Raw genomic sequence first — 144,179 nt, 5'->3', positions numbered from 1 at the left:
CACACTAGTGAGCAGTTCTACAAAGCAAGTCAGGGACAGCTTTATTTACTCCCAGCCGCGCCGCACGGCACCAGCTCCAAAGGCATTGGTTCCACATGACCTCGGGTCTGCCATTACGGGCTAATGTCTGCAGCCCTCTGACCTCCGGAAGTGCTTGAGGAGGAGCTGCAGTAAATCAGAGCAGCACTTAGATGTGGAGGAAGAAATTCCCTCCTTATCAATCTGCCAGTGGCAGAGGAAGGACTCTGGCTGGGCTGCCAGAGTCCAAGGGTGATGTGCTCTCAGCTGCTCAGAAAACTGCACAACAGAAGCAGCCCTTGCCTTACACTCCATGCCACCATGGAGCGTGAGAGGATGAACCTGGCTGTGTTCTTCTCTCAGCCTGGGCTGGCAGGGGAATCCCAGCCACTCACATCACAGGGCAGGTCCTGTATATGAACGCCTCTGCTTGGCAAGCACTGACTCCTCTGCTGCTTTCCCTTGGAGAATGCCTGCTCTCACACACTGACTCCATGGCAAAGTGAGGGCCAACCCAACACTAACCCTAACCCTGCACTAAGGTCTATAATCAATCCTTACCACTCAGCTTCTTGCCAGAGGACATGAGCAGTCTGTGCAGTCTCAGCAAATTCATCATCATGGAGTTAACCCAAGGATGCTATTAAACACCCTGTGTGGCACAGCATGAGAAATTACAGGTGGAAGCAATAATTTAACCACAAAACACCGCACTTGCAAATCATCATCAGTACAAGCAGTTCTTCCCATGAGGGTGGAAACAATCAAATTTGCCACATCCTGTGCCGACAGGTGGAGCCCCAGAAGGACACAGAGCAGGGAGAGCATTAGGGAATGAAGCTCCAACCTCTGCTGGTCCTGCCATTAGAAGGGGATTTCAAAACTAGTAACAAGTAGCTATCAGAGAGGCCCAAAGAACATTGGGATGGGAGCAGATACTTCTCTGTTCTGGATGGGCCCTGAAGGGGAGAAGATGAAGATCTGCCAATGAAATGCATAACTTATCCCTTACAATCAAGGCAAGAGGACCTTGGAGAACAAAACAATCAACTTTCCTTCCCCATTTATCTCCTACACAGTTCTAGTCTTCTTCTAGTCTTTCTCAGAGTGCCTGGCTCAGTCAGGTCACAGGAACTCCTTATCCCAAAGACAATCCTATACTTCATACAGTATTTTTCTTCAAATTTTCATTTTGCTGTCCAAGAAACAAATGAAAAAGCAGCTGATCACCTTGATCTGGTCTGGAAAAGGCTTGAAGATCCAACATCCCATCTCCATCCTTCACCCCTAGAGCAAGAATACTACCCAACATAAAAAGCAAGGGAAGAGAAGGGAACAAAAGGATTTTTAATGTAATCAAATGTATCATATGCCTAAAAAGTATTCTGCTATGTCATATGCATGCATACACAGATTGCTTTATATGTGATTTTTCCTTCTTGCCTGTCTCCAGAACAAACACTGCAATTTTACTCTCCCATAACTGTTTCTTGGCTCCTTCTACACATTCCAGTAGAGCAGCATCACAGATTCTCTATAGGAAGGAGTTACTCCCTCAGCTGACGTAGCTCACTGCCAGACCAGCATTATCCTCTTTGTATGAGGACTGCTTCTCTGGGGAAAGGCAGGGTGTAACATCCAGCAAAAGGAGAGGCTCCACCCTTAGGATATAGGACATGCTATCAGAAAGAATACTTTATTTCTGGCTGGGTTGAAGATTCTCCAAGGTTGGGGAATCACCTCCTAATGACAACTCATTAGGTCACCTGGAGGGGTTTTATGGTTTATGTGCTTTGAGGTTTTTCTTTCTATTGCAAAAAGAAGTTTACAGTGGGGAGGTTTTTACTCAGCTGTAGCTACAGACAGGCCCAGACCAAAACCTCCTAATTACAGAATCCCAGATCTTGGAAATGCCCACACATGTATTCACACATCCAAGTTCAGACCAAATTTTCCACTACATAAGGAATTAAGCAGTAATTGGGGTTTTTTAACATGTAAATATTAAAACCAACCAGCAACACAAACACAGAAAGCACAGAAGGAACAGCATGTTTCCACACAAACAATGCAGAAAAGATTTTTTAAAGAATCAGCAGCAGCCATTGGAATCCTGGGAGCCTGGATTCCTGAAAACAGCAAATGTGACACCCCTTTTTTCCTCACCTCAGTAACTATCTGCTTGCTGTTTACTTGGTATTTCAGAAGTACCAAGCCACAAGATCCTGTCCTGTCAATTCTGTCCCATTTCATGTGACAGCTGTCCCTCTTCCACATGATGATAACGACTTTGAAATTCACTTGGCATTTCAGCTCCCTTCCTGCTTCTCTCAACAGCTACACAAATGATGTCAACACGTACAGAACAATAGTGAATCATGGGCTGATAAGCACAAAGTGCACAGGAGCCTGTTTCCACAGGGTGATCCCCAAAAAGATTTTCATGCACACATTAAAAAATTTATAGAATCATCATATCTCATGGAAATAAGGGAGCCAGAATTTATTGCTCTGTTCATGCTGAAGGTCCCAGGTGTTGTTAAGCACTGATGCAGATGGATCTTGCAAAACAGAAAGCTAAGTTAGGTAGACCTGAGGTGTCTCAAGGACAAAAGTGAACTGTCCCACATGTGTGTCTCAGTTGTCACAGTCACCAGGGCTGTTACCTGCTGCTATGCCTGAAGGAGGAGCAGGACCCCAGCCCAGCTCCCCACACCAAATACACGATGTGACATTTACACTCCAAGCCAGAGTTTCTCAAAGGCACACACCACCTAATTAATGCATATTGATAGCTTATCACAGTCCTATACTTTCCCTACAAATATAGCCTAAGATAAAACACAACATATGGTGTTCTTCAGAGGTTTCTTGTTTTGTAGTTACTTCATCTTTTCCAGTGCAAAAATTGACTCAAATATTTCTCTAACAAAAAACCAAAAAACTACAAAAAAAAAAAAAAAAAAAACACACACACACACACACAAAAAAAAAGAACCAACAACAACAAAAAAGCACAAATAGAAATCCAATGTTATTTTTTGTGGGGCAGGCATTTAATGTCAGTTTCATATTATGGCAGCTAAAAATCCTGTGACTGCCACCTAAGACGCTATCTGAAATACAATAAAAGTTGTGGCAAGTCTGTGGCCAAAGAAAAGTATCACCAAGGCAATAAACTCCTGACACACTGTCTTTGGCAGTGGAGATATCCTTGCCTTTCACTGCTTCAGCCTATTCCCAGAGTGCGTTTATAGAGCATTGTTTTAAAATCAGAATCATTCAATGACCAGATTTAAAGCACAAGTGGAAAAATCATGCCAAGGGTTCCTTCAGTCCTGCTGCATAAGCACTGCTTAAAGCTCATCCCCTCTTTATTTTTTAACTTTTCCTTTTTTTAACAAGCAGTTTTCTGTCATGAACACACCTATCTGTCAGCCAGTAACAGAGAATGGTGGACAGTTAACAGGGGTGCTTCAAACACCAGGGCCACATTAGCTCGTGCTTCAATTTTACAAGTCTCTAAAATAGGAATAAATGCAACTCAAGTGTGCAAGGAAGCTTTTATATAAATATGAATAAACTGAATTTGAGAGCTTTGAAAATTTGATAGTGCCAGTGAAATCTTGCTACTATGAAGACAACCAGACTTTGCTCCTTCCGTACTAAATCATTTTGAAACCTGTTTGCTGACTGTTTTTATAGTTACTGTAAAGTGAGAGAACTTCCAAATTCACACTGCCTCAAGTATTTTTTACCACAGAGAATCTTACTGCAATTAGCCTGGTTTGTAATGGAAAACAGATGAAAGGAGAAATTAAATCAAAACCTTGCCTCATATCTAAGGTGTTTTCATGCCACGCATCCCAAGAAGTTTTCCCAAAACCAACAACATTAAATTAAAAGCTCAAATATTTCTACCAGACCCAACAAATGCAGATTAAGCTGAAATTTAAAAGGAAAGTGAAAAGATTTTTCCTTCTCCTCACCTGCCAAGTCTTCAAAGTTCAGGGCTCTGTGTTTCTCTTTCAACACTTACCAGCAGAAACACCTAGGGTTGAGTGGAGAGATTTCCTCCTCACATTGGCATTATTCATTATTTCTGAAGTGTCGACAAATGTCTTCAACACTACACAAGGCACACAAACAGGAGTCCCTGCTTCAATGAATTTACAGTCTGAGGTGTTATCTTTGTTCTGTTTTGGTGTATCACCACAAATTTCAACAGGGTACCAAGTGAGCCCAATCCACCTTCCACCAGCAGTTTTCCACTGCTTTTAACAGGAGCTGGAACAGCCCCAGTCAGACTAAGTTATAGAATTGGCTATTGCAGGAGAGAGCAGAGTTCTTGTCATGTATGCAAACAGCAAAAAAACTGATTCTCAACAGTTTTGTTTGAAATTGAGTGTATATTTGAATGTTTTCACACATAATACATTTTGAGAACTTAAAGAGCTCCCTTTTCACTCTGTCTTTCAACCCCAGCAGTGCTACAGATCAAGCAGCAGCAGGCAATTTCTGAACCAAGGCAGGCTGGCAGCTACAGTAACAGCTCCAGCTGGTGGAAGTTGGTGAAAGTTTTGGTTTATTTTGTGCTGAGCTTTCTGCCAGGACATTTCACACACTGGAAGTGTGTATTTTCTCTGACATTTCTGAGAGCCTCCAAGTGTTCCTGCAAATAGCCCCACAAATTTATTTCACATTCAAAATGGGGCAATTTTTGCTTATCCAAACCTTTGCACCGAGTTGTTATCCATGCCTTTTCTCCAGCTGTACCCTGTGGAAGAGAATGCAGTCACACAGCCCTGAGCACTAACACACAAGGCACATTCACCTTTTACATCCTAAAGGCTGTACAAGGATAGCACCAACTGGAGATGTTGCCCTTCTGGCTCATGCTCTAGCTGGGGCATGGATCCTTGTCAACATTCCTGTGTAAACCAGACTTGATTTTAAATATTGTCATAATTAATTATTGCAGTTCAAGCAGCATTTCAAACCAGAAGTGAAACACATTCCAGCTAAAGGCAGAAGGGACAATTACTGGGAAAAGACTGGGAAAAAAAGCATCTTAAACCCACACCCACCACATGTCCCAGTTACTACTGATTCACATCATGCCAAAGCTCAGCTCAGCACAGCTCACACCAGCCTGACCCCACCACCCCATAAACCATGCTGAGTTCAGACAAAGACAATGTGAAATGACTGACAAAACTTCACAGTTCACAGAGCATCTTCAAAATCACATGCCAGCACTGTCCCCACCCAAAGCTCTCTCCAGCCTACCTGGTGCTGTCTTCTGGTAGAGAGGGATCTGAAAGGGCTTTCCTGCTTCTCCCTTCCAAACAGGACATGGCCAGGAACTGCTGTGAACATCCAGGCAGGATGCCAAGTGTTCTTCTCCTTCTGTCCTCCAGCTTACAAGCACTTCTTGCAGTTGTCCTTGCTGACAACCAGTATTTTCCTGATTAGCTCAGATGTCCTCCTCCCTCCGAGATGAGAAGTCCAAGGAGCTTCCGTCCTTTTCCTCTACTGCTTTGCCCACTCAGCCACTGTGGAAAGCAAAAATCAAGATCAAGAGACTTGTGTGCAACAGAACAGACAACTTGTTTGCCATAAGATGTGAAAGTACACCACAAAAGTTTGCTCCAACAATTCTTACATTCAGCTCAAACAAATTCCTCTCCGATCCTTTTTAATGGCATTTTTTTCTTCTACTTCACTGATATTTCCAAAAGCTCCAAAACAAGCATAGGCATAAACAGCTTTCATCAGAAAGTATTCAGTCTACTAATCTAGAAACACTGCTTGGGGATTTAATAAGTAACTACTTGTCTATAGTGCATCAAAATATTTAATTTCCTGAACAAAGCTTTTTAATACTTATTAAAGTTTTAGCCTGTATTTAACTTCCTTCTTTTGAAAAGCTTTCTCAGTTTCTTCCTCTGAGGTAGCATCACCCCACTGATTACACACCTCATGAAGAGCTGGCAGGACCAGACACACTGCCCAGCTCTGTTCAGTGTATAATTCAGATCATCTCTTTCCATCCTAAACTGCTCTGTTTGTTGTGGAACCACTCTGGGATACAAACCTGGTATCAGATTGGTTATTTGGATAAGAAGGGGTTTTTGCCACATCTATCAGATGGAAATGGAGCATTCCAAGATGCATTAGGTTTAGGCTGTTGTGAAAATGGGATGCACTGTGAAGGTCACATGCAAGCCTAATTTCTGAATGACTATAAAATTTTGGATACCCAGTCTGAAAGCACACATCCAAGTTTTATATAGAAGCTTCCTTCAGGTTGAAGAAAATAAGAACTCCCAGGGAATGAAAGACTAGCTGACTTTATAAACCCTGAAAAGTCTTTGGGGAGAAGAGACTTGCACCACACTTCTGACCTCTAGAAATAACCTCCTCTTGTTCCCTGTCTCCTGCCTTCCACTTGCCCATTTCCCATAAGGTCGCTTCCAAACACAATTGATTTGAAAACTCAGATTATTCTGTTAAAATTGCTGACTGCGTACTTGGCACCCTGAGCCAGATAGGGACAATCCCCTCAGGTCCTTTTTCCAGCTAATTTATAGCAATTTTTGTTGAGACAAGGAGTTATGGTCTGTAAAAGGCTTGCTGTCAGCCTCTCATAACACCCCAGCACCCTGTCAGAGGAGGGACAGAGCCTGGGAAGAAAGTTTCAGCAGTGATCAGCTGGTTTCCAGATGGGTGGCCTTCTACACACTGTCCAACCCCATGGGTCCAATAAACCAGCCCTGATTTTGCACTTTAAAAAAACAAAGATACAAACCCTCCTCTACTCTCCAATAGGGTTTTATAAACATGGTCCCAGTCTCTGTGTCAAATTTATTAGGAAGAAATTCATTCTGCTGTCTCTCTCTTTGCATGCATGTGGCCAGCCCCTTTTGCTCCAGTTTCTCATTTTTACATGGGTGGAGAGATTTGCATCATGATTTACACCCTTCTGGGTTGTTTTCCCATCAGAAATAAAGAAGGGGCTAAACAAGTCAGAAAGTTGAGGAATTGGCCTCCAAGGAATAAAACCACCACATGAGGCAATGTTTGTTCTCAGTCTGGCATAAATTCTCCTCTTGTCTGTCCTGTCCACCTTAGCAAACCAGAAGAGCACATGATTCAAGAGGTACAAGGCTGATCAGCAGTGGCAGGAGTGAGAAAATGGCCCAGTTCAGAGCAGGAGAGCCTCCTGCCCTGGAACAGCACTGCCACTGTAGCAGTGTGTGACCGTGTTCACAGGGGTTCTTGGATGAGAGAAGAGATGAAGATCTGACTCCATGTTTCAGAAGGCTTGATTTATTATTTTATGATATATATTACATTAAAACTATACTAAAAGAATAGAAGAAAAGATTTCATCAGAAGGTTAGCTAAGCTAAGAATAGAAAAGAATGATAACAAAGATTTGTTGCTGGGACAGAGAGCCCGAGCCAGCTGACTGTGATTGGCCACTAATTACAAACAACTCTATGAGACCAATCACAGATACACCTGTTCTATTCCACAGCAGCAGACAATCACTGTTTACATTTTGTTCCTGAGGCCTCTTAGCTTGTCAGGAGGAAAAATCCTAAGGAAAGGATTTTTTATGAAAAGATGTCTGCAACACCAGTGCTGCTGCTCAGGGCCTGGGTCTGCCTCAGCATCAAATCACAGCTCACACCAACCACAGATAACACCAAACCACAGCTCACACCAACCACAGATAACACCAACCACAGCTCACACCAACCACAGATAACACCAACCACAGCTCACACCAACCCACAGCTCACACCAATCACAGCTCACACCAACCACAGCTCACACCAACCACAGCTCACACCAAACCACAGATAACACCAACCACAGCTCACACCAACCACAGCTCACACCAATCACAGCTCACACCAAACCACAGCTCACACCAAACCACAGATAACACCAACCACAGCTCACACCAACCACAGATAACACCAACCACAGCTCACACCAACCACAGCTCACACCAATCACAGCTCACACCAACCACAGATAACACCAAACCACAGATAACACCAAACCACAGCTCACACCAATCACAGCTCACACCAACCACAGATAACACCAACCACAGATAACACCAACCACAGCTCACACCAACCCACAGCTCACACCAACCACAGTTCACACCAACCACAGATAACACCAACCACAGATAACACCAACCACAGCTCACACCAACCACAGCTCACACCAAACCACAGCTCACACCAAACCTGCACCTACAGATCTTCAGTTCCCTTCTAATACAGAAATCTGTACCACCCTCTAAACAGTTATTTATTCAGCTAACGTCTGTCTGTTTACATTAATTGTTGCATGCATAATTTTCCCTGTATTTAGCCAATTTCCCCTTTTACTTTCAGCTTATTACTCTTGCTGGCATCACTCACTTCAGCAGTGCAAAGATTTCTCACTTGGCATTACCCTGAAGAGAGCCAGAAATGGCTGTTGTCACTCTTTTTCCTGGTAGATTTCTCAGAGCCAATATTCAGGCTTTGGACTTTCCTCATAAAGCTGCAACTTCAAAGCCAATTTTATTCTTCTCTAAACTCAGTCCAAGAAACATTAGCACTTCTACACAGGAACCATTAGGACTGTTCTCTCAACTATCTCATCAAGATGATGACCCTGATTATGACATGCTCAGAGACTACAAAAAGTGCAAAATAGAAAACATAATTGTAGGGGGAGACTGATTGTCTTCACAAAGAGTGAGTAAATGTCACATTTAATAAAGATGTTGAACTAAATTTTTAGGCATCATAAATGTCTGCTCACTAAAACTCATAATTATGGATGGTCCTGAATTTTGAGTATGTAGGCTCTGTACTGAAGTAATTAGTAGAAACTATGTAAAGAAACAGAATTAATTGTAAATACGTGAGAATGATAGCACTGATCCCTTAGAACTCTCTGAAGGATTCCCTGTGTGTATGGGTAAGAACGAGTCAGCTGATACTGTGTAAATATATTCTTTTAAAAAATATATTATTTAAAAAAAAAACAAACCACCTTTTATGAAGGTCCCTTATGAAAGTTTCATAATGGTGTAAGAAGGAGACAATTGATAATCCCCATCATTTCTCTGATATACCTAATAGAAGAAAAATCCAGATTTGCTTGCTGTGACTTGCAACCCCCTGAAGGCTATGACCAGCTTGCCATGGACTTCACCATGGCCAGGATTTCAGTCTCAGGTATGACTAAACCTTAAAGAAAAACATGTACCATAAACAATTACAGCATTTTTCATCAACACAAATCTCATCAACCTCAGCAGCACAGACAATCTTTGTTAGAACAATGAATTTTCAGTGGGAGCCTACAGAATTCATGGTGTAGGATCAGGGTTATTATTATTTTTTTAGATAAAGTTCTCTCACTACATGCACTGAAAACCAGAGCTCCTTCACAAAGAAAGAATGCTTCACATCCACTATTAATAAGCTTTCACTGCTGAGGTTCAGGACAGCCACAAATAGTCAATATCAATCTTTCCTGTGAAGCTGTGCCCATCTGCAGCATTTGGCACAGATTTTAAAGTACAGTAGACTGGAGTTTTCCAGGGAGCAGCCATCATTCCTATGCTCCCTCTAGAGTGACTACTGGAAGCCAAAAGCATTTAAGCAAAGCTAGATAAAATCAGCAGCGCCCAATGTGGGTTCCTTCTGGTTTCCTGCAAGTAAACAGACATGTTTACAAGGGGCTGTACATTCACATCAATCATAAGGTGACTTTGTTTACAGTAGAGGAATTTCCTGCAGGCTTTTGCTGTCCTGGTTTCTTTCTCTTTGTATTTACTTTTGTTCAAATGCAATTTAAAAAAGCCATAGGTACTCCAGCTCAATTCAGAATGTGACACACTGAAATCTGAAGCAGGCTATAATTCATGCCCAGATTTAGTTGTTCTTTTTCTTGTTTGTTTGTTTAAGCTAACACACGCCTCTGCATTAAAAGCCACTTTTCTCTACCCATCCAATTCATCTATACCTGGAAAAAGGCAGATTTAATTTATCACTCCATTAAGAACTACTTTTCTCATCAAACCTACAAAACAGCAGAAGGCCACCTTATATAGGGATCAGGTTTATAATTCAGGCATTTAGGAGACAGATTCCTCTGGAGGAATTAAAGTAAAAATGTTAGTGAATGCAACTGAAAGACTGGTATTAATAGCACCTGAGCCATCAGGATTAAGGACTTCTGCTGCCATGAATCAGAGTGAACTATTTCTCCACCACTTCACTGAAGAAAAATTTATTTCAATGGGGATTGAATTTGAAGAAACACTAGAATTTGGCTGCAAAGTTCAGAACTTGGACAGGGAACCATATTGGTTGTTTTGAGATACACAGACACTTCGATAAAAAGTCATGGACCCAAAGTTCACTCTGCTTAAGCTACTGGATCCAGATAGGAAAAGACCACAGCAGCCATCACTGCTACCATGAGGGCACAGATGCCACAGCTGCTCCACCAGCCCCTGAAGGGATGAGCTCACTCTGCCTGAGCTGTTTGCTCTCCATTCTGCTGCACGGCTCAGCCTCACTTTAGGTCACTCTGAGTTATTATCCCTGAGTGCAAGTGTGCACTAGGAGGTCAAACACAGGAAGGGCCAGGAGAGGACACTCCTTTAACACACAGGTTTTAGGAAGCAAAGCACATCTAACCCCCAAAGGCTACAACAGAGAGATGCACAAGAATATGAAGAGCATAGGCAGAGATTGCCAAGGAAGTAGATTGGTGTTTATGAGTGGCAGAAGAGAGAAGTAGCCCCTGTGCCACTGAGAGGCTCAGTTGCACAAGTGGGAGCAGGGCCCACATGAGTACAAGACTTCTGGAATTTCTTTTCAGTAGTTTCCAATTCACAAGCCATGATGCAGTAAAAAATCAGCCTAGTACAGGCTCTCTTTGTTAGCATCTGTTAGCAAGAATGTCAGCTAATCAATATATTTTTATTGCCAGATACCTACAGGGCTGGAACAGACACTATTTCTGACATTATGTTCAGTGTTCTTCTTACACCTCATTTTCCTGGAAGCTGTTTTCTTTCACCTTGTGTGGCATCATTATTCATCTTCACTGATGCTTATCTACCTCCATAAATTTGCAGAAGGCCATCCAGGGAGCTGAGTCCCTCTGGACAGGCTACCAAACTGAGGCAGGTAACTGCCTCTTCCTCAGCACCTCATGCTTTCAGACTGTCACCTGCACTTGGGTTGGGCTTTGGCTCTTCATGGTGCTGGGGACCCTTGTAGTTGACTTGCAATGTCCCCACAGAGCAGTTTCCCTGCTGTAGGTGACAAGAGGGAACAGCCAGGACTTGGCAATACACAACAAAAAAATCTTCCCAAAGCTGTAATCCAATTTACAAGCAGCTCCTCGTACCACATTTGTGTGTCACAGGTGAATAGAGCCATGAGCTATATCTGTTAGCAGCTCCTGCTGCAACCAGACTTCTGCAGAACTATTTGGCACCCTGGAGAATACATTAGCAAGCCTAGAACTGCCTCCTGGAAACTTCCCAGCCTCTCTGTTTGCTTCTCCAGACAGACACCTCTTCTCCCATTCCAGATAGCTGCATTTTTCTCTCCCATACACTGGCAGAGCCCTGGGTTCCTCAGTGCTTTGTGCTTTTGAGGAATCCTGGCTCCCAGAGCAGAGATAAACTGGCACGTGGTGCTTTTCTGTTCCACAAGTGCTGTGTCCCAGGAGGATGAGCAGCATGAAGGGCAGGACACTGAACCATCTGGGGAGCTCTGTAATGGCTTCCTGCTGGCCTCCTGGCAGGTCACTCACCTCTCAGGGTCCCATCCTGCACCTCAGCTTTGGAACTGTCTGAAACAGCTCCTCAAAGGCACAAGCTCCAAGCTTTATGCCTCTGCTCTGCTTTTCATGTTTCCTTTGATATTATGGCCAAGTCACAGCCTTTGTGAAACTCTGTCCCAGCATGGATGGAGGGCTTCTCCTTCAGCAAGGAAAACACAAAGCCTTGTGACACCACAGAGGCACAGAAGGACACAACACCAAAATTTTTCAAAGATGCCCATTGCCATCATAGAAGCTACAGAGAGCAAGATCTGTCTGTCGTCACATGCTGGTGAAACCAAGCTCCCACCATACTGTGTCACTTTGCACTAATGCTCCTTACTCTACAAATAACAGTTATTGGTGTGTGGGCCATAGTCAGTAGAATAAGTACCAAGCATATAGGATATACCACCTCTAAGTGTCTGAAGGGAGTAAAATAAAGGTAAAATTCAACAACTCTCATTTCAAATGAAGTGCATTATCAAGTATCATTAAAAGGAAGGGGAACACAGACAACTGTGCCATGCACACTTTGGGAAATACATCAGTATCAATGGTATCTTGGAATAATATATTTAAGAGAATTATTTTAATTCTGAATACTGTCTTGCCTCAGGATCAGTTTCTATTTGTCCCAAGACATGTTGAAACAATAAAGAACATTTTCTCACCAAGCCCCTGCAAAAAATTTTCTCTTAAGGGTTTAAAAAATTGGCAAAAAGCCTTCTGCAAGAAAAGTGTAAATACTCCTTATTGCAAAATCATCACACTCCCTCAAAATGTGCACACAGATTTTGGCAACTTAAAAAACCTCACATTTAAAACATGGTCCTTTTCTGGTAAATACAATGACCACTCTGCCTTTAATTTTAGAAAGGGACAACATCAAGCAAAACTTCCCAGCATAGTACAGAAATAGATGATTTCTGTAAATATACTGATGAAGCATGTGCTGTGTTTGACAGGTAGGTTGTGATATGTTTGCTTAGCTGCAGGACAAGACATTCTGGAACTTCTATGTGCTAATACAATCCAAAGGACCATCAGGTATTTTGAAATTTTAGAAATAACCAGGATATCACAATGAACACCTAAGTGTTTGGCATTTGCCTTACATTAATAAGTCATCTGAATAAACCTGCATGTACATAAAACAGGTAAACTGATCAAAATGAGGAGCTACTTTGCATCATGTCTGGCTGCAGCTATAAATTCTTTGAAGTAAACTGGCTGAAGTATAAGAAAAGAGGCTTATTTCTTCTGTGACCTCTTTAGAGCAGCATCTGCCACACAGAATTTACTGAGGGAGAAGAAACACATCCCTAGCATCCCATGTCCTGATATTTTGGATGGAAACACTAGGTGGTAGCCTGAAATTCATCAGGACTCAGAAGGAAAAATGTGAGTTAAATCAAGTTCTTTTTTAAATTACTCTTGCTGTAGAGAAGACCATAGTGGCTGTTGAGCAATAGACAGAGGCTCTATGGAATAGCAATGGGGACAAGGACTTGCTGTGGGTCTCTTTGGCAGTGCTGTCACCGTAGCTCAGAGCTAGCCAGCAGTGGGAGGAGGAAACAAATGAATTTCAGTGTAACAAACAAAAGACCCTGCAGTTCTTACCATCCTGGGGCAACCCTGCCACAGAGTGGGCTCACTGCAGGAAAAGAACAGCACAGTGACTCCCTTTGCACCACGTACTCAAACCTACACAGGAAATACAGACAAAGCCTTGGTAGTTTGCAGGCTCCCAGAGGCACCCTGCATGCCAAGAGGAGGGGGTTCATCTGTCCTACAGACAGGTACAATGTGCACTAGGAATAGGAGTAACAAGGAAGAAAACTTACTGAACTGAAAGCAATGAAGTCACCGAGGAATGGCTTCCTTGTCCTTGCACCGATGTGAGGATAAACAAATCTTCCTCCCTTTATTCACAAGTACCCCAGTGAGCCTGGGTTACTTATTTCATCAGAAAAAGCACAATCTATGCCATGAAGATAAATGAGCTACAACTGGAGGTGTTTTTCATGTTTAAAGCACAGTGGGCAGCAGTAGACACCTCAGTACTTGGTATTTCTCCTCCCTGTAAGAAAAAGGTTTCTACAACTTTATAAGAAAAGCAGAGGAATCCTCAGCATTCCAATCTCCCTGTCACTGTTCAGGGTGAATATTTGTGTAACAAATCCTGCATACCTGGATTTCCTTACCCAGGCTGGGTGCACGCTCACACCTGGCAGCAGCTCTGTATTTGCTGCCATAAAGATTGCTTGGCAAACATCAGAGATACAGCAGCAAACTCAGCTATCATTCTAAGGAATACAATAAATTCTAATGTAAAAATTAGTTAAGTGCTCTTCCCTTCCCCATTCTGCTACTGATTAAAAGTTGTAATGAACGTCACAGACCTCCCAGCCCTCCCCATCTAATGAAACCATTTGTCTGATGCACTGGGGATGTGGCATAACCATTTACACTGTCCTGCAGCATCAATTCAGAAAAGTGTTCCAGCAAATGATTAAGGTCCTCAGAGTACAACACCAAAGGTAAGTAAATGCCCAAGGACACTGCTGACCTGGCTGTACCAGTGAATGCAGATTTTTAGCTGTCAGGCTTGGGGTGAGCATCTTGCTGGTGCAGCCTGGTCTCAGGGCATGGGCAGCAGACAGAAAGCAGCACTAGGGCAAAGCAGTGCTGATGAGCATTAAAGAATAGCATTAAAGCTAGGAAGGAAACACTTGAAGATTCAAATCACAGGATGAAATGTAGGTAGCAAGAGACATCACAGCTAACAGGAAATGTTTTAAAGCCTCCTCAGTATCAAGACAATTGGATCAGACCCACTATGGTCCCTTCCAACCCAAATAATTCTGTGATTCTGAGAAAGTGAGAAAAGAAAGTGCTGGTGGCTTGCTCACCTTCTCTCAGGTCTGTGATCCCTGAGCTCAGAAGGAAAACTGGAGTGGAGCAGGGAAAAACCAGCCCAGGCTGCTTCTAACCCTCCCATCCAGCTGTCCTGCTGCACACAGACAAGCTGATGTGGCACAAGGGCCCAGTGGAGCACAGTTTGGAGGCAGTGTGTGTTGGACTCCTGGGGGCAGAAGATGATCACTTGTGCTGTGCTGCCAACCACTCCTGGGATCCCCTCCAGAGCTCTGCTTGCCCTGTGGAACTGAGAAACTGATGGCTCTGGGTACCCCACACAGTTCTCTGTGTGTTTTGGGGTGGTATGCCCTAGGAGGGCACACACCTGCAAATACTCCTCCAGGAGGCAAACAGAACAGGAAAATGGATCTCCACTAGAAAGCAAAAAACCTCCTGATAATAAGCTGTGACTGAAGAGAAATTCTCTTTATGCAAAGCCATGTGATATCCAAAACCAACCCAACTGTCCTTCATTTTGATCTTTACCAGGAATTATTAGCACCCCTCCAGGAGAAAATCCACCTCCTGTATTCTGTTTCCAGCTGGCTCCAATTCACTCGTGTTCTAAATGTCCCACTGGATTCTTCTAACATTTTATAAAGTGTCAGCTTAAATTCCTGTAATTCGTGGCCCCAACTATGGCTATTAGCATACAGTATGAAAAACAATATTTGGGAACAGGAGAGCCAAACTGTGAAAGTGCAGTCTCTAAATATGGCTGCAGCTTCAGAAAGGAGTTTGCAAATGTCCAGAGATTGGGCTGCTCTCATGAAAACCAGGTCACTGAGACATCAGATCTCCTGATCTGATCACATGGGTTGGAGCTTGAAAGAAGCAGGGAGAAAGAGAATGTGTGGAGCTATAAAGCCTCCATTTGCAACAACTGCCAGTGTACATTTTATCTTGAATATGTCTCCAACAGGAGAAAATAAAAATAAATAATCCCCTGTGTCTGCTTGGCTCAGGACATAAGAAAAAGTGGCAAAATTTCTCTCTATTAATGCAGACTATTGTGTTTTTTGTCCCAAGAAAATGGAGGATTCCCTGCTATGTAAATGCTTGTTTCTGAAAGCAATTGGTCAGCTAAAAGATGGAGGACTGACTGAAGAATTATTTGTGCCTTCTTTTCTGCTGGGTGCAGCCGAGGCCCAGCTGGCTGGTAACTCTTAACAAATGGGTTTTTGAACAGCTCTAGTCCCTCTGGAAGGGGATTTTCTACAAGAACAGGCAGTGATAGAACAAGAGGGAATGGCTCTAAACTGAGAGGGCATGTGTAGATTAGATATTAGAAAGAAATTCTTCCTCAGGAGCATGATGAGGCACTGGCACAGGCTGCCCAGAAGTTGTGGCTGTCTCATCCCTGGAAATGGTCAAAGTTAAGTAGGATGGGGCTTGGAGCAACCTGGTCCAGTGAAAGGTGTCCCTGCCCATGGCAGGAGCATTAGAACCAGGTCATCTTCCAGGCCCAGTCCAACCCAAGCCTTTCCATGACTCTGTGATAATTAATCAGGAAACCTTGTCTCAATTAGTATCTCTCCAAATTGGAGGGAGTGAGAATAGAGAGGAAGTTTAAGTCTTGGAGAAGATCCAGGTATTATACACTGAGTGTAATACAACAGAGTGAGAACTAGATAAAGCTAATAATGAAGTAATCATTAATAACAAATCTGTCGTACCCTAAGCAACAACATATCATCTGCTAGCAGCCTCAGTTAAAATGCTGTATGTACAAGCCCCTTCTACATGTCAGATTTTGATTTCTTCTTTCAGCCACATTCAAATACAGTGGTCCCTGAAACAACCTTATCCCAAAGGAAACCACAACTTTAAAGTGCAAGCTATGAATATCGCCATGGCTACAATGATTCTCAGCAGCATTTGGCATTACAGCCAAGGTCATTTATTCACCACTAAAGGATCATTAGTGACCTACAAGAGCAAGTCTATTACAAACCTGTAGGTCTTAAATGAGCTAACAGCACATACCGTCTCCAGCCTTTTAGGGTAAGTGTGAAGATGCCTCTTAGATCAGATCCTCAAGATAGCCTGGGGATACTGATGCATTCAGGTCTGAAATTCATGCCAAAAACAACCCCAAATAAAAATGCTGTGAAAAAAATCCAGTGTCAGTATGTCTAGTTGGGAAACTAGAGTGCCAAAACCAGTTATTTTGCTGGGAACACAGCTTTTAGAAACTGCAGGTCTATTTAGGGGTGTATGTGGGACACTGTACAGAAACACTCTTATTACCAAACAGTAGAGAATTACTAAATGTTTCAAGTAGGATGAACTTAAGCTTATCTCCATTTTTTGTTGTTGTTGGGAGTAACATGATTCAGTGACATTAATGGACACATTTCCCATGAGTGTCCTGGATTGCACCTTTGTACTCCAGTGTATGGCTATTGATGAGCATTATTGTTTGTGCAGCTCTTCCCATCTGGGTACAAAATCTGCATTTGCTATATTTGGAAGCTGAGTAGAAAGCCAGTGGCCATCTCCCCTCCTTGCCCTCACAGGACGTCCCTTTATAGCCAAGCAATCACCAAGTACTAGGCTTTACCTTTAACCAGTCACTCATCTCGACTCAAATGTTTGTAAAGTTTGTCATTAGCCCATTTTCCTCTGTTTCCCACCACCAGTATTTGAGCTCCCAATAAACTGAACCAAGGAGACATTCAAACATGACAGATCATCTCAGGATACTTTATATTTAGAAATCAGCCTCAGGCTACAACAGTTCCTGAGATTCCTACCTCCCTTCAGACCCAAGTTTATAATGTATGCCCTATGAATCTAATTTCAAATTATCACTGCATAGTCCCCAAAAGCCACAGAGAAGAATGAGGCTTTCACTGAGCCAAAACCCCCACAAATGTCAGGAAAACATGGCCCTAACCATATGTAAAATCAGAGTTGGAAAGTCGTTCTCACAAATACTTTGGTCTTCTCCCCACCCCATACATTTTATAATTAGTTGCTTGCTTTTATTTAACAAAATACTTTTCTCACACACTGCCTACAAGGTTACCCTACTCTGGTCCAACGTGAGCTGGCAGAAGATAAACACGAGCTGCTTACAAGATAAATCTAGAGAGGAACACAGTCCATAGTAAAATCCTCCACTGCATCTGTTCCCTTCACATGAACAACTGCTGCAATCTGGTATTTCTGTTCCAAGATATTTACGTGTTCCATCCAGCAGTGGGAAGCGATGAGGGGAGGCAGTCCCGGCGCTGCACAGGGCTCACCAGCTGAGCCGTGCCTGTGTGGGACGATCAGCTGTCAGGCTGAATCCACAGGGATTCTGTTACCTGTTGCCCCTGTGCAACACAGTAATCAATATTAAGGGATTACACTCTAAGAACATGAGTGGGGTTCAGTTTTCTCTAAGTGACCCAAGCACATGCTCAACGTGTTTGTATGAGGAGATCAAGTGAAAGATCCATTAGACAATAAAGCAGCACAAGCCCACGTTCCTGTGGGCTGAAATCAAGGGCACATTTTCAAGCACTGAGTAGGCTAAAGAAACTTGATGCCATCTGAAACACCCCTCAGCCAGTGTGTGCTGGCTGAATAGAAAATTCTTATTATCTTCTTATCCTGCTTTGTTACTTGCTAGGTTTTTGTGGTCTCAATAATAAAACAGCAAAGTAACATCCCAGTCAGAAAAACTAAAGTGCCACCCCATGTTTTCTTTATGAAGTGCTTCATGTATTTGCCTCCAGTAGCTTTTTCATAGAAGCTAAGGATATTCATGGGGAGAGGCACAGCGAAACCAATCTGTGTCTGGAAAAGTTGATATGCTCCTTACTTGTTGTAACCTGAAGCCATTGCCTTCTTTTTTCTCCCTTTTTTCTTTTTTTTTTTTTTTTTTTTTTTTTTTTTAATTACTGGTACATATTTGAGACCTGAGCCAAAATGATATAAGAAGGAATCTTGCTGTGGCTTTGCTGATTACTTGAACGGGTCCTTTGATGGCAATAAACACCCGTGCTGATAGCAGAGTATAAGACAATTTCAAATCAGGCTATAAAGCAGGAAAAACAGATGACTGCTGAAAAAAAAATCCTAATGTAGGTGCATGTGGTGATCTACTACTGCTGTGTAACCCCAGGTGCTCTGGTAGCTCCTTCTTGTCAAGGAGGTTGCAGTGCTTTAAAAACTTTCATGAGCCAAACACTGCAACATCCCATGGAAACAGGGAGGTGTCCTTCACTCTGCAATCTGGTAGAGAGCTGATGTCTGCTCCCACCCCTGGGGACTCTGATCCCAGCAGGACCACACAATGCTCCTCCAGGAAGCCACTGACAGCACTGGGACTTCTAACTTCTTCCCTAACCAGGAATACAGTCCTTCCTCCAAGATGAAGGAAGAAAATAGACAAAGTTAGGTTGATAGGCTAATCTGATGGCAGATGCTGTGCTGAATTTCCACATTAGACAGTGATAACAACAATAATTCTCTATTGAATGCACAAAAAGATTAATAATGCATTTCTTTTAGTAAATATTTAAAGCATAGTCACATAGGGTCATACTGAGCACTCAGTTTTATGATTTTGTCTCCAAACCCATGACATGAATATTAAGATATCACAACTTGTTGGGTTGTTGTTTCTTTTAAATTTGCCCCTATTTCTGAGCCTTCAGTCTTGTTTTCCAGCTATTACTTTTTTCCTATGACAAGGAGGTTAGAAACTGCCTTGGTTTTCGAAGGCTGAGATTCCCCATTAATTAAATGCATGGCTCTAGGAAATACACCAAATATCACATAACTTGGCATTCTTACCATGCTTCATGTTCAAAGCACATAGCAAATTCAGTTAATGGGTCCTGCTAGCACTGCTGTATTTGGAGTTAGTGCAAAATGATTGCTCTGAGCAGGACTTGGGACCCTGACAAGGCTCTTTGGAGGATCAGGCCCTGAGCAAGATTTCTCAGGGTCATTGGAGAACTCATAACTGGGATTACAGTTTTGGATTCCTCCTGTCCTGAAAGCACACTTCTCTTATTTAAGATTTTAGCACTCAAACAGAGCCTCATCCACTCCTGAGCATCTGTTTATACAGTCTAGGTAATTTTTGCTTAGTTTGTTACTGACACACACCTCTAGCCAATCCCACAGTAATAAAGCAGTACACAACATCAATAAAAACAATGCACAAAAAAGGTTTTTAAATTGAAATACCACACACCTCTGTAAGATCTGGGAAGTAACAAAGCACAAAATGGTAGATCTGGTTTCCACACCTGCCTTTCTTTCCCATCCACTCACCCAAAATTTTAACAGAAGTGTTTATCTGGAGAGAGAAAAATTAGAAGCTAATAAGTAAGAGATGCACACAGGGGATTCAGAGGGTCCTGATCTAGGAACAGGGAAGGTCTCATTCTACCTGGAGAGCCCTTTTTCCTTTCACTGCTAAATCCCACTCTTGGACATCCCTTCTGGAAGGCTTTCTGAGGTTGGTGGTGTTTGCACTGCTTTGAAATGCAAGTCTCCCTGCTTTGTTTGTTTTTGAAATGGCTTGAAAGGGAGGAGCAGACGTCCTTGGCTACTAAAGCTGAGCTTTCCCAAAACACAAGCTGCTGCTCTTTGTTTGCTTCTCGTTAATTAGCTGTGTGTCTAATTAGTGACAGGTTCCCTTTGGCTTTCCTGAAACCGAAGCCGCTCCATGTCAGTAGAGGTCCATCAGGGGACTTGTCAGTGACCGAATGGTTTCCAGCTGCTCTGGGCTCTCCTCAGGAGCACGGTGCACACACACTGCCACTTACCCTGAGGGACTGCTGATAGCCCTGACAAAGGAGATACCAGTCCCTTTATCAGCACTGAACCCCTGATTTCAGGCAGGTCTAATCTGTAATATCCTAATCCACATCGCACCCTAATTCACATCACATCCTAATTCACCGTGGAGACAGTTTCACAGCAGGATAGGAAACGGGCTCATTTTCTAACCACTCTGCTCTAATCCACTTTCCCTTCCCAGTGTTTTGCTCTGACACTTTGGTCAAGATTCACCTCAGTTACTGCAGTCCAATAACACTAAGTTCACCCAAGGGTGAAAACTACTTTTCAGCTGCATAGTGCATCACTCAGCTTTCAGGGCACTCACCATAGGATACTGTTATTGCAGTTTGTTTATTTAAACTGAGGTGAGCTTGACCTATTACCAGCTTTAAACGCACCTTTTTGGGGACTCAATGAAAAATCCCTTCAGCTGTACATGCTGGTGTGAGAAAAGGGGAGGACACAGACTTGCACCATCCCAGGGGAGCGCTGAGACTGTTTCTCCCCCACAAACACACTTCCTGCTCTTCTCTGCTTACTTCCCCCCTACGGGTTTCCATCAGCAGATCCCTAAAGAGAGAGGAGTTTATTTAATTCCCCACTGATGTCAGATCCTGTTGGTGCCAGAATGATTGATGGCCAAGCACCATGACTGACGGGAAGATGCGCTTTCAATTAGCGCTGGGTGGGCCCCTTCCCTCTCCTGCTCTCTCTCCCCAAAGTCCCTCTGGGGCAGTGCCCCCATTGCAGGGCTTCTCTTTGTACCAGAACTCTGTATTCCCTACCCTCTCTTATATCAACAGCACCATTTTAAAAAAACATGGCTTATTTTAAACTGGGCAAAGCTGAACATGAAGTTGTCTTGGGCATTAAACAACCCCCAAACCCATCAACCCCAGGACACCAGAGAAGACATTTCTCCCAAAAGCCACAGAGTTCATAGCATTTTATTCAAAATCTCTCTGAAACCCAAGGTCTGTGAAATACAGCACATGACAGCTCCAGGGAATCATGGAGCCAGGAGAAAAAGCATAATCTTTACATGGTTTTGACTCCTATTTTGCAATAACCACTCTAAGAATGAACTACATACAAAAACTGGGATTACTTCAATGAAACACTGGCAAATGCAAGAGAGATGAGAATTCATCCTATTCACTTTCTTCTTTCTGCAGAACTTAATATCTTAGCTCTTGCTCTCATTCTTGGTTAACAAATCCAACCCCTGGCACGGCCATTTGTGCAAATACGATGGCATAAGAACATCAAAAGAGCATTTTCTTTTCACTTTTTCAGAGGTGATTTATTTGTGTTTCTTTCCAGGTTGCACAAGAAATAATACAGCTTCTTAGAAATATTTTCCTGCACCAAGATTTTCCCTGAAGAACAAACAGTACAATCTAAACACTGACTGCAGCTCAGAAGACTGAAACCATGTTCCTGTGTCAGAGTTTTAGCAATAGCCAGATGTTGATGAACAGCAGGTGCCAACAGAAAACATCAGCTCTGAGCTCACATGCTCTTCACCAGCCAAGTCCAAAGCATGCAGCAAGGTTATTATTTCACTTCTCAGAGTAAAGGTGAACTAGTCAGTAACAATGGTGTGGAGATGAGAGAAATCAGGGCACTAATGAAGAACTACAGTGTTCTTGGACAATCAACTCCAGAAACAAAAGCACCAGGCTTTTGAAGATGAAGTTGAAGAGATATATAGAGAGACTTTGCTGGTGATGTACTGGAGATATGAACACCTAAGACCTCCTCTACTAATCAAATAAAGCTGTTCTGAGGAATTTATATAACATTAAATCATGGCCAGATAAACTTATCTTAACCTAAATCCCCTGTAATTGGTTCTGTGTGCCCCATCCCTCCATCTGCAAACAGGGTTTGATAATTTCCAGTAGATCTACACATTACAAAGCTCACTGCTCCCAGCCCACTGGCTCTATATATTTCCAGAAGCACTGCTGTCTTCTGGAGTTTACAAAGCATCATGAATTCAATTCTGGAAACACACATCTAGAGCTTGCCTAGAATATACAGGTAATTGACAAATTTGAGACAAACACTTCTGTACTGGCTGGTACAAAGATTCCTTACTTACACAAACTAAACAGTGTGCCAGTATCAATAGCAATTAAGTACAGTAACAAAATCATCACTTCCAGCAATGAACCAAATCTTCCTTGTTTTAGACAGGCAACATAACTCAAAGTCAGTAACATTATGCTTGTACTGCTTGAGGAAAAACACTCCAAAAGACTGGAAAGAAATAGCTTCTACTAGAGATCCTTTCCCACATTTCCACATGGAAAAAGCAACCCAAAAGTATGTCTCTACTGCAGCCTTACAGCTTCTGTTGCTTTTCTAGTTCAAGTTAAAATTCCACAGTCCACAGAAATGCATGAAAAAGAAATCAAGCACCTGACACACTTTGTTTAGGATTTAAGTGACCTGTATAAGCAGATGTGTGAGACTTTCCTGTATGACTCATTGCTCATCCTTGATCAACTACAATTAGGAAAACAACAGGGGGAATGAAAATGGGACATAAAACCATGAAGGAACAAAAGCTGAGTCATCAGTCAGCCTAACCCCAACCTCAGTCACAGCATGTGAACCTGGAATAAGTCTGCAAAAATTGGTGCTATTCTTCCAGATTTACATACAGAGATTAGGAGGTAGTTCTGACAATATCAGAAGATATGCAGTATCACCACTAGTTTCACTGCAGCTGGTGAACCGCAACACATCCTCTGGCAGGGGGATGCTATAAACAGTTGAAGCCTGACATTCAGAACTGGTTTGGACTCCAAAGGTTGAACTGCTTCCTATGGGTTGCAGAGTGAGGGATGGCAGGCTTCTCTACACACTGCCTGCTAAGCAGTCTGAAATGAACAGGGAATCTGCCTTCAGTCTCCACTGTTCATCTGCTGGGAAAAGAATTTCCAGGAAAAAAAGAAAATCTATTTCTTCTTCCCTTTCTATCAACTTCCCTTGCAATTACACATGGCTTAAATGTAGTGTAAAGGAGGGAGCAGGGAACAGGGAAATAGGGTTGTCTTTGGAGAAGCAACTTAAGTGTGTGCAATGTGGAGCCAGATCATACATTAAAAAGGCCATACTACAAGGAGTTCAGCAGGCCATGAGGGAAAAAAGAATTTGAGTTGTAATAAAAACAAGGAAAAATTAATGTCTTTTTAGACATCCCATGCTTTCAAAACCAGGGCACAAAGCCTACAATGAATGCCATTAGTGCCAGCCACAGCAGCATGTCCAGCTTCAAAGCTGCCCCTGTGACACTACATGTGTTTTTTCATCTGTGTCAGTAGAAAAGAGCAGTAAACAGTTCTAGCAGAGCTGTGTTTTGGTCAGATTTGGGATAGAGTTAGAAAAAGCCAAGTGCAGGCTAAGCAGGGAGTGCTCACAGAGCGCCAGTACTAACTCCTAAATAGCTTGTCTCTTGATCTAACAGAAATTCACACTGGGAAATGCTGTACCCTGATCCAGAGATGTGTTCTCTGTGAAACACCTCCAAGATCGCCTGTAACACGAAGCAAAGGCAGAAAGATCCGATCCAGCCACTGACCCTGCCAACAACATTTGTTTCAGCCGCGGCAGCAGACATGAGCAGGGCACAGCTCTGTCTGTATGTATGAGCCCCGTGGGCAGGAAATGGGGTTCAGAGAATCCTTCTGTAAAGCAGTCTCTTGACCCATTCTCCCAGTCTAGCCGGCTGGAATGAGCAACCCAGTGGACGTTCCGGCTGGGGACATTTCTATCCAAATGTCGCAGAAATCTGCCCCAGAGCAGGACGTCCCTTTTCCTCGCCCGCTGCCCGGTGCTGGGCAGAACCAGCGCATCCCAAGAACCGTCTCCAGGGTACTGGTGCCCTCTGCCGACCAGCGGGAGGAGGAAGAGCCTGCTGTGACAGCGAGGGGGAAAAGATCCCAGGCTTCGCCAGTGTGCGTGGAAAGGCCTCAAACACAACGCACAGACCACACTTTGCTGTAAGAAGCTCCTCCCCTTTCCCCAGTCTGACTGGGTATCCCACGCAGCAATACGTCTGCCAAGGGATGACATGGTCCCTGTAAATCACGTGCATGAGATGATTTGGGTTCATTCTGAACCTCAGCCCTCCAGCCAGCAAAGGTATTAAAAAAATCACCAGCATCTGCAGGAACAGCCCCCTGAGCACACAGTGAAGTGCATCAGCCACTGCAGTCCTGCACCACAATGGGGCAGGGGAAGGCAGTGTGGCCCAGGAGTCCTTTGTTTGTTCTGAGTGAAAGAGGGGATTATCTGAGTGGGGCTAGACAAGTGCCCTGAAGATTCAAGCGATGTCCAGAGACAGCTAAAAACAAGCTGTACTGCAGCCACTCTGATGGCAAAGATAAAGGGGCTGATGGCTTAAAGAAAAGGGCTCATTGCACAGGAGAAATGGAGGGTAAATTGGTCTTTTTATTTCCTGCTCATGTCAGCTGGTGATGAATTAGGAAGAGAAAAAGAACCCTGACAAAGAGCTCCCATAGGCCAATCAGCAGGCTGAGAATTTGGGAGGTTCAGGTCTGCAGGGACCCCATGGCTGCCTTGGCACACGTGCCCAGCTGTCTGTGGGCTTGGAGTTTGACTGCAGGGAGGGTGAAGAGGCCAGAGCTGCCTGGGGATTGCTGCTGTGACTGGCAGAACAGCTTCCCTCCCCAGGCTGATCCAGGGGCTGAGGAGAGAGGAAGAGAAGCTCTTTGCTGAACTGTACCAGCTTCTTGTGGCAGGGCCAGCCAAGCAAGAGGAGTTGCTGAAACTTTGCCCCTGGCCTGCCAGGGCTTTTTATGGGACAAAACACTGCCCTCTTAGCACAGCTTCAGGAGGGGCAGCACACAGCTTTCACACCCCACCAGCTCTGAAGAACAAGCAATCCTTCAGCTGGCAACCTGGCAACCCTTCAGCTCCAGCCTGTCCCTGTACCCAACAGCTCAGGAGCAGATGGAGCAGGCTCAGAGCACCTGCACTAGAGGGTTGTGCAAAGCCCCAAAGGCACTTTACTGTCTGCCACACAGAAAAGGGTGAATCAGCCCTTCCAGATTGATCTGCCACCCTCCAGCTTATGACAGATTCAGCCCTTGGCCACCCACAGCAATTTTATATCCACTTTGTTTGTTAGGGTGTCACTGGGCTGAAGAAGCCTTTACCATGACCTATCTTGAAGCCAGCCAACCTCAGTAGGAGCCCTGCTTCCTCACCTGCCTCAGTGCATGTAAGTGTGCATCCCACACTTAGGGTGCCAAAGTGTGCCACACTGGCCTTGGCATCTGCTCTGCAGGCCCAGGAGGTAGCACTGAAAGACACCACAGCTTTCAGGCTGTGGGAACAACCCTCTCAGGTCTCCATTAGAGAAGGTGATGACAGTTGCACTTATACAGGTGACCAGGTTTAACCCATGAGAGACAGGCAGAAGGATGCTTTAATGAAGGGCACACCAAAGAAATGAACCTTCTCTGGGATAACCACTGCCCTCCTGGTCCTTGCCACCCACAGTGAGCTAAGGGTGTTCCTTGAGGATGAGGAACCAGTTCTGGTGGCAAAAGCTGGCTCAGAGCAAGAGCCAGAACTTGGAATAAACTGTTCTTTAAAGCCTGTTTTCCCTTTGGTGGCACTGCAGCACCTCCCCTTCCCAGGTGCCCTCTCCTGGACTGGATCTCAATTAACTCACAGCCTCAGGCTATAAATCAAGTCAATAAAAGGGGCTGTAAAATAAACATGAACAGATCTTCCCCTTTCCATTCAAATGTAGTGAAGTGGCAAAGCCTTTTTCCAAGCAGAGCTTAGACACCCTCTACTTCACTGGCTTCACAAGAGGGAATCCAATGTGCTCATACATTAATAGAGGTGACCTGGTCACTGGGATGCAGGCAGTGCTAGGAAGTGCCCCATGGCTTGGAGGTCAGCCTCAGGTCGCTTATTCAGAATTTCCATGGGGTGGACAGTTCTAATTTACAGCTCACAAGAGTTGGAAAATATTTTAGAGAGGGAGGTTAAATAAGCAATGCTGTTGGGGTTTATTAAAAGGCCTGGCCTACCAGAACATAAAAGTATACATTTCATCCAGCAGACCTACCTGACACCTCAAATAAGGAAGAAAAGTAGATCTTCAGCACTGGAGCCAAAATCTGCTCCGAGGGATGCCCAGGAGGTCAGTAAAGTTGGCTGCATGACACTGTAAACACAAAGGACTAAATTCTGCTGTCAAAGCAGCAGCCATGAGAAGTGAGACCTTCTCTAATAATTTGCAAGGGAAGGGATCAGAGGGTATATAAACTATTGTTATTTGTAGTGCTCCAGTGTCTAAAGCTTCCAATTGAAAGCAGGGCCACAGCATGCCAGGTGCTGTAAGCCAAAGTGAGAGAAACACCCTGCTTGGAAGTGGTGGAGTCCCTGCAGGCATGAGGGGGTAAGAAGATAAAGCAAGGAGAACACAGCTCTGGCCTGGTTCTCCTGATCACCCAGGGCCCTGTATACCCTCCCTGGGCAATACAGCAGGATAACCCTTTCAAAGGCTGTTGGGAACAGTCTTTTAAAGTAAGATGACCCAATTTAGGGAAAGTTCTGCCTTTCAACCAACTCTCCACACTGTCCAGCAGCACAGCAGCCTCACTCATCTGGTCTACAGAAAAGAAACCAGCTTTATTACTCCAAATCATTGCCAGTTCCCTCCATGCTCCAGAGCCTACATCAAACATTTTTATAGCCTTAAAAGCCATATGGAACCTTGAAATACATTATCCACCTTCCTGGGTCAAAAACAGCAAAGTAACAGTAACTCCCCAAATCTATGCACTACCACACCCTTTGGAAATCATCCATCTCCCTTGTAGCTCATAATCCAGCCCCAGGGAGTGTCTAACTCATAACGAGACTGTTTGCTTGGAGCTAAATCCTCTGCATATTATCCTTAAGAAATGGATGAGGCAACTGTAGCCTGTTTTCATTAGCAGAGGGTCCAAAGCCTGTTCAGAACTGAGCTGCTCCCTGCATTAGGGAGTGAGTTACCATATGTGCACACGCCCAGAGTGGAAAGAGAAGGGTTAAAATCCTCAGGTCTATCCTTTTGTGGCCACTCTTTCTGTTACTGTTGGTTCGAAAAGAAGTGCTCATTCAAAGAAGCAGGTGAGACATCTTTAGAGTCAGGAGATGGATCAGAGGATACAGAAAAAAAGAGTTCAAGAGAGGAAGAAAAAGCTGAAGGGGACTGAAATCTTCATTCAGGTCTTTGTCCCTCCTCTATAAATGGGCAACTATGACAATGCTCCTGTAGTTTGTCCAGTTAATTATAGAACAATACGAGGACCCGGCTGTGATGGATTGGTGATTTACAAGATAGGAGTGTGAGAGCAGAGAATGGCAATTACACCAGTGCTTCCACCCTGCCTAAATGACAGTGTTTGACTAAGGAACTGCCTGCCTTCCCCTGGTGATAAGAGCCAATGCCTCACAGGCCAGGTAAACAACAGAGGTGGGCTTCACTCAGGCTGGATGGGATGCCCTTATCCTTCCCCCCAGCCATCCTGGAGAGGCACCTAGGGAGAAGATGCAGCACTGGCAACTGCTCACCTTCCCTGCAGGGACTGGATGCCCAGGACCAAGATAAGAATCACTGAAGTAAGGCCTCAGGAGGGGACAATGGCCGGGCTTGGGCCACAAAGCCATCCATCACTGGGAAACAAAGCTGTTGTCAGCAGGGGTGGCTGCATCCTCCAGGCATGTCAGCTGCCGAGTGAGGTGGATGACAGGCACGTCAAGGACTGAGGAGGCCTCCAGGGAGATGCCAGGAGGAGAAGAAAGACCATACAGTGACTGTCACTACTCTGCACCAGTGCCAGGAAAGGCCACACTGCTTCACTGATTCCTTCCAGGTGAAGAAAGCATAAATCTCTTGGTATCAGGTTTGATTTTTCTTAACTGGAGTATTTCTATAGTAGCTGAGGATGCAGCACTTTTCCTTGGCAAAAGGGAATATTGTAACTGCACAATAAAGGCCCTTTGTATTTTCTGACCAAAAAATCCAGGCTCAGAGTATTCAGGGATTTTTTCCTCTTTTTGAATGGTGTGAACCTTTCCCTACATACAAGAATCCCCACCTGCCTCCAGCTTTGATACAAGTTTGCTCCAGTTACCCCATCATAAAACAGAGGAACATTGGACAGCACTGATGGCTGCACAGAGGGGTTGAAGGGAAGGGAGCTGTAAGGCGGTGTACAAATCTCCTTCACACTTCACACATATCCCACACCACTACTTAGGGCTTGCCTGAGGAACAGTTTATCTGATAAACCCCTTCAATGATTACTCTTATTTCAGACTAACAAAGCAGCTCACTTGGACTTCCAAACCCACTCATGTCTAATTGCCCCATGTGGACAAGCCCTTGCACAATAGCTTGGTACATCTGTAGTTCCACCAAATGATCCACCTTGAAGGAACAAGGAAATTTCCAGCAGGTCTGGCTTCCACATGAACATGATACAAGAAGAGTCTTTCCGAGTTCAGTACTGGCCAGAAGACAAGAATGAAACACATGTTTCTGATCATTTCAGAAGCTCCAAAAGAAGTCTGGTTCAGAGAATGGGCAAGAGTTTCAAGGGGAATAGGGGAAACACATGTCCTGTTTGAATTGTAAGGTCTCATTTTATTATGAAGCCATCTTAGCCACTCTTAACACATGCACGTGAAGTGTCAACCCAGGGCAATGTGCAGAGTAGTTCATGATGCACATATTGGAAGTTAAGACATCTCAGAGTTTGGAAACTGCTGAATTCAGCAATGTGTTTGGAGCTCATTGTAAATAAAGATTAAAATGGAGATGAGAGTCTGAACCTGGACTCACAAGTACCAGGGCTTAGAGCAGGGTATATCTCAAATTATAGGCTGGTCTCTCTCCTTCCTTTCTCCCTGTTGCAGCTCCTGGGACTTTCCTTCTCTGTGTCATGTTCGGTGACTTTTTGCTTATTTTTCTGCCGTCGGGAGAGATGCCACAAACCTGGAGCTGGGCCCTTCCACCCATTAATCAAAAGCTACAAGTGCTCTGCAGGGAGACAAAACCTCTGTGTGTTTTCTCTGATATTTCTGGAGCAAGGCATGGAGGGCAGGGGGGCTGGGCCAAGGACCCCTAGTTAGATTAACATTTTATTCAGAGACCTATTAATCAAAGTCAGAAGTGGCGTGAAGCAGCACCAAGGGAGAAAAATAGCTGGACAATCAAGGCCCTTTCAAAAAAAAAAAACCCAACCAACCAACCACCCAACAAAAAAAAAAAAACCCTCAGCTTGTCCTGATTTGCTGCAACTCACTCACAGAACTAGGTGGGGAAGGGGGGATTTGCAGCCTCTATCCAAACAGGACTGGACCATGCAGGTAAATTCTGGCTTTTTTCACTTTAAGCAAACAACTCTCTGTATCCTGCCTTCAGCACCAGTCAAAAAGGTCCCTATCTTTCTTTCTCCAGAGCATAACGCGCTTTCATGCAAGCTTATACTTTTTAATTATTATTTTTGGAAGACTGCACAATTACACTCCTTTTTCTTACAAGGAAAGACAGGCACAGTTAACAGGAACAGGCCTGGCCAGCATTCTGCAGGGCCTTTTGGGGAGGAGATAAATGACCCTAACAGCACAACATGGACAGGAGTCAGGCCTGTATGTGCTGGGAGCCTGAACAACCCCCTGTTTGTTCCCTCTGGCACCAGCACTAACTCACCATGAGACGAAGCACAGGGACACAGGTGGTGTGAGCCTGAAAACACAGAGATGCACTGGACACAGGGCAAAAGGGGGACTTTGTTTTAAGACAGAGATCAGCCAGGGAAGATTTCAACCCTCAGCTCTACAGTTTGCCTCAAGAACACAGCCACTGAAGCTCTGCATGTCTCAGTGAGAGTCCAGTCCCTCCCTGACTTCTGTCTCCTCAGGCTGTTGGAGGATGGTACCTCAAGGACCTCTGAAATCTCAAGGCACAGAAGGGAATTGAGCCCCATGATCCCAAAGGGTGATGGCATTAAGAACATTATTCTGTAGGGGCTCAGCCAGTAGAACCACATAAATTAAACAGTCCTCAGAGGAAAACCTTGTGCTTCCCTCTGAAAGTGGGGCAAGCCTCGTGGAAGACAGAAGGTAAGGACTAAGCTGGATGTAACATTATGACCAGTCATATCAAGCAGTTTGTGGGAAACTATAGATGCTGCCTTATACAAAGACAACTTTGCCACAAGGAAGAGGAGATGGGGAAAACTATGAATGCATTCTCTGCTCAGAAAAAAAACAAGGCATCTCCAGCAGCTTTGGGTTGGTTTTCTCCCATGGCAAGTTCCTGGCAGCTGATGACAGCAAGGAAATTTAGGGAACTTGATCCCTTCTCTCTTCCTCAGGCTTCTGCCCCCTCCAATCCCAAAACACAAGTATATGGAGGAAGAAACAGATTTTTTTCCTGTACAGATACACAAGACGCCAGGCAAAGAGAGGCTTGTGGAATGCACAGTCCAATGGATTTAGTTTCCCAGAAAGACTGGCCTGGCCTTAGCAGAGGGTTAATTAACTCTGGCAGCTCAGGGCTGGAAAATGTCCACTTCGTGCACTGGAGTGCCTGGCCACGGGTGAAGAGAGGGCCAGGCAAACCAGAGGGGCAAAGGTCCATCTGCAGACACGAATAAAAAGCTTGGCTGGGCTTGTGCCTGGGTCCTGAGGGAGGAACACAAGAAAGATTTAGCAAATTGCTATAGCCAGTGCAGGGTCTTGTGGGTGCAAGGGGAGAACAACAAAACCACAAAAGAGCTAGAAAAACACAGCCATGCCAGGCGTAGGTGGAGATGCATTATCATAGGAGGCAGGCGTGCACCCTGCCCTCCCTCTCCAGGCATCACAAGTGTCTTTGTGCCTCAGCCTCCAGCAGAAATGGCTGAGGGCCTGATGGGGCTTAGAGACACATTCCTCAGTGGGTGCTGGGGTTCACAAGTAGGGAAGCCAAGTGCATCACTGCGGCATAACAAAGAAATGAAGTTACTCCAAGGCCATGCAGACCTGATGAAAGCAGAATTTGGCTTCCCTTGCACACTGAAAAAGGACACTGTCCCATATCTCTGTGCACGCTTGAGTGAAGTGTGTTCAAGACAGGAGACCTCTGTTCCCATTGCCAGTTTTGCACATTGCCAGACCGCAGGATACATTTCATGGTCAACAAGAGCAAAGTCAGAGAGATCTTTTCCCAGTAGAGCAGCTCCCAGCTGCATCACACATGAAAAAAAGCCCTTGTTCCCCATTATTCCTCGAGCACCTAGGATCTGAGTACTTTGAGAAGACTCCTGGCAGTGTTTTACAGACTTCTGTGAGGTGGCAGCAGCTGCCCATGTAAGCCCAGGGTCTGGAGACAGACACTGCTTCCCAGCCCCTGATGTCAACCAGTAACACCAACTCTTCCATCCTCTGACTTACTGAAACCTAGAGGGAGCCTGGCAGTTAGCTTACCCATGGTGCCTCTTCTCCAGTGTGCCAGTTACTGAGAAGGAAGCAAGGAAGAGCTACGTGCAGAAATGCACCTTGGGCTGCACATCCTTCCCTCTCACTTGTGGGGAAGGTGGTGCAAAATGCAGGGGTGTTAGTCCCAGCTTTGCTGCTTTTGTGTTCTGGGAGAGCAGGTTCTCTTCCTCAGCTTCAGTTTCTCCATCTTTGCAATAGGTCCAACAACTGGTATCCAGCTTGGCAAAGCCCTCCAAGATCCATTGATGAGAAGAACCTATGAGACAGCTGGTATTGTTTTACTAATTATGTTCCTCACACTTCTTAAAACAGCAGGTTCATCACAAGGTAGTGAAAAGGTAGGAACTAGTGCCTGGAACTATTTTAGTGTCCCACCATCCAAAAGATAAAAGACCAAATTCTTTATGCTGTGTTAGGATAGAACAAGAAGCAAGTTGGGAGCTTACCTTTCTGCCTGGGAAAGCCACTGTGTAGCAAAAGGAGGGTGAGAAATTAACACAGAATTTCTGTGATTCCTTGGCTCGCTACTCAAGATGAGTATCACAGCCATAAATATTTGAGGGAAATACTACACCTAAACAAAGGAAAGTAAGGTTCAAATAGAATTGTTTGCAAAGAATAGGGAAGAAAAAGAGAAGGAAAACAGGCCAGGAGGTATTGGACAAGCCAAGGAAAACATTTTGAGAACACCATGCCACTTAGTGCAGTCAAATGTATTTCAAAAGCAAAGAAATAGTTTTTCAGAAGTTACTGCACAGCCCAGCTGTAGCAGGAGGCATTCTGTTGCCCCTGCTTTGAACCAGACATATCCTCTCCTTCTGCCCAGCATTTTTCACTCAGAAATTTCAAAGCACTTACAGATGTTCAAACTTGGCATACTTCTGAGATTAACTTTCTAGATTAAGTTTCTTGATAACTCTACTCCATAAAATAGACTTCAGCTTTTTCCTTCTGCTCACAAAGGTCCTGCAAATGCTGCTTTGCTATGAAGTATTCATGGCAGCTCCCAAGTTCTACTGTTTTCCTCTCCACTGCAAGTGCAGCAGCTCAAATATGTTTTATGTACAACTTGGCATAGACTGACTTGGGTACAGTGCATCCAACAAAAGAGCCTTCCTGTCCTGTGCTCTGCAATAGGGCTGGAGTAGCCAGAAAGGTAGGAGGGCAGGGCAAGAGGAGAGAAAGTGAGTGCCAAGGCAGGCAAGGGAGTCCTGGCATTCCTCTCTGAGCCTGTAACCAGAGCCTCCCTCCTCTGTTATTCTTGCCACTCATTTTCAATCTGTAGGAATTGCTGAGGAGGCAACTAGGCCAGCTCAGTAGGCACTGATTCAGCGTTTGTAAATACTCAGTAATCAGCCCAGATCAAGCTCTTGTTGCTGGGAAACTGCCCATCAGGTCCTCTCCTTTATTCTGCTCACCCCTGGTCTTTTCCTGGTTGTGTGCACAGACTTCATCCTGAGGCTGTTTGCTGTCAGCTCTGCAGTGAGGTTCTTCCTTAGCTGAGTGAGGAAACCTTTTCCAGGCAGCTCACAGCAGCAAATGAACAGCCAGCAGGGAATGCTTCCATACACCTGCCAGGGACCTCTTCATTGTTGCAGAGCTCAGGTCAGACCTTCCTGGCTCAGGAAATCCAAGGGGACACTGCCAGGTGGAGAGCAGCCATTTCATCCCATATGAGGATCACGGGGGAATCCACGCGTGGCCCAGGCATTCTGGGGAATTGCTCTCGAGAAGACAGCACCCCATGGCATAAAGCACCTCCCCTCAGCAGCAGGCCATGAGGTCACTGGGCATTGCACTACCAAGGGCCACTTACCCCAGACTGAGCCTCTGGCTGTGCAGATACAAAGCTGGTGGAAATCATTCTGTGAACTATTTATTTTTTAATATTAAACCCCCCTTGGCACAGCCAAGGAACAGTTGGTGTATGCATTTATTTTTAAGACACAGATTAAAAAATATATAAATCAGTGGACTTGTTTAGCTGCCTGTTTTCCAGTTAACAAATACTGAGGCTCCAATTTTTAGATTAGAGTTATTTTTCACTTAGAGAGTCAAGTGTGTTACTAGTAGGCAGGCGAGTGAGTGTGAAGATGAATGCACCAGTTGTATGCTCTGGGTTTCAGCTGAATTGCTTCCAAGATAGATTTTTTTTTCTCCTCTAAGATGGGAAACATCCGAGATAATTTCCCATCCCACATGGATTTCACAATTTCCCATCCCTGGGAACACAGAGTACCTAGTACATGGGGCCCTACAGACATCTACAGATAAAGGCAAGGCAAGGTAGGAATGCTGGAAAGTCACAGACAAACGGGGATTGAAATTACATGCTAATTTTTCCACAGCTAATTAATCACTGGAACAAGTTTAGGGAATACAGTGCCCAACCTTCATCCCAATTTTCTTTCATTTTGACAGGACTCAGATGCTTTCTGTGGTTTTAGAAATACTTGCTTTACTGTATATAACTAATGTTACACTACCAAGACATGCATAATCCAGTGCTCTTGCCCCAGAGCTGGGCCTCCCTGCACTGGATCTTCTGAAAGAGATTCCTCTTGGCAGTTTGTGTGCACAGCCCTGCACATGCTCCAAAGGCTGAACCCTGAGCTGTACTGAAGTCGATGGCACAATAGAGCAGGGCCAGGATTTCACTCCTCTCCCTTCAGGTTTCACATGCTTTCAGCAGATGCATCCCCAAATTATTTTTTTCCTGCACATCTGGAACACAAAGTAGGGCACTGGATTATTGCAACACAGAGCAACTTACCCACAGCTGACTTCTTCCAGAGAGTGAACACCACCACAGAGGTCTGCACTCACCGAGGAGCTTCCTTTCAGATATACACACAGGAAAATACCTCTCATTATATATTTTCAAATTACTCTCTCCATCTCTACCTGATGTAAGTATATCTCTTTATTCCTCTCAACACAGGAACAGAAACCAATACAATATTCTTTTTTTCTTCTCAAATCCAGCAATGGACAGAATACATAACACTGCCTGATGTGCTGTAGGAAACTGCATGGGAATTTGCACACTGAAATTCACATGCAGCACTTGGAGAGTTTCCCTTCATTTAGGCAGCACAGAAATGACAATGCTGCTTCTTGTGCTCTTTGAAGTCTCGGAAAAAAGGAAAAGAAGCAAAGGGATCATTAAAATGCCGTTCTTGATGGATAGTGGCAAGAGGGGATGACAGGAGAGGAAGTAATCAAGAACACCAAGGTCTTGCTTTCAAAGCCTCCTGCACTGGATGATCAAATTAATAAGTTTGGTGGTTTTGCTGCAGCTCGGCTATCAGAGAGCCAAACATGGCAAAGCAGCAATCTGTATTTTATGTACAGCTTGGGAAATGCTGACAGCAGTGGGAAGGGTGTGGAAGAGCAGGTACAGACAGAATAGGCAGCAGCTCCCAGCAGAGCTGAGGACAAGGCAAGAAGGACAAGAGCAATTTGGCTGGAAGTGAGCAGCCAGCCCAGGCAAGAGGATTTGGGCTGGACCTGGAGAGAAGTGTCTGAAGGCAGAACACAAAACTGCACAGGGAACTTGCCCTTCACTTTGTAGGTGTTAATGGGTACAAATCCCCTGCAGCACATGGGGATTTATGGAATCTAAATATAAAGCCCAAGTCCCACTGACTCTCATTTTGTCTCAGTCCCCACAGAACAAAGATTCCATGATTAACTTCCCTTCTCTCTCCCTGCAGGAATCAGGGCAGCTGAGCCAATATGAAGATTCACCTGTGAGAGGTACAAAACAGCCCGGAGAAAAGCCTTCATTTCACCAGCAGGTTCATTCAGAGAGATCAGGACACAGCACATAAGGGGGCCATTGTTTCTGGAATAAAATCTCCATTTGAGCTCTCTTCTTTGGCCATGATCAATGGGAGGGAATTAAAGTCTCATCCTGGGAAAAAAACCGGATTGCTAACATTGTGTTGAAAGATCAGGTAATGGAGATACAGAGCAAGTGTGGGCACCCACATAATCCTTTGGTGAGCATGAGAATGCTGGAGGTAAAAGCTCCCCAAACACAGGCACATCCCTTATCATACCCTATGAGACACAACCAAGTCAAGGGCTAGGAGTCCTAACAGGAGTTGTTGGTATTTCACAGTCCTTTGATCCAGATTTCAGCTCCCCACAGCTCCTGCCAGTGCAAGGGCACTTAAATTCCATGGGTGCTTACACAGCTGCCTGTTCAAGCCTCTGCATTTTCTGTCCCACAGATGCACAGAGCCAACCCCAACAATTTTGAGTCCTCTGTCCTACACAGCCCTGGGGCATTCTGAGAGCACCTACCTCCCACCCATCCTCCTGACCCAACGTGAAGATTCACCTGTGAGAGGTTCAAACAGCCCTGGCACCTTCCCATCTCCAACAGGCATATCAGTGAAAACCCACTGTTCTCACCACTCAGTGACCATGGCAAGAGCTTTTCCTACCATCTGCCAAAGGATGGATTGCCACCCTCCAAAACTCATCAGACTAAACACCCACAGAGAACCAGCCCTATTTACATCATGGCCACAACATCATAATGACCACCTCCTCTCCCTCTCTGTTTCAGGCTGATACTTTGAAACAACAACAAGAAAAGAAGCTTTTTACTTAGCAGGTACTAAGTAAACTAAGTTACTACCCAGAAGAAAAAACAGTAGTTACTGGTTCAAGAAGCAAAGTCTGCTGCTTGGGCAGCTAAGTCTGGAGCATCCCTGTCAGCCTCTGGCTCACATCACACTTGCCCTCACCCTCTCCCAGGCCCAAATCTCAAGTGTATTTACTATTCAAAGCAAACAGGAGTTTAACAGCGATTTGCTGCCCTCTCCTGAGCGAGCCCCAGTGCCTGTCAGTGCTGCAGTGGCTCTGCAGACAGACAGACTTTCCTTCAGCTGCTCCCATGCAGAAGGAATGGCAGTGCTGTGAACCAAAGAGCTGTGACAGGGCAGGGCAGGAGTGATCATCAGCTGTGACAGACCAGGACAGCAGATCAGCTACACAGCCTGAACCTTTTGGTATCCACAGAGGGCATTCCTGGCATTTGGTTTTGTAACTCTCAGGTTAATTTTTCTCTGTGGAAATACATAGAAATACCTCCCAGCACATTCTATTCTCAATAGTCACAAACAATTCAGAGCAGAAGCAGACCATGAGATATATAAAGAAATAGAAAAAAAATTACTTGTAGATTTAATTTCTAGGGTAATTTGATGAGGTTTTTTTTTTTACTAAACCCACTTAAATCTTTTATATCCTCCAGTAGTGCTCCATCCTGTCCTTCCAGGGAGCATGGAACTTTACCTAGACATACAGTATGTACACACACACAATCTCAGAATAAAACACTGTAACCTGCTGCTTTCAATGCACTTCTCCATGATAACTAATCTTTTGCAGAAACCTGTTAAATTAAATTGTGCTCTCCATTAAAGCCCTCCAAAAAAGCCCTATGAACCTGATGGAGCCTTTGTTTTCATATGCAAATATAGACATAAAACAAGTAAAAGTCACTTCTAAACATTTCTCAAATCTTTGTTTTGCCATGTACCCTAGGACAGAGAAGATGTCCTATAATGTGGAATCAACACTGTTTTCTTGGAACTCTCTCTGGGCTGCCCTTCATGCTTCAATCCTGAAGGGAAATGAGAGGTTTAGAGAAGGCCAGGCAGCCTCATATTCATGAACAAGAAAAATGCCTCTTACCATTTGTAAACAATGCAACAAATGCCAGATCAGGCTGCCACCAAGGCATCCACTGAAAGTTCTCACTCAGGCACACACCCAGCACCCAGCCCTGACTGCATGAGAGGGATGTGCCACCTCCACACTATCTCCAAGCACTGCCTAATCTGCAAGTGCTGCATGGAAGTGCCTGTCCCAGTGACCAAGCCCTGCAGAGGGTGATAACGAGCTGCTGCCTGTGTGTACAGATGTGATATTTTCACTGCACGCCTGAGGGTGCAGAACCCGTGAAAGTGTAAATAAAAGAACAGGGGCAGGTTCCCAAGGGTCACATGGACCCAGGCAATCTGTAAACAAGGGCCTGCAGCAATCTTGAAGCAAAACAGAACCGCTATCACCATATGGTACAGGGACTGTGGGGTTATGGGTTAAAATTCTCTGGGCTCCAAAATCAGCTTGCTTTGCTTTCAAGCCTTCTTTTTCTCTATAAAACATGCAGAAGTCACGATAAAAATAACTGAGAAACAAGGCATTTGGAGGAAGAACAAAGCAGTGTGCCTTCCTCAATATCATCTACCAACCATTTGGTCCTTCACTTAGGAAATGCTGACCTGCTTTTTAGACACCTCAGCTTTGGAGCTCTGCATCACGGAGGCTGCAAACACCTTGGTCTGGTCTCCCAGGTTTCTTTAACATGGTAACTTTCAGAGAAAGGAGCTGCTTGGAAGCATCTGAACCTTTGGCAAAGCACTAGACTGTCCAGCAGGCCTGGCAGCCCAACCCTGCATGGCATGGGCTTGGATTGGCCTCGATACCAGAAAATTATTTGCAAAGCAGCTTAATAGCTTGCGCTTTTTATGTTTGCCATATTTCACCCCTGCTTCCCCTTCAAAGCATCTGTGCATTCTTGGACAGTGTCCCTTCAGAATGAAAGCCAGTTCTCCTTTCAACGACATCCCAGCAGATCCTCCACTGGGTAGCAGAGCAAGAAAGCATCTGTGACATGCAGATTCCTGAGCCAGGAGAAGGCAAAGTATGCAGGCTCTGGATTTATGGATTAGACATGCTGCCATGGCACACAAATCACTCTGCACTCAGTGCAATTCATTATCACAGTGCCATGGCTGGTCAAATTTTTCACAGGTGCAAATAATGCCAAAAAGGCTTTTAAACTTCCGTGTGCCAAGACTTAGTGATGCAGAGTCAGGAGCGCTCCTGCCTGCTTAGGGAAGCAAACCCAAAGTCAGCAGTTGTTCTGTCTCTCTGGACACACTGAGCCATGAAGGATTTTCAGCACCCCATGGCAGTGTCAATAGACTAAGCTGTCACAGGGCTGGGACTGTGCCTGCTCCCAGTTCAGTCTCTCCCAGCAACTGAACCTGTTGAACTGCCCCCATGCACCAGCAGCACCTTCTAACCCAGGCAAATTAAGCTAAAAACCTGCAGGCACCAAACGCAGCAGGTGTTGCAGTGAGAAGCCCCAGGTGCCCGGGTCGGCGGTGCCGATGGAGCTGAGGCGGGAAGATGGAGGCCTCTGGGTCCCCTCACGGGGCCTCATGGAGCACCAATCTGGAGCTCTCCACAGAAGAGGCTCCTTGGTGGACCTGTGTCCCTCCTTGGAGGTTGTGGTCATAGTGATATTGCAGGGGATACTGGTGCAAGAGGTGCAGTCTCCAGAAGAAAAAATAAATGTGAGCTGGACCCCCATTTCCTTGGGTGCCTTGCTGCCACATCCAGTCAGGCCAATGCCACAGGGATTAGTACTGGAGGGACACGGGGCACAGCAAGGAAATGGCAGAAGGAGACACCCAAGGCAGAGCCCCACGTTACTCACCTCAGTCAGGCTGGCGCCGGCACACACAGCATGGGGAACGTCCTTCTGAGCCATCGACTCCACCCGCGCGCTGCCCGTGAGGGGCCCCACAGGCCTCCATCTTCCCGCCTCAGCTCCATCGCACCGCCCTCCCGAGCACCTGCGGCTTTTCACTGCAACCCCTGGCGCGTTTGGGGCTAGCGCGGCCCCCTGGGCTGAGCTGAGCCGAGGTGGAGCAGCCTGAGGCAGAGAAATCCGGCAGAACTCCCTTCTTCTCCTCAGGCGGCGCCGGAATGCCCGGCTCCTTCAGCTCCTTCGCCCGTCACGGGCTCCCTCAGCGGCCTGGGGCAGCGGCCAGCGGGCCGCCAGGGGGTGCTCGGCGGCCGCGGGGCAGCGCCCCCTGGCGGTGCTCGGTCACTGCCCCGGGTCCCTCCCTGCCCCGTGTCTCCCCACTGTCCCTGCTCGGTCACTGCCCTCCCTGACCCGTGTCCTGTCACTGCTCTGTTACTGCCCTCACCTGTCCCAAGTCCCATCCCCTTCCCCCGCCTGTTCGGTCACTGCCCCAGCCTGCCCCATCCCCTGCCACCGGCTGTCCTGTCCCCACCGCTGCCAGCAGCCCCTGGGCAGAGCTGTTCTCGTGGCCGAGCTGCATTCAGTGTGAGCTGAGCGAGGAATGGACCCCCCGTGACTTGGGTTTGGGGGTGAAGGGCACAGGTCGTTCACCTGCTGGTCACCCCACAAACACCCGCTGCCCCCACAAACACCCTCCACATTCCAGCTGCATCACAAAACAAGCAGCCACAAAGTGGCTTTGGAAGAAACTCCCTGCTTCTCCTGGCCCATGGTAGAAGCCAGCAGCTGCCAAAGTTTAACTCTACGGTGCACTCCAGTAATTTCTCCACCTGCCCTCAGGATTTGTTTTGCTTGGCCCAAAGTCTGAGGGTTAGGAACAGTCTCGTCTCAGGGAGCACAACAGCATGCAAGATACCCAGTGCTGAATAGAAAAATAAGCTCTTTACATCATCGTGCATAATTTTATTTAAATTTTGCTTTATTTCAAAAATAATTAAGGGACACCATAAACAGCAGTAGGCACATCAGTGGGGTTTGTAGTCTGAGCCTCTCAAGACCAGATCTCTTGTGCCAAGCACCATAAAGGCACAGTCAAACAATTCTTGTCTTCAGGATGAATTTCTCATAAAGATTCAGGGCCCCAGTTTCACTCAATTAAGTCAGTATTAAAACTAAAGTAGACTAAAAGGAATGCAGATAAAGTAAAGTGAGTGGGCTTCTAGACATGTCCTCCGTCCCCCAGAAGAACACTGAAAAAGATGCATCAAGCAAGAAGACATTTCCTTTCCCCTTTCCTTGGGAAACCAAGGCAGGAGAATACTAAATCCCTAGTCAAAAGCTCTTAATGCTGTCTGTGGTAGCAGAAGGAAATTATTTCTCCATTTTCCTAGCTCAGTACTCAAACAGTTTGCTGTCCACCTCTGTCCTCACCTGACCCAGCACAATCAGAAGCATCCTGGGAAATATGGCTGGAATGCTGTAGGAGGGGAGAGATCGAGCACTGGAGCCCCTATGACCTGTTTGAGTCAGTTCTGCTCACTGTAGTTTATGATTTCCTTAGTCTAACAAACCACTTCCAGCTCAGACAAGCAGCCAAGATCATGCTAAAGAATTTAAAGCATTGAAAAAACACAAGATTGATCCTTTAAGAACACAGAAAATGTCTGATCAGTTCAAGTCCTGCTTCAGATTGCAGTCAGGATTAGATGCTGTACTAAATTGTCCCCTCTGGGTGTCACAAACTACAGGACTTCGGCACAGCGTCCCCCAAAGGAAGGAGGGTCTTCTGTCTCGTGATGTTAATCATTGTTGGAGGGGTTTGTTGAAGAAGATACCCAAGGGTCTCACTGGTGGCCAAGTTCTTGGGTGGTGCTCCGGACTTCAGCGGTCATTCTCCGAAATTTCCGCAGGTAGACGATGATGAGGATAACCAAGATGGTCTGGAGGATAAGGAGGATGAAGAGGGAGAGCTGAGAGAGCAGAGCCAGGCTGCAGTACCAGTGCTGGCACGTGGAGACGATCTCATCCTCGGTCAGGTAGGCAATGATGCGGCCCTGCAGGTGCTCCGGGGAGCTGCACCTCACATCCCTGTACAGGCTGCGGTTCTGCTGCCACTGCAGCCAGGAGCGCAGGTAGAGGATGTCACAGGTGCATTCCCAAGGGTTGCCCTGCAGGTAGACTGCCTGGAGGCTCCTCAGGTTGTCAAAGAGCCCGTTGGGAATAGAGGTGAGCCTGTTGGAAGCGAGGTGGATGATTTCAGCCGAGGGACGGAAGGCAGTGGGCAGGTTTTCTACAGTCAGGTTTTTCAGTGAGCAGTCAGTGATCCTGGTGGTGCACCTGCATGGCACCGGGCATGTGGGTGTCACGAGTGGGAGGAAGCCAAGGAGGGACAAGAGAATTCCACTGTTCATTTTCACCTGCAAACACTTCCCTGGTGAGATTGGATAAGGTGGAGACCAGACACCACGCACTCTAGGGCTGACACCACAGCCAAGGTCTTCTGTTGTTTTGTTCTGAGGATAAGCTTCTGAAGTTGGGTGAATTTGGTGTCCTCCACTGGAGACACGAGAGCTCTGAAAAGAACAGAGTTAAAAGAGAGCAAATTCCGGTCTCTCAGTATAGGTGAAGGAATTTTCATGGTCTTCCAACCCTGGATTTGAGGAAGGATATGAATACATGGTACTGGAAGGCTTAGCGGCAGCCATCAAATACATTTTCACTAGTCCTCAGAAGTGTAGAAGAGCTGCTTATGTTTTCACCATTACTGAAGGTGAATTTTATCAGGGTAGCCAAGAAAATTTCTATCAAGGAATCAAAAACTAGGATATGAACTTCCTCATGCCTTATCATAGCTCTGGATTACATCTGTAAGCAAAGCTTTGTTCATGCCAACTGCAAGAGGAGATTCAGAAATAAATCTACTGTTACCATGAGTAAAAAAAATAGCCTTTCCAGCTTTGAAAAGAAGTGATAAACAGTCTTTGGCTGCAGTGAAGGTGCTGACCGCTGGGGATGGAGGCCAGTGGAGTTTTTCATGCTAGACACTGCCCCAGCAGGTGAATAATCACCTGTGCTCAGAGACATGGGTCAACGAGCTTTTTATATGTTACAGTCTCATGCTCTGCTGAACAGGAGCTGCTGTAACTTCTCCAGGAGAACAACTACACATACCTGCAACAAGGCAGCATTTTTCTGTGCTTGACAAATTGTAATAGTCAATCAATTAAATAAAATTTTTAAAAAGAGTAGAAGGTAGCATTATTGACTTACCAGAATAGTTCAATCCTTGCTTTCTTGCTGGCTTTACAGCACCAGAGAAAGGTCTTGAGGCAGCCCAGCCAGTGCAGTGTGTGTGCAGAGCTCTGCTCCCGGATAATCCCCTTGCAGCTGGCTGGCAAGATAAGGCTCAGCCTCATCCCAGGGACACCTCCCACATGGGGCCTTCCTGCAAGCCTGCTGCATGTCACCGGAAGCTGAGGCTTCATTGAGCAAGTCTTCCAAGAAAGGGGAGCTGACACTGCTCACAAGAACACATTGCTGGGTGGTAACTGTGATTCTGGGCTTCAACAGCCCAGGAACTCAAAATGCACTTCAGACTGGAGGTGATGTTACTGCTTTGTACCATACTCCCTCAGCACTTTGGTTTCTCATCTCATCAGGAAAACTTGGCAGAGTGGTGACACCTAGAACTTTCTGGGTGCACACCCTTAGGTTTCCCTTGAAGCAGGGACACAAATCCAGTTCTTATTAGTGAAAGATCTGCTGATAGACATGGTCTGCCAGTCCATCCATCTTTCCAGAGAAAGACTCTTCAGACTCTTGCATCCTCTCATGATTGTTATAGGGGTAAAATATAACTCTTGGCATTTCACTGTCAACATCAAAATAAAACTAATTGGATTTACAGGAAGGCCAACAGACTGGGAAAGGCAGTGCTCTGAGGAGCTACTCTTCAGGCAGCCAAGTGAGCCCACAGCCCCTGACAAATGCAGTTACTGAGAAAGACTGAGCACATGCTTTATTTAGAAGCTGCATTACACAAATACTTCAACAGGTAAGTCCAAGGACCAAAACTGCATTCAGGCAGAATCACATCTTCTCATGGCCATTGCATCTTCACAGACACTTCTCTGCCATCAGCCTGACCAGGCACACACTGCACTCCTTAGCCTAAGGCCACCAGAATCACATTATGGAACTGATGCCCCATTGAACTGAATTCTGTTACATTGTGCTGTGGACATCCTAGAGACCAGAAATTATGAATGCCCTGAATGTCAAGAGAATTGAGGGTGCAAAAAAATTGCAGAATGTGGCCCTAACAAAGGGAAATCTTTTATGCTCTGAAGAAAACAATAAAACTTTAAATTTCTACAAAATTGGAGCAGATAATTCCAGTTGTTTCACTGTGGTGGCCAGGCAGAGTGGGGAAGATATCTTAGGCTAACAAACTAACCCAGTTTTTCCTGCAGAGTCTGCTTTCCACTTGGGAGCAGCTCAACTACAGCAGGGTAAGTTTGTTCAGCAAACTTACCTCACCTCCTGTGTTCAGTGCTGTGTTTATTCACAGGCAGGTGTTCAGGCCAGGTGTGCCATGGAGCTGATCTGTGGCTCTGCATGCAGCATGGACTTGGCAATGCTCTCCTGGCTACTTACAAACTGGATTTCCTGGGACTGGATCTTGCCCAGCTGACCACTGATGATTTAGATACCACTCCTAGGGAAGCTTGGATATAGAAGAACCTTCAAGATCATCCTGCTAGCTTCTGCAATAAACAGGCCAGAAATCCCATGCAGGAAACCTGCCTGAAACCTGCTCTGACTGAATTAGATAAAAGGAGAAAGGGTCAGTTTTGCTCTTTCCTGCTCATAATGTATCACCAGTGCTGCTCAAGGGGGCTGAAAATGAAACAGAAAGAGGTTGGATTTTTGAATGTATTTATTTCACTGATCAATTCAGGTAGTAAACATTAATAATAATAACAATAATCATTTAATAAAATGGATATGTTTAAAAGGTTTCATTTTCTTTGTTCACAATGACAAAATGTTCAAACAGAAATTTACAAAAAAATATATAATTATAATAACCCAACAGATGGACAGGAAACATAGAGCCTAGGAATGGAGCTGGGGGTGAGGAAGGTGCATGGCAGGAGCAAGCCAGCATTGAAGCACAGCAGAGTTTGTGAGGAAGAGCAGGGAATGCCATTGCAGAGCACGAGTGGGAGCCCCTCCTGTGAGGGGAGGCATGCAAGGAGGCAGCAAGGACTGCACAGGCAGGACCAGCACAGCAGTGGCACACAAGGAGTTCATGCCATGGATCCATCCTGTCAGGTACAGGGACCAAGATGTACCAACAGCCCCAGCTGCAGCCTGGATAGCTGTGGGTGGGACACCATCCCTGCAGCCACTCACTCAGCAGGGCAAAGCTTGGCAGAGGCATGGGAATGTGCCAGGGGTGCAGGGATTGTATGTGAGGCTGTGGACGTTGCATGAGGGAGGTGTTAAATTGCTTTTCTATCCACACTTCTCACTGCCAGAGCCACATAAGCTCCCTGTGTTCAGGGGTCTCTTCTCCACTTACTGTGAGAATTGATGCCACAGTACAACATACTCCTTAAATAAACAGATTCCACCTTCTGGGCCAGAATCTGAACCCCTGATGTCCCCAAAAATCAGTCTCTAATCCCTTTCCAAGCAGTCCCTAAATTCTGGCACTCAGGCCAAGGAACATCCTACAGAGACATGATTTCAGATACCACCACCCCTCTGTGGAAGCCATCTCTGGTGCCTCACTCCTGTGTGGTTTTTCCCAAATGCAACTTGAACCATATTTGCCAGCTGGTAGCCAAAGGCTTCAGCTCTCTGTAGAGGACAGGTTTGTGACCCTTGACCTGATGTAGGAAACACTGAGCTGAGCTGATGGAGACTTCCCTAGGTGGAGGGATGGGCAGATCCAGCCTCAGCAGCCCTGCCTGTGACAGTGAGCCCTGTGCTTTCACCAGCACACAGCACCTCTGTGCACAGCCCAGCATCAAAGCTGTCAGCTGCTCCATGGCCATGCTAAAGGGAAAAGCTCTCCTTTATCTTCTAGGAATGAATCTGTTTGAAAGAGGAAAATCTCCAGGTGGACAGGGCTCATTTGCAACAGAACATCCTCCTCACCAAGACTTTGTAAGAAAGGAGGGGACAGGTTACTTCAAGATGTTTTCTTTTATGTCAGCACAGACAAAGCTGAGAACTCAGCTGTCCATCTTTTTGGAAAACCTGGAGGAAGCTCCTGTTTCAGGCTACTCCACTGCCCAAGTAAGGACATCATGCAAAGAAAGGCTGTACTTCCTCTCAGGTGCCTGAGTCCTTCTTGTTACTGAAGTCAAGCTGAATCCTTCTGCCCTCCTGGGATGGCACTGCCACTAATGAGCCCAAAATAAGGGAGCCTGAAAAAAAAAAACCTGAACATTGTTGAACCCTGCTCTTGCCCAGCATACACAGTTCTGTGAAAGGGCTTCCATCCTTATTTTCTCCTTCCACATGGTGCCTTCCCCTGCCCCTACAGCCCATGCACTGGCTAAGCAGAGTCTCTGTACAGTGAATAACTGGAACCAGCCAACCTACTCACCACTGGACAAACCCTGACAGGGCTCTGAAGCCCCAGGGAGGATTCAGACAAATGCAGTACCCAGTAACAGAACCTAGGGCCTGCTATTCCTGGCCAACACTGCTTACTACCCAGGGAGATCTACTGGGGAGATCCAGAGATGGAGGAACAGATACAAAAGGGGAAAGGGGGCAGAGGAGTCAGGCAAGGAGCAGAAGGGCCCAGCCCATGGCTGCACTCCCTGGAGTCAGAGGGAAGCACCAAGTGTCTCTCCCTCCAACAGCCCTGACTCCTGTGAGCGTGGCAGTGTTGCTGGCAAGCCCTGCCCTGTCAGGCACATCACACTCCAGGGCTCTGCTCTGGCTGCACTCAAGTTAAAAATACTGCAGGAAGCAAGAACAGGACAGGAGCTGCTGCCCAAAGAGAGCTTTTATCTCTGCCCAGCAGACCCACCAGCCTTCCCAGCACTAGGGCAAGAAGAGCCAAGGAATAAGGAGGAGGAGAAGGGTTGAGTGCCCAGGGGAAAGGCAGGGGAGCAAGAGCCAAGCCTGCTGGGCTGTGCTCAGCCCCACTCAGTGACAGTCCTGCACCTGCCAGGCTGACCCAACACCTGCCCACACAGACTGCCTGCAGATCTCTGTACAAGCCTACAACAACTGCCCCTTCCCCCAGGAGAAGCTTGGAGCCAGCAATGTGCTCATGGGACTGCAAAGCCTGGGGGTAGGGGACAGGTCTGCATTTTGGGTTGGATTTCAGCCCTAGGGCTTCTACCCCCTCCAAAGCAGTCTTGGCAAGTGCTCTGGATGCTACAGAGCTTTTCAGAGCAGACACAGAAGACACACTGCAAGTGATGACCAGAGCTAAACCATGAAACACCCTCACCCAGCTACTGCAGGGCCTTAGGGTTCCTCTGCCAATGCCTCCAGCCTGCTGTGGGAGGAAACCATGGCAGGCAAAGTGCTCACTCCCATCACCTCCTTGCAGGCAATAGTCAACAACTCAACTTCTCTGCCAGAAAGATGTAACTGAGAACAGTTTTCTTGTAACCAGCCTTGAGGCACTCAGTCTCTTGCTGTTCAGTGCAAACATCCTGGAGTTTCCTTGATAGGAAGAACAAAACCAACCAACTAAACAAAAAATCCATAAAAACCTGGACAGGATATCAGGCAATCATCAGGACTCCTGAGCAGGTCAGTGCACAGAGGAACCCCCAGCCCCAGTTCTCTGTGCCAGCACTGTCCCCAGGCTGAGAAGCAGCACAGGTCAAACTCACAGGAGGGTATGGCTGCCTTTACAATGCTTGTGCTGGCCCCAGACAAGGGGACAGGGACAGGGACACAGCACCTCAGTTGGGAGTAAACACCTACGTGCAGTGACACAGATACTTTAAGTTTGTACACCAGAGAAACCAAGACTTTAAATACCAGAGCATTCCCAAACAAGAGATTAGTACATAGGAAAGGGGAATTTTTTCTTTTCTTATTTTTTAGGATGCCTTAGAGACGTCCCAGGCTAGTTTCTTAAAAAAAAAAAAAATAAGAAAAAAAAGAAAAAAAAAAAGAAACAAAACAATAATTATTGAAAAAAGAAATACACATCAGTAAACTGTTAAGTGAACAGCCTCCTCCACAATCCAGCTGGTCTAAAAGCCAGCACTGCTGCTAATAAATTAGAGGGTGCAGGTGCAGCTCTTGCTCACAAGTCTCTTTACAACAGGAAACCTTTTCTAAATGTTCACAGCTCTTGCCAGGTCTCAGATGGTCGCTGGGGGATCCCCTCTGCCCTCCAGGTACCTGCCTCTCACTGATCCTGCATCTGCTGCTGCATCTTCTGCAGCATCTCTTGCATCCGCCGTAACTGCAGGAGACAGGAGAGAGAGTGAGAAAGGGAGCAGAGGATCCACACCTGGCAGCCCTTGGAGCTGGCAAGGGGATCCCTCAGGGAGTGTTAATTCCTGCCTGAGCACAGAGGCACCATGTCTGGGTGGAAGGGAGCTGTGTTTCCCTGACAGAGGAAGCCACAGCTTTTAACCCTGTCCTCCACCCCAGGAGCCCACAGGGGGATGCAGGAGTGGGAGCCTCAGGACACCCCTATGGGGCAACCCTGGAGAAACTCCTGAGCTTCCAGCTCCAGCATCCAGGAGGCACAGGCACAAATGGTACTCACCTCCTCATCCTTCATCTTAATCAGCTTCTCTGTCTCTGTGTCTGGTGTTGGGAGAGGCAGGATAGGAATGGGGCTTTCTATCCTGTTGTCCTGAGTCAGCTTGCTAGAGAGATGGAGAGAGGGGGGAAGAGCAGTCACTCATGGTCCAGGATGGCTGGCTTTGGTGTCACCACACAATGACTGTCACTCCCCAAGGTAGAGCCACCAGCCATGCAGCATCACACACCCAACCAAGTGGAGGGGCTGTAGGGCAATCCAGACCAGACCTGTGGAATGCACTTGGGTGGAGAATGAGACCTCCTGTTCAGCAGGTGGGAGGCACGAGACAGGCCCAGCACAGCAGCCTTGCTCTGAGGGCTGGGGTGCTCATGACTGCAGGCAGGGGACACAGGAAGGAGAGGTTTTTTTTTCAAAAGACTGGAGCTCTCACTACATGAGGAGAGAATGGTAGTAACCAAAGAAGCCTGGACTGAAATTGGAACTTCACTATGTCATTTGCACGTGTTCACCACTTGGAGTCACCATTGGCTCATTGTTGATATAATTCCAGCCTTGGAGCTTAGGATCTCCTACTAAAACAGCTCCCTAGAACTGGCCCTGTGCTGGTTTTATGAAACTTGTCCACTGGCAAGGAACTAATCAGTACCAAACTGAAGCTTTCTCTAGGCATAGCAACCACTTTTTCACTGTGCTCTTCTTTTAATAGACACACAGCCTAACTAAATAGCAGCTGTGACACTGTTCACCCAGCTCTAGCATTTAACATAGTTATTTTGGGACTCCATATACTTGCTGCTGAAAAAAACAGGCTTGTCTGCTATGCAAAAGTACAGGGATGCACTGTGTGTTAGGAGAATGTGCCAACCTGCACGTTGGCACACACTCAGGACTGCTCCTTGCTGAAGCACAGCATTCTGCTCTGCAACGTGGCACACAGAGCTGCCCAGCCAGGGCTGGCAGGAAGTGAAGGGGATGGCTCACAACAGAGGAGCCAAGACCTACTTCAACACAAATTTTTTCACCAATATATCAGTCATGGAAGAGAGAAGGAAAAGTAGAGGTCTCAAATGAGAAGCCTGTGAGTGTTCTCTCTCCTGTTGTCTGATCATTCTGACTAAAACCACAGAGCATCAATGCAAAGGGAAGACAATGCAGAGAAATCTTTGAAGATGTGTTGTCTTACTAACTGGCTGGGCCCTGTTGTCTGAGAAACAGCAGCATCCCAAGAGTCATGCTATTATTTAGACATAACTACAGACCACAGAATGCATTCCTGTTCAGCAATGCACACAGCTATCCCTCACCAGAGAGATGGTTTATCCCATTTTATTTGGCTGGATGTATTTCATCCACTGCTAGAAACAGCTCTTCAAAAGAATCTCCAGGCCTATTTCTTTATATCTGCATGAGGATTCCTCAGACAGGAATGTGAATTCTCAGAAACATTCCTGCCTTGGGTTCAGGCTGTGGGAAACATGCTTGGATTTGCTATTTTAGTTCCCAGTGCCATTCCTGGAGGCTGCAGCCCAGCAAGTCCCCAGCAGATCCACAACCTCCTGACCAATATGCTGTTGTGAGAGCAACCCCAGCTCCACAGAGGGTGGCAGACCCCTCCCACCAGAGGTGGGGACCCACCTGGTCATTTGCTGGATGCACTGAGCTCGGTAGTTCTCGTAGTGGACATCACAGGTGACGTCCTTGAGGTCGTGCATGTGAGTCCGGATCAGCATGTTCCGCAGCTTCACGAAGTCGCAGTGAGCCTGGTTCTCCACTGGGGAACCAACAACGGGAGAGTGCTTGGACATCACATCCCACCAGGCCTCTCCAGGGAGCCCCTTTTCAGCTCCTGGACACACAGACTGCACCAAAACCCCACCCCAGGGCTCCTTCCTCATCCTCCCCCACCACTGCCCTGGCACAGGCCTCAATGGTGCCCTGCACTTCTCAACACTGAGGCCAGGCTGCTGAATGCCCCACGTTCCCAGGACCTTTTCTGTGTAAAAGGATGAATTAAGCACATACAGCAGAGCCCTGAGAGAGGATCCCATGTAATGGGATGTTACTGGCATGAACCACAGTGAGCACAGCTGGTGCTGGAGGTAAATTGCTTGCCTGATCAGAATTTAGGACTTATCAAAAGGCCCCTGTAGACAAAATCAGCCCCTGAGGGGCAAAGACAAGAGCAGGCAATGGAGAGGTGAAAGAGCTGCTGTTGCCATGGGGAGCCTGGCTCCAGACAGCACTGTGGGAAGCACTGTGCTGCTGTGATGATCTCCATTTGTCTCTCTGCAAGGCTGGGGAAAAACAGCTGTATCAGGCACAGGGGTTCACAAACATGATCCCATTGCCAAATGCCAGCATCCTAACAGGCACAGCCCCCTCTGGAGCCATTGAGGGAGCAGAGCCAACAGCTGAGCAGCTCAAGCAGCCAGCACCAGCCCATGAGTGCAAACACAACTTTTGGGATCTAAAGCTGCAAGGTCTTAAAGCAACAAGCCAGCAAAGGCAAATCAGCAAAAGCTATTCCAGGGTTATTCTGCCTAAGGGCTTTATGGAATTTCTCACTTTAGAAGGGAAGAAAGTTGGAGACAAACACTGTGCATCAGCACAGCCTCCAGCCCAGCAATTCCAGCACTTACAGGAGCAGCAGCAGAGGAGGGAGTGCATGAGGGTTTCTGATTGTTTGGCTGAGGGCAACAGCTTCTCCCCAGAAAATAAACAGGCAATGCCCAGCCTGCCCTGCTTAATGAGAAGCCATGTTCTAGTGCACATTAAAGCTTAGGCATTCATCCATTCACACTGGAGCCTCTCTTCCTCAGTCTGCAGTGGGAGGGTTACTGATACACTCCCAGCAACACAAACCTCCTGAGCCAGTCCCAGTGCCTCTGTCTCTACCCTACCTTGTGCCATCCCTCCCCTGCCATGCCTGTCTGTCCTTGTCCCATCCCTGCCTGTCCCTCCTCCCAGTGCTCCCAGCTCCAAGCTTACCTTCCACAATGCCCCAGGGGTAGAGCCGTCCCCGGACCCGCTGGCCCTTGGCCTCCACCACGGTGTTGCTGCCGATGACGGCGAAGGGAGCGCTCTCCTGGAACAGAGGCACCGTGAGCCCGCTCAGCCCATGGATCCCTGCTCCAGGGGCCAAGCTCAGGCACAGCAGAACAGCAGGAGGAAGGTGCTGATAGGAAAGGACATCCACATGTGCCACAGAGCAGGGTGCCACAACCCAGCTGCAGAGAAAAGCCTAAAGAACTGGGATCTACAGGCAGCCTGGTTCCCAGCCTGAGCTCAGCTGTCCTGAGGGAAGCTGTGTCTCTGCAGGTGCCTGCATCCCTTCATTAAGGGGAAGCTCTACAAGGAAGCCAGAGCAAAGAGGCTGGGACACCAAGCAAGTATGCCAAGAGCAGGAATGTACAGACTGTGCTCCTCTCTGCTCAGAAGGGAGTCAAAGCCCAATGCCCGCCTCTGACAGGAGAAACAAGGCCATACTGCATGCACACACAGGCTTGGGAGGCAGTGAGGAGTGGGCTGCTGGGGCCTCCAGATACGCCTCTATGATCATGTTGTGCCCTCCAATGCAACTAATGTGTCACAGTGCAGTGGTGCCTAATCACTCACAAATCTCTCCTCCTTGCTGATGGCATCACCCACAAACAGGGGCTCAGAACTGCTGTACCCAGCTTTCATCTTAAACACACACGCTGGGGCAGATGGAGGAAAGACTGACACTGCCTGGAGGGAGAGCAGAAGGGCTGTGAGTTCATGCCACATTTGGCTTCATGGCACCAGCAAGGACATCAGCACCTTCTCCAGGCCATCTGCCACATGAGCCAAGGCTGTTCCCTGGGCAGCAGCAGCACAGGCCTTCAGCACAAGCAGGACAGCTCTGGCTCCTTCTGGACTGACCCATACATCCATGAGCCTGATTCCCCAGACCCTGCTGAGCTGATTCCTTACCTTCAGCTCTCTGTCTTGTTGCTTGAACTCCTCATCTTCATCAGAGTCACACTCAGGAAATTGATACACTTTAATGCCAAATTTGTCAATCTCTTCCCGGATCTATGTCCATGCAAGACAAAAGGATATAAAACTGAGCAATACAGAAATGCTGGGTTTATTCTATTTGTGCTACCATGGTTTGCTATAGCCTACAGATGGCAAAAGGATTTGATGTTTCTTCTACAGTCAGCCTCTCTGTTGAGAGCAGAGCATGGCTGCAGTTGTATGTGCAGATACTGTGTATATGTGTGTGTATATACACACACAAACATGCTGTACAGACACATAAATACATATATGTCTATCTGCCCTCCTTCCTCAGCTCATCCCTGCCCCTACTTCAGGTATAACCCTGGACAGAAGGAGCATCTCACCCTCTCCTTCAGCTTCCGGATCTCGGAGGGGATCAGGCAGTCAGCTTTGGCAATCAGGGGCACAATGTTCACCTTCTCATGCAGAGCCTTCATGAACTCAACATCCACAGGCCTCAGCCTGCAGCAGGGATGAGGGACACTGTTAGCAAGGACACACTGGGCAGTTCCCCCTCCAGCCTCTGTCACCCCCCCAGCACAAAGGGAAAAGGACAGCGCTGTCACAGGAGCCTGCAGCAGCACTGGGACAGCCCTCAGCTAGGGCTGTACCTCCAGGAAAGCTCTCTGAGCTGCTGAGTGTCTCATACAGACACTGGCTGGGTATTTGCTCCCTCTCAGGCCAAATACTGCCCAGTTCACAGCCTGGGGTCTCCCTCCAGCTGTCCTGTACCACAGGCAGCCAACACAGCCCCTTCAGCTGCTCCAGGCTAGGCTGACACATGAGCCAGCAAGGGGCAGGGACTTAAGGCAGCTTAAAACTCCCTTTCCTACACATCAGTCCAGCTTAGCTAGATAGGAACATACAAGTCTGCATGGCATTATTTCTCCTGATTTTCAAATCAGGCTGTAAGGCCTGAGGGAGATCTGCTCTGTCTGTTCACAGGCTGCCAGTGAGGGGAAGGGAGTGCTGTGATGCTTAGCAGAGGGAGAACATCCAGACAGCTCCTCTCCTGTGCAAACAGCCCTGGCAGTGTACAAGCTGCTACAGGGCAATCCTGGGGCACAAGGGTCTTCCCTTATGAGTCACCCTGAGACACTGAGTCACCCCCCAGGCCTGGAGTGTGGGCTCTCACCCGTGCCCAAAGGGAGAGATGAAGTAGAGGCAGCAATGCACTCGGTTGTCCTGGATGTTCTTCCGGTTCAGGCCACTCTCATCACGGAAATACTGCTCAAACTGCTGGTCAATGTAGTCAGTGATGGGCTTCCAGCTGGGAAGGGCAATTCAATCAAAACAAAATCATCAGTAGTGTCTCCTGTCTCCTAATGACTGTGAGGTCAAGGACTAAAAGGAAGGCAGCAGTGCCCTGCTCACCACTCAGTGTTGTTAACAGCATCTCCAAAGCCTGGTGTGTCTACTATGGTCAGCTTCAGCTTGACACCCTTCTCCTCAATGTCCACTGTGTGCTTGATGATCTCCACTGTCTGGTTGATCCTCTCTTTAAACAGGAGCATGTGAATTAAAGCCAGACAGTAATGCTGGGGGTCCCCACTACACCCATGACAAGCCAGCTCCTTTTTACCACTGAAAACAGGGAGTAACACAGGTTTCAAAAACCCCAGATCATGTTCTGTGGAGCCCCAGGAGGGTGGTACTGCAGGGGCCAGCAGCAGGCAGACAGACTGCAAGAAGATCCACAAACCTCTGAAGTGCCTGTAGCTCAGCTGTTCTGAACATTTTGTCCAGTCATTGGGGAAGGGGAATCCCTACCATACTCCAGCATCCAAGAACAAAAGACAAATCTCAATATCTCATCCCAAACATCTCATCCCTAATAGCTCATCCCAAACAGCTGCTCTGCAGCTTCATCTTCCCTTCAAAGGGAAGGGCCCTACAGCCAAACTGTTTTTGCTCAATTCTGTGTGCCTTAGCAGACACAAAAGAGAGCAGAGCCAAACAAGAGGGCTGGGATCCAGCCAAGCTTATAGTTGCTGCTGGAGCAAGGAACCAAAGTGCTAGTCCTTAGGACAGTCCCATTCACCCTGCTTTGCCCCCAACTTACCCTCTGCATTGAGGAGCTTTCTGTCTTTGTAGAGGTCTGTCAGGAACAGGCTATTCACCAGCGTGGATTTGCCCAGGCCCGACTCTCCTAATTGACAGAGCACAAAGGGGAGGAGGAATAAGCAAGCAACATGACCCACTAATTGACTTACAAATGAAACTTTGAACAGGGCTTTGAATCCTGAGCCAGAGGAAGCAAGAGATACAAGCTGTCAGGAGCTGTTTATTGGCACTACATTTTTCCAGTAGTGGAAAGACTTTTGCTGCAAGATGTCTCAATCCATGTAAAAATGTGATCTCCCAGCTCCCTGTTCTTTCTTTCCCTCCTTCCCTGTTCAGCCCTGCCTTCACCACCCAGAGCAATCACTGCTGGAGGAAAAGCTTGCTCGAGGGGGTTATGAGGGGTCAAGAGGGGCCTGTTCCTGCTGGGGGAACTCCACGGGCTGGGGAGCAAAGCAAGGCCTGAGACAAGGACCAGAACAGAGTGAGGGGAGGATCAGGTGCTATGGGAGCACCCAAGGGAAGTGAGGAGAGCTGGTTCCCTCCACATCCCCACTGTGTGGCCCAGCCACCCCATCCACGGGCAGTCTCACCTGCAACCATCAGGGTGAAGTCAAATCCCTTCTTCACGGATTTGCGGTGCACCTGGTTGGGCAGGGTGGCAAAGCCCACGTACTGCTTCTCATGGTCCTGTGGGGCACAGGTGGATGGCAGCAGGTCAGAGTGTGCCACCCCTTCTGCTTGAGCCTCACATAGTGAAGGGAGTGGGACTCAAAAAGCCCCTGGGGCAGAGCCAAGGGCTGGAGGAGAGGCGGGTCCCTGTCCTGGCAGCAAGGCACACACCTCCTCTGGGCTTAGGGACTTGGCCCTTCCCACAGGTGGGCACAAAGGGACATGTCCCAGCCACAGCCCTGCTTGGCTGCTCTCCCAGCAGCTTCCCAGCACAGAGAGCACAAGGGAAAAAGCACATCACATCCCACCATTCCCAGCAGAGAGCACATCCAGGCTGCTGACAGACAGCCTTCCTAACTCTGCTTCAGCTGCACAGTCACAGGCTCCCTTCACAGCAGGGTCACCAAATGTCACCTCTCCCCAGGTCATTTCCACATCCCTCCCTCCAGAGGCACATGTGCTACATGATGGAGAGCTCTGTAATTAGCACCCTGGGGCTTGCACAGTCCTGAGCCGTGTCTAGAGGAAGGTACAGTGGCTCAGCTTCTGCTTGACCTGAGAGGGGATTATTTCTTGCTGTGTCACAGCCACTCCTGGCTGAATAAGAGGAAATCCTGAGTAATCTCTTGTGTTATTTCTGAAGAGACCAAAGTTCAAGGAGCATGGGAAGTGGAAGGATGTGAAAATATTGATAATAGAACTAGGATGATTTTGGTGAGGGTATGACTTTTAGTATTACTGGAGTGTTACCTACCACTCAACCACCCCCAAGAAAGAGCCCCTTGTCACTGAGTGCTCCCTCACAGCACAAATCCACAGGCATCTCACAAGCACAGCATACTCTGTACAAGCACACTAAGCCATTCACAAATGCCTGAGCTAGATAACTCTGCATTTCACTGAATATAATGATACCACTGGGATTCACACCACAGACACATCCACGGAGCCAGGAGTTCCTCAAAACTGGCCCTAGCTCCTATTCCATGGATGCCTTCAAGCACATGACTGCCCTCACCCATTCTCCAGGCACAGCAGGGAGCAACTCTGTTCCTAAGTTTAACTATCTCCATTCCTGAGCCACATTCTCAAAGAAATACAAAATATGATCCATATTTTGTGCTAAGCTTAGGGCAATGCTGACTTGCACCTATTTCCACACTGCAGGTGGGCAATGTCACTCCTAGGCAGCTCTCTACAGCTGCATGTCCCCCTGTGTGAGAATCCCTGGGCATCCTCAGTCTGACAGACTGCAAAGTTCCACTGGGGACACTGAGAAGGGAAGACAGAGTCTCCTCCTCCCAATTTATGGCTGCTCTGGAGCTGCCCACTGAGATGGAACAGATGTGGCTGACGGCCATGGTGGCCCAAGGACTCTGTCCTTTAGGACTGTCACTGCCTTCTGGCAATTGAGGCTTGGTTTGGATCTGAAACTTGGTCATTTTAGCCCTGAGTGATTGTGGGTTCTGATCTCCCTCACCTCCCATAGCTGAAGCAATGTTGTTTCATCACCCCACAGTCCAGAAAGGCAGGAAAGGACAGAGAGAAAACTAAACTAGAGCTGTAATGGCTGATCTAAGAGGCAGTGACATCCCCAGCACTGCAGTGGGACCCCGGGTGATGAATGATGGCAGCTCTGATAAGCTGCATGCAGCAGAGCAATGCCTGCCTGGGGGACACCACAAACTGCCACCCACAGGGCTCAGCAAAGGGCAATGAGGTGTGCAAAGCAGAGTGAGAAACGTGATAATGGCAAGGTCACAAAAACAAGGAAGAAGATTCTGCTTCCAGCTCTGTCTCAGCACCAGAGCTGTCTCCCAGCTGCTTCACTCCCTGGTCAAACACATCCATGAGCACAGCCAAAGTGGACATGGAACAGCCAGCTCCTCCAGTAAAAGGTCCAGGGTTTCCCAGCAAGCACCACAAATATATAACATACTTCCCTTTTGTGCTTCTCCTGCCCTGATCTTTACCAGACTTTGGAAAGACAATGATCACCTGCTCTCTCCAGTGACTTGACATGTGAAATAGTACTGGTAATGTGCTGATGAAACCATGGCTGAGGCTTGGGGTGTGTTTCTCTTGTTTTGCTTGGTTTTAAACCTAGATGACTAAGGGCTGACAATGGAGACACTGGGGAGCTGCACCCTAGTGCAACTCCACTTCTGCCAGGTGTAACTGGCTGAACCTGATCTCTCATTTCTGTTCAGCCCATGGATTTGCTGTACCCCTGGTTGCCTCCCCATAGCTCTGTGGAATTATGATATTCAAAATCAGCATATCCCAGCTGGTGCAGGGACCCTGCCCTTTACCCATGACTCATGTAGTCATTTCCCCTACTGAAGGGAAGGTCAGTGCTGAGTGCAATACCAACAGAAGAGCTTCCCTCACTATGGGAGGCAGCCAGACCTGTGAGGGGAAAAACCCTGTCCCCAGCCATGGACACACTGCAGGGCCCTGTCAAGGGTGAAGGCAAGAGACCCAAAGTGAGTTGTGAGGAGGGATCCCCTTCTTGTAACAGCCCTCCCTCAGGAACAGCAGCGTGGTCTCTGCACCAGCCTTGTGGTTCTGCAGGGTGTCCATGGCTGGTCAGATGGATGTACCTCCACCTCTGCCAGCATGGCAGCATCAGTATGGCACTTAAGGAGCCCAGGTAGCCTCCTGAGCCTGGTGTCTGCCTTGCTCAAAGCTCTACACCACTCACCACCTCCAGGTACTACCTGCAGAGCAAGCCTGCAGGGGGTGGAGAGGCTGGGAGGGCTACTAACAGAGACAGGGGGATTTCTGGGTTATGAAAAGTTAAAATCCATTGATTAGATGAGAGGCTTGGACAGAGGGAGTTCCTAAATGCATCACAGCCTTGTGTTCTTGACCCTCACAAGCGAGGTCCCATCAAGCTGACAAGAGCCAGGACAGCTGGTTCCTGCACTGCGCTTCCCTTGCCAGCTCCAGCTGTCAGGAAAGGGCCTCGGCCAGCCAAGCCAGCAGCACTCTGGCACAAGGAGCCCCTCTCCCACTGCCTGCTCCATGCTGCTGCCTTTGTTCCCGCTGGCATCCCACAGCCACGTGCCGGGGAACGTGCCCCACACACCACCACAGAGGCCACGAAGAGCTGTGGCCAATCTTCGGGACCCTGTCACAAACCAAAGCACCCCAGGCCAAGAAAAACACACCCATACTCTCCCTTGGCACCCGCTTGCTGATTCACCAGACATTACAGGAATGTCACATCCTCACATCCTCTAACACCCAGCTGAGGTGGCCAGGGCTCCCCTGGCAGCCAGTGCTCTCCCTGGGAGTTCAAGCCAAGCAACAAAGCCCTGCGTGGGCTCAAGCCCCGTTCATGTTGGGGGCATAGAAACACTCAGGATGTGTTGCACAGAGGAGAAGCTATCCTGGTACTGAGGTGTCCACAGGGCTGTCTGCATCTCCCAGACAGAGTACAGCCTCCATCACTGCTGTCCTTCCCTCACCTCTCTGCTGGATGCGCTGTTTAAACCAACCCAGATCTCACGTGACTTCATTCAGCCTGGGGATAAAAGGAGCCTTGCTGGGTATATTCAAAAGGGCTAAAATTAAACAATATGGGACCACAGCAAATTTGAAGAATAATCCGTGTCAAGGTCTGGAGCAAGCCCCAAAAATGACGGAGCTGTGCTAAGACCCTGGTGCCTCTGCCTCTTCAGGGGGAAGGGGCCCTGTCGGTGTCACAGCCTTCAGTACAAGCCCTTCCTGCAGCCTGTCCCCTCCGGCCAGGCACGGCCGCCACATCCGCGTCTGCACGGACCAGCACAGCCCAGCCCTGCAGGAGAGGCAGAACATTTGTTTCCTTTCATTGCAGAAAGCTGCATAAATTCATAACACAAACAGCCCCCGAGGCATCTGCCACGGACATCTGCTCCTCGGGCTTGGGGCTGAGCACAGGAGAATCGGCAAAACCATTCGGCCACCAGCATTTGCTGAAGAGAAGGAAAGCGGCCAGCAAAGCACAGCATTAACACTGTTAATTAACACAAATCGGAGTGCGTGTGGGCACACATAGCGCTGCTGCCCTGAGTCCCCCCCATGCACGCACACGCCATTCAGGCAGGGAATCACTGCATCAATAACCGCACAAAAGCGCCGCGCATCTCCCCCCTGCCCTCGGTGCTGCTCCCCTCCTTTCCGTGCCCCTCGACCCCCCCTTACCGGCGGCTTCCCGCTCCTCTGCTCCTCAGAGGTCTCATCTTGCGCTGCGCGCGTCTTCTCGGGCACCATCCTCCCCCCTCCTGTCCCCGCTGCTCCCCGGATCGCGCAGTGCTATAAATACATCCCTGTACCTTCAGCTTGCCCGGGTGGCTTCGCTGTGCCTGCGTCCGGGGAGACAGCAGCCGCTCCACTAACCGCTCCTGAATAATGATCGAATCCATAACCGCGGCTGGCAGGACGGACGGACAGCCACGGCGGGCCAAGGGAAAAAACCCCAACCCATGTGTTCCTTCCCAGCCTTCGCTAAATCCATGCGGCAGCCCCCCCGCCTACGCGTGCACACACACGCAGGGCTGGCTCGGCTCGCCTCGGTGCCGAGGCGAGGAGGAGAGCCGAGGAGAGGCGAGGAACGGCGAGGAGGCTCCCAGGCAGCTGCCCGGGATTTCCTGCCTCCGCCTGTGCCGCGGGAGGAGCCTGCCAGCGAGGACAGGACAAAGGCCACCGCGGCCGCAGGCCAGAGGCGACGTCTCTGCCCCGCCAGTGTCCCGCGGAGAGGCTGCGCACGTACCGGATGCTGTCCCTGCCTTCAGCCTGACTCCCCGTGACAGATGGGCCTATTCAGCTGCAGGATTTCTTACATACCCTGCCTGATGCAGCCCAGACAAAGGTTTGCTGGAGGAAACCTGCTCTCAGCAAAAAACTACTGCTTCTGGTTGTGTGGGTGAGGGCCTCAAGGGTCCACAAAGCCCCCAAAAAGCAGGGTTCAAATACAACCCCCAGATCGCAGTCCTGGTTGACGTGGCTCTGTCCCCACGTGGTGCAGGCTCATCTCTGAATCCAACTGGAATAGCAGCAGATGCATTCTGGATCTTACACAACCATTCAAGCTCTGAAGACGTTTCAGAATAAGGAAGTATCTGTGTATTCATTAAACAGATGAACCAACCCAACAACAGCCCAGCACACCAAAAAGTTAATCAAATCTCACATCTGGGTTCTGAACCTTTCTATAAAATATGCCTTCCAGCTTTTCTGTGCAACCATAGAAACTGAACAGGAATTTATATTAAACAGACAAAAGTTCCTAATTTCATATAATCACACCATTCTGGGAAGCAGGGGGTTAATACCACAATCTGTATAATGGAGTGACAATACCACAGCATGTATAATGAAGTGACAGGAGATGACAGCACTGGTGGTGCTGGAGGAACCTGTCCCTTGCCTCACGGGTTCCTGAGCAGCTTTCTGCTCACCAATGGGAAGGACACAGGCTGTAGCCATAATCCTGCCTTGCTCTCAGCCAGAGCTCCTGCTGCTTCTCTGGGACCTGCAGGACTCCAGCAGTGACTCCACTGAGTGCCAGACCAGCAAGGCCTGCCCTGGTCACCTTGGGCCACAATCCAGGGCCTCCACCATGTACCCCAAGTCTGGCTGACACCAGGGTCTGTTATAAGGTACTGAGTCACTATAAGGTCCAGTGGCCTGAAGTCTGGGAACAGCTGTGAGTGTGCAAATGAAAGAAATGGGGAACCCCCCCAGTGTTTTATCTACGCTGCCATCCTATAAGCTGATGGAGGGTGATGTCAGAAGTCAAAGGTACAAGGTCCTAGAGGCTGATAAAAACAAATGGAGGAGAACTGGGAAACACTCCCAAAGCAGGAAAACTCCTGCCATACAACAGCTGTCATACCACATGCAGCCACCCTACTCTGCCATCAGCATCCTTAATTACACCCACTGAGTTTTGTTCCCAGTTGTTTCTGTGGGTGGCAGTCAAGCAGAAGACCTGGACTGAGATCCAGGTGTGGCAGGAATTGCCACTGCTCAGAACACTTCCCTGTTTGGCAGCTCTGCCCTCCCTCTGCTGCATTGCTCCATTCCCCAGGGAGCTGACAGCCCTGCATTGGTCTCCCTGCTCAGTGGTAGGTCAGCCCATGCTTATAACACCTCTTCTTCCTCCTAGATTCACCTAATCCACGTTTTCCAGGACTGGGGCACTCTCCCACCAGGGTCTGGAATGGGCACATGACTGAGAAGTGACAGCACCATGCTGCCTGCACTGGGCAGCTAGAGCAATGGCTTGTGGCACACCCAAGGTGCATCCAAACCTTCTTAAGATAACAGGAGGTTTCACCAGTCCTTCCACACCATAAACCACAATAGCTGCAAACAAATCCTTTTCAACTCCCATGAATTCTCATGGCTTGGAAAACTCTTGTCTGAGTACCACAGGCCCCATGGCCACCAACCACAAGCATCTTCCAAAGGCACATGGAGACATGCTGTGTCCCCAGCAGCCCACTGCACCAAATCAGAACATTCTTTTGGGCTGGGATCACAGATGAAGTTGACAACGATTTGGTTGCAACAAAACCACAGTGTTGTTCATGGCCCCAGGAGCTGTGCTGACAGTGCAGGGAGGAACAAGGAACGACTGTCTCCTGAGTGCCTTGAGCTCTCACACATCACACATGCTCTCAGGACTGGCAGCCAGGGAGGAATTCCAGTCAGAAGGCCATGCCTGGCAACTCAAAGAACAGCTCAGGAAAAGAAACAGTAGAGTAGGTCTTGGCTACAGAGATCATCTTAAGACTGAGTGTCCAATGCTGTGGCTTCCAAAATGCTGAAGGACATTCAACTGCTCTCAGCCTCTCCTGTCCCTCCTAGAGACAGGAGAGATGCTCATCTGGCATCCTCAGAGTCCCCAAACCATAAATGACAGACTCCTTTGTGTCCCTCAGATATGCTGCGTGACACACCCAGAGCTGTTGGCTCAGGCTGATCTGTGTCCAAACTTCCCAAAGACAGCCAAGCCAATCTTGTTTTGCCCCTGTCCTTTCTGATCACAATCCTTTTTCCACACAGCCCCTAGAAATGCCCAGTGTAATTCCTGGCCTGCTCCTCCAACAAGAAATCTGATGTACACCACCCTTAAAAGAAGAAACACAGAGCACATCTCGTGAAGCATGCAGCCGAGCTCAGCAGGGAAAAACTTGGCATTTCTAAGACCTAGAGCAAATCCAAAGTGTTTTCTTCCACTGGCACCTCTGAGCTCCTCTCCAGGCAGCAGCTCAGGAGTCAAACTGGCTGCAGGGTCCAGGTTTCTGAATGTCAGAGCAGACAACCCCAACCTGCCCGGCCCCAACCTGCCAAACAGTCAGCAAAGGCAACACAGACTTGGGGTGCACCAAGTCCTTCCCACCTCACAGACCAGTTCTTTGTGAAACTGTGACAGCAGAGATCCTCCCTCCACCTGCAGTGGAGCTGTTTCCTGGCAGAGGTGCTGGGGCTTAGGGACTGCAGTGCTCAGGCTCCATCCTTGGAGCATGTCATGGGAGGAAAACTCTTCAGTCTGATCCAGACAGATGCTCTAGAGCAGGCAACAGGGTCCCACCAGGGATGCACCCAGCCAGCCTGGCCTGCATGGGAGAGTGGTGAAACTGCTTATCCATGGCTTGGCAGGGTCACACAGTCACGTAATAACAGCATTTATGTTTCTTCCTCTGAAACATCTAAGCTATTTTCAGTATTCCCCACAGAAGTGAAATTTTCTTTCTGGCTGTTTTCTAGGACGAAGGGAAGGGCAGTTCCAGTTCCTGTTTGCTCAAGCTGAACAGGAGCAGCAGCAGGCAGCAAACCCATTCCCAGCTTGGACCAGGGCAATGGAGGATCAGGAACAGCCAATATCCTCTATGCAGGTGCATAGCTGGGAGCCTCCAGGGCTCAGTTACCACCTCCTTCTCCTGCTGCCTCCTCTCCTACTATAATGAGCATCAGCGCTGACTTCAGACAGATGAATCTCATGGGTATTGCAAGGTCTGAACTCTGCTGCTTCATCACCAGCAGAGCTGCACACTCACCCTGAGGCTCCTGCTGACCTGATCCAAGGGAAAAAAGCCTTGCTGATCTAAACTCTGATGAATAATTTAACTTCAAACTTGCAAGCAAGGCTCCATCTAAGTGGATTCTGGGAGCATCAGAGCCCTGACTCTTTAGCCAGGTTTCATGCTGTGATGATCAGGAAAAAGCAAGATACCAGATAAGAAATGCAGAAATCCCAAAGCACAGGATTAATCCTCTGCAATGTTCAGTGCCACAAGCATAATCTGCACAGCAGCCAGATCTCATGTTTTCTTTTACCTATCCCACAGGTCAAACTTTTAATTTCCGCTCAAGGATCACTGCTGCTTTGGCACATAATCCCTCCAGAAATGTATCAAATTCTATTTCAAAGGTATTTATGCTCCCTGCTTCCTCTTGAAGTGCCTCGTGCTTCCCAAGCAGCACTGTGTGACTCATGCCATGCCTCCACTTCCAGCTCTTAGAAAGGAGCCACGACCGTAATTCGCCTCCTGCTTGTTTAAACTCGTGACTTGCTCTGGAGCGAGTTCACAGAGCTTCTCACACCCAGCTCCTCATTTGGGATAATCTGCACGATATAACAAACTGGGCAGACGCGGAGCTGGCTGGATGTCAGCCCCTCGGTGCTGCCCGGGTCTCTCCCCGCAGCCCCTCGGTCTGTGCCCGGGTCTCTCCCCGCAGCCCCTCGGTCTGTGCCCGCTCCTGTCGCGGGAGGAGCCGCGCTGCGGTCCCGGAGCGCTCCGCGCCGGGGAGGAGCCGGGGCACGCCAGGGCCGGGTCCGAGCGGGGACAGCCCCGGCGGCTTCCCTGGCCAGGGCCACACGGGAATCAACGTACAGGGCAAACCTGCCACCCTCGCTGCTTCCTCCCGTTTCGAACATACTCCTTAGCACAGGACAGAGGGCTCCAAATTTAGCCTGCTAAGACAGAAGGAGAAGCCGGGTGGTGCAAGAAAGTCTGTGGCAGTCTCGGCACTACTGCTGCTTATCTCTCCTCCGATTCACCCTCCAGCTCTGCAGCACAGATCAGACTTAGACGCCCGGCCTCTCATCTCAAAGCTACAGCTGGGAAAACCAGGGAGAAGCAGAGCAGAGCCCTGCCAGCCCTGGGAAGCCAGGAACAGTGTTTGGGAGACAAACAGGTACACATCCCTCTGGGGCACAGAAGCTGGCTGGGCTGAGAGTGGTTTGGTCAAAAGGATGGAAAAGAATGGTGATTTATGCTCTGCAATGGAAAGGCACTGCTTCTTCCAGCTCTCAGGTTCTCCATCCAAATGACAAGAACATCAGTTTTGGAAGTCCTTGGTGCATGTTAACATTCATGAATAGAAAAAGGTTGGGACAGGATCCTACAGAAGGTGCAGTTTAAGTTACAGGTAGTGGTCCCAATCCTGCGATCCTTACTCACCGAGTAGTCCCTTTGCAATAGAGACGACTGCTCACGTGAGTAAGGGATGCAGGATCAGGCCTGTCTACCAAAGAGGCTGAATCCTGAACCAGACAGGACCATTGTGAGACACCTACACCTGGTCCAGCAGGAGCTAATCCAAGGGCATCACAGGGGAAGGCAGTCCAAGCTGGGGCACCACACCTGCAAACAGCACACTGAACACAGATCATGGACAGCAAGGTAGTGGACAACAAAGATGCTCCACTCAAGCAGAAATTCTCCTGATTCATTCCCAGTTCACCCATCTCATGGATACTCCCACGTCTGCAAGGAGATCTTTCTTAACCCTGCTGTCCTCCCAGCAGGCTCCCAAAAACCTTATTGGGAGAATGAAAGCCAACTATCTTGGGAGAATTCCCAACCTCTATCTTCCACCTACAATTAACATAACTTTAGCAGTAGCTGATGCCCACAAGAGAGGAGAATAAGCCCACTCAGCTCACCAAATAATTTTTAATTCCTTTAATTAAGGGGGGAAAGGCAGCTCTCTATAGCAACTTTCAGTTCTGGGAGGCACCCAAGGAGACAAAAGCTGGCCTCAGACTGTGTGAGCAATAACCCCAAAAAGCTGTGCAGAACAAGGAGGTAGAGGCACCTTCTCCTTCCTAGGGGCTCTCCTGATGAAGGACTCAGAGACCCAGGCTCCAGCCACACACCCTCCCTCCCTGCTGTCTGCACACTCAGTACCATGAAGCAGAGTCCTTGTGCACCTAGAGACAGCAGAGGCCCACAGGGACCTTCACCTTCCTTCCCACCCTCACCCCTGGGCTTGCAACCCCAGCCCAGTTGACAGAGATGAGCCTGCTGAGAGGGAGCCATGCACTCACCCTCCTCCCTTTGCACAGCTCTGCCTTGCTCCACCTCCACACAACACAGCTGTACCTGGCTGCCAAGTGCTGTCCCTCGGAGCCCAGCACAGCCCAGTGTTCCTGGAGAAAGCAGCTGTGTGCCTTCCAGTCTGCCCCAGCTCTCTGGGATGTGTGCTGGGCCATCTGCTATCCCACAGGGGTCCCCCAGGAGCTGTTTCCAGCCCCACCATAAAAACAGTCTGCAAACGTCACTGCCCACATCAGCCTGCCCAGGGCTGGGCCCTGTGTCAGGACTAGCATCTGTCTTTGCAGATGGATAATTAGATTCCTTTCCATTTCCTTTCCCCTCCTGATGGTTTCTCTGGCTGGCAGTTCCCCCACAGCCCCGCACAATCCAGCAGCATTAGGCAGAAGGAAATTTTGCTCCCTTCCTCCCCAGGATGTTGTTCTTGGTTCAATATGAACAGCAGAATGAACTGCATGATGATTTGAGTGCTTCACTGCAGTAGCTTTTGTCCTTTTCAGCCTGGTAAACACAGCCTTCCCTCCCATAGCTGCACCCTGCCCCTTTTCCCCAGGTGACCCAGAAATCACAGTGTGAATTCAATGAGTGTGATGGTGCTGGCAATTGGAAGCAATTAGCTAATCAGCAGGAATATGCAATCAGCTGGACTGGGGTTGCAGCACACTCCATTTATGAGCAGTGGTACCAAACACTCCTTTTGGGCAGGGCCTAAAGAAGCGTACCTGGTTCTCAGCCATGGTGTGAGATGCTCTCAGAAAAAGATCATAACACCCTCCTGCAGGAAACCTGAGGAAGAGATGGAGCAATGTTGAAATTGGGGTAATTTAACACAGAGCTGTATCTCAGAGCTCCCAGAGGAGGAGAGGATTGTGTGCCCAGAGGAAGCATCCAAAGAGATCCTCACTGAGCATACAAGATTGTCTGTTCTCCCCTGCCACTAAGAAGTGGCTTTCTGGGAAGCAGTACTGATACCTCAAGCCCTGATGGTTGCACAAGCATCCCCAGGACCTGCAGAGATGCACAGACACGAGTTCCATCTGACAGAGAGAACTTAATCCTGCTGGGATCCACAGCTTTCCCAGTTTCCCCCTCACAGGAGATGTACAGACTGAAGCTTTCAGAGACAATCTGTCAATTCTGTCCTCTTGTACCCTGTGACATCCTGTGTTCTCTCTCCATGGGCAATGTCCTGAATCCATGCAGAGCATGGAGCTTACAGCCCTCCAGTGCAAACCATCAAGACTTCCAGCAGCTCCACATCACTGCCTGGGCTTGGTAGCTTCTGTTCTGCACGTGGCTGTAAAAACCAAACTGCTGCTTGTTCCATGTAAGGAGCTTTGAAATGCCTTTCAGAAGATTCCAGGAGCTTGCAGCTGCCTCCCTCCCCTGTGATCCCTGCCAGCCCACTGCTGGCAGCCCCCCAAGAGCTGCATGCAGCGTTACCCAGCTGTGCCAGGCTTGCAGGGCACAAGGCTGAGGCACTGCAGCCATGGCACAGCGGGTAACTATCAGTGCCTCTTGCACCATTTACAGCCTGGCTGGGCTTGCCAGGGCCTGGTACACACCGGTGCCCACACTGGATCATGGCAGCAGTGAGGGATGGTGTTCCCAATGGGCATCACAGCCCTGGCTGCCCAAGGAGGTCCCAGCACAGCTGTGGCACCACCCAGGCAGATCCAGAGTCTGGCACTTTGCTGCATGAATGAAGAAGAAAAGGTAAGGGCAGCAAGGCAGCTGGGGACCAGGATTTGCCTGTGATTTTGCAGCCATCCAGCATTGACATTGGCTCCTTGTACCCTGCCATCGCAGACACTGAGGCTGTGCCTGGGGGCCAGCTGTCAGAATAATCAAAAACAGAGTCAAGAAATGCTTTCCAACACCTTTCTCTCCCCTTCTCAATCACCTACTTGCTCCAGCAAACACCAAGCCTGGTTACACCTTTGCTGCACAACTCACTGCTTCCCTGTGCCCTGCAGTGTGACTGGAGAGTCACATTCCATGTGATGATGGGAGAAAACTTCAAGTCACTGAACATCTAAATCAAACTGTGCTGTCAAAGGGAATTTAAATAAGTTTTTTCCAAGCTTAAGAGTAATAGGCAGTAACTGCTGAATGTTGCTTCTCCTTATCAGGGACATGTTGGCCAGTAGGGCAAAAATAAGACTAGTTAGTCTGAGTTTGTAGTGAAACAGAGCAAAGAATTTTAGATGAAGAATTATCTGGCTAAGAGTCTCAGCAGGAATTGTGTCAGATACTAAAGGGCTCCCCATGCCCTTCCATAACACAGGTGTGAATTGCAAGGTCTGGAGCCCACAGGCAGGATGGACCACACAGATCATTTACCAAGACTGCTGGACACTGACAGGTCCTGGTGGCTCTACAGTACCCAGATGAACACCCTGCCTGAGGCTGCTGCAGTTTGCCAGGCTGGGGGGTCAGCTCAGCAATCTTGGTGCTCTTGTGACAGGGGGGCAGTAACAGGCACCCCAGCAGAGCCAGGAGCCCAGCACAGCAGCCTTGTGTGCTCCAGTCCAGCCCCAGAGTTCATTAGCAGTTTTGCAGCAGTGAGAGACTCCTGCTAACCACTGAGATGGAGCCATCTGTTTCCATTTATGTGCTGGCTCACAGGAGCAGCTGCACAGCAAAGGACTCCAGAGAGGGTTTGCTCTCCTGGGCACACAGGGAGTGAACAGCCAGCCAGTTGGGACAGAGGCTGAATTCACCCTCCTCAATGGCCTAATACCTCCCTTCTGCAAAATGAACACCTGGGAGGCACTGCAGCCCTCCTCCTCTGATTTTGTGACCAAGCTCCATCATTAATCCACCCACAGGCCACTTCCCTGAAGGCACAGAGGACTTGCTCCCAAGTGCTCCCACACCAAATTATTGCTCTGCATGGCACCACAGCAGAGGAGGGGTTGATAAAGCTGTTCCCACATCTCTTGGCCTGCCCTCTTAAAGCCAGAAGGAATCTGCCACTGATAAGCCAGGATCTCTAAATTAACAGCTACCGGGCCCTGTTTTTTTTCTATATCAGGGTCCTGCAGAAATGTTATGCCAAGAAATCTTTACCCAGACACCTTTTCCATGCCTTCATTTTTATATACATAATGCTTGGGCAAACCATGTACCCAGGCCCACAAAAGAGCAAAATGTGCAAGTGGTGCCTGTGCAACACAAAAGCACAGAGTGGCGATGAAAATGGCAGCAGGAACCATGGGAGAGTCTAGGCAGCTTCCTAGACAATGGGAAGACTCTATGCAGCTTCCAAAAAAGGCAGCAGGAACAAAGGGATGAAAACTGGGGACACCCTCTGTGGAGAGGGCTACAGAAGTATTAGTCCTGTCTGGCAGCTGAACTTTGGGAGGACTTTGCCACCTTGCTTTACCAGTCACACCTGCTTGGGAGGGAAAACAGTCTTCTTGCTCAACAGGAGGCTTCATACTATAAATCAGATTGCTTAATTCTTGACAGTTTGTGTTCAGAAACTCCCCTTTTCCTGTGTTTGCTACTTCCTCTCTGAGCACACTTTTTTCAGAGCCAGAAGAAACATTATGCTCCTCTCAGCCTGCCCATGGGCCCTGCAATTCCCTTCAGAGATTCCTTCCGTTTGGAGGATCTGGTGCCTGTGGTGGACTCACAAAAACAGCAGAGAGCAGCAGAACATATCTTAAATTCTCCTTTCCTTCACAATAAAATCTTCCTAGTCTTGACTGGAGAGAGCAGAACTGAATGTTCCTGGAGAACATTGCTCTTAGGTGAGAAAGGATGGAATATCAGGAATATCAGGACATAGCATGAACAAAACACAGCAACACCCTGTGATACTGCAGTAGCAGCAACTGCCTGGACAAAACTGCCACAAAACCAAAATCCTGAAACATCCTACACAGCTTCATAGAGGGATCCTTCCCAACATGATCTTGTCTCACTGCCCCAATCCCATCACCAACTTCTCTGCCCCATTGTGGTTTTGATTATCTCAGCTCCAACCATGCCCCTCTGCAGAGGGCAGTTCTGGATCACCTGGCAGACACCACCATGCTCAGTCCCACTACAATGGCACTGATGCTGCAGACAGAGGTGGGAGAGCAGCCAGACCTCAGGTCCATTCCCAATAGCTGGAAAAGAGCATTCTCTAAAGTGTATCCTCCTGTACCTCATGTATCTGGTCTAACAGCCCAAGCACAGGAGCTTCCCTTGCTTCTCCAATCTGCCTTTGCTTTGCTGTCATATATTGTCAAGCTGTCCCACTCAGCCCTGCTCTGCTGAAATCCTCCCAGGAGACATTTCTCCTCAGAGCTCCAGATAGAGTGACATTGCCATCCTGGTCCATTACAGCCCTGTCCCAGTCACCCTGAGGCTGCTCTTGGGGATTTGATACATTGCAGAGAGCACACACAGCTCCAGGCCACAGAGCACAGGGCAGCTGAAGTTGAGAGCCCAGGGGAGCCCTGCCTCCTGCAGCTCCCAGCCCACCGGGCAGAGCTGTGCTCAGGCAAGCAAGATCTGCTGCCAAGACCTCCCCCAGTGAAGGAAGAGCCAATGACCCTGCCCTGCATCAGGGGAGGCCCTGAGCAGCACAGCAGGGCTGGGCACAGAGCCCTGAGTTACCATCCCAGCTCCAGAGCTGACAAACCTCCCAGCAGAGCAGTGCCTGGTACAAAACCTCTTCTGTTCCTGGCACACGAGCCCGCTCCAGGCCGCTGCCAGGACACATCTTTATTGTGCCCTCCTGACTTCAACAGCAGGCAAGGCTTGGGGATAATGGTGCCTTTCTGGGATGCTGCTGGGGCTCACACACAGAGGCTGCAGATGCAGGGGGCTGCCAAGGTCTTGAGCCCTGCAGGCAGCCAGCACTGGCACCGTGTCACCACTGACAGCAGCACAAACCTCTCCTGGGGCTCCTGGGACCCAAACTTCTCCTCAAAGACATGGCAGAGCTCCTCTGTAACCCAGCCAGCACCAGTCACCTTCAGTGTCATGGGCACAGCTGTGGGATGCTGAGCAGAGAAGAAAAAAGGGGCATTTTTAACACAAAATACCTGTTTGTCTATGCACTTTGGGACTGTTTCATCACATACAGGCATGGAGACAATGCTGGGGCAGGAAGGAGGAAAGTCTGCAAACTTTTGTCCCCACTGTGACATGGTCACAACAGGATTCATTTTCAGTCTCTGCTCCCAGTGCAACAGGGAAGAGGGGCACGAAGGCTGGGGAAAGTCTCATCCCATGAATGGTTAAACTCTCCCTGTTTAGCAGTGGTGGGAGGGAAATTTATCTCCAAGCAAGAGTCTTGATGCCACCTGGGACAAGGCCAAGAGAAAAGCAAATTCTTCCAGTCAATTTATTTCCTTCCAATACTGCCTACCCAGCTACAGGGAGTTTCTGCAGCCACACAGCCACAGAGACATGAGAAAAGACTGCTTTTATTTTCCCAGCCATAGCCTACCACAGCCCAGCTTCTCTTCAGCTTGAGCTGGAGCCAGAAGACAACTGAGCTCAAGGGGAAGTGGCTGGACACCCCCACACAGCTTGTGAGACAGCACTTGGAAGCTGTCCTTACTGAAAAACATGGACATTTATGAAGTCCAGAGCTGCACCTGGCAGACCAGCTCCTGCATCCAGGACAGAGCTGGGTTTGGAGGACTCCAGCAGAGTCCAAGGACTCCAGGCTCCAGCTGCGCAACAGAAAATCTTGGCCACCTCAAAATAGCAGACACCAAGTCAGTAGAAAGGGCCTTTTTCCATGTCAGGAAGCAGAATTATCTGGTAATTTCTGCAAGTAGCATCTATGGTCTCATGTGCTCCTCATCACTATCTGGACCAGCAGCTGGTACCCCAGCTGGCTCCCACCCCATGCTCCAGATCCTCAAATCTCCCAGATTTCTCACTGACATCTTGGGTCCTAAAAAGCAAAACCTCCAGGAGGGCTCTCATCTCCATTTCTGCTGATCCACAGGGTCCTCAAATTCAAAGAACCCAGCAGGGACTCTTCCATCCATGCACCTTTCCCCACAGCACATGGCCACACTTAGTGTGTTTTCCAGCTGGGCCCAGCTCAGCACCCTGCAGGACAGGGCTGGACTCTCACCAGGAACTAACTGCTCTGATATGTGACATGTCCAGCTGTGTCTTTCAGACTCTGCTTCTCCTTCCTACTTCCCCCCACTCTAGCATGGAGAAAGATGAGAACAGAAAGATAAAAATCCCCACAGCCATCACAGTTACCACCCCCTCACACAGCTGCACAGCACTGGGCAGGAGGCACAGGGCTCTCCTGGAGCCTCAGCTCCTTGCCTGCATCATTCAAACCATAAGCTCTGGCTTGGCCTCCAAACACTGCTCCACCTCAGAGCTGGAGACAGATGAGGTCACCTCCAGTCTGAAATCACTTCCGTTCTCAAACTGCTCCCAGGACTGTGCCACAGATTAAAAAGAGTGGGATGGGTGGGGAGGGAAACCCAAACCAATGGAGCATGTTCCCCATTAAGAGCTCAACACTTAATTTATCTCTGCCTCCCAGTTGACTGCCACCCGAACCCTCCACCCTCCCTCCTTCCCCTGCAAGAACAAATCTGGCAGAAGCTGCTTTGAATTAACAGCAGGGCATGGCACAAGCTGCACAGGACTACACTCAACCCCCAAACCCAAACCCAAGCAGAGCAGTGGGGAAGAATCACAGCTTGGTGTTGTCAGATGAGCCCAGCCACACTGCTCTGCCTTGTGCCAGCTCCAACTGCAGCAGCCCAACTCCATCTCCCCACACACAGGGCTGGAAATGGTTTGTACTGGCAATGCAGCACTGAGCACCAGCCCACAACCCTGTGGTTTCTCCAGCACAGCCCCATTCTTCACTGTACAAGTGGCCACACTGGCCAAGGTGGGAGCAGGATTCTCCCACCTGGATCAGACAGCACAAATGCCTAAGGAAGCAGACTGAGAAAGGAAAATGAAAATTAGGGTCACCAGCATGGGGGAGTCGTAAGGAAAAGAGCCCTGCAGTGGTCACACTTGGCCAGGAGAAAGCAGACTGACAGTTCAGTGGCATTCCTTTAAAAACACATTGACCACAGATGAATCAGAGTGTCATTGCTGGAAGCTCTAACCTGACTGCAGCACCCAGCAGTGCCTCAGGCAGTAACAGCCACCACACATCACTGTCATATACACAGTCAGGGGTTTTTCCTCTCACCCCAGACTTTGCTCACCACAGGAAGGCACCCAGGTTTTGTGGGTCTCTTCCAGAACTCCCAGTCTCATTGCAATGGCAGCCATTGGATGGGGCCATTTTGTCAGCAAATACAGCTGCTGTGGTCCACACCCTGTTTGGAATCCAATGCAGCTCACACATGCACATGGCCTTGGCCTCACTGGTGACACAGCAGCCCCTGGCACAACCCCACAGGGTGGGAAGAGCTATTGAAATGCAGTGGGTAGAGGAACAAGGGGCAGAACATGCTTGAGTGCAGCTATCCATCACATGCTGCAGCATTTTAGACTTCCTTCAAGCAGATGGAAGATGGGTTGTGTGTGCTGCCAATCTTGTGAGAGTTTCTTTGGATCACACAACAACCTTGGGGCTGAACAGCAGGAGAAGTACAGCATGACTGCATCTCCCAAGGAGCACTTGCTTCCTCAGCCTCTTTGCACAGGCAAACAACCAGCCAAAACTGCAATGAAAGTGAGACCTTCTTTCCTTGTGGGCTTCAGACCTCCTAGAAGGAGTGGACATCTGAGAAAGGAATCTCTCTCAACCCCTGGCACAGACCTGGGCTGTTCAGGTAGCTCCTCTTCAGCATAGACCAGGAATAAATACACTGCAGCACAAAGAGGTCTCAGCAGAGGAAGCAGCAGGCTGTTCCCACCTGGCTGCACTCCCACCAGCTTCTTTCTGCCAGTTCTGGCTTCCCACCTGTAACTCGGTAAGATGCCAGCAGAAGTCATCAACACGGGGAAGTGACTGTCCAACAGACAGGCTGCCTTGGTGGGGAGGTGAGGAACCCCAGAGCTTCCACACAGCAGCGCTGGTGAGTTCCCAGTGGGAGAGCTCCAACAGCAATGAGTGGAGCAGGGAGTGCTTCACACCCTGAGAAACACCAACCACGACATGGAAGGAACAGGTCTGAAGTTGAACATTTGGGCAAAGGGGAATCCTGAGGTTCAAGTGCCTGTGGGAAGCTTTAGTTGTGGTGTGATTGACTCACAGGGGAGCAGAGCCACACCTTCATCAAAGTATGCTGTGTCTCCCTAAAAATCATGGCCTCCAGACAGAAATGCCCCTAGACAGAGCTGTTATTTCCTGGGTTCAGTTCCATCACCTCTGAGCATAGAGAATTTCACTACAAACACCCACACCTGCCCTGCTGTCTGCTGAGCCCTTAAGGATCCAGTGCTGGTGAGCACTAAAGAAGAGTCATGCTCTTCACCCTGCACCCAGACACCCTGGAGAGCTCCAAACCATGTTCCTGTCGCCTGCAAAGATACCAACACTGCAAAAGATAAGAAAAGATCTGCAAGAGCAAAGCCTGTGTGAGTTTTCCATGCTGTGAGGAGTCTGGGTAAAGCAGAGACAGGCACATGGGAGCACAAGGCCTCAGGGCAGTGCAGTGCCTGGCTCCTCAGCCCTGCATTTGTCACCCAGAGAGCAGAGTGCAGCCAGCTCCACACTCCCAGGGAGCACATCCCTGTCAGGGTGCAGAGCTGGAGCACAGGGGCCATCCCAGCCACACAGGGCCCCTGCTCAGCACACAAAACAACTGCCAGGCACACAGAGCAGTCAGGAAGCAGCACAGCCACTGAGATAAACAGTGACTGTCCACTAGCCAGCTCCTGCCAGGGAGACACAGGAGGGGTTTAGGGAGAAGTCTGAAGGAAAATAAAGAGGACAATTTTCAAAAGAAGGTGGGATGAGCTTAAGAGATTAATCTGCAATGGAACATCTCTGCTGAACAGATCCCTAAAATAGAAGCAGCATTGTAAAAGTTTCAGTTCCAATACAGAAACCAAAATGTTAAATGGGTCTGTCACTCCTGAGCACAGCCACGATCCTTTCACAGAGCTACAACTCTCACTGATTTTTTTGAGGCAAAGATGAAAGGGCCATTCAGAGCAGCCTGGAACATACCTCTTGCAGTAGTTTCCTTCAGCAAGCCCTTTCCTGGACCTAATCCATGGACCACAGCACATGAAAGGCAGCTGTAAGCCTGGCACCAGGTGTGTAAATGCCGAGGCAGCAGCAGCCCCCTCATGGGAGATGGTGAGAGCTCTTGCTACACAGCAGCTTAGATCAGAGGGATGGAGGGGGAACAGCAGTGACAAGGCTGCTCACCAGAGCCAAATTTATAAAAATCCAGGAGGTATCTAGCTCCTCAGTTTCAAAGGAGTTAGGCACTTTCATCTGTGTTAAAAGAAGGCTGTCCCTTGGTTCCTATTATTGCAAATTGCCTAAAAAAATTGCCTTTTAAATAACTGCATTGTACAATGGCCTTTGTGGGAATGCTCATGTTTCAGCCCATTGCCTTTCATCTCCACACCACCGACCCAGACCAGAGGAATGTGTCAGCTCCTTGGTTAATCCAGAATGTGCCAACAATTTCAGAGGCACTGCAAACAGGATCACTTCATTTGTGGCAGGAACAGCTCACATTCCTGGACTGGCACAGTGGGAAACTGCAAGGCTGTGGCCCAGGAGAGGCACCACAGACACCACTGCCATGCAAACACTCACTAACTGCCATCTTGCCACAAGGCCCCATTGAGCTTCATACTGGAACAAGAAGATCAGAGCTGCTGTGATCTTACAAAAAAAGGCACTGGGTTTATAACCTAACTCTGCAATTTTGGCAAATCTCACCACTGATAATTCAGTATAAAATACTGCAGCCAGACCAGGCAACCCAATTTGACCAGGACAGAAGTGGAATACGAGTCAAGGTCTCAGGGATGGTATTTTCTACTGAATTCAAGACTGCCATTTTGCCCCTCTCCTCACAAAAAATTACAGCCTTAGGAACAAACCTTATCACCCAGCTGGACTGCAGGAGACAGACACTAAAGTCATACATCTTGCAGAGGATTATTAAAAGACAGACATTCAAAAGTGCATTCTCTACACCACCTGAAATCCTTTCGACCTTAAGATAACAATTCATTCCCTTAAAAACTGAGAGAGAAAGCAATCACAAAAGGTTAGTGTCCCATGCTGAATAACTACTGTCCTTGCATCAGGACCACAGCCCAACCACTGAACAAACAGAGTTCTCCATAACATCTGTTCTTTGCTGATAACATCCCTGTGACACTGGTCTTTGCTGCTATTTCAGTCTTGATTTCCACTGTATCCAGTCAGAGTCATCAATGTACTCTCTACTTGCCCTGTAGAAAAACCATTATCAGCAGCTCAATAATAGAGTCCTGATTGTAAGGAACAGATAATGGTGGAATCCTCCCTCCTGAGAATTTTTCTGTAGAATTGCTGATTTCATGAGTCTCTTTCTGGGCTCATCTGAAAATAACAAAAATGGTGAAGTACATGAGATGTAAGATGAGAGATGCTAACATAGCAGACACTGGAATAGCAGAGTTCATGAAGATGTCACCTTTGAGATGATTACATTGGATTTCTAGAAGTCAGAATGAAACCAGATTAAAAAGATATTAGAGAAGACAGAAAGTCATTTGACTGCAAAAGCTGTGGCTGTTGGACACACAAGGGGCAGCAACACACAGTGTTAGAAAGAACTTGGAAGCAATGGAGTGGAAAAAAATGCATTTGCTGGGCTGTGTTTTCCTACAAGGCAACCCAAAGGAAATGGAAGCAGCCATGTAGGTAAGGCAGAGCAGCAAGGCAGGGTGGGGAATGCTCTGCTCAGTCCATGGGTTAGCAGAGAGCCAGCACCCCCTGCAATGTCAGCTCAAGTGACAGCCACAACAGGCCAAGAGTAATTTGTCACTCGCAGCCCTTTAATGAGAACTGGGTGTAAAATCAAATTAGACACCCATGAATGGCTCTTAGGACGTGCAGCACAGCGTGAAGTCAAACCTTTATGGGTTTCAGGAATCCAAGGATAACTATCTTCAAGCAAAGCTAGAACCACCATCACATGCAAAGTGAGGAGGGGTTCTCCTGGGCTTCTAGCCTGGGCTCTGACTTGCCAGGCCAAACAATGATCTCTTGGGATGCATTTTCTGGGATTTATTTTCTCAGATTTATTCTCTGTGTGGGTTCTCACCCCACTGCCCCTTGCAGGATTTCCAGGCTCATTTATAAACCATTGCCTTGAAAATACAAAGCAAGACCTGCTCCCTTTTCTGAAGAAAACACATGCTGGCCTATTACTGCAGGATGCCAGCCAAGAGGTGGGTGGATACCCTAATTATTTAATTTTTTGAAAAATAATGAAGAAAAATAGTTATTTCTCATGAAGGAAAATCCCTAATCAGCTAAGGGACAAACTCTAGGTACCCAGCACACATGGATTCACTGGAGCCACAAGGAAGCTCAGCCCTCGAGCACACACAGGGTATCTGAGGAAAGGAGAGCAGTGGTCTCATCCAGACATTTCCTGGATGTCCACTGCCATTAATGTCATGATAAATGGGATCTGAGTCCTCCACAATGCCCAATATGTGCTGTGAGCTCTAACTTGCAGCACCAAACACACCCAAGTGCAAGATGCAGCACAGGAACAGCTGATGGGAAGGAGCATCCACACACTTTGCAGGGAAACAGAAGATGGCTCACTAAGCTTTCAAACTAACAAGCCCCATGACATCCCTCATTAGCAACCCCATGCACACACTGCACTGCTGCCACATGAGGGGCAGCTCCAATTACACCATCACTTGTTTACTAAGAGAACAATTCTGCTATTGCCTGACACCTGTCCATGACAGTGCCACCAGGGAGGAGCAGGGAGGACACTGGGCATTCAAAAGAGGCAGCAAAACGCCTGGCACTGGCTGGAACGTGTGAGCAGCTGCTGAGGAGCAGCCCCAGCACCTCAAACAGAAAGGCTTTCACTGACATTAATGAGAGATGGTGCAAATAATGCCATCATGCAAGTGCATTTGGGGACTGGCAGCTGAACAGAGCCAGCACTGAGGAACAGGAACACTGGGCTCCATCCAGTTGCTTCTGGTTTACTCAAATTGCTCTGAGATCCAGTGCTGTGAACCTGGTGTGAGCCAAGCAGGGTGGGGCAGGGCAGATGAGGCTTATCCAGGTGACAGGAGGACACACTCCTGCTGCACAGTGATGGTGATCAGGGTCCCAAGCAGGTCCATGTGGCACTGACGGGGGGTATGCAGCAAACAGGCTCTAACTCACTGACCTCCCTGAGCCTCTGAAGTGTCAGCCCCTGGGCTGTTGGCAAACCAGGGCTGATCCAGAGGGTCCCAGCTGCTCAGTGACCCTGGAGTGCTCCCCAAGCATGTGCCTGGATTAACTGCTCAGTAAAAGTACAGACTTCTGCTAAATTACTGTCCTCCCCAAGACCCACTTCCCTCATAAATACATGTGCTGCCAAGGCCTCCTTTCAAGGGGAGGGGAGCTCTTTAAAACAGCTGAATAGCCCAGGTATAAACCTTGGGATGGGACACAAGCAGTTTCTCTTCTGCTTGCTACAGCTCCAGTGCATTGCTCCAGCTGCATCACAGAACCATCTCTGAGAGTCAGGACTGCAAGGACAATGGCCAGGAGACAAGAGATCAGCCCTGACAGCATCTCTCACTGTCCCAATGACACATTCCTGCTCATCTTGGCCCTGTGCAATCATGGCAAGGCTTTGCTGCAGACCAGCTGCATCTCTTGAATGAACTCCTGCTGCCTTGATTCAGCCCACTGCCTACAAAACAGGGCAAATATCAGCTTCTGATGCTTGTTCCATTACTGTCTGATCCCAGCTGGCACCAAACTCCCTAAGCAGCAGGAACCCCCGAGAATCTATAGAATCTTAAAAGCCATAAATCTCCCTGACATTTTTTTACAGCAGGCCTTGAGCAGAGGGAAATTACTGTTGGTCCAGATGGGCATTTCCAGGACTTCATATCACTGGCAGAGACTCAGGAGAGCTTCAAACCAAAGCCAAGGGGATTGTACACAGGGCAGGCAGATGCCTTTGTGACTCAATTTCACCTGAATATATAATTAATGTAGTATGTAATTTATTTGAAAATAAAAGTGGATGTAAGACTGCAGGATCTAAAGAGACTACTTGTGTGTACGTATCACAGCGAGAATGAGCTCAGTGCATCAGGAAGGATTAAAATAGTTCCCACGCTGAGGAAACAGTGAGGAGACATTACAAAAAGCTGAAAGCAAAGTGACTTGCCTGGGAAGTAACCTTAAAAATAATTGCAATACAAACTATAGCAAGTAAAAGGCCTGGCTTGTGCTCTCATGTGTGTTCACACAGCTTCATGCACCAGAGGTCTGCAAGAAAAAATGAAACGTAATCACTGGAGCCACATCTGCACTGCCACGGGCTTTGCCTCACAGAAAGCAGAGGGAAGATGTTAAACCCTTGGAGCCTCTTTTCCCACAAGCTGAGTGGATCTCTTTCCCCTCCCTGCTTCTGCACTGACAACGTTCAGAGGTCAGTGGGACGGGCTCTCTCCTCATGGCCGCTCTCCAGGAGCTAGCACTCATGATCCCGGGGTTTATCTGCTCAGCCTGCACTCTCAGCTCCAGTTTCCCTGCCAGGAGTCATTCTGAGAGAATGGCACCAAGTGCCTCGGGTGGGGTCAGGCAGAGATGGGCCATCCCAGCCCCATACACACCCGGACACGTTGGATAACGAGCTGAAGACAAACAGGGCACTCCCCAAGATCCCCGGAAGAGCAAAGGGCTGAGCCTCACAAAGTTCAGATCTCCTCTCCTTGGCACCGAGGGCTCTCACAGCACAGGCAGGGCCAGGCAGCCGCTGCCCCTCCCTCCCCAGCAGGAGTCAGGGCAGGGTGAGCACGGCTGTTCTGCCATCAGCCCAGAAACAGCCCGGACTGAAGAGCTGAGTGAACAACTGGAGTTAACTCTGGTAAGGGCTTCCCACCTCTGACTGACTTCAAACCACACTGGCTCACACCCCACAGAGCCCCAGGCTTGCATGAACCACAGTCCAAGATTCCCCAGTGTTACATTTCCAAGCATTAACTCTGAGCCTCCCTCAGCCCTGGCTGCCATGGCACAGCACCAGGCTGGGGCAGGCCAAGGGCTCCACAGCTGTATCCAGAGAGGTCTCTGCCATCCTGAGCATCCCTGCACTGTTCTGCCCAGCACAGCTACACCCCTCTTCCAGAACTCAACTTCTCTTATTTCTTCTGATTTCAGGACTGGACAGTTGTACTCAAGCCAGAAACTAAACAATTCTCCTCCCCCTCTTGGCGTTACACCCTTGCAGATGCTTGTGCAGGGTTTCACTTCCTCTTCAGTTCTTGGCCAACAGTTAGCCAAGCTTTGCTCATTAGCAAAACAGTCCCTGCATCTTCTCAGCACACTCTGCCTTCCAGCCACCCCCAGCACTTGGCTGCTGTGATGCTGCTGGGTACCAGCCTTGCAGCAGGGAGTGAGGACTGAGGGAAGGGAGAGCAGTCTAGAGCTGAATGTTAGCAGGTCGTAACAGATTTCAATTAATGCACTGGAAATACAAAAGAGAAGGAATGAAGAATATCACCCTATTCAGTCCTAAAACAAAGACAGCTCTTACTTAAGTCAGAAGCAGCAGATCTGTTCCCCTTCCTGCAGCCCAGCCCCTGTGGTCAGCACTGTACATCCCAGTCTTCCCTCTCAGCGTGCAGTGCTGCCTTCCCCTGTTCATGCTGAAGAGTGTTTCTGGAAAGCCAAGTCATGGATGAACAGCAGCACACATACATACTGATGAGGAGCATATGTTCTGGCATCTGATCCCACCACCACACACAAATCCAGCTCCTGAACACTTTTGTGGGAACAAGATGACTGCAAACCTCTTCACAGCTCCAGGGACAAATCTCTGGGAGAAAGGAATGTGTAACAGCAGACAAGCATTTTTTCCTGTGCTTCAAGGCTAACCACACTGTAGACATGCACACACACACACACAAAATCCAGCCCTTATGGGAATTATTCCAGTATGGTATGAAACTTCTTGCATACACTTCACAAACATATGAAGTCACACAAGTATTAGAGGTGCCCCACATTTCTCTTATGAGTAGAGCATTTCACTGTGTGGTTTCACTGTAACAGGGAAGCCTGTGCCTTGGGCAAGAAGGGGACAAACACTTAGTGTTGGTCAGGAAAGAAAACTCTACAGGTAAGCAAAGAATGTACCCTCCAGTTCATGCTCTGTTATCCAAGAAAAAAGGCAACACAGAGGCCACTTGAACTGGAAGAGGAACAAGAATAGGAGGGGAATCCTCTCAGCTCAGCCAAAAGGTATCTCAGCAAGAGGTACCTGAAGTGCTAAGGATGGAGCTGAGCTCCCCAGGCTTGGTTCCAGCACACATGAGCAGTAACTGCAGCATGGTTACAGGAGCCACCACTGTGGGGTGTCCCAAAACAGCTGGAGATACCCCTTGGACTGAACATTTAAAACTAATGTGGCAAAGCTCTTGAGATGCACAGCAGGCCCCCAGCCTGGCCTGGCACAGCAACCAACCAGCTGGCTGAGATGGAATCTCCTCTGCATTTCCAAGATGTCCATTTCTCTGGGTATTTAATGAACAGCACCTTAGACTGAAACTGAAACTGGGCAATATGGGTTCTAGAAGACACTGAACTCCACCAGTTGTTTCCCTCTCTTGACTTGCCATTCCTCAACTTTTCCAGGTCACAACACAAGCCCCTTACATTCACTGCTAGAACCATCAAATGAAGAACAGCATGACTATGAAGCCAGTAACATTTTTTGAGTGCATAACTGGTTGTAAGAGATTCCTTGACTTTGGAGACTAAAAGCATCCAGGGACTGTGCTTCTCCTTTGTTCAAATGGCAGCAACATTTCCCCCTCTGCAATTGCAAGCTTTTGAAAGCCTCAGCAGTCTGGAACCCAGCAGCTGAAAAAGTGTCACCAGCATCTCTTGGGGTTAAATGGAGGTTGTTCCTACTCCCTCAATATCAGCAAGGACCAAGCCCTAACTCTGTTGAACTTACACATTTGGTTAATGTGCCTGGAGCACTGGAACAGCCCTGTACAACTTTCACAAGTGCAGCAGAATTTTGGAGTTGAGCACAAGTAGCTGAGCGGGGAAATTGAAGTGACAAAAATCCTGTGCAGGAAGCATTTACTTCTCCTTTCCATAAACTGCAGATTGGTACTTGCTGATCCTCTCCCCTGCCCTGCACTCACAACTGTTTCATCCATTTGAAGCATAAATAATTGAAGAGAGACAGCAGCAGGAGACAGAATCTGTGCCCAGCTCTCCAGCGGTTCTGTTTCACCACAAAGCCCATGCACTCACCTCTTTTTACAGCCCTTTTCCAAGTAGCCAAGCAGACAAAGAATGGGGAAAAAAAAGTCCAAGTGCCCAGGATGAACTTCCCTTCCCAGCCCAGCACAGCCCATCTGTGACACAGGGCCTCCTGCAGCCAGGCTGTTTGGACAGATGCACAGCAGAAGGACAGACAGGGCTGAACCTCCTGACCTGCTGCAGTCCCACCCGCTCCCAGCACTGTTCTAAGCCCTGAGACTGCCCAGCTCTGAGGGCAAGGCACCAATACTGTCTTTTGAAATGGGCCAAAAATAATGAATGAAACACACAAGGCTTTTCACAGAGAAGTAAAAGCTTCCACTCCTATGTTGCATCTGGCCAAGATACACTGGGACATCAGAAAAACAAGCAGGGATGTGCTGCTTTAAGAGTGTTTCTAGTATTTACCTCCAGATTCTGTGACTAATTTGCTACTCCCTTTCTGGCAGGCGCATCTTGGTAGCCAGGATGCATGACCAGGGTTGGAAAACACAGAGGTTGGAAGAGACATTAATGTGGGGAGTCAAAGAGAAACAGCCTCACCCAGGGCAAGCTATGACACAGTGAGAGACTATCCAGCTGTGGTGAAATATCCCATTAGACAGCTGCAAACATAATTTTGCTTTCTCCGAGGGGAAAAAAAAAAGCCACCTCACCACAACCACCCTGAATTGACACAGAGCAGGAACACAGATCCATACTGCTCCTCCCAATGACTCAAAGAATCACAATTATAAAATAATTGGTTTAATTTTGAGAAAATTAAAGAGTCAGTGGTAGTCTGTTCTCCTTCCAGATTCCCTATTTTCTGCACAAGCAACAACGCTCTTCTAGCCACAAGATACAAGAACTGTTATTGTAAGAAAAACATTTAGGTGAAAGATGGAAATGTTACAAAGGAACAGTGCAGGTACAAGTCCTCCAAGCTACTCCAGCAGAGACTTTGGGGAGATTCTGTAAAGACTTAGCTCTGCTTATGGTTTTTGTTGTACAGTTCCTGTACAAGAGAACCTACCACTCTGATGATACTTCTCATCACATGTTTCACCAAACTCAGTTAATCAATTCTCCCCCATAGGTATCTACATAGAAACTGAGGTCACATTAGGTCATATTCAACCAGCTCAAGGCAAGCATAAGGAATCACCACTTTTCCCTCCTCTTAATCTGTTCTTGGTCACCAGCAGCTGCCTGCACTGAGTTGTCCTCAGTTGATGGGCAGTATCTACAACTACCCTGAGTGTCTCAGCTCTGCACAGAGTTCAGTCCTTCAGGAGAAACGCTTACCTGTAGCCCATCTGGGCCTATTTCTCCATAAGCTCAGTAGAGGAAAGGAGAAGGCAGTTCAGTACAAATTAGCAGGGAACTGGGGGATTTCCACCAGCCAGTGTTCTCTGGTAGGCAAGGCTGGGGTTGAAAGTTGACCTTAAAAATTATGCTCTGTGTTGGCACAGTTGCTATTTTAGATAGAAGACATCTCTGCTGTTGCAGGAATGATAGAAATCTCTGCTCCATTTTTATAAGAAAAAACCAAAGGAGTCAGAATGTAAATTTTTAACATATAAACCCCAGATTCTCAAAAACTGAAACATAAGAGCAATGAATTCAGTTTTCAATGACTCAAACTGAAACCACTCCTCCAATCAAAGTACTTTTTGCACAGCATCTTCTCCATACACAGACCCCCATATATATGTTACTGACAAGCAGACCACTTAAAAATAAGTTCAAGTAAAAAAAAAAAGATTAAACTGAATGCAAAAGGCACAGCCCTGTAATTTCAAACCCACTGAAAGAACTGGATCCACCAGATAGTCTCTGCTCCCACACCCAAACAACTTTGCAAGTTGATGGGGTGGGGAGAGATCAACTTGGGAAGGAGAGGTTCCCATCCTCCTGATTTAAAAAGAAACAATGACTTCAAAGAACATGAGAGACATGAACCTGAATGGGCAGGAGCCAGCTTCAGAGACACAGCAAGGTAACACCCCAAACACACACACACAGCCATCAACACGAGCTAGGGGGCATGTTCTGCACGAGTGTGCCAGGAGACTCCAGTTTAACCAGGTACTCCCAAGGTTTCACCTTTACTCCTCCCACAGCAACACCTCTGGCTTTGGCAGAGCACCCATCTGCTGTACTTGCCCTGTCAAACTCTTGACAAATTGCTGGGTTTCCCTACATGGGGCCTACTCCTCTGCACATGTGACATTAGTCATTTCTTCATTTCCTACCCAGCTTCACCATGAGAATCTCTATTTACCACTGGATCACGAAGAAATTGCTAGGAAAGAAACCATCCCTCTCCAAGAGGTGCTGAACTGAGGTATAATAAAACTGAGGAGCTTGGTGTCACCAGGCAACCTGCCATAGATCTCCACACCAGCCCAAGCTCTTAAACCACAACCCTTCCCCTGGGAAGGCTGGATGCTCTGCACACAGAGACCAGGATGCAACCTCCACCGACTTCAGTAATTAAGAGGTCATTCCTTGGAAATCAGAGAGCTGGAGAATCTCCCGTTATTTTTTCCTGATGAATGGCAGTAATTAGGAGCCCAGAGTACCCTGCAAATCAGAGTACCCTGAACGCAGACAATGCATCAGCCCTGACCATGCTGTGAGGGAGGATGAACACACGTTCTCTGACAGCACATTGTTCCATTCCACGGACTTTGTAAGTCATGAATATTATTAAGACTTTACCAAAGGCAACCCTACTTATATACAATCTATTGTACTGCCCTCTAAGAAGCTCCCTTCATTTCCCAAATATTCATTAAAAACCAGCTTTTATAATAATTTTTTTAAAAATCAATTCAGACAAGAACTACAGCCTTAGTAAATCCTTTCAATTGTTATCTGCTGTCAGATGCAAAAAGATTGAGAGCAGGCAGAAGAATCCTGCTCTTAAAAATGCTAAATAAAAATAATTTATACTTTTGTGTATTCAGTCTAATTTTAACAGATTGCTTTGTGTTCACAGCTTGGTTTCCCCTTTCCATCCACAAGTAACAGGCCTGGCCCAAACCCATAATGAACTGTGCTCTGTCATGCAGGAGCCACTCTACACTCAGCGTAAGACACGCGGTTACACACACACACACACACACACACTCACTCCTCCTCCACACTGCAGGAAAGCTGTCCTCTGCCCAGCTGGAACTGCACTGGCCTGGACACACGGGCTCTTTGGGGTACAGACTTCAGCCCACTTCTGCCTATGCAGTGTGACAAGAGCCTTCAGGAGTTATGATAATATCTACAACAGACTCCTCTGATCTCTACCTTGCTTCTTGCCCTAGGGAATGCACAGAAAGGAACCTTGTACAGAACCCGCTTCCCTCTTCATTTAAAAACATGAACTGTAGAACAGCAGGATTTGGGGGGGATGTCACAAAGCTTCTCCCCACTTCACAGCTTACACTAGATATTCCACGGTGTCAGAACACATTCTGGATTGCTTTCATCCAGAAATATAACAAGAATTAAATGCAATATTCACAAATAACTATAAAATACTAGCAAAATTTAAACTACCTTGGGAAAAATGCTTCTGGTGATCCCATTATCCTATTACTCCTAGATTTACTTTGTTCTTCTCATCACTGCAGTTAGCAGCTCACAAAATGCACAGTGCCAAGTCTGCATTATATAGGGAAACACCATTTCTTGCCATGGCCAGGTAAATATCCAAGCTGCTACAAAGCTAGTTTGCTTTTTTTGTGGCCCAAAAAGGTTGTGCAGTACTAGGGTCTTAGCAGGCAAGGTGTTTGCTTCATACAGAATTGGAGCCTCAGAGAAAGACTGGACTCAAAGGCAACTGTAAACCAGGCTGGGAGTGGGGTGAGATTCTTCCCATGCACTGCTCTGCTGTGTTAACCATCATCTCCATCCCCACCCTTGTGAGACAGAAAGGCTCTTTCCTTTACAGCAGACTTCCCTATACCGTGATGATGGGTACTGAGGAACACACAGGACCCTGATAACCCCTCATCTAAGCATTCAAGCTCTGCAGAGGAAGATTCCTCTTCTTTTCAAACATCCTAAATCTTTCCAAATACCAAATAGACAACAAAAAAACCTGTCGATGTCATCTGATTGCATCACCCCTCCTCTCTCTCCAGGACTCAAAGGCATGTCTCCAAATAGCTATTAGCTTTGCAAAGCAAAACAGATGTTTCCTAACACCCAAATCCTGGCCGCCTGCGAGGTGCCGATCGGCTGCAGCACCAAGGAGCGGCAGGAGCGGGGCTGTGTCTGCGCATCTGTGCTGCGGAGGGGAGAGGGATGCGAGACGTGCTCCCAATACCCAAACGCCTCTGCCAGCCCCGCGCCGCCTTTCTCCATCCGAACCCGCTCGACACACCCAAAGGCAGCGACAAAAAAGAAAGCCAAGCCAAAACCCGGGAGGATGCGGCAGGCAAAGCGCCTATTTCCCGGATGAATGCGGCCAAGCGGCCGCCGTGCCCAGGTAGCAGCCGCATCCCCGCGGAGAGCCGAGCTCACCTACCTGCTTCTCCTCTGCGGGGCGGCGCGGCCAGGGCGGGATGCCCGCGGGGGGAACCGGCAGCGGGGAGAGAAAAGGAGACACAGTGAGGCGAGGGGGACGCGCCGGGCCGCGGGGCGGAGCGGCCGCGCGTCCCCGCCGCCTCACCTGGGTTCACCAGCTTGCTCTTGTACCGCATGGCCGTGCTCATGGTGCCTGCCCGGAGCGACAGCCGTGCCCGTGTGTGCGAGCCTGGCCGGGGGACTGAGCGAGTGCGAGCGCCGGGGCCGCCCCGCGCCGCCGCTGAGGGGCCGGGGCCGCCCGGGGCCGCCAATCCCGGGAGCCGAGCCCGCCCCGGGCCCGCCCCCGCCGGTGACAGCCGGGCCGGGGGCTGCCGGAGCCGGCCAGGGCAGGGGACCCGCCGGTGACAGCCGGGCCGGGGGCTGCCGGAGCCGGCCAGGGCAGGGGACCCGCCGGTGACAGCCGGGCCGGGGGCTGCCGGAGCCGGCCAGGGCAGGGGATCCGCCGGCCGAGCACCGGAGCGATCCCCCCCTCCAGCCCCGCCCCGAGCCACCGGCTGGCGAACACAGCCCCGGGCCCGGCTGATGGGCAGGAATAACCCCCGCAGCCACCCTACACACCCCTGAAGGTTTAAACACTATAAAAGGCAGCACTCCCTGCTCTCGAACAGAAACACAGCACCGAGAAGGGCGAATACAGTATTAAAAAAAATACAAAACCCAAACACAAATGGAGTAAATAGGAAATGTGTTTCCAGATTTAGCATCTCAAAATACAGTGGGAAGTCCTGAATCATACTGCAACCATGCTGTGTGAAGTAGGAATGTGTGCTCTGTTTCCACTAAAAATTTTTAAAGAGGTTATATGAAAAGTTATTTTAGGTAAAAGCTGTCAGCATAACTCTTTAAGACAAGGCAAGAGAGAACTTAAATGAAAAGCAGCAGTTGCACATGACATGAGAACAAGTCATAGAAAACTCAACAGCAGAGAAGAAAGGAGAATGGGATGTGAACACTAAGGACACCCAGATCCTTCCCCTGACTTCCATGGCTGCAGGGAGGGGTCATGTCTTCACCATTTCAAGGACAGGCAAATGATCAGACCTGAAACTCTTCAGAATACAGGACAGGATAAGCTTGGCAGAGTGATGGCTGCATAACTGAAGGGCACTGCCCTGCCTGGGAACAAATGTGACACTGATGCCACAATACCAACTGTTCAAATCCTTGTAGTCATCACAGCATTTATCTTGGCATTTCTTCCACCTTCTCATTCAAAACATCCCTCATAACAAAACAAGGAGACACTTCCAAGGCCTGGCAATCCGAGGCACATACATTTTAAACCCACATTAGCTCACTTTTAGCCATTGATTCAAAGCATCAGAAAAAAATGAATCAGGTAATTGTCAGCAAATTTCCTTGTTTTTATATGCTAGAAAGCCTGACACCATCAGAGACTCTGCACCACAATTAAAGGCACCAACAAGCCAATCAGCCTTTCTTGAGTCTTCTTTTATAGTCTGCCACAGTGTTTTAAAACTAATGAAGACTGAAAGAACTGCAGTGAAATGCTCTTTGATCCTGCTGAACAGTCATTTAAAAATTTACATGTGGGCACTTTGTCCCAGTGCTGGAAAATGTCGGTCTGGAGAAGGCCAGGATGAAATTCAGAGCAAGGGACTTGTCCTGCAAGGTCCTGGGACTGCCAACACCTATGGGAGCTGAAATGCAAAGTCAGAAAGCTCCAGCCAGTGTCCTCTGTCCAGAGAGCTCCACAGTACAAAGACTTGGCTTAACAACTGTATATTCCCCCAGTAAGCTGTTAAGTATTTTAACAAAACCAAGTTCAAATGTAACTGAAAACTAACATCAGTCAAGATCAAAGAAGTGGTAGAAAGCATAAAAAAATAAAACTACATTGAAAGGAAAATACTCACATATGGAATCAGCAGCTCTACAAGCCCTTCTTGGACAATTATTAAAATAGATCTCAAACTTTGAGCCAAAATGCTCCATCTGGAATGCACAAACCCAAAGAAAGTACAGACTATCAATCAGCACTCAGTATCACCAAGTAAAAACCTTTTCACTGAGGCTTCCTACACAAGACCTGTGAAGGTGACTTTAGGTGCCTTGCTTTAAAGAGAGAGAAAAAACTCCTCTGTTTTTAATAAAATTAAAGACTAGATGCTCTTGAGAGTCTACTTCCCTATTGTCCTAGGTGGCTTTGAAAGGCAAAGCTTTCATGCCACCTTTGCTCAGAGAGCTAATCTAGCTTGTACCTAAGGTCTCCAACTGAAGTCTGTGTTTCTCAGGAGGGGTGTGGCTGTCCTGACTCTTACAAGCACAAACAGCACATAATTAAGAGGGTTGCAAAATATGATGCAAAATCCTGGAAGAAAAACAAGAAATGTGCAAATAACAGCACATTTTTATGACAACACAAATTATGAGAAAAAGTTTGCCATTAAATCTCTCACCTTGGCCCTCTGGACAGACAGGGTTAAATTCAAATCTTCATAAAAATGGCAGAAAATTTGTGTGAATGCAAATCTGTCAGTCCATTTCTTCTTTCAACTTCGTTACAGCAGCCACTGAAGTAACAAGGTAATGTCCATTTTATGCAGTTCAACTCCAAGCAAGCCAAATATGCATCCCAGTAATGCCAATCATTTGTGAATGCTATCCTGATTAAACACTCATTGCTAGACAGCAAAATTAGGGGTAATCATTACATGAAAGACACCCCAATTTAGTACAGAAGACAAAGTGTCTCAATCCCATATTTGGAAAGTAATTTACACTTGTGCATATATAAAACATACAAGACTACAAAAGCATGCAGAATAGAGCTATAACTCAGCAATGACATAAAAGAAATAACAACATTCATGAACTTATAAAGCAAGGTGTGTGATCAGATTTTCCAAGATATTCATCCACCCAAAGACAGCAGCAGGTGCTTAATGGACTTTGGAAAAAACAGATGTGAAGCTTTGCTACCTAACTTATAGGTAAAACACTTTAAAAGTTGTTTTGAAATGAAATCAATGCAGTTTGCAGATATACAAACTTTAGAAAACACCTTCATATCCCAGGGTAAACATCACAACACCTTTGAATATGCACTGTGCACAATGCCATTACAGCATTTCATACATTAGCTTGAAAAGGCAAAATAAAACAAGAAAAACCACCCCAAAAAGAAAATCAACATTTTCCACATTCATACAATTTATTACAAAACTTCAAAGTAGTGCTATGGTATATATAAAAAAATCACGACATGCCATCGCTCAGCTGACAGATAGAAATGCCTGTGACAAATTTTTGCCATCAATTCTTGAGACCTGAAGCCAAACCTCAGAGACATCCACACAAGGTGTTCGTGTGTGGAGTGTTTATGTGTGTTAAGGCACGGCGTTTAGAAAAGTCAGCTTTTTCCAACCACTGGTGACTCATCAGCGTTTCTGACATTTTCTCATACATCACACAAATGCAAATCACCAGAGACGAAGCTTCAAAAGCAACAAAAGCACAGAGGAAGTTCTGAAAAACCGATACGATACATAATAACCTAAAATGGCAGGTGAAAGTTATAATACTGTGCAAACACAGGTACAGTTACCGTAAACAGGCCACAAAGTCTTAGTATTAACCACAAAACTGTTCAGAACAACCTAGCAGATATATGATTAATTCTTTAAACCCACCACAATGACTAGTCCAAACAGTGTACTCTTGGCAGTTTCTGAATAAGAAGGTACAGGAAGGATAATAAAACCACATTGGTAAGTATGAAGACAGTGTTATGAAAGGAATCAAAAAAGATACACTATAAGTTGAATAACAATGATTATATAAAACAAGCAGGTTTACAACACGATCTTCAGACTTTGTGTTTTAATGCAGGTCTTGGTCTGTGGCATCCAGCTTTAGCATTTGAGCGTTACCACGGGCAAAGAAAAGAGAGCACCCATCCACTTAGAGAACCGTATGCTGCTGGGAACAAAAGTGGAAAACAGAGCATTAGAAAGGACAAACTCTCAGCACTGTCAGAGCACTGGGGGCTGTCAGACCCCTCTGAGCAAAGCAGCATAATCCAGGGAATGGAGAGTTGCAGTTCCTGCAGCACAGGCACCTACATTGCAACCAGATCAGCTGAGCAGTTTGGTCCCAAATATTTATCACAAATGTCCAATAAGAGCTTCTAAATGAGAACTTATTTTTAGCTACATAACTTCTTAGGCACCCACACCCCCCCTCAGCCTGCAAGAACTCAAGGAGAGCGTCACAGCTCCTCTCAACAGTCCTGCACACAGCACATCAACCTTGGCCTGCTCTCTGAAGCATTATTGCTGCTGAGGGAAACAAACCACCCAGCTAAACAGGGCAGGCAGCAAGCTCAACATCATGCACCAACACTGCTAAGGTAAAGCAGGAAAGCAGATATTTCTTTCAAGCATTCATATAGCAGTGTCCCCGAGGCCAAAAAAAAAAAAAAAAAAGGGATACTGGTCTGTAATTTCAAAAATAACTACCAGTTTTGGATATTTCTCCAGTTACTTGCCAATCAAAAAGGCTGCTACAAAGAAAGGTGAATCCCAGCCTTCTCTGAAGGTTGGATCCTGCTTAAAAAGTTGTGTCAGATTTGGAACTCAGGGGATACACCTCAAATTCTCCAGTCCCAAAAATATACTCTTTCCTGACAGAAGAAGTTAGATTAAACTAAGTGCTCATCTGGATGGAGAAAACAGAAATATCCTATTGTGTTTCTTTGCCAATTTACTTGTGAAATACACTGTAACACCCATCCAGACTACAGTGAGGATACAGAGCCATGTGCTTTGCTCTTTGCCCTTCCCACTGTGGGAGTTCTGTTCAATACACAATTCCTTCTCATTTTAAGGAGCCCATCACTTCTAATAACAACTAAACAAGCAAGGTAGCAATAAAGCTTTAAAGCCAGAGTCCATAAATTGCTGAGCAAATTCAATACTCAAATTCAAACTCAACCTGTTGTGCTACACTGCTACTTTGAGTTTGAAATAGAAACTTGGTTTCTGCCACTGCCTGCCCAACTCTAATCTGTTACAGAACATACCTCAAGAAGAAACTGTAACTCATGTTTCAGACTCACAAAAAGACTGGAATTTCCAATAAACACAAAGCTTTGGGTTCTAAGCACAGCTGTGCATTGATGTTAGCAGCATTAGCTACACAATACCTACATTTTACAAGCTCCTAGAACACACTTGGGCAAAGTATGCTTGTAATTTTAACATGGATTCATTTCACTGCTCTTTCTTCCTCATCTCCTTGTAAGGCAATATTTTATGATACAATTAGGTTGATACTATTCTTGACAAGTTTGACCTCCAGCTTTACTAGACCAACCTTACAGCCTCCCACACTCATTTCACCAACACCCAGAGTTAACAAATAACAAATGCCTCCATCTGCAACGTGAGTTCACACCACCATTGAACAAAGAGAATATTTCTCCAGTGGGCCATTAAAACAAAACTCTCTCAGTAAGCAGCATAACTAGCATGTACTACATACACGGGCACCCTGATCCAGTGGTCACACAGCTCAGAGTCCTGTGTTTATGAAGATTTTGAACACCTTTTAAAGGAAATAGGTTTGTCCCCTCAGCTCTTCCAAGACCACCATTACAACACAGGGTGACTTGGCACCTCTGTGCTCACTTCTGAACTCCAAATGAGAGAAATTTGCTTGATAAGCAGCTATATTTTCTCACTCACTTCAATTGTTTTTCTTCAAATATCACCCATTTTATGATAACTACTGCCCTTTGAGTGTCCCATCATCAGCAAGAACTTTGAGAAATGGCATCTTTCCAAAAGGCAGAGGAGGACTGGATGACACCAGTGCTCTGCTGTAGGTTTTGACTCATTTTGTCACCACACCCCAAACATTTTGGTTTTCTGGTGTTTCAGTCACCCTCTGTTGACTTCACTGCTTCAAGTTTGTTCCCTTTCCTTTGCTACTCTGTAGCAAGACCTCAGACTTCCCCACAGGAAACATCATCAGCCAAGTTAACAGTAAATTACAAAATTGGCCTTTAAACTGATTACCAGTGCTCATCAGTTTAATATGTCAGTAGGGGTGATAACCACAGAGTCACATCTAAGTATCCAAGCTTCAAAACTATCAGAAATGTTCCTCTGTTTCTTTAGGGAAAAGTGGCACTGACACATTTTCAGGTTCCTCATGTTACCTTACAATTTCCAACAGAAGTCTATTCTCTAGAGGTGAAAAAGCTTCTGCCAGCCCATCAATGCAGGGCTTGCTGACTTCTGCACAGTCAGAGAAGCTGAGGAGAGCTGGACACTTACAGCACTCTCCTGCTCTAGTTTCTAGCCAGAGAAACATCCACTGGCAGTGCCAGGCAGTTGTTACAAATACTACAAATTTGCCCAAGCTTCACGTTCTCTGGGCTCTCAATTTCAGTTGCCAAAAAAACTACAACATCATCTCTACTTCCTCAAATGACATTTCTCATCAGATCAATTCAGCATTCAGCAGCACCATTTTAGAAGGCTGGTTGCTATGACAGTGCTTTGTGTTCTTCTGTTAAATGATGTCAATTCATTGGGAGAAAGAAGGAGCTGTTTGGTGTCTTTAGCACTGTTCTTATCAAGAACTAGAACAGTGTTAATGTGCTCAGGAGGCTTTAAAACGCTTGTGGAAATCACAAGCTATACTAATAGAATTTTCAACATCCTACAGATATTTTAAGTGCAAGATGCTTGGGTTTCTTTTTTGTCTGAATATATTTTCCTAACTATAACTATATTTCCAGATGGCTGTATTAGCATTCCACAGCCTGGCTTCTGTTACTGATTTGTCCCAGTATGATCTTGAAACTGAGTGAAGACAGACAAATCAGATTTGTAAGAATAACAAGAGGAAAACAGATTGCAAAGAGATACACTTTGAGAAGCAGAGGAGGAAAGGGAAGAAACATCCACCAATAACCATTACACTTGGTATAATTATTCCTGCTTTTCATAATAATTGCTCATCTGAGATGGACAAGTTCAGAAACTTGTAAATATGCTATTGGAGTTACTGCAGGCATATTCCAAAAGCATTTCATATTTGAGCACCCAAATAAAACTAAATGTGTTTTAGGTTTTGCTACCTTATTTCACCTTCCATCTTTCTCTTCAATCCTTCATGTGAACTGTCAAATATAAGAACCAATGAGCTCCTACACTTTATAGCAGTGTCTTGTGTTTTCCAAGAAAAAACAAATCTGAGAAAGATCAGCAAGGGCAGAATATCAAAAGTCAGGGTAAAAAAATTGTTACTGCTTATTCTAAGAATATTCTGGTGTCTAGCTGTGCTCTTATTGAATGCTCCACCTGCAGTAGTTGCACACAGAAGTTATTAAATGTTGAAAGGAAAGAGACAAAAGTGTAGGTCAACACACACATGTTTGTCAGGGCTACACTCAAAAGATCTTCATCACCACAATCTGTTCTCACAGGCTTTTGTCACAAACTGCAGTTGGAAACAGGAATGACAAGTGTGCCAAAATCATCTTCCTTTCCTACCTCTAACCCAGTCTCCACTCATCTTCATTCCCTTTCAGGATTCTACTTCTCCACAGCAAGAAATCTGTCTGCCCTCTTTGGAAACTTTGAATGTACTCCCCGCATCTAAATTTTGCCTTTGTCACTCCCTTTATTCTCTTATTCCAGCCTTGAAAGTAAAGGAAACTGTTTGAAGTGAATTCTCCCTTTGCTTTTTCCATAAAACCTTTAAAGATGGCCCTACTCAAAAGGAATCAGGCAAACCAGATCTTCCAGTTATCCCATCTGTGTAGCACTTTCTGGTAACACAGACTTCCCAGTCTTTTTGGCTACAATTTGGGTTTAGCACTTTTTTAATCATTATGCAATGCTCCTCCTAGAAAACCCCAAAGCAGTCAGCAATCTCCTCCCCACTCCAAAATACACCTGAAATCAGAAGTGGGCATTTCACATATTTGATATTAACACATTTCATTACCCTATTGTTTATTCTCCAGCTCTTACCTATAAAGGTCTTCATACCATACCACACCCCACTTTTCCCAAAATACCTGAAAACTCTGCTTTATGTAGGGGAAAGTATTTTAAGAGACTTTTGAGGAAAACACAAAAATTAGGTATGTATCCAAAATAAAAAGAATGAAAATATTAATTTTTACATAAACTCTCTGTTTATAAAGTCACATATTTTTCTCAGCACAAAGTAAGGGTGCAAAAGAGCAATGGGAGGAGAGACTGTGCTTTCAGTAGGACAGGTGATCCTTTAAAGTTCCTGTAAAACTAGAACCTGAGAGATGTTCAAGATAAACTGTGATAGAACAAAAAGATTAATACCAACTGCATTTAAATTTGTTGGCAGTTTGGCTCTGTTAACCACTGTGTTAATTACAAGTTTCCTGGTTTCTCTAGAAATAGTGATTTCAATAAAAAAACAGCAAATAAATCTGATGGGAATGGTGGAGGTTGAACTCATCACACCTCCTAAGTTGCAAAGTCAGTTCACATGCATGAGAGAAACTCCCCCAAGGCTAAGCTCTGGATGAAGATTCCCTTCCACATGCAGCCAGGATCACACAGCAACACCCTGCTTTAGGGGGACTGCATATCCAGTGCTGACTGCACACTGGCCAAAAAATTACTCTAAAAAAAAAAAAATCAATCTATCACTCTCTCTCAAGGGTAACAAAACCAGAAGTTCCAAAGTCTTCCCTAAAAGCAATCTGTCAAACAATGATTTCCACAGCAGCTGCAGAAATGTAGCTTAGCAAATTCCAAAGTAGCAGCAGGACCTCCATGTATGAGGATCTCATTCAAATCCTTCTCAGAATCATCCATACTCCAGTATTTCAGCCCAATTAACTTCACCTCAAGATTTAGTTCAAATCACAACAAGATCATGGGAACACTTAAATCTGCAAAGTCTGCTTAACAAACAGAGTGGTGCAAGCTGCACTCCAGATTAGCAGAGTGAGGTATCTACAGAAGAACATTTCCCTAGGACAGACATGAGCATGCTCAGAACTCTGTTTACTTAAGTAGCCATGGCTGCAGATTCAGCCTGGGACAAACCATGCTCCAGTTCCTTTTTATAAAGGCCATTTCCAGTATTGCCAGAAGCAGTGAAACACAGGGGATCTGGGGCCATTTCTGGCTAACCATTAATGGCAATACTACATCCCATCAGCCCTCAGAGCCTGATTGCACGGCAAAGGCAGCATCTAGGAGCTGAGCAAAGAACTCTGAATATATTTGTACCCCTTGCCATCCTTTGCCCTGCCAACAGCAGCTGTGGACAAGGGTAGATTTATGGTGAGTTTTTCTTATTGAGTATGAGTTTGAAGGTGCTGTGTGATTAAACATGATTTCTAAATCCTACAAGGAACTGAGTTCCTTAGCAAAAAACAGTAACAATAATTTACACTAAAAAGCTTTCCTATACTAAATAACCATTTCTACAAGTGGTAATAATTTGGCCACATGGCAAGAAAGTCAAAGTGAAAACTTTGAACCTTCAATTCAGTCTATAGTATTTAACACTATTGAACAGGCTGCAAAATGACCAGCTCCTGGCTGGACAATGAGAGCTTTCTGTCAGACACTGCTTTCATGTACACCATGTGGTCAGCCACAGAATTATCCTCAGTGTTTAGATTTCCAGCTCTGGGAAAACATATCTTAGTATGGAAGTTGGAAGACATGATGTGAAGACCCCTCCATCTGCAACATTTGGAACTGTGACTGTAAGAAACCTGAGACTGAATTAGTAAATTCCCTTTACGTACTTCACTCAGATATATCAGTGCCCATACCAGTAAAACCATCAACTTAACTGAGAATCCAGGGAATAAGTTTATTTCTTAATGATTTTTTTCTTTTTTTTTTATGTAAACAGGAAGACTGAAGGTTCAAATAAAGGCAACAAAAAAATCTCCTTATTTTAGGCTTGGAATGTTGGCAGCTGACACAAGGTCATAAGGGATAATATAATCCATTTTTTTCAAGCTTTACATTCCACAAGACCAGCAATCACAACTAGAGTATTAAACTGAAGTATTAAGCAACAAGGCTTCTCATATCCTTCCATTTTTTGTTCTTGCATTTAAAAGAAAATTTCTACCAGAAGAAAGAATGAGTATGTGCTACAGGAATTTTTTTCTTCACTCACTCTGATCTCTCCTAATACATCAGACATATCAAGGGAGTCTGTATTCAGTACACCTGACCAAAATTCTGTCTGAATCTTTGAGAAAACTGTTAAAAACTCAGCAGCCTACATATCCCCAAACACTCTATCTTTTGTTTACATATCAAACTAACTTTCTGACCAGCTTGTGCTAACAGAAGCAAAGCCTGATGATCCAAAAGTAAGGCACTGAAGAGAAGGATTTACAGGTCTTACAAACAGCTGCAAGATAACACTGGCAAATATATTTTCTAGTCTACTCATGACATCACTTTTTCCTATTAAGTACAGTAAATGCAAGGCCAAATTAACAATAATCATTGCCAAAACCTTATGTGAGAGGTGAAAAGAAGTCAGAAAAGCAATACCTGATACATCCAGATGTTAAGCACCTTAGTCATCACCAGGCTTCATCCTCATCTGGGCTTGCATCTGAGCAATCATCTCCTGCATGCGGCGCAGCTGGAAGAGAAACACACCCAAGTGTTCACAACAATTGCATGGGAAGAAAATTCAAGAATCCAAAAATCCAAGAATCCAAAAATCCAAGAAACCTTAAAACTTTTTTTCCATGATAGAGCACAGATCCTATTTTTTTCTTCACAAACTGGAAATGTTCAATAATTCACATAACTGAATATTTTGGTTTTCTCCATCTCTTATTCTAGAGTTCAGTACATGTAACTTTCACAACAGATTTATAAGAATAGTTATAAGGAAAATAAAGCAATAGAATCCAGATCTTTGGAAGCCAGCTATGCTTGCAGACTGTGAATCAACATTTAACCCACAATAAGGAAAGCATGTCCTTTAGTTGTGCACAGAGCTACACCTGTGTGCAGCAGCTTTGTTCTGATACAGGTGCTCAAAGTGTAAGATCATGGGGAACACTTATCCTGTGACTATCAGAGAACTCTGTTAATTTTTAGCAGCAGTACCAGCCAAACATGAAAACAAGATTTAAAAACTATTTCAAAAGAGAAATAGAAAGTTGTTTATAAAATTTGGAACACCAGACTAAACATATTAAGCAGCAATATTTTTTACATCTAAACAATTACTTTTCCTGGAAAAAACTGTTTGCTTAAGGCATTTTCTTAAAACACTTAAAAGTTAGCTTCCATTTCATAAAAGGCCACTTATATATAATGCTTTGCTGGTTGTTTTTTCAAAAAAAGAAAAAATATTAATCAAAACAAATGTTCCTAAGACAGAAGAAAGAACACTAATATGGATTTTCAAAGTACATATGCAAATGCCTCTAATTTGCTTTACAAATGACTGATTACTTCCTTCCAAATGCAGGTGGGGAAGCTCCACATACAGAACTACAAGAGCCCCATTTCATAAGGTGGGAAGGAAATGGGCTACTATTTCCATGCACATTGTATAACCCATGAGTCCACCTCAAACCAGAGATCATGTAAAAATCTGAGGCTTGTATAGCAATGTCTTTTTTTTTTCATTTATGTAGAGATGTGCTTTCATTTATTTTCAGGGGGAAAACTAACTGAAAAACCACTCTGTCTAAACAATTATACTCTGTTTTCATCCAGTCTACCACATTAACCTTTGTGATACTTGTTACTCCACCAGGTTCAATGCAAAAGAACCTGAGACAAATGCTTGAATATAGGCATGTGGTGTTGAGCTGTTGTTTTGTTTTGTTTAAAAAAATCCAACAAACGGAAAGAAACATCACAGAACAAGAAAAACTAACTGCAAGTGCCTATATCACTTTTTCTGGCCTGCTCTCAGATACAGATTTAGGAAAAAGTAAGAAACAGAAGATTAACTAAAGAGTAAAAAAGATTGCAGCACAGCCAGCAGTACCAGAGCTGCCTAAAACTCACTGGCTTGTGGACTTATCCTCTTGCTGCAGCAGCACAGGGCTCAGAGAGGCTAATTCACGTTCCTGTGACTGCTGCAGAGATGCCCTCTGACAAAAGGAGATTCACACAGGAACAGCATGAAATGCAGCTAAGTCTGTGAGGATTATTATAAACCCATCCACATCTTTCTGCTAAGTACTTGAAACAAAAAACTTCTGATCAAGAAGATGGCAAAACATTGCAGGAAGGAGGAAGAAAAAGCACAAAGTTCCCAAAATCAGTGCTGGATTGATTTCATGATACAAGAAAAAAGAAAAGCTTCAAAGATCAACTTGTAAATATGTAAGACACCTGGTCTTTTGAACTGTCTCCCTGCAGATTTACCATCAGAATAAAACTAGCTTTTTGTAAGCTCTCCTACTTGAGCTTTCCCAAGAGCACTCCAAGCTGAGCCATGAAACATTCCCAAAATAGAAACCATTCAGTAATCACAGGGGGAGATACTGCTGCACACATATTATGGTGATTGCTCAAATGCAGAATTCTGCTAATAGCCAACATTATATTTTAAGACTTAAATATAGCACTGAGAATTGCATTTTCTTAACTTTAACTGATAAAAAAATGCCCATAGCACAGAATAAAGCAGATGCTGCATATGACACAAATATAAGGTAGCACAGAAGCCCCAGGAAACCTACTCTGCTCTAACATTAAAAGATTTTCCTTTTCTATCCTCACGTGGTGTTTTTGAGACCTACTGGTGAAGTCTCAGTCTTTTCCACTAGGCAAGGAATGGCAAGTTTCTGAAGTTATTTTAGAATAATCCAGTAGAAAACCTTTCAGGCACAAGGCCTGTGAAAAAAACGAGGCACATTGTTGTCAAATTAAGAAAAGGGAACCAAGCTCTATTGTGCTCAAGGAGCAACCATGCCAGTCTCTTCAGCAATTCCTCTTTGAGTAGAGGACAGGACACAAGAGCTGTTCCTCCATGTTACAGTACAAACAAAACCAGCTCATGTTCACCTTTCTGGACCTACTGAATAGACAGAAAAAGCTCTGCTCTTAATAAAGGAGGATATAAAAGAATCACACCAAAGACTGAAATTGATGTCATGTCAACATCATCATTCCCTTTGCTGTTGGGGACTGCAAGCATCAAGGGCAGAAAATGACTTTGACCTTGCTCAGCAGAGTCCTCTCACTTGCAAGGGCAGCATTGATATATTTGTGCTCATCCCCTAAAGAACAGATGCTAAAACATGACAGCACAGGGCCAATGCACATCATAAGTGGAAGGAAGCTAGGAAACAATGTTTGGAAATCTGTTAAAACAAATAATTCCTGTAAATTCTCAGATAACAAAAGGGAAAAGAATAAACATAACCTTGGTATAAATGCCCCTTAGTTTACTTATTTCAGGTCTACAATTTAGTTCAAACAATCATGTAACTACTGCAGCAAACCAGAAAGGAAACAAACATTTAAAATGAGAGCTAAGGTTACAGAGCTAAAAGTGAACCATACATCTGTTTATTAGAATCCACACCCTAAACAGAAACCACGGACACAGCTCTGCTGTACCTACAGATTTGCATCTCAATACAGACACTACTCCTGTTTAAACAACATGAACAACTTCTCAACCAACATGCAGGTATCACAGGAGCAGAAATATTAAGAAATTAACAGTATTTACTTCCCACTGATATGTTTCCCCTCTACCAAGTCTGATTATTTCTGCCCATGCCTTTCTTATGTAAGGCATAAGTGAAGATGCTGCAAAAACAGGGAAGATGGAAAACTGCACAGTGGATTTTCTAGTGAATGTTCCTGTAAGAGTTCTTTTGATTAAAAATACTTCCATACTTCCAATACCAAAGAACACAAGTAATTTTGTTAACTGAAGACAGGAAAAAATATTCCTGAAAATTTGGAAATGGGGTTACCATGAAGATAAATGTCTTCCATAGGACACGTTCACAAAGAGCAGAAATCACTCACAGCCATTGAGCTGTGCCTGCACTGCTCCTTCAAAAAACAGCTAAAAACAACCAAAAAAGCAATTGCTCGAAGAAGAAGAAAAAAACCCAAGGTTTTGCACTCTAATTCCTCAGAGATTCCCATTGCAAATTGGAGTTTTCTTCTGAGGAAGTTCTCCAGGACTAAAACTGCACACTTCACAGGGCAAGGCTGAAGCATTCTGCCCCCTGCACTGGGCAGTAACATCCCACAAAATAAATTAAACTTTAGACCTGTTTTAATTTCCCTCAGGTCTGCAGGTCTTCATCAGCAGTCATGCTGTCTCTTCCCATGGAAGTTTGTCCCTTAGCTCTCCAGACAATGCTTTCCCCAAGCCCAGCAGGGGCAGGCAGGTACCTGCACACACCTGTCCCATCCTCATCCCACAGGGTCACTGCTGCCCCCCAGCCTGGCAGCCCCACTGCTGTTCCCCCTCCTGACTCCCACACTGATCCAGGGCTCTTTATCCCATTTGCCAAAGGGTTACACACATTCAAAAAGTGGAAAAACAGAGAGAAAAACAAGTTCAACATTGTGTTCATTCTACCATACAGAGCCCACTGCTGACCAACTCCACTGAAAACAGAAGTGTGGAAAGATTTGCCCAAAGTCTCAGGGTAGCTCACTGGAGAAACCCAGAGGAGTTTATTCCTTGCTGTTTTCATGTAATCACAGCCCTGACATTTTTCTGGAAGTACTACCTGTCAAAAACTTCAAAGATTTTTATTAACAAGATGTCTACAGAGTAGGAAAAATATGGCACAAAACTACAAACTAAGTTTGTGCCCACTTACACTATAACATCAAAATAATCTGTTCTGCATCATATTTACTGTAAGTAACTGTAATATCTTTATGCCTATTTTCATTTTCCAGCTCTAAAAAAACAGGTCATCACTTGCAAATGAGCAAAAGCACAACCAGACTAAGCAATAAATCCAAAATGACAGATTAGCAATCAGAAATTGGCTGAACTGGGGACCACATCCTTTGGCATAATAAAAGACCATTTAGCAAAAGTGATGCCTTGATAAAGATGATCCTGGCACTAGTTCAAGCATTCATTCCTTCCAAGGTTATATAAACCTCACCAAACTGTAAATAGAACATCAAGCACCGTTACTGATGGGAATGCAGAACAGGAGGGGAAATGGATATTTGTTTTCTCTGTGAAGGCCATGGAATGCAAACCCATTTCCTCTGTGCCTCTTTCCTCCACAGATTTTTCCCAGTCTGAACCTTAGGGATGATTTGGAGATGAAGGGACTTCATACCAGCTTATCTACAGAAGATTCAGCAAAGCCTCTTGATCTCTTCGGAACAATAGAATGCAGAAGTTAAAAATGTATTTGTTTTTTCAAGTTCTAACCTAATCCCCTGCAACTTCAGCAGCAATTATTCAGAGATGATTAGCCCCAGAGGAAACTTACAAAGACTGCCCCCTGAGAAATTCAAAATTTCATCCCTTTAAGCCATGTTATATAAAAGACACATTACATATTTATATACTGGTCTATTTTGACCACTCTGTGTCAATGCATAAATAGAAAATAAAAGTATATTTTATATATATATATATATATACATATATATATATATATAGTGCCTGTCATATCAACAGTTTCCAGGGAAAATATTTATAGGAGACTTTCTTCAGACACAGGTCTTAAAACAAATAGTTCTACAAGGATACCCAAAATTCTACTTAACTACTAGGCATGGGCAATTTACACAGTTCAAATAACAGGAGAAACAGTTATGACTTAAATTCTTTATGTCTACTTGTCTGCTTGGAATCATTAAGGGAAAATAGAAAAACAAACAATCTTTTCAAAAAATGCTCTTGACTTTTTGAAGCATTCAGTGCTGCTGGCTATCAGCTGATGGGCTCCTGCTGCTTTGCACATGCCCCAGGAAATGGAGGCAGTTAATTTGTGTACAGAACACTTGCAGAAGTTCCACTCTTGTATGTGCACAGTCATCAAGTGTGCTTGTGCAGCTGAAATGCAGTTATATAGTGATAAATATGCAGCTCACTCAATTTCCAGTAATTCATATTATTAACTACTAATTATGGTGATAATCAGCTGCTTCTGTATTTCCTTATAGGAAAATTTTTTCCTATTTATAGCAGCATGCCAGGGTTAGCCAATAGCTAACCAGGGTCAGCTATTTTTAAATATGGATGCTATAAGGGAAAAAGGAAATGCATAGACCAAATTAAATTTCAAAAATTTCCATGTATGGAAACCAATTTTCCACCTCAGAAACACACAAAACTGTTTGTAGTTTTTTATTTTTTATTCCAAATCGCTGCACATGTGCAATGATCTTTCCTGCAGTTATGAATGTGAATCCAAGCTGAATTGGATAAAAGAAGGATAAAGAGAAAAAACCCCACTATCTTGCAATTGGCAGTAAGTTTTCAGACTGCAAGCAGTATAAGCACTGGCAGCATACTGCTAGAATTTAAATACCAGCCTAAAAAATTCTGAGTCTCTACAACTTCAGCATTAAGATACTAAGCTAAAAGGCCTAGCAATAACTTGGAAACAGAGTGAGAAATCAGAGTTTGAAAACACTGATTTCATAAACTGACAGGCACAACAAAAATACTATGATGTAAGTCAAGGTTAAGATGAAAAAGCACATGTATTAATTATATTATGGGATTTTTTAATCTCAAGAGCCTACTTCTACTCCACAGCCACAAGACACAAGAACAAATTTATTGATAATGTGCTTGCAGTAAGCACCTGCACATCTGAAATGACATGAGACTGTCAGTCTATCCCACCACAGCACCCAACATGTGTAGCTGACAAATATAAATTGATTTCAATACTTAAAATAGCAAATATCCTTATGGAAAATCAGCAGCCAAACAGGAAATGATAAACATTCTGTCTACAACCAGGAGTGCACACACTCCCTCCCATCCACAGTGCAAGTGACTACAAACAAAACACTGCAAGGGCCACTTGTATGGTCAGGTTCTGCCTGTCATTTTACACAACTCCAATCCTACCTGCCACAGGCAGCAGCTGATGCAGAAATTGGAACCTAGCATGGCTTTTTAAAGAACCAGTTTTAGAAAGCTCCTCTTACCTCAGCCTCTTTCTGCTGGAGGATTCTATCCTTGTCCACCACTTCTTCTTCAACAGGCCTATTGAAGAAAAGAATGCATTGACAGCATAAGAATGCATAAGACAGCATAAGAAAAGAATGCATTGACAGAAGTAAAAATCTCCAAGAACAGATTCAAGACTCATATTTCAATTAATATAACATCAAAGTCTACATTCTTCCATGTAGAAGAAGGGCAAATTAGGACATTTTAAAAATCATGCTGCCCTTCTGTAAAAGGCCATCTTTACCTCTCTGGCTATTCACTCCCCATTTCTTAAATTTTCTTTACTGCTATATGGATTTTTTTTTTTTTTTTGCAATTTACTTTAATGAAGAGATTTCCTTCACTATCCATCCATGGTACAAAAATCAATCACTAAAAAGCTGTGTAGGCTATTTCATTTCTTCTTTAACATCAAAATGCTTTGCTGGATACTTGAAGAACAAGTGAAATGTGGACAAAAGTAAATTACTATCCAAAAAGATGCAGCAAAGGCAGTTGTGGACTTTTTGCATTAAGTTGCCAAGGATAGCCTTGCCAAGAATTAAAAAAGATATAAGAAACTCCATAAAACATACAAATTATCAGAAAACATTGTTTGGTCTAAACTCTCTTTAGCTACACATGAAGGAGCAAGAGAAGCAATACCTCCCTAAGCAGACAGACTGGGGCCTATTTAAATTTGCCCACTGGCATTCATTTTCTTCAAGCAGAAATCATTACATAAAACCTATCTTGCTTGCAGGCACCTTCTTCCTGCACATTCCAATTAAAAGCATAGAGCAAAAGGGATTTAAGCTGCTTATAAGCACAGCACTTCGCTATATATTATTCCTCTTCAAGAAGAGCATTTCATACAAATTTCAGAATTCCACAGATTAAAATCTCATCAGAAATAATTGTTTACAGGTGGGATTGGTTAGGAGGAAGAGCAGATTCCCTGTCAGTGGGCAGTGAGAGCAGCAGAACCCAGGGCAGCCCACACTTACTTGCCAGTGCGTTTTAGCCTCTCGGAACGGAAATTCTCATAGTGCAAGTCTTGGGTCACCTCCTGCAGGTCCTGCATGTGAGTCCTAGAACATGCAAAAGGCTGTTGAACACTCAGCAAAGCAAAGAAAAACACTCTTTTATCTTCTGCTTCTGTTTTATCTAACTAATGTATTTACCAGAAAATTAAATCCTTACAGACCAAGCCAGCCAGAACTCTGCTTCCAAGTTCATTGATCTTTAACTCATTCCTAAGTGCCCCACCAATATCATTCAAAGACCCAAAAGATGCTGTCCTCCTCTTGGTCATTAATTATTTCAGATGAGTTGTTTATACCAGTTTTTGCAGTGTTAAGAACTTGCAAAGACAGTAATTCAGAAAGATACTTTAATTCCAAAAGTATTTTATTATTCTTTAGTGCTGTCAAATATCATTTGTAACCGGGAACTAGGTGGAGCTGCTTGGCTCGTACAGCTGCTGAGATTGCTTAACAATTTCCAATTGCCAAGACAAAAAGAAGGAAAACCCACTTGCTCCCAGTGCCCAGCAGAGGGCAATCCCTGCCCAGTGCAGACACAATTTGGAATGACACAACGGAATTCATTTCCAACAATAGAAAAACACCGTTTTTTAAAAAAATCACTTCAAACCATTTACGCAGGCAGAATATCCGTATCGGCTAAAATCATAACGGGGTGGGGTGTCATACTTAACAAAGGATTTACCCTACTGCCAAGAAAATTGCACTTTGCTTTTGGAATATTCTACACTTTGAAGAGTATTTTAAAAGCCTCTCTGCCCCACCAACTGCACTATAACAAAACTTCAGTTGGTATGTTCAGCCATCAGATAAGTTTACATAAGGCATAAAATCATCACATATATCTGGAAACATAAAATATAGAAAATACTTTCTGAATTGAGAGATCAGAGGGTACAGCAGAAAAACAAGCTGCAGGGGACTAGAATGTAACTGTATGCTGGCATCAGGGCTAGTTTTAAATTAAGGAATGAACATTGCCATAGGTTTGTGGCCATTGTGCAGTGACGTCAGCACAGGAGATGGGATCACTCCACCATTACTCACACCAGCATTGTGCGCAGCTTGAGGAAATCGTTGTGCTCTGGATTTTCAACCTCAACAACTCCCCAGGGGTACAGGCGGCCTCGGATTTTTTTCCCCTTCACTTCAATAAGTTGATTGGATCCAATAACAGCAAAGGGAATGCTAGCCTAGTTAAGACAGAAAAAACAAGTTAATGTTTTGATTTTTGGCTGGTTAGTTGTTGTATTTTGCTTTGTCTTTCTTTTAAAGAAAACACAATGATTCAAGTAACAGGCAAGAGAGGGGGAAATGAAATGCTGACAAACACTCTCTACTAAAACCCTCTCACTTTAAAAAACCAACAAATCCCATTTTAGGCAATGGAACCTCTCCTTAGGAGCACCTGTAGCTGTGTTAGGACTGATTTGTTTTAACAGAGGCCCAGAAGGAAATGACGCCTCACTTTAGGAACACTCAACTGTTGTTCAAGTACAGTTTGGGCATAATGTGTCATCTGACATAACATCATGCATGGAGAACAGCCAACAGAAACATACTTCAGATGCAGAGTGAAGTAGCTAGAAAGAGAATTTCAGACACATTCTTCAAACACCTTTGCAAGCACAAAGAGGAAATTACTTCAGTAAAACCTTGATTATCTGCTTTAACACAAGGCAAGTTGTTAATTAGTACAGCAACTACAACACCCACAATCTCTCTCCCTGCTCACATGTTAAAACGTTTGAGTCAGAAAACAGACTGCAAATACTAGTTCAAGGTGAACAGTGGTTTACACTTAAAAGAGGAAAGAAGAGAAAGTCATGACACACTACACTTGGAATTCTGATGAAACAGAGACTGGAATAAAAGGGATTATAATTCAGAGTCAACACACAAAAAAAACTGAGATTTTCAACACATTGTGAAAGGAATAAAGTACCTTTAGGCACGTTGTAGATTGAATAACTACAGCAGCAAAATGATAAACTAGGAGTGAAACTTGCCTTTAAAACTCTAGTTTGTTCTTTAAACTCCTCATCTTCATCAGAATCTGCATCAGGGAGCTGATAAATCCGAATGCCATGTTCAGAAATCTCATCCAGAACCTGAAAGTTTGCAAAAAAGAAAGAATAATACTCTTAATTAATGGAAGAGGTATTCAAATATTGAATAGAGTTTAAAATATATGAACTTGATTAACTAGTCTATCACAAATATTCACCTGACTCAGTGTTTAAATGGCAAAATAGCACAGGCTTGAAGATTTTTTAAAAGGCACCAAAGATAAATGTATTTTTGGAAAACACAGCAAGTAAATAATTTTAAAATGCCAGAAGTTTTACAAGGCAAATACAGAAGCAAAGTGAGGTTAATATGAAAAAAAGTGAAGTAACAAGAAGGAATTCAATAGTGACAGAATTCAAACCATTCACCCTGTGTCAAAGTATATTTTGTGCATTTCATACATTCAAAAATGTAGAAGACAGTGCCTAGTGCCTCTTGAATCAAAAAAGATAAAAGCTGATTATCCACTTAAACTGGAGAAAGTCATTAAAAATCCACTAAGAAAAAGATCCTGTTCTTAAACAGTTTTCTTTGTCACTAATGTCTGAGGGTAACATAAAAAATACAGTATCTGTATTCCTGGGCACATTCTTTTCCTAATGAAATCACTGCAGGGGTGAGCAGCCAGCATAACTCCAGGCCTTTGGCAGTTTCAAAAGGTGGCACAAGTCAATTCCGTTTCAAAACCAAAGAGAATGTTTCTGCTGCCACACTACTGAATATACTTAGGTCAGCTCTTGTCACTGCAGCAAATGCACTGACAAGTTACTCTCAGTAAAGGAAGTGTGGTGGTGTAAGGAGAGCATGAAGAATGCTGAGATTCCACAATGACACTCTCCAAAGTGATCCTGGATGTTTCAGCAGAATAGGGGAACTGTGCAAACTTCCTAGAGCAGTGACTGTAACCCCACAAACATCACCTGGACCAAGCAGCTGCCCTGCTCAATGAACTCTCAGCACAGACAAAGTGTGGACAAATTCAGGGAGAGTTTTGAAGTAATGGTAAAAATATTCAGAAGAGCCTCTGTAAGGACTTGTGATGCCATTAGTGCGTATACAACTGGAAATTAACTTGGTAGCATGAAAACAAGCAGACTTTAAATAGAGAGGTCTTAATGAGCCTTCTCTGAGTATTGCTGGGTTCCTCCATCCTCTGTCATGATGGCAACTGACAGCTACAGTATAAATGAAAATTGTCCAACCAGAACTTGGTTATTTAACAGGTGTTTAAAAGAAAACAATTCTCCAGACCATTGGCAAAGGAAAGTCCATGTATGAGCCACAGCTGTTCCCTGACATTGTTTTCCTGCCAGGTATATAAACATCCCCTACACTCACACACGCGCGCGCACTGAGTACCATGAGCCCCCACCTACACAGAGAGCAACATGTTATAGAGAGAAAAGAAATTTGGGAGTAAGTGTTGCCAAAAAGTAAATAAGACATTCACAAAATGCCATTTAAATAAATGGATTTTGTTGCTATTTTGCAAAATGAAAGAGACCTGAACTGACACCAAATGCCAATAAAAGATGCACAGCTGGGATGGGTGGGGCAGCACTGCAGTTTGATGCCTTTAAGTAGTTGCATAAAACAAGAAAGCACATTTAACCTGGCTGAGATCTTTTGAGATAAAATGCAAGTGGAACAATAACGGGAAAGCCAACAGCAAGGGGTGCTAGAATAATATATTACAGCTGTTAAACCTAGTGTTTTCCTGAAAGGAAAAAGAATTGCAATAAAAACAAACTGTATTTTATGCTCCTAACAATGAAACAGCATTTTGCTTCTTCAAATCTGAATTTTATTGGCCTCAGAGGATTCTGTGTTCCTAAAGATTAGCCTTCCCATGGGAAATTAAAAAAAAAGTCAAAATATTAGTTCCCCTCTCATGAAGTCATTCTTTTGAGCATGTTTCCTTAGCACCCTTGCATGGCACAGCTTGTGAAACTGTCGTGCATTTCTTCCCACTCAAAAGTTTAAAAAAATAACTTTGAATTCCAGAAAGCCCAAACAGGAATTACTCCAAGCTGGGTTTCCTTTGCAAGCACCACAAGCTAATCTTGCTGCTTAATCCATAGCGGCAAAACAAAAACATTTTACTTCAGATTGATGGCCAAATGGCAGAAACATCTAAAAAAAGTAAGACTTCAAGCTGCGTCAGCAAAGCAGGACTTTGATTCCTACTCTTGATTAGAGACTCTGTTGGCCAAGATGCTTTGAGTTAGAACAATATACAGTAGCTTTGATTTTCAAAGCTTTGGAAGCACATTATACATTTGACTTAATATAAACTCAGTTTGCAGAGTGACCTTTGCCAGCAGTATAAAAATAATGAAACTTGTTTACCTGCTCCCTAACCACTCCCTTAGACTACAGATGCCCTTCTTCTTGTTGTACTTAGCAGTGCATAAATGTGGTGTCCATATATCTAAGTCCAGACTGTTTTAAAGACCAGTTAGTTAAAAGTTAGTTAAATTCCCAGTGAATTGTATTTTTAAATAATTATTGTTCCACTTAAATGCCTCCTTCAAATCTTTCAACATCATTCTGCTCTCAAATGCTGAACCAAAAAGTAACAACTGTGAATACTGAGCCTGAAGTACACTGCTGAAAGGGTGAATTATGGGAGCTTTACAAAAAGTGGCAGCTCCACAAACAGTGTGAGAAAAAATCATTTACAAAGTCAGTACAGTAACAGAAAAGGAAAAGCAATAAAACCTGCACAATCAGCCACATTTTTGCTTTATGATTTCCCTATGAGTTCCTTCAATTTGAAAGCAGTGCACCTGTCATTACCATATAGTATTTGTGGAGGAACAAAATTAAAGTTCAAGAGCTGGGACAGAATTTCTCCCAGCAAGATCCAAAGATCCAAAGATCTTCTTGTCTCAATGAACAGACTTTTTAAAATTTCCTTCCTCCTTTCACCAGGTTCACCATAAAGCTGCTCATTTCTGTACAAGTATCTCCTTCTCTTTTCAGTGGATCTTTGCCTGCATTGCAGACAAGGTTCATACAGTCACACTGTTCTCACTTTTAACCTTCTCAAGAACTAAGGGGCACTCTGGCCGCTGCTCTCAGACATCTCCACTTCTTTCAGGATTGTCTGAACCCTTGTTACAAACAGTGTTGCTACTGGGTGCACAGCTTTGCTAAGATACATGAAGCCAAGAACAACCACATTCTTAGCAAATGTAACTGGCAAAGCACATCAGCCTTCAGTGAAGCCTTCCCACCTCCCACTTCCCCAAGATTAGGTCCTTGGCCAATATCATTCACCCCTCTTCAATTAGAAATTACTTTGTATTTGTCTTTAAATTGTATGGATTGCTCTGTTCTCATGACCAAGTGTTAGACCTACTCTTCTCTTCAGCCTCTCCCTCTCCTTCAGTGTCAGGGTGTCAGCCTTGGCAATCACAGGGACAATGTTGACCTTTCCATGAAGAGCCTTCATGAACTCCACATCTAATGGCTTCAGTCTGCCAACAAGCAGGGAAAAAAAAAAAGATTTAAAATAGGCATGGAGTTCTGTGTTGTTTACTTTATAACAGACCAAATGTATTTAAAATTATTTATTTCAAGTGTCCATATAAACAGTATTTTCATAATAAATTAAGCCATTGAACTTAATGTCTTTGCTTATCAACTTGATTGTGCAAAGTTTAAGCTATAATTAAAACTGTCTCTATATAATGAAGTGGATGTTAAAAGCATTTATGTTTCTGAGTGATAAACAATGCAGTACTGACTGCCTTGAAACAATATTAAATGCAAAAGGGGACACAGTAAAGGAGAGCACTAATCACCATGGACTGTTTTAATTGCACTAACTGACAGGTTGGGGACTCAATTAACATTACTGCTAAGTTACCAGCTCAAGTAATGAACAGACTTATGATCTGCTATGGAGGTACAACACCCTGAAGTACCAAAGCTCAAGGTTTTCCTTACCCATGCCCAAAAGGAGAGATGAAGTAGAAGCAGCAGTGGACTCTGTTGTCGATGATGTGGCGCCTGTTCAGCCCACTCTCATCATGGAGGTACCGCTCAAACTGGTTGTCAATGTAGTGGATAATTGTTTTGAAGCTGTGGTATGGGAGGGGGAAGAAAGACAGGCATCTTACATCAGCTTTAAATAATAAGGAAAGAATCAAAACACTACTGTTACAGAAAATTCAACTTCCTAGCATTTTATCCAGTAAAAATATTTTTTACTGAGGAAAAATATTTTGATAATGCAAAAGGGTGTTTTCATAACAACCACCAAGTGTCAACTTATGCCTAGAGCCAGGTACTCTGTTCACTGGATAAAAAGTTCAAGTGCCAGTTCAGAAAAAAGCACTTGGTGCTGAGACAACACAGGAACAGAAGACTGAGGATTTTTCTGCTTTTTTTTCTGGGGTTAGGGGCTGAAGATTTGTTTTTAAACTGGTTGATGAATGACATATCCTGGATATCCTCCTGATTTACAACCCTGACCCTAGAGCCAGGTTTCTATAGTTACCTCTGAAAATTCTGGTATTCTGTTAGAATTAAGTACAAATACATTTGCAAGTCATGCACTCAAGCATCACATGATTTATTAAGTTATTTTTGTTACCTTACAGAATTCTTTTCTATTGGCAAAGGAAAAAACTACTAAGTTTAAGACAATTTAAAATATTCCCTGCAAAGAAGTAAATGAGCACAAAATCTGATTACAGATTAATCAGACCCAGAGAGCAAAGACCAGAGAGAAAAGAAAACAACACATAACTAAGAAGATCATTTTAAGCTATTCCAGAGCATGCAGACACCTGCAAACACCATTCATATAAAAGGACACTTTATATCAGGTACTGCAGGGGAAGGGAAAGAAACAGCTGACGTAGATAAGGTGAGGCAGATGATTGTGTATCATGAATATGTCTTAAACTACTTGAGAACAAACTAAGCAGAAAGTTTGAGAAATAGGAACACCCATATTTCTGTTGCTGAGAAAACACAAACTTGATGAGATACACTTAAGGAGGAAACAGAACAGATAAAACAAAATTAATAATTTGGAAAATGAACACAGAATACTGGCAAACACTGCAATAGGCAGCAACATTTTACCCAGGGCTGCATGGCTGCAAAGGAGATAATAAAAGAAAGTAAAAAGAATGATGGAAGAGATCCTGGAGGGAATTTGATTCTCCAAAGCTAAGTAAGCTTTTGAATTAAGAAGGAATAAATCCACAGTAGAATATATACACACACATTTACATCATTGTAAGATTTAGCTATTCTAAGTCATATTACAGAAGACAAGAAAGCAAAAGATGGAATTCATTGGGTTTTGACCTTCGTGCTACTCATTAGGAAACAGCATCTTAAAACCTAAATGTGCTGAAACACATCAATATGGCTTTTGTTCCTGTTAATCTTCAATACCTCTCTTGGCTGGTAAAAGGTAACGAGACTGAAGACATACAAATACTAGGACAGAAACCAAACACTAACAATGGGAGAGAACTGTCACACATTTCCCTGGCAATGCCATTAGTTGACGTGCAGTTTTCTAGGTCTAATTTTCCCTGTAAATACGGTGTCAGTGTCCTGTAGCTCCTGACTTCCGGGAAACACCTGGCTCACACCACACTGTGTCATTACATGGGAGATAGCACATCCTGTATTCTAACAGCAAACAGCACAAACGCTGCATTTAAACCCACTGGGGAAAATGAACAATATTATCAAGCTGCCAAAACCTATAAAATATAGCCTTAGTCAGTTAAAAAAAAAAAAAGCAAAATAAGAAAGAAAAAAATTTAGCAGCAGCCAAAGAGCTGAGAGCAGCTATCAAAGAATGACCTGTGACACTGCAAGCAAGATGAAATAGAGTGTGATCAGCAATAGCTAACAAGTTCACTTGTAGTCTGTTTTTGTCAACCACTTTTTTGAGGCCAGATATCAAAGTAAATCTAAGCCTCAAGCAATTTTTTTCCTCTCTTGATTAGATCCCCTCTGTTCTGATGGAAGATGTTATTTTAAGGACATGCTTCTCTCATGATCCCAATGTACTTATGCATGGAAAGACTTTGAATGTGTCAAACCTCCCACCACAGAGAATTTTGCTGTTCTCCAAACACACTCCTAAAGTGATGCCATGAGCAATCCTAGCTGTGGGTCTGATTCTAGAGCACAGAACTCCAGCCTGCACTAAAGCTTCACACAGAATCTTTAAAAAATCATCATGGTTAACTGTGCTTCACCTCCAACTTACCTTTCATACTGTTTTAAGTACAGTAGCATCCAGAAAACAAGAATTACACTACTTCAGAAAGTGTGTTGTACTAAATCTATAACAAAGCATTTCCCAATTCAACACTGTTGTTTTTCCAATCCTATCCAATAGACCTCCTGGACACACTCCTACTAGCACAGAATCCTAATCAGTACTTCTTCTTTGACATAAAATACATAAAAATTTACCTCAGCTCCCATCCCCAAAAGTCAAACTCTAAAATTTAGCCCTTTCATCAATGCACAGAGACTAAAAGCCATTAGGGAACCTACTCAGGAGAAAGATATTTGAAACTCTCCCAGCAATTGCCATCTCCTAGAGACACCGTGCCACTTTATCTGTGCTCAAAAACAGCCTTAGTAAAATCTGTCACCTTGAAAAACAAGTAGTCTGCACAAATTACAGCCTTCCCAAAAAAAGAGCTTTATAAATCTTGGATCATGATCAGCACTATCTACTGGTGAACCATGATTGCAGTAAATGCTCCTGAACACAAACATAAGTTCAAGAACATGAACTTGCTCCTTCCTCTGAACTAGCAAGGAAGGAAGGTGGTTGCTCTGGGTTAATCTTCACTACAGCTCAAAACAAAGAGTCTGCCCATCCAACTCCCAAAGACATCCTGTAAAGATTAAGAGACTTTGTCAAAATGACACTTGCTGTGGCTGAAAGGCTTTTCATGTGACATAAGTGGACTAAAGAGATACAAAATAAAAAGATGCAGTTAATGGTAAGATGTAAGTACTATTTGTTCCTGTAGTGTATTTGATGTTTCAGGTTTGTCACATAAAATTACGTCTAACCTGTTCTACTCAGCTCTGAATCACCACAGAATGATTCTATTCAGAACACCTCCAAAAAGAAAGGGGAAAATCTGAACACGTAGGTCTCTAAGAAACATCTGAGCAGAATAAACAAAGGGCATTAGAACACAATCAACAGGAAGAGCTCTCTCTAACACAATGCACAGGCTGCAGAGCCTCAGCTCCAGCGGAAGGAAGCTCTAGTCAACAGAGCACAAAATAAGCAAGAGCATGATGCAGCCCAGAAAGATGCCTTTGTGTTATACCAAAAGTTCCATTTTTTTCAACTTACTAGAGTAGGAAAAGTGGGAGGAAAATAAAAATCTCACTAGAGCTTCACTTTCAGACTTTCATTTAGTGCATTACAGAACTTCACTGCCTTTACTTTTGCTGTGTTCCTACATCTACACCATAGAAAGAAGAGAAAAACCATCTGATAATAAGAACACTGCAGATACATCATTCTGTCACTGAAAGATTGCAAAACATTCTATTAGCATTATATATGTTTATTTATCTGCTATTTATCTATTCCCTGGTCTTTAAGTGAAGGATCCAAATCAGCCTGTATTAGCTTTATGCTGCATTTCTCTGCTCAGTGATCCTTGTTTGCTTTGGGATTACCACCACCACAAATAAAGTGTCAACAGAATTAACAACTAAATAAAATAAATATTGTTGGCACTTGTTAAAAGACAACCATGCGAAAATTCAAAGTTTTAATCCACTGAAACTAGAAGCATCCCAGTAAGAATTTCTAATCCTTATTTGAAAAAATTCATCAGCTTTCCACAGTTAAAGAGAATTGCCTGAATGTGATTATTTGGAAATTACATTTAAGAATTTAGTTTGTCACAAATTGCCCCATTCCTCTCAAGCTGCTTTACAGATTTCTTTCTTCATAATCATTATGCTAAAGCAATTATGTATATTTTCCAGTGTATCTACTGACAATTATTTCATTCATTAAAGATTGTTGTTGATATTTAGGCCAGAGAGAGCCAAGTGGCAATTTCATCATAAAAAACAACCAGTTCTACCCAAGTTGCTGGTAGTACACATAGAGCACAGAGAACGAAAAGAACTGTCTTAAAAACATGGAAACTGGATGGGCCAGAGACACAGAAAGTAAAAGACAAAAAGTTTCCCCCCACCAGAATTTTGTTTGATTGGAATGGCCATAGAGACAAAAAGCTGACTGCAGTGCTCACAGAAACTTTTTGAAGGAGAGGCTCTTAACTTTGAGGCAGAATTATAGACACACCCTACAAAACTTTTAAAAACATCAGAAGTGGTTAGAAAATTGAAATTGGAAGTTTAGAAAGTACCAGACACACTAGAATAGTGTTTGTGTAAGACACACACTTTATTAACAAAGCAGGATTTCCACACATACCAGTCCTGGCTGTTAATGGCATCTCCATATCCTGGTGTGTCAACTACAGTTAAACGCAGCTTCACCCCTCGCTCCTCTATCTCTACTGTGGAAGCTTCGATTTGAACTGTCCTCTCTATTTTCTCTAAAATAAAGGAACATTTGGATTGTTATTTGCCTATCAATTCCTGCAGAGACCCCCACAGGAGGAACTGCAAGCTCAAGTGTGTTGTAACCTGCATGACACAAAATATTTTATCAAAATAGACAAAGCAGTAAGCAGAATTTAACACCATGTTTTTGTAAGTAAACAATAAACTAAAACATGGGTTTACTTATGACAATGTGAAAAAATAAAATAATAATACTCAGAAGCTCAATAGATTCTTTGCCAAAAGGTTATTTACACCTCTAACCAGGATTTAAGGCACTACAGACAAAAAGCAGTGAGAAGAAATGGAGATTAGAATAAAACCACACTTAGGTATATTGATACCTAAAAGGTTTGGGAGGTGTTCTTTTTAATAGCAGCTGATAAAGAAACAAAAGCTGTCTTTGAAAGGAAATCTAAATAAGAAAATGACAACTCAACAAAACATAATTTAGAAAATTTAAATACTGCGTGACAAAGTGATGTAATGGGTAAAGAATGAAGCAATATTAACTGAAAGAACAAGAAATTTTATAGGGTGGAGTGTGCTGAAGGAACTGCAAAACCACATTTACCTGCAGCTCCAGGAATGTAACGTTCTGGATAAAGATCAGTCAGGAACAGACTGTTAATTAAAGTGGATTTTCCTAAGCCAGACTCACCTACAAACAAAATAATTCAGGTTATTAAGCATATACACTTTTAACTCCAGGATTTTTAAAGCACCTTGTCTTTCTCCAAGCCCACATTACGGAGGAAAAATAATTTGTTCATCAGGATCCACCCTAGCTTTTGATATAAAAACATCAAAGGTTCAGCTAAGCACTTTGAAAACACCGGAAAAACAAGCCTCCAGTGTTTTCATAAATGTAACATGAAAATTGTAAGTTTACTGTAACAGATGTCACAATAAAGCTGAAAGGTCATACAGCACTTGGACTATAGATCTAGAGATAGCTCAGTTACTTGAGAGAAATTACAGCTTTTTTCATTTAAACTAACAAAATTAGAGCTGTAACTCTCCTGCTGAAAATTTCTGAGAGCTTGAAGGTTTTCCTAAGCTACAAATTGAACCTGGAACACTGCTGGGAAGACAAATGAGTAAAGCAATTCCAAACTAATCGTCACGTTTTGCACCCTTACACTTAGGCACATATAGGTTCCATTAAACTGAAAATCATCAAGCAAATTACTCAAAATTCAGCTGAGAAGTTTCATAATTCTGTAACTTCAAATGATACAAATTTTGTCCTACATCTAAGTAACAAAGTTAAATGTGTAAATTTAACTACTAAATCTGAGCTGCAAAAAAGTGCTTGTTTCCTAACTCATGGAATCAAAGGAGCCATCATTTAGACCAACTGGCCATATTATTTGAGATGAAAAATTATTTGTATTTCTCATCACAAACTACATGACACAAGAACTCTACAATTATCACAAATTACCTGTTTATCTCACAAACACTGCTGAATGCTGTCACCAGGTAATTCCAAATGGTACTACAGAGCACATTTTCATTTTTCACTGACTGCTACAGAAGGGTAACTGTGGACTCCTTTTGCACATGCAAACCATTAAACTGATTTAATGTAAACATAATTCAACATCACTAGGAAGAGCTTTGTGCCTACAGGACTCTCCATCAAAGGGACTCAGAGGTGCTCATTGACAGAAAGGTAAATTACAGGTTTATCTCTGACACCAGAGTGAGTCAGTACACAACAGCAGAAAGCACAACAGCAACATCACCATTTCAACAGCAAGACACTCACTGGTTGCATTCATGCCTTCAGTGGGGAAACAAGAGAAAGATTAAACAACCACCCCTGTCATCTGACAATTAATCAGGAATGCCAAAATGTCCTGTTGGCTCCAAGTCGTCATCTTCAATCACTATAAATACTCCCTCCTACTAAACATGACAAAACAGTAACAGATGCAATTAGAAAGTGTATAGAGGTTCAAAGCTTTTTCTACTGCTAACAGTCAATTGCTAAGCAGGAAGATGTACACATCTATGTGAAAGAAATGTTGTTGTATAACAGTCAAAAATACTTAAAGAGCTCACTTACCAACCACCATGAGTGTGAATTCAAAGCCCTTCTTCACAGATTTCCTGTGAACCTGGTTGGGCAGATTAGCAAATCCCACATAGCCTGCCGAGTCGGAAAACTGACAAGAAAACAAAAGTTGAATACAAATGAGATCCCCTTCCCCCTAAAAAGCTGAAAAAGAGTTTACTTGATTCTACACAATAAAGTGCAGGGGTATATAAAGCACAAGGAGAATAGAGAATGAAACCATTTTTGCTGCAATAGCAAAGCAGACCTTAAAAAGGCTCATTTACCAAGCAGGCTGATATAAATAGAAATCAGATAAATACCTTGAGCTACACAAACAAAGCCTCTCCTTGGATAAAATAAAAATCTGCAAGCTTGCAGGATACTCTATTATTAATCTTAAGAAATAAATACAGCTCAAAATAAAAAATACTGGTCAAATTTGGTGTCTGCTGCTACTAGCTTCTATAAAAATAATCCATATGCTTACAGGTAAAAAACAAGAACATTGTACTAATGGGGGATTACTGAGATACAATCACACAGAGATGTATCTTTTGCTGCTTAAGTTGTTCACCTATCTTCACAATCTTTGACTTCTAACACAAAAGCAGGAAAAAGAAACATGCCTGAAAAACTTATCAAAGAGATTTGGGCTATGAACAGGGCAGTCTGCTGCAACATCTGTTACCCATTGACTGAAAACCTCATAGGAGCCTAAATAAGAACTGCAGCCACCTGATTTAGGGCCCTGTGGGCTATCTGGAACCAAATGTCTTCTTCACAGATGAGTTTATGATGAGAACAGGTTTTCTACAATGCCATACACTTCCAGTGGTGTGGGGGAAGACAAGGGAAATCACTTAAAAGGCAATTACTTATTTGCTACCAATCCTTTTAAACCCCATCCAGGTGGGTAAAAACATTAGGAATGAAGGTTTGTCACATGAAATTTCCTTAGGTGAAGGTACCATTTTAACTTTGTAAGCAGAGACTGAATGTCTGCTGAACACCAGAAAGTCCATCACTAGGATCTCATACAACCTCTGTTTCAACTAAGCAGTTCCTTCTAAAAAACACATCTGAAGCAATAAGGTATAATTTATTCACAATTTTAGCACTCCAGTAAAACTACAAACGTTTTCAGAAGTTCAATAGATTCTAGACAAAATATTAGCTATGCAGCCATCTCTTTACCTTTACTTTTTCACCGGACTGAGACATGTTTCTTCACTTCAAGTTTCACTCACTGGAAGAAAAAAAAGCCATAGTGCATGTTAGCTGACTTGAAGATTACATTACTTTTAATTTTGAACTGATCACATTTTATTCTAGTAAAATGACATGTCACATACTCAAGGATTACCAGAACAAACAAACCATAATCAAAATGTCTTCCTTCTGAAATAAGTCACAGGAGTACTTAATTTAAATACTTAAAAATTTCAAAACAGAAAAATTCCTTTAAAATGCAAAATATTACAATTTAGTATCATAACAAACTTTCACCCATCCTGTCTTTGTAGAAGGATGGTTCACAGATAGGCGAATGTAATGCAAATGTTGTCCAAACATTACATTTGAGAATTATTACCATATCCAAAAATTCTCATGAGAACAGGACACCTACAGGACTCCCAGGTAAGGGTCAGAACACAACATTATTTTCAGTAACATCAAAGTGCTGTTGCTGAACAGGACACTACACTTGGCTAACCCATGCCGGACTCAAAATTTCATGCCAGCGTGAAGGACTATCAAAAGAGATTTGTTCCTTAGTTTCAGACACCCAGAACAGCTGGACTTTGGCAAGCCCTTATCTCTTCACTCAAGGATGTTAGCTGTGCTATAGATTAGTTATCAGGGCAAGAGCAAAGCCCTTTCATTTAGAGCAGCCCCAGAGCAGGGACAGGAAACGCAGAAGCGGCAGGAGCACTTCACAGCTTGCTTTGTTGACAATGCAGCTCTTGGCCTGGAAAAGTAGGGAAGTGACCTATGCAGGCACCTGTGTGTTCAGACCTTCCTGTTGGGTAGCAGGAGTCATTTCAGCAGGATACAGTCCAGTTTCTGACACTGGCACTTTGACAGTCAAATCCTGGCACAGTCCAAGCTCTGGACTGAAGGAAAAGTTGAAGTTAGCATAATTGCTGCTTGGAGTTCTAAAGAAAACAGATCTTCAGCTCCCATGGTACTTCATTTGCCCTGCAGCAGGCATTTCAAATCCTGGCAGCTCTGCAGGTACCACCTACCCTGTAAGCAAGGAAAGTTGGTTTTTTTTCCTCCTCCAACTTTTCCCCCATATCCAGCTCATTTGCTTTTACTAATGAAAGCCCAATGCATTCATTGCCTGGAAAATAGGGAGGTTCTCATTCTAATCATCTGTCAGCCTCTAATTGTGTATTCCTTCAAAACATTCTGGAAAGCATCCACTAAGAATGGTTTTGAAAACCAGAACTTCTTTTCCTTTGACCAGTAGGCAAAGGCTCATTCCAGCCTCCAGCCAACCATTGTCACATATCCTTAAAGACACTCACAGTCCCACTGACAGAAGTAACTCTGTTGACATCTTGTTTCTAAGTTTGGAAACCTCTGTTGTCACCTTGTCAATAAAATTAGTAACATAGTTCCAGAGTTTAGAAAAGCTCATAGTGAATGAGTGCCAATGCAGATATACCTGACCCATTTCTCACAGTAATGCCAGAGGAGAATCACCCAGGCCCAGTGCCCATAAATAAAGGAGACAGGGGCATGATTCAGGTTTCAATATGTATGGCAAATTCCCTACTTCTGATTTAAGCTGACAGTAGAGTCCCATCCATTGCAGCATTACTCAAGTTACTTGATTAAAAAGCAGAAGAGTCAAAATTGCCATCAACTGATTATGACACGCTCAGCCTCAAAGTTAGTCTGTTATCTCATGAAGAACATTTTTTCATAAAATCATCTGTTCCACAAGTACAGCTTACAAAACCTGTTTCTTACAAGGCAAACCACATTACCTTGTGTCTTACTCTGACTGAAAGTTGCTGTAGGCAAAGCAGCAGCCCAGCTGCTCTGATCACATCATGGCTGCAGCTCACACTTCCAGGTAGTAACTTCCCAATGCCTTTTGTTAGAACAGAAGTGTGCTAGCCAAAAGTTACCTCAACAACAACAAAAAAAACCACAGAAACACCTGCTGGCTGTTCCACAACACCAAAGGTGTCAGGGTTCCTTTGGGAGCTCAGTTGCTCAGCCTTGACATTTTGTAATTCCTAATACTGCCCTCATGAGGTTTCCTCGAAAATCATTCCACCAAACCTCCCTGGAGACCATGTGCTGCCTTCCCAAAGCTCTACCATACAGTACAGATCAAAAGCTCAGAATGAACAAAATGCCACATGTTAAATCCTCTTTCAGAACCAAACAAGTACAGCACTCCCAGCACTGCTCACCAGTGAGAGCTTGGCACTGCACCAGTCCCTGCTGTGCATCAGTGAGCACAGAAACCCACAGCTCTGTCTGCACACAGCTGGCTCAAACACCAAAACAAGGTGAAGTTGAGTCTCTGGCAACACTTTGGGGAGTTCACACACCTGAAAATTGTAGCATCTAATTACTTATCAATTGTCCAGAACAAAATGCATAAAAAACTCCACAACTGAGGCAAACCAGAGCAAGAACTGTATCTGCTCCACTTTCTTTAGATTTTCAAAGTACTCTTTCAATCAGTATGAGATAAGCAAAACAGCACATTAAAAACAGTTCAAGGAGAAAGGAATAGATAAGATACATTTGCAACAAATTGCAAAAAGCAGTGAAACTTTATCTGTAAATAATGCTGGGCTCTACTTAGCAGGCCTAGCAGTAAAAAAGGGACACTGTGCTACAGCACAGGAATGTCCAAATCTGGTTTTGAACAGTGGGTAACACAACAAAGTTTCATTTTGGATTCCAACAAATTCCTATCCTGAACAATTTGATGCTGGCAATGCAAAGGAGCAAAGTGGCTCCGAGTTGAGCTGGATGTGCCATCCCACTGTCCCTGCTAAGAGCAGCATTCCGGGGAGAGGGAAAGAGAGGGGAAGGAAAATGGGTCATTTCCTTTGTTCCTGTCAGGATGCAAGAAGTAAACTGTGAGGAACAGGCAGACTGGGAGCTTCTCAATAGGAGCCAGCACAAAGAAAGCACTACAAACATGTACAAAGGCATGGCCATGTAAGGATATCAGACAACATTTTCAAATAATCACTTCTGAGTGACCTCACAGCCATCTCAACCAACAGAACAGCCCTCCTGATTTCTCAAATGAAGCTTCTTTCTTCCATCAGAGATTATATAACTCAGATACTTTTTTGGCAGTATTTAATAGCCACAGGCAGGAGTAAAGACTTAAACAGGTTTCCCAGTGCTGGAAATGGTCTCAACAGCATCAGCATTCTGAAGTCACTTTTCAGATTTAAAGCAGACAGAAACACCAAGATATGTCAGTAAAACAGCAGTATTTATGGTTTCTCACTAAAACAACTACAAAACCCAAGGAAGATATGTCAGATCTGAGTCACATCAATAATAGCAAAAATGGCATGATTGTGTGAATCACTGAGTTCTAACAAATGTATCCAGCACAGCCTGTTCTGTGTGCCATGTTTGTTCCTGGCACGTCCTCACCTCCACTGTGGGAAACCTCCTCCAGATGAACAATCCCAGATGGTTCCATTTTCCCTCATTAGAAATAGGTATTATCAATTGAAGGAATGCTCTTTTACACACTAACAATTCTGCTTTACTCTTATTCAGGAAAATGACTGCATCACTTCCACCAAACATGGAATTTACAGAAAATGCAACAACCCAGCTGTGACTTTTCCAGACAGACGACGCTATGGCTTGGAACTGATGTTCAGAGCTCATAAGTTCTGCAGACTTCCTTCTGGTATTGTGTTTAAACCAAGGAAACTGTACAGGGATTACTAGTGGGAATGCATCAAAATCTGGAACATGCCTGTGACTCAACAGCATGCACAGCACATATGCACAGCAAAAGGAGCAAGGACTAAACAGGAGTTCAACCACCTGCATAAGCACTATTCTTAAAAGGTGAAGAAAAAGCAACACATGAACCTAAAGCTCTAATCTTAAATATTTTATTTAAAGCTCCATTTCAACGCTAACACATTACTCTAAACAACCTCCTTTCACACTGTTTTATCAATGAAAAAAGCTGCTTGAAATGCACAAAGGAGGCAGTGATACCGTTCTTGTGAATGATCAGTTTTAGGGATGATGTTGTTTCTATGCAAGCAGCGTTTGACAGTATTTTTGCCGAGTTACTGAGTCAAAAAGCACTGTTAAACTGTGAGAAATAGGGCCTTTTTAAATTAAAAAGATAAACATATTAGCCACGATCACTCATCAGGAAATAGGCAGCTCTGCCTCACACCCACAGAGCTGAAGTATAATTGTGTACATACTGCCAACGCACAGCAAACTGACAAATTTGTATTTAAATCATTTCCAAGTCATGCTTAAGCCTCACGATACCATGAAGTCTCTGACCTGCAGGTGAACAATAATTAAAGACAAACAGAATTACAGCACGGGTTGGGTTTGTTGCCAAAGCAGGCACGGGTCGCTCTGCGCATCCCCCGGCTCCGGGCAGCCCTCGGTGGGCGCCGCAAGTTTAAAAGCATCCGAGGAATGCCTGAGTGGAGACAGCACTTCCTGCCCCATCCTCTCCTCGCATCTCGGCTCCCCCAGCCCCGCGGCCCTGTCCGCACCTCACATTAATCCCTCCTTGCTTTAAAAACAAATCAAGGTGTGCGCGGAACGGCCCCACCGCGGCGTCCCGGGGCTCCTGCCCCGGATACACTTCTCCCTTCCCACACACCGGCTGCACAACCCCCGCAAACGGCGGCGGGAGGCAGGGTCAGGGCCGTGCCTGCGCGGGGAGCCCCTGCAGCGCTGAGGGGGCGGAGGCGCCGCCGCCGGGGCCGGGGCCCCTTCCCGCCGCTCACCTGAGGCCGCGGCCGCTCCCGCCGCCAGGCCGCGATCCGCCGCTCCGCCCCGCAGCCCTCCCGCATCCCAGCAGCCACCGCGGCGGAGCGCCCGCCTACCCCGCGCCACTCTATGGTGCACGCCCGGCCGGAGCCGGCAGCGAGAGGCGGCTCCGGGAGCAGCGAGAGGAGGGACAGAGCGGCCCCCGCCCGCCCCGCCGGGCGCGGCCATGGCAGCCCGCGGGCCGGGGCCGCCGCCGAGCCGTGTTCCGAAGTGAACATCTACAAGGAATGGTTTGGTTTCTGTTTTCCACCCAAACATCGTTGAGTTTTGGCATTGCTCCACTTACAGCGGGTTTAGCGATGCTCCTCAATGGTAAACATGGCTGGTGTGAAAACCGGGGGAAATCGAGCTTAAACTTTGTGCTATTTGACTGTAATGCAGCATGTAACACCAGCCTGGTTGGTTTGCAGGTGCTCATTCACACATGAAGCAAATTCCTCTCTCGAACATTCTACAAAAAAATCCTGATATTTGCTTTACTTACACTGTTCTCTCCCTCACGGCTTTCCCTCTGGTCCTGTGAGAGCCCCGGTCGCTGTCACCGCTGAAGGGCCCAGTGGGCTCCTCCTGCAAGTTCTCGGAGCTGCCAGGGACTCCAGCAGGCAAACCCGGAGTGCAAATGACGCCTACAGTTAAGTTACAGACACAGATCTCATGGGGAAACAGTGTTACATAGCCCAAACTCCAAGTGCAACACTGTCAAAACTAAAACACGTATTAGCAGGAGTACCCCAAAGGCTTTTTCCAATCTTCCAGCTACAAGAACTGTGTTCAGGAAAGCTCCTGGACATCTATCCACACATTTTGAGAGGGCAGCTTGTGTGTATGACCTAGCAGCAAATCTTTTGACTTAGAATTCTGAATACCAAGAAACACATTTCTGTTATGTCTGTATTCCCACCATTAAGCAAACAGGGCTGCAGCTCACAACAGGAGAATGTGGGAGTGAAACACATGCTGCTGAAGGCAGATTGGCATTATCTGCAACTCACATTGTGCTCCTATTATCAACTGAGCATTGATGGGATCTGAGTAAGAACAAGATAAAAGCCAGTGAAAGCACAAGCAAGTTCAATTTCCTAGAACAAAATGTAATGTTATAACTGAAAGTTCTGATTTACACTTCCTTCCTGGAAGAGTTAAAAGACGGCATTTCAGTCTTCCTTAGAAATTAAGGTTTTATTTTAAATTATTCCATGGATTTCCACATAGGTGTTTTGTACAATCACCAGAGGATCAACTGTGACAGTTTTTCTTTCACTAAATTAGAACACTGTGGTGGACACAAGATTTTGGACCAATGCACTGCTATCACAAACAACTGCTTAGTATTTGAAGAAATTATAAGATGTTGGCACAGACAATGCCAAACTACAGACTGCCATCAACACAGGGACAGGTGGGAGTTAGTGCTCCCACGACTGTCACTCCTTTCCTTTGGCAGGATTTAGTGGAAGGGGTGAAAGAGTCTCCAGAATTTTCAAAGTCTTTGCTATTGAGGCAATAATTTTCCCAAGTCATGGCTGAATCAGATCACTGACCAATTGTCACACAAAGGGTTCAGGGAAGCCACAACCCTTCCAAAGAAGTCCCATTCAGCCAGAAAGGGATGTAAGGAAGGGCACTTGGGGTAAGGGCAGAGGCCAGTCCTGGCAGTGCCCTGCCTCTGCAGCGCCCAGGAGCAGATGCTTAGGAAAAGATAACAGCAGCACTGTGCCTGTGCATCCTCCCAGATTCCTGCAATCTGCAGCTCAGCTGCTTCCTGAGCCAGAAGTTTTATCTTGATGGTTCTCTCTTCCATGAATTTTTCTTCTTGCTTTTTGAACCCATCCCAGCTTCTGGCATTAAAGAGCATCCTGTGACAATGAGAGTTACAGTGCATTAGTCACTTGATGAAAATGTACTTTTGTTACCTTTGAAACCTGTTATGAGACTCGTTATGAAAGTGCAGTTCCCAGGAATGCCAGGCAACAGAACTGGAATTGTTTGAGGTGTGTGACTGAGAAATGCTGCACTGCAGACCCTATAGCAAATGCAGCCCCCCAAACACATGCTGCATGTTTTTAATTTCTCACACCAATATCAGCAGAGGTGCAAACAGAAGAAGTGCTTGTACTGAGGAACAGTGGTTAAATAGTCTAGAAATGTTCATGCTGTGAACAGCACTCTGACTGTGAATCACTCATTCCCAGAATTATTATTTTTGAAAGAATTTTGTTTCGTTTTTCCCTTGGAAGTTCCAATGCTTTTGCTTAAAGTTCCTGATACATCAGGGTTTACATTATCAAAAGGACAAAAGTGCTTCCTTGAATTCAAATCTTAACTTTGTGTATAGTCACATCTTACTAAGTCAGAAATACTTCATACATTCAGCAAAAGACATTATGTGTCTTTTGTTCCTGTTCTTACCAGAGAAAATGGTGATACTGATTATAATAAAATAATATTTTATTAAATATTAAACAAATACAGCCATAAACTGAAACCTAAATTGAGTTTTAATAGATAAACCAATTCCACATTCCTTGGCATTACTTTCCTTAAGATATGCTGCATAAAACAGTTTTTATTTTTCAGTTGTGAGATCCATTTAAATATTGATTCAAAGTATTTGTGTATGCTTTGCTAAGTTACAGTACATGGCTCCAGATCCAAACCTTTTAGAAATAAATCCACTGCACACTGTGGGTGACATCCTCTTTTAAAGAATTAGGAAAGAAAAAAATACTTTGAATGTAGCTAGTGGGAATGTCAGATTAAGTAATTTAAATATTCCCTGGGTTTATTTGTAAGATTTGGGTGTGCTGAAAGACAGAAGTTTAAGGGTGAAGTTCCCATTGATTTGATCAAAATACTCTTTTGTGTAGGGCTTTATGTATGGAGCCACCAATGGGAAGAACCACTCCAACATCTCAAATTTCCTCATTTTTGCAGACATGCTGCATCAGGAATCAGAGATGTCAGGTCCATGGAAAGCTGATGTCACTGATGAGCCCTTCTGAGACCCACAGCTCAGAGCTGGAGCCTGGGCAGGGTAGGAACAGGAAGCCACTATCTGTGCATGCACCAGGATTTACAGACACAAGCTGCTTTACAAGAAAATCTGCAACAGATAAGTATTTTCCCTTGCTGCAAAAAACACCCAAGCCTCATTTTCAGTGACATACTACAGGAAATGAAGATTATGTTTGATTTATAGTAGTCTCAGAGGAACAGAAGTGTTTCTTTTGCATTTACCAGCACATACAAGCCCTCCATTTCAAGATACTACTTATGGCAATGAAGAAACAATAAGAAAAGCCTTCAAATATTCTCCAGTATAAGAGACATTTTGCATCTTTCTACCAATATCAATCATCTTTTCCTCTTACTGGAACAAAGTTCCCTTTTAAGAAGGAAGTCAGGACTGTCCAAGCAGATGTGTGTTATTCCTGAAAGCAGAGCTTGGCTGAGATGTGCAGCAGCTGCACTGCTAAGGAGAGGTCCCAAACTTCCCACATCTTCTCAGCACTGCACATTTCTTGAGACATGAGATAAATGTAGTATATTTCCCATCACTAACCCTGAATAGTTTTCAGTAATTCATGGTCATGTGTTTACTAATTACTTTCAACATCTGCAATGTGTATTTAAAACAATGGCATTTGTCCTGGCTGACGCTGCTCTTTACAAACTGACATCTCATCTGATTTCCCAAGAATTACATGGGAAAGAGATCTGCCAGGATCCTGGTACACCACAATCTGTGGAAGGAGGCTGACTCTGGAAAAGGACAAAATTAAACTGTAGTTGTCCTGAAGGAAACATGATGTAGAATGGACCATTAGGCATGAAACAATGTGTATTTCCTATAGCTTCCCCCCATCCTGCCTATCCAAGCTTTAATATGTTCTCAAGATCTGTCCATAGCATTAAAGAGAAGTATTTAAAGTGACACAGCCTACGCACATATTCAGTGTGATCTTCTGATGAGTGGGATGATCAAACTCATTTACTGACATTCTAAACTTTGGGAAAGGGCCTTCATTGCTCATATTTACTGCTCTGGAACACAATTAACACGGGGTTATGGCTGTCTAGTGACACCACAGTGCTCTCTGCAGAGCTAAATCCAGAAAACAAGGTGCTGAAGGGTTGGGTGCACAGGGGCTCGCCAGTGCAGCCCAGCTGGTCCTGACTGTGGTGACTGGAAATGTTCTCTGCAGGGCATGTTTAACAAAGAGACATGAAGATCAATTCCAACACTGGGAAGATTCAAATGCTGCTCCAGAAGTTTATGTGCAAAGAAATTCAAGAGGGGGATGTTGAATTTAGTTCTAATGATGATTTACCACTATTGTTTTCCTCATTCAGTGAGGAAAGCACCTGTAACACTGTCTCAGCATTCCCACCATGTGTAGTCCTGGCTGCAGCCAGGCAGAGTGTGTGTGTAAAGAGAAGAGACTGACACAGGGCTAGGGCCACTGTGTCTGGAAAGGGATCTGCAGCAGCAAATATATGAAGGCTGGAAGCATATTTATAACTTCTTTCAGTGTTTTTCCAGCTACATATATCCATTTCCTTCCTTTCTTTTACATGACTCTAGTCACATCACCACTGAGAGGGAACCATCCATTTCTCAATCCTGAGGGGCAGCAGCAACACTTGAACAAAAAAAAGTGTTGGATTCTACATCATTAGCAGCAGTTACTGAGAACACTACCTGTTCTTGCAAAATTCTGGTTTGGTTCTCTTTTTGCTCAAAAGAGGATCTAAGAGAAGAAGTGAGAATTTTGTGTTAACCACTTCAGCTTGTTTCCAAAAGAAATTAAACAAATCCAGTGGTGAAATTGAGCACCTTCATTTTGTAATAACTTGCTCATTTGACAGGAACTCATTTCCTATGTGCCAGTCTTCTGATGTGTCACACTGAAGACACATTGGCACTGCTGACACACAAGAACTTCCTGGAACCCTATCCTAGTATGGAATCTCTTCTATTGGGAAAAGAATTGCATTTTAAAGGAAAATTCAGAAAGAAATAATCTTCTCTGAGAAACCTCAGGCTTTCTAGATAAAGAACAACCTTTGCCTAACTGTGGTAGCTAGGGAAGAGGCACTGTGGAAGATTGTCGCGATGTCACGGAAAGCCAGGACCCTCTGTTCCCCATAGATAAGACCCTCTGTTACTCATAGATAAGAAATTAACATAGGAATGTTGCCCCACTGAAGCCAGTAACTTTCCACTCCTTACCCAGTACTTTTCCATTCCCTACTAACCATAGGTAAGAAGGACAAACCCCTTTTTGACGTAGAGACCCCCAAGACTATAAGACCCCATGAGAAGAAGTAATAAACACCTTTTGACCGTCCACCACATTGGTGTCTGCGTACGTCATTGGCCCGAACGGCCCTGGAGAGTGGGCTGTCGAGCTCTACCTCAGAATCAGGTCGCCTGCCTTGATATAGAAGGCAACAGCCTAACCCCTCTGTGCTTGTAAATCTCCCTGCCTTTATTTCAGCACTAATTAGAATACAAAATATGGCACAAAATCTATCTCTAATAGGATTCCTAATTCTTCACCTTTGCTTATGTCTGATCCAAAAGTTATGGTAAGCTGTCTCAAGATCATTGAGCTTTTAATTAATCTTTTGACTCATACTCCATCTTATTCACACAAACAATACAAGGTTTGTGCATAAGATTGATCCCAAATGTCATTTCCCCCTGTCTTCCAGATCCTTAATATTTTAGGGATTAGAAAGAGCACTTAGGTAAGGGACACTCCACAAATTATAAACCAAGTGTGCTCTGCACGCTACATTTCAGGTCCCCCAAGGCAAATCTATCCAAACATTGCTGGTGGGAGGCCTTGGGGCTGAGCAGAGCCCTGGCAAGGCTGGAGGGCTGGGCACAGCATGTCTGTGCCATGGGCAGGGCTCATGCACCAGGACAAGCAGTGCTGGTGAGAGCCTGGACCCCCATTAGCAGCCCTCCCATAACTCTGTGCCTGGTGTTTGTCCTGATTGTCAGGAAAGGAGCAAAAACACAATCACCTCTAATCCCAGAGCCCCTCTTGCTATAGTATGGCTCCTGTGCAATTGTTCTCAGCTTGAATACCACTTCCTCCCATTTTCACAGGCTGTAAAGCCCCCCTATGTATCCCCTTAGAATCATTTCATTCATACAGAGCTGAAGCAGAAATAGATGTAATGACAAGAATGATAATTTGTTAAAGAGATGCTTTGCTGTGAGAGCATCATGCCTTGGAGTTTAAAGGAATCCAGACTTTTCCAGCAAGGGTTTAACTTACAAAGAGGGATTTTCTTTACTTAACACCCCAAATAAAACATTATGCTGATTTGTATTTCCTTTTAAGCAAGTAGAACCTTTTTGTTTCTGGGAGTTTAATTTCCAGTGTTTTGACATTACCACCATCAGAAACCACAATATGCTGAATTGATGGTGTCCTCAGGGCCCCCAGCAGCTGTGTCAGTCAGGGTAGCAGTAAGTTCAAGTAAGCAAACCTGAGAGCACCTTGCACCAGTGATCTCATTAGAGGTAGTGTGTGCAACAAACTTTTAGGATCAAGGAATAAAGTAATTAAAAATGGAGGTTGTTGCCAGTAACCAGGATAAAAGTTAATATCTGGGGTAATGAAAAGAAACAGAGAAAAGTGAAATACCAGGAATGGAAATGCCTCTAAGCAGAAAGGTTCTGTTGCCCTGTGATTATGAAGCATGTATTTCCCCAGAGAAATAATTGCCTTGGATTAAGTGATTTGAAGGAATCTGTTGCTGGGTTACAGGTAGCAAAAGAAGGTGGGGTGAGGCTTGCAGAGGTAAAACAAGCCATGGGCTGGTTTCCCTTCTCAGCCCAAAGACCCAGGCAGCTGCACTGGCCCCATGAGTGCCTCCCAGCCAGCACAGGAGAGCACACACAGCCCATGTATCGAAGGAAACTCAGAGTTCCGTGCTCCCGGGCAAGTGGCAAGGGTAGGGCTTTCCTGTGCTTATGGACTAAGATAACTGGCATTTCTCCCCCCTTGCTTAATTGTTCTTCTCTGCTGTTTTCTATATAATCATTATTATCATCATAAATACAGATATTATTCAGTTTCAGCCTGTGATCTGGATTTCTTCCTGTTCACCTCTGAGACATCTCTGTTTCTGTGGACGGGTTTTTTGCGCATTCTCCTCCTCCTGACACCAGGGACTCTTCTGAGTGATTGTAAGCAGCCCCAGTTTGACAAACTGCACAGCCCCAGTCACACATTCCTCCTGAACTTGCACACTGGAATTTGCAGTTTTGAATAATTGAAGTAAACTGTATGTATTTTATATACAACTGAAAGAGGAGATAAATCCTCTGAGCTCTGTTTACCAGGCAGTCTTTGTTAGGAAGACATTTTCCATGCTAGAATTGTTTACAGCTCCTCAGGCAGAGATAATCAAAAGGCTGCAGCCATCATGTGTCAGCATGTCCAACTCCATGATGGTCCACAAGATCCTGATATTTTTGTATCTTGTGGCTATTTGCGTATTTTGCGGCTAAACTTCATCTTCTGGTTATTAAAAAAAGGAAGTGAAAGGCCTTATTCAGTGTGCTGTGACCTTGTTGTCATCCTCCTGCTACTGCACTGGGGTCCTCTGCTGAAGTCACCTGTCAGGATGTGTGCAGGACATTGCTGCTTCTTACTTCAGCAGTCACATCCTCAGCTGTCAATCCATGTGATTCCTTTAACCTTTGCTTAATCTTTCTTCTTCTGCTGCTTCCTCACATGTGCACTTTTCCATTCATGCTGCATTCACATCAGTCTTGAGATTTGGATCACAAATATCTGCATGCCACAAGACGTGCTGTGCATTTTTGTACAACAGAGAAAACCGCTTATCCAGGGGCAGGAAATGTGTTCTTTTCAACTCTGTGGTCTCCTCTGCACTGGAAGGACACTTTGGGCTAACTGAGAGTAAATCTAGTCAGACCAATTCAAAAATCACTGTGAATATAACTTTCAATTTTGTCTAAAACATTTAAACCTATTGCAATCAAAAAGCCTTTCTCAAGACACCCAGTGCAAAGCCACTGAGGCACAGCTCCTTGTGAGTTCTGTGAGGCAGCTGATGAGTTCTGTTCTCCTTCTCCAGCTGCTGTAACTGCAGCATTCACACCACAAACACTCCCTGCATCTGCCAGCCTTGGGGGGCTGAGACCTGCTGCTACTGAGACCTGCAGGGGCTGAAACAAGGCTACTTGGCAAGAACAATCCAGGACACCAGTGGTCCATGAAGAGACTGTAGCAATTACATTTGCCCAGCCTGATAATAAAACCTCTTGCAAATACAGTGGTTTAGACACGGGCATTTAACTCCCTAACCTACCATAAAGATTAAAATGTTCTGGTACAATTAAAACAATAAAGTAAATTTTGAAATCTTTGTGAAAGCATGTTTAAATTGTATACCTTACTCTTGGCTCCAGAATCAGAGCAAACAGTTTCATGCCTGGTGTGAGCTAAGAGCAGTCATTTTTCCTGGACCTATCTAAAAATCTGTCTACTGGTACTGACAGGTGACATGCAGATCCCATATCCAAGGCTCTTTTATTTTCTGGGTGGTTTCTAAGCGATTGACGCTGGTATTTTTTAACATTTTCCTGACCCAGTGTGCAGGAGAGAGCTGTGCCTGTCCATCAGTGCTTAGTCTTCCGAAAAACGATCAATTAGACTCCGATAACCAGGACTTTCACACTGCTGGGTGCCTGTATTGGCAAGACCTCTCTGAAGGTCTGGCTGCGGACTTTATCAGTAAATAGGAAATTCACAGATAACGGCACTAAAAGGAATTTGAGCAGCCGAAATCCGAGACGAGATGCCTCCCGCCCCACGCCTAACTGGGACCGGGCAGCGTCCCTGCGAGCTCCTCCCGGAGCAGGGAGCCGGGGAGAGCAGAGCCAAGTTTCCCGGCTCCGGTGGGGACCCCCGAGCGGGAGGGAGGGCCGGACACCCGCCCCCGGCCCCGGCCCGCGGCGGGCGGTGCTGCTGCCGGGCAGGGCCGGGCCGGGCCGGGCGGGCCGGGGGCGGAGGGCGGGCGCCCCGCGTCACCTCAAATAGCCCTGCCCGCGGCCGCGGCGCTCAGAGCCGGCTCGGAGCCGCCCGGGGCAGCGGAGCAGACCCGCCGCGCCTTCCTTCCTGCGGAGCCCGTGGGACAGCGCTGGCAGCACCATGACTTCGGCGGCGGTGGAAATTTTGGGGCTGGGACTGGGCATCCTGGGCTGGGTGGGGGTGATCGTGGCCTGCGGGTTGCCCATGTGGCAGGTGTCGGCCTTCATCGGCGGGAACATCGTGGTGGCGCAGACCATCTGGGAAGGGCTGTGGATGAGCTGCGCGGTGCAGAGCACGGGGCAGATGCAGTGCAAGGTGTACGATTCCATCCTGGCGCTGCCGCCCGAGGTGCAGGCGGGCCGGGCGCTCACCGTCATCGTGGCGCTGCTGGGGCTGGTGGCGCTGCTGGTGACCGTGGTGGGCGCGCAGTGCACCAACTGCATCCGACCCGGCAAGATGAAGTCCCGCATCGTGATCGCCGGCGGGGCCGTCTACATCCTCTGCGGGGTCCTGGTCCTCATCCCGCTCTGCTGGTTCGCCAATATCGTCATCAGCGACTTCTACGACCCCAGCGTGCCGTCGTCCAAGAAGCGGGAGATGGGGGCCGCGCTCTACATCGGCTGGGCGGCCACGGCCCTGCTGCTCTTCGGGGGCTGCCTCATCTGCTGCTGCTCCTGCTCCCAGCGCGACGAGACCTCCTTCCCCGTCAAGTACTCGGCGCCGCGGCGGCCCACGTCCAACGGCGAGTACGACAAGAAGAATTACGTCTGAGCGGGGCTGGCCCGCTCCGCGGCCCCGCGGGGCACGGACAGACGGCTGCGGCCCGGGAGCGTCTGCGGGGAGCTCCAGCGCTCCCCTGCCTGGAGGCTTTTCTTAGCGGGGACCCCCGTGAAGCGGCGGCCCTAGGCAGGGCAGCGCCCCGCTGCCCTCCAGCCCGGCTCCCCGGCGGGTCCGGCCGCTCCGCTGCGGGCAGCGCCGCGCTCGGCGCCGCCGGCTCCCGGTACTGACCGACCGCGCTGCCGGCCGAGCAAAGCCCTCCGCGAACCAGCGTCGGGAACCGAGGAGCCCCGGCGAGTCACGGCGGCGTTTGCCGGGACGCCCCGTCCGGGCTTCGCCGCCGCCGCCTGCCCGCCGGCTCCCGCCGCCGGCCCCGGCCGTTCCCCGGTGTTACCGGGACACTTGTGAGTACTCTGCCCCCGTTGTGGCTGCCGGTGCCTCGGGGCACCGCCTGCTGCCGGGACCGGGCGTCGGGTGCGCGCCAGAGCCGAGGAGCAGCTTCGCATCTCCGTCATCTCTCCCCAAAGGCTGCATCCGGCAGGTCCCGCTCGGACTGATAACGGGGGGTTTGATCTATTCGGGCAATTAAAATAGGGATCCTGTCCAAAGCCTGACACTAACCTCGGTCCTTAATCCCACAGGCAGTAACTCTTTGGAGAAAGTTATTTAACTTTCTTCAGTTGTTTCAGTCCTTCAGTGAAGCGTATTGGTCTGTGTGTATTTGAAACCTCGAAAGAGATTTCAGGTAGTTGCTGTCCTTTAGTGGAGTACAAATCAGATTGTAGGTTGTCTCTTGAGGTTCTTCATCTCTTCTTCAGCTTATGCTCTGTTTTTACTTGAAAATGAACTCATTGCCAGAATTATTCAAGGACTAGACTAAGAAATCTAGGAGATCACTGTATGTCCTGGCTCCAGCAGGGCCTCTGCTCCTCTCATCTGCACTACAGGAGATTGGAAACATAAAAATCACCCCAGATACTGATGGTTGGGGGGAATGATGTCTTTGTGGCCTTCCTGCCAAGCTCTGCTTGCTGCCAGTTTTGAAATGTGTGTTCAGTTGGACGTGAGCTTGGTTGGCTCCCCACCATGGTTTTGTTAACACGTGCTTTCCTTCATTTACCAAATCAAGCAAAAAATTGCTGGAAGAATTTTACCAAAAATATCTCGAGTGAGACTTTACACCAGGTGATCAGTTGTGAAGTCATGACTCTCACAGCTCTCAGCTCCTCTGCATTGCCCTAGTAACACTCTGCAGACTGGAAGGAAGATGGTTTGGACAACATAACTCTAATTTTCCTCAGGTCAACACCTCCTGAACTTCATCACAGTCTGAAATATTAGTTTACACTTTTTCATTTTACACTGCAGAGACAAACTTTGTTAAGGGAGGAGCTTAAGGGGATGGTTTGATACTCCTCCAATCTAATTATTTGTAAATCCACACAGGATGATGCTACTGACTGTGGCAGCATCTACATTGCCATAAGGAGATTTCTGCCAAGAGTTAGGGAGGAAATGTGCTGTTTATACTCCTCAGAGATCAACCCTACAACCTCATAGGTCCTCACAATCATGTAGCAATACAGTGCATAGCTGACCTGAGCATTAACTCTTACAGCTTTCTGGTAACACCAAACTCATTGACAAACCATAACTGTGGGTCTGACAGATTCACATTGACCCTGTTCTTGCCTTGCTTAGCAAACTTAAAATTCTTGAGGTATCAGCAATTCATAGACTGGAATGAGAGACTAAAGTCTTGCCCCTGCAATTTTTGATGTTGAATATTGAGCACCTTTTTGAAGATAAGTCCTTTTGTTTTTTAAACACATAAATAGCAGGGTCTGAGCTCATCAGAGAATACAAAAGCAGAGCAATATGTCTACAAGTACTTCTGCTCTATAGAGGTGCAGCTCTAATACTGCCTCCATTTTAATAAAATATGTAATTTTGTTTTTATTATGTGATATGTAGTTTTGGTACAAGAGTGAAACATTCTATATTTCATCATTGCAACTTTTTGAAAACAGTGTAACCTTGTAAACTGTAAATGTATTTAAAGGCATATATTTTGCAAGAAATCTACCAAAGTTGGCTTGTTATATGGTTTGGTGCCTTTATTTCATGACTACTTTGTTTCAAATTGTAACATCCAACTGTATTTGTCACTCAGCTCTCTGGTGTCTAGCAAATGAGCCCACAGATATTAGCCCAAATCCTGGACCTTGCCCTCTTTTGTCTCAAGTTAAAGAACTAAACCCCACTGACAAAAATGTCTGCATGTCTCTGAACAGCAGAGCCTTCACAAGTGCTGCAGAATTTGGGGTCTGACCAACAGATGAAATGTTCCTGGAGAATCCATCACTAGCATTTCAAATCAAAACTGGTGTCTTTGGGAGAGGGAGGAGAAACCAATGCCTTAGAAGGGAATTTTAACAAGCCAAATTTCTTGTATTGAGGCAGGGCTGGATCCTCTTATAACCAAAATCTGAAAAACTTACACAGAAAGATCTCTTGGAAGAAGCTGGTGCTAACTGTGCATGTGCTACTAAACACAGCATCATCCTACCAAAACTGTAACTTGTGCCTGAGATCAGAGGGGCAGCACCCAACAATACTTGCAGGAAGTGGAGCCCATTTAAAAAAATATTTTTATATTTAATCTCATCCTTCAGTATCGTTAGTTGTTGCTGTGCTTTAAAAGATAACCTGAGAGAATGCTGTTACTGATGTCCCTGGCTTCAGGGTAAAAGTCTAAGTCAGTTTCTGCTATTTTGTTTTCTAAGAACAAAGATCTAGTCCTGAATTTAAAACCTTGGAAGTGCTCAGGATCAGGCCTGAACCTCATCCCAATGAAAAGATAAATCTATAGCACTTGTTTACTATTTTTATTTTGTATTTATGATTTCACATAAAAATAAAAACATGTAAACCAATCCCTGAACAGAGTCACTGTGTTTTGTGAAAGCCACTGGGTTGTTTGGCTCAGGAAGGTGGGGTGTGATATTGGTGCCCAGAGGGAATTTACCTGGGCTGGCTTTGGGGAGGAGAGCTGGGTCACCTCTGAGGAAGAAGGAAGGGCTGCTCCCTTGCAGAGCACCACCTCAGCTCTCCACTGAAGCCTCAGACAAAAGAGAGCAAGGAGCAGCAGCTGCTCTTGTGATGTGAGCACATTAGGAAGTGGAGTGTGAGTCCCAGCTATTTTGGGAACAGCTCTAAGCATGAAGCTTTTAAAGCTTTCAATTTTTACACATTTAAACTAAAAGGAAAAAATCCTGCTGCTTGGATCAGCCCCAACCTGACCTGATACCCTAATTGTTTCTGCCAAGCATTTCTTTTTTTTTTTTCAAAAGTGCATTCAAGCTGGGGAAAAACATTTTCACAGATGCAGCAGAACAGAACCTAAAAAAAAAAGACCCAAAACTAATAAAGACTGGTAAAGTAAACTATATAGACTAGTTGCTAGTGGAGAAATTTACCTAAGTTATTTGACTGCCAGGGAGGACATTCAATATTTTGTAGATTTTTTTTTTCTTTCAAGATTTTCAAGCTTTGTTCTAACAAACTATTGCTTTAAAAATGAAGAAAAAACATCTTCAAAGCCTTCATTTTGCAGCATACTTGCCAGCTCGGTTGAGATTAACAAAAGCTCCTTGCCACCCTCCCATTGCTATGCACATGCTGAGCTGGAAAGAGGGTGTCTGTCAGCTTGGCCTTTGTCCTGCTAAACGAACCATTTCATAGTTATGAATTTGAAAGTAACCTGCAGTTCATACCCTGCAAATCTGGTTAGATCCTGTCTGTGCAAAGAAGGGAAATGCACCAGGCAGGGGGAAAAGGAAGCTCAATCAGTCATGTTTGCTGCAGGATGTTTAAGGAAATATTTCCTTTTCCTGTACAAAGATGTTAGTTGGGTATCTGCTCTTTGAAACATACAAAACATTTTACTCTTTGTGAGTGAGAGAGTTCAGATTTTTATTTAAAATCTATTCTTTGATCAAATATTATGCAAGGAATTTGTTCTTTTTCCTTGGCCATCTTTCAAACCCCAAAAGCAGGTCTCCTCCAAATCATCCATATATCTGTAATGCTAAAAGACAGTCCTGCCTGTCAGGAGCCATATGCCACATGTAAGTGCCATATTCATTCATTTATTGAACAATATATTAAGGCAGCATTCAGCATCAGATGGTACCCACAATGCATCCCTTTTGTGTGTGCACCGAAGAAGAAAATCATTAATTAAACACACATGTTTGAGGATTTTCTTTTGTAAGGCTGCTTGGTAAGACATAACAAATATTCCTGCTGTATTAGATTAATTGGGTGAGAGAAGGTGAATTCTCTTTTCAGGTCAAATACTGCATTTGTTTTACTTGGAGCCTGATTGTGAAAAGACAAATCATCCTGACAAAGCCTCAGGAGTTTGTTGTATTTATATTTTGGACATGACTGACTTCTACCATTTTTATTTTGATCAGACCTTAGTTTGTGTCTGTGTGTGTCACTGCTCCAGGCTGTTCCTTGCTGTCTCTGCAGCAATAGGGTCTGTCTAGAAACCTCCTTCTTCTACCTACTACTACCCTCAATTAGAAGAAAAGGAGAACTTCAACCACTGATAAAACCTCCCATGGCAACAGTGAAGGCTTTACAGTTGCCTGGATACACAGACTTGCTTCACCTTTTTCTTAAGCACAGATTGAGACATCATGAATCAATTCATCAGTGTCCTTTGTCTGTGCCATTTTGGGATTTTGTTACAACACTGAGCTTCCCCCTCCTTCCAAAGCTCACCGTGTGGATTCAACCCAAAATCAGACAGAGAAAGGTAAGGAGCAGTGGGACTCAGCATGGAAACACAAGTGTTGTGCTGAAGGCATCTCCCAGGGCTCCTGCCAGTCCTCTCCTCATGCTGCTCCCTGGCCACTCATCTACTGCCCTGAGGGAGAGCTTTGCCTCTCTGAAACTCCACCTGTGGTTTGGGTTGCTGGTTGCTGTAGCCAAATAAGCTCAGAACCAGGGGGGATCAAATCACACAAACTTTACCACTTAAAATGTGAAAATACTCATCAGCATCAGTGGCTGTTTTAAAAGTGGTAGAGGAAAATGAATATATGAATGATCTGGATGTCAGCCATCCTGACAAGAATTAACTGGTGCATTAACTGAACTACTGGCCTTAGCTATTTGATTTGAGAACAATAGAATCATCCAGCATGGGGTACTATACATACAGCACTGATTAAAGCAAAAGAAGAATGAACCTTGAGACTACTATCCAGATGTTTGGTCTCAGGCTGCAAAAGGAAATTAAAAAGGGAAACACCTCACTCCACAAGCCACAGCCTTTTCAACAAGACACACAAATCTCATTACATTAATAATGGAGAGTAAACAACAAACCACCTCCAATACCCAGTACAGAAGGACTTTGACCATCTAGAAAATCAGGCAGAAAATAAAATAATCTGCATCCTTTACTCTGATCCTCATTAAAGCATCTTGAATGTCAAAAGCTACTCACATTGACTAAAGCACTGGCAGGGTATTCAGAGCAGGTACAAGGTGTTCCTGAGGCCCAGTTGATATGACATCCACACAAGTTTCTCCTTCTTTTGGGAAAAAATAGCCTTACTTCAGGCATGATGAAGTACCTCAGTGCTCTTGTATACAGCAATAGCAGTGGATCCATTCCTTATTACACCTCAGCTTCAAACCCAGGGATGTTCCCTTCAAGTGGATCCTCCAGGCTGCACCAGCCAGGCAGAGTTTGCATGGCCCAGGGAGGTGCTCTGGTGTACACAAACAAAACAGATGAGATTAAGCCTGCTCATGTTTATTTACAGTGGAGAACAAAAGTAAATGTTTAAAATAGCTGATTTTTTCCAGGCAAACAACAGATAACACTCTCAAAATGACTCTGATACAGTGAGCAAGCTGTGAACTCTGTGCCAGCATCCCGTGCATCTCTCATTGCTGGCTATGTCCTGCAAGCAGGTAAGCTACACATGTGCACATTTTAGGTCTTCAGCACCAGCTGTGCCAGCTGTAGAACATTTGGGGCTTTTTTAAGATAAGCAGAAGATTTTTATGAGTTGAACAAATGCACTAAAAGCTAGGAGATGCACAAAACCAGATCCCACAACAACAATTGTAATCTGGTAGCTAAAATAGTTTGCAATGTTAAATGCATTGTGTTTCAGCTGTGTATATTTCTAAAGTTTCAACAAAGCAGGTTAGCTGACAGAGCTCAGAGTGACATTCCTCCTGATCCCATGCCAGGTACTCTGACCATTAATTTAACCATATGTGGGTACCTCTAGCCTCTGTTCCCACTCTCAAACACATTCTGAACTGATTCCCCTCTATTACACTCATACGTAACTCATTAGCATCAACTGTGTTTGTTGTTATCAGAACACTTCCACAGAAGGTTAAACCTTAAGAGAATTTAGGCTTGGGCATAAATGATCACTCAGGCAAGAAAAATAGGCACTGCTTGACAAGAACATATGTGAAATCTCAAAATGGTAGGATTCAGTTTCAATATACCTTCACATATTTGAAAAATTGGGACAAAACCCAACAATCACCAATTCTTATCAGCTCTAACAAGTGCCTAGCACGGCAGAATTCTTGCACTATGTATATTTTTAGATTACTCTTTCAGTTATAATGTTCTGTCCTTACTGTATATCTTTTGTCAGAATTAGGATATCTGCTGCAGCAGCCTGGATAACCTTTAGCCTGAGCTACAAAACCTTTAACAGTTTCCAATTATAACAGCAATCTTTCATTCTATAATACAAATAAACCCAAGTGTTATCTCGACACAGAAGACTCACATGAATACCCAATGACTACAGAATGATTTCACCATTTTTTTCCTCTATAATTTCCTGCTATTATTTCATTGGAAGTGACTGCCAAGATCCAAGCAACATAATACATTTCACTGTTTACATCTATTTTATTTTTGTTATACTGTTGACATTTCAAAATGTTGACATGCAAGGCAAGTTTTAAAAATTTAACATCTACTTGAATTCCATTATGTTCTTGAACCCCTAAATTATTTTTAGGCTGTCCTGTTTTCTCCTGATTTTCTTGTCTGACCAGCTGATAATATCCATGCACCTAAATACTTGTCAATTTTATAAAATCTTAACTTCCACAGCTTGTACCATGGAAGAGGAGTTTCAGATTTTCAGAAAGTGACATGGTAATGTCCCTTTTCAGACATATGGAATTAGTTTCCCCATAAAGATAATATTTGTCTACGGTAACAATGTGGATTGGGCAGCAGTTTGGAGAGAGTTCCATTGGGTGGGAATTCCATTAGGAAGAAATTAAACAAAGACATCATTAAAGCAGTTATTCTGCAGCTATAGATAGTGGATATTCCCAGAAGCCAATATCATACTGAGACTCTAGGGGTAAAATGTTGTTTGGATAGTATTAAAAGAGACTTCTTGTCTACCTGGGGTTATTAATGACCACAACTATTTAAGACATCCATATCATCATTACAGTGTCCCTCCTAAAAGAAAAGCTATTATCCATGGCATCCTGCCCAGATTCCTGAAGAGCTGATTACATTCTTTAGAACCTGCACTTTTAGTTGATTACAGCAGTCCTGACTTCATACCTGGATGCTGCGTGGGCTCTCTTCACACTCTGAAGCCACTACTGACATCTGTCCTAAAGCCTGAGCATTGGTGGTGGGAAGAGCAATCCCCTTTTCTCCTGTCTCTCTCACAAGGTTGGAGATTTTTTTACTTCTTTCTCTCTGCAAAATGTATTCACAGCCTTGCAGAAATGGCCTCTGGCAGATTGCAATGAACTCCACTGGTAAAAGCTCCACTCAACACTGGCTTGTTGAAAACAAGCCCACTTCAAAGACAGGCTGGGAGGGGGAGCTAAATTTTAAGACCAAGGTTTTTCCCCTTAACAGAGTTACTGAAATCTGACTCATGTCACTATAAGAAATTGAGAATTTCAGTTTTAACACCTGCTGCTACACAGGAATTCAGATTGTGAAGGAAGGGCAAACTGGCATCCTTCTCCTGAACCAAAAGGTCTTAAGTCTGGCCTGGCCTCACAACATGGGCAGGCAGGATGCAGGAGCTCTTAAACTGCTGTGAAACCTCACTTTGTGACCTTGCAAGGGAGTTTGAGTCAAACAGAAGGGTCTAACTCAGAAGAAGAAAAAGGAAAGACATGATGTTAGTGCTTTATAATGAGCAAAGTGGCGTAAGACCTCAGTCTGCTGTAGGCACCAAACTGAGATTCTGAGGTGACAGTAAAAGCACAGACACCACACAGATAAAAAGCTAACAGGAATGAGAGCCTGGAAATGGAAATGAACATATCTAGACAGAAGTAAAAACGAAAGAGCTCAGTTAACTTAAAACGTGAACGTAGAACAATAATTAACTTTGTTTCATACTGTACCCAAGCTGAAAGTACAATAGGAAAGGATTTTCTTAACAGACTAGAAAATAGTGCACATAACATGTGTGTAGGTGAGGTGGTGAATGCCCTGGACAGTGGGAGGGTTTAAAACTGATCTCAGCAATGTACAAGATTTTTTTTGTTCTAAAAACAAATGAGAGAACTAAAAGGAGTGACTGAACACTGGATAAAAACCAGCACAAGTGACAAAATATAAAGGCATAAGATGAGACTAAATACTGCTTAGCTAATAACTAATTAATTTGTCACAGTAATGTCTCCTTTTGGGTCTCCCTGTCCATTTGCATGAGGTGCTCTCTAACATCCATCCTGATGAAGGAAGAAGGTGAGGCAAAGAGGAAATACAAAGTTTAATGAAAGAAAAGGTCACAAATATGTGCTGAATAACAAAAAAATGAGGAGTCATCACATTTCTTTCCTAAGGGCTGCAATCAGGGAGGAGGAGGGGCAGCTGTGATTCTTGAACAGTTTCTGCCAAGTCAGTGCAGTAATCTCGGAGCCATACACTGTATTTGTATCTTTGAAAGGCTCAGAGAAGATGAGCCTTTCTGAAAGGAATAATTTATATGTTATTTGGAGATAATGGAACAGATGAGTAAGCAGATATATACATACACAGAGACTGTCAGAATGGGATATTGGCCCAGAACACAAACAACATCTACATTTACTGGCAAAAATTCCCCATGAGAATTGAGATAGTTGAGAGTTTAATAGATAATATGAGTTTAAATAAAAAGAAGAGAAGTTAGGAGGACAACAAAGCTGGCTTTAACTACTACCCATTCCAAAAAGGTCTATCTCTTTCAAACAGATCTTGTTGGCTCCTATCACCTATTTGTAGAATGAGATGAGGGTTTTCAGGCTGGGTAGATGACCCCTGTGCAGCTGTGCTACATTTCATCCTCCCTTTTGTTGCTCAGACAGTTTAGTGGGACACTCTCCTGTATCCTATTCCCTCTTCCTTTGCATTTCTAACAGTGCTGTCGCTTCAGGAAATGCCTGCCTGCATTCACTGCTAAATCAAGCAGGAGTCGTGCTGGCAATTCAAGGAACACCTCATCAGAGGGAAAAAAGCAATTGCTGCTGAGCTATTGTTTTCCATTTCATTTCACACACTCAAAGAGCTCTGGTGACCACCCAGTGGGTGCCCTGAAACACAGATTCCAGGACACCTTCCTGAGCTAGAAAGGCAAACCGGATTTACTGCTGACCCTCTATTGTTTCTCAGTCTCTCTTTTCCTCTCAGTTCTTTATTTTCTATTTTTGTACTTCACCCGGTCATTTTCAGTCCTTTTCAGGTCCCCTTCTCAGTTTTGTATGCAGCAGTTGGAAAGCTCTGTTCCTTTGACACAGCATGCTATGCTCAGGGAAGTTTCTAAGAGGATATTCTACAACAGGAGCCAGCAATTCAGTATGAGTCAGATAAATGAGTCAGAATTCAGTAGCTTTTACAAGGAAAAAGTCTCATAAAAAGGATATGTTCATTAAGTTATTGTTTTAACTACTCTGTCCTTAACACTGATATCAGCTAATCTACTTACATGGCTACACAGCAAGTGGAACCAGCTGAAACAACAATACTCTTCCCCTTCTTCATGTTCATGAAACAGCACACACTGGATTTGCAAAGCAGGTAACCAAATCCAGCACCCATGTATGCTGTTTTTGTGGGTGTGAACAAACTGCAGCCCAACAACAGGATAAAGAAACCTAAACACTGCAGGGAGATTTAGTCCTTTGGTAGGAAGAATGGGTTTTGCCTAATGTTAGAGGCAGATTACACAGAGGCAGAAAAATCTCACAAGGGGAGAAAACAGGCAGACAGAGAGGAAAAACTGCAGGGTGGTTTGGTTTTTCCTTAGAATGTTTTAGGGGAACAGTATTTCCCCCCTAGAACAGACATGTCTGGGGAATTCCATGAATGCTTTACAATATGTGCATACAGGTCTTTAAAGGATTGTGCTCGATTTTTCAAAATGTAACTTTTACACAGTGCAGAAATGGTGCTGCTCTGATAGCACACACTTGCAGAGCCATTAACCCTGGAGGGTAATGCATGTTACTGACAAGAGCTATAAATAATGAAGAGCATACCAGGTTTTATATTTTTAAAGCAGAAAATGGTTTCAGCCATGAAGATTTTGGCAAATGAGAAAGTAAAGCTTGAGATGACAGACAACATCTTAAATTTCCCAAGGAAAATCCCACAAACAGTGTTGGGTGGTAATGGTCTGGTACTAGATAGACCCGAACTCTCAATTATAGACAAAATAGGATTGCTAGAAAT

The 144,179-nt window shown here is 45.2% G+C and overlaps 4 protein-coding genes across 7 annotated transcripts; 1 reads left to right on the top strand and 3 right to left on the bottom strand.

Moving 5' to 3' along the window:
* Nucleotides 1–40,666: 40,666 nt before the first annotated feature.
* Nucleotides 40,667–43,072, bottom strand: GP1BB (glycoprotein Ib platelet subunit beta). The gene is made up of 2 exons (XM_058816472.1): nucleotides 42,971–43,072; nucleotides 40,667–42,273 (listed from the first exon to the last, which is right to left on the bottom strand). The coding sequence occupies exon 2, from the start codon at nucleotides 42,109–42,111 to the stop codon at nucleotides 41,545–41,547; it is 567 nt and encodes a 188-aa protein (XP_058672455.1). The 5' UTR covers nucleotides 42,112–42,273; nucleotides 42,971–43,072; the 3' UTR covers nucleotides 40,667–41,544.
* Nucleotides 43,073–44,720: 1,648 nt separating this feature from the next.
* SEPTIN5 (septin 5) lies at nucleotides 44,721–66,343 on the bottom strand. Of its 3 annotated transcripts, none has more exons than XM_058816468.1 (11): nucleotides 59,415–59,565; nucleotides 55,148–55,244; nucleotides 54,556–54,642; nucleotides 53,868–53,991; nucleotides 53,629–53,763; nucleotides 52,838–52,955; nucleotides 52,422–52,523; nucleotides 51,456–51,552; nucleotides 50,103–50,238; nucleotides 48,468–48,570; nucleotides 44,721–48,158 (listed from the first exon to the last, which is right to left on the bottom strand). In XM_058816468.1, exons 1-11 carry the CDS (start codon nucleotides 59,481–59,483, stop codon nucleotides 48,102–48,104), a joined length of 1,125 nt encoding a protein of 374 aa, XP_058672451.1. In that variant the 5' UTR covers nucleotides 59,484–59,565; the 3' UTR covers nucleotides 44,721–48,101. The 3 variants fall into 3 exon arrangements, with proteins under 3 accessions (XP_058672451.1, XP_058672450.1, XP_058672452.1); XM_058816467.1 differs by having other exon boundaries at nucleotides 44,722–48,158; nucleotides 59,546–59,826; XM_058816469.1 differs by lacking the exon at nucleotides 59,415–59,565 and adding an exon at nucleotides 66,283–66,343 and having other exon boundaries at nucleotides 44,724–48,158.
* Nucleotides 66,344–87,421: 21,078 nt separating this feature from the next.
* On the bottom strand, nucleotides 87,422–123,586 carry LOC131565535 (septin-2). 2 transcript variants are annotated; one of them, XM_058816471.1, is made up of 13 exons: nucleotides 123,512–123,586; nucleotides 118,713–118,764; nucleotides 117,528–117,627; nucleotides 116,028–116,114; nucleotides 115,323–115,446; nucleotides 110,807–110,941; nucleotides 110,217–110,334; nucleotides 106,792–106,893; nucleotides 105,830–105,975; nucleotides 104,744–104,827; nucleotides 103,733–103,790; nucleotides 97,139–97,232; nucleotides 87,422–90,524 (listed from the first exon to the last, which is right to left on the bottom strand). In XM_058816471.1, exons 2-12 carry the CDS (start codon nucleotides 118,737–118,739, stop codon nucleotides 97,164–97,166), a joined length of 1,050 nt encoding a protein of 349 aa, XP_058672454.1. In that variant the 5' UTR covers nucleotides 118,740–118,764; nucleotides 123,512–123,586; the 3' UTR covers nucleotides 87,422–90,524; nucleotides 97,139–97,163. The 2 variants fall into 2 exon arrangements, with proteins under 2 accessions (XP_058672454.1, XP_058672453.1); XM_058816470.1 differs by having other exon boundaries at nucleotides 87,424–90,521.
* Nucleotides 123,587–132,685: 9,099 nt separating this feature from the next.
* Nucleotides 132,686–136,350, top strand: CLDN5 (claudin 5). Its single transcript, XM_058816416.1, has one exon. The coding sequence runs from the start codon at nucleotides 132,758–132,760 to the stop codon at nucleotides 133,406–133,408; it is 651 nt and encodes a 216-aa protein (XP_058672399.1). The 5' UTR covers nucleotides 132,686–132,757; the 3' UTR covers nucleotides 133,409–136,350.
* Nucleotides 136,351–144,179: the final 7,829 nt, after the last annotated feature.

The sequence above is a fragment of the Ammospiza caudacuta genome, chromosome 18 (genome assembly GCF_027887145.1).
Source record: "Ammospiza caudacuta isolate bAmmCau1 chromosome 18, bAmmCau1.pri, whole genome shotgun sequence".
NCBI classification, from domain to species: Eukaryota; Metazoa; Chordata; class Aves; order Passeriformes; family Passerellidae; genus Ammospiza; species Ammospiza caudacuta.
Note: the sequence above shows the minus strand (reverse complement) of the source record. Positions and strands in the feature narration are given on the sequence as shown.

Coding starts and splice junctions, on each gene's coding strand:
- GP1BB (XM_058816472.1), bottom strand. CDS start 42,111: ATGAACAGTGGAATTCTCTTGTCCCTCCTTGGCTTCCTCCCACTCGTG.
- SEPTIN5 (XM_058816467.1), bottom strand. CDS start 59,635: ATGGATTCGATCATTATTCAGGAGCGGTTAGTGGAGCGGCTGCTGTCT. Junction 55,245..59,545: donor GCCACCCGGGCAAGCTGAAG/GTACAGGGATGT, acceptor TGTGCCCCACAG/GACCATGAGAAGCAGTACGT. Junction 54,643..55,147: donor CTTCACCCTGATGGTTGCAG/GTGAGACTGCCC, acceptor TCTGTCAATTAG/GAGAGTCGGGCCTGGGCAAA.
- LOC131565535 (XM_058816471.1), bottom strand. CDS start 118,739: ATGTCTCAGTCCGGTGAAAAAGTAAAG. Junction 115,447..116,027: donor TTACATTCCTGGAGCTGCAG/GTAAATGTGGTT, acceptor CCTTTATTTTAG/AGAAAATAGAGAGGACAGTT. Junction 110,335..110,806: donor ATCTCTCCTTTTGGGCATGG/GTAAGGAAAACC, acceptor GCTTGTTGGCAG/ACTGAAGCCATTAGATGTGG.
- CLDN5 (XM_058816416.1), top strand. CDS start 132,758: ATGACTTCGGCGGCGGTGGAAATTTTGGGGCTGGGACTGGGCATCCTG.